The following is a 135,577-nucleotide window of genomic DNA, read 5'->3' on the forward strand; positions in this document are numbered from 1 at the left end:
AGGTGGCTCAGTGACAAAGAATCTGCCTGCCAGGCGGGAGATGTTGTTGGATCCCTGGGTCGAAAGATCCTCTGGAGAAAGAAATGGCAACCCACTCCAGTATTCTTGCCTTGGGAAAGCCCATGGACAAGAGAAACCTGGCGGGCTACCGTCTACGGGGTCACAAGAGTTGGGACACAACCTAGCAACTAAACAAGAAGTATGCCCTCATATTGTAGCTATTATATGGAACATATTATGGTAAAAATTATCCTTTATCTGAAATTCCTGTTTCTCTGGGCGTCCTGCGTGTTCTCTGGCAGCCTTAACCTTCCTCGGTCTCTACCACAGCATTTCATCTTCTCATCTTGGTGGCAGTTGCTAGGATACAAAACTGCTGATTTGGTATCTGAATTTCCCTGAAGGCCCCCCAGCACAGGTACAGAGGCTGGGATGGGAGCTTTAGGGAAACGCAGGCCTGGCCTCCAGGTGTTGTCAGAGCCAGGCAGGAGGTGCGAGTGACATCTCTGTTGTCACATAACATACAACACGCTCACTCCTTGGAAGAAAAGTCATGACCAACCTAGACAGCATATTCAAAAGCAGAGACATTACTTTGCCAAAAAAGGTCCGTCTAGTCAAGGCTATGGTTTTTCCAGTAGTCATGTATGGATGTGAGATTTGGACCATAAAGAAAGCTGAGTGGCGAAGAAGGGATGCTTTTGAACTGTGGTGTTGGAGAAAACTCTTGAGAGTCCCTTGGACTGCAAGGAGATCCAACCAGTCCATCCTAAAGGAGATCAGTCTTGAGTGTTCATTAGAAGGACTGATGCTGAGGCTGAAACTCCAATACTTTGGCCACCTGATGCCAAGAGCTGACTCATTTGAAAAGACCCTGATGCTGGGAAAGATTGAAGGCGGGAGGAGAAGGGGACGACAGAGGACGACATGGTAGGATGGCATCACCGACTCAACGGACATGAGTTTGAGTACACTCCAGGAGTTGGTGATGGACAGGGAGGCCTGGCGTGCTGCAGTCCATGGGGTCGCAAGAGTTGGACACGACTGAGCGACTGAACTGAACTGAACAGACAACACTTGTCCCAGCGCTTTATCCTTGTTATCGGATGCTGCTGGACCGCGGAGAGCCACCTGGGGTCCTCCCTCCCGGCCCTGTGCCTGAGTGTCCCCGCCGCGTAGGCAAGACGGCCAGGGTGGGGACAGCGGCCGGGGGACAGCGGCTCCGCGCCCGCCGCTCCCCGGTCCGGCCGCCCAGCGCCCCCTGGCGGCCGCCTGCAGCTCTCCCCTCCGGCCCGGCCTCGGTGCTACACCAACAGCGGTCCCCCTCGCTCCCCTTCCGGCGCTCGCCTTTCTCGGCCCCGGGCCGGCCCTCAGAGACATCCCGGGCTTCTTCCAACCCGACCCGTGGCCTCCAACCGCGGACGCCGCTCACTAGGGCGGCGGCCCTTCGCCTTAGCAGCCGAGGAGGCCCGCCCTTCTCCCGGCTGTGTGGAACCAGAGGCGAAGGCCCGGTTTCCAGCCCGATTGGGGAGAGAGCGAGCACTTCCCGGAAACCGGCGCCCACGTGAGGGGGACGCGTGCCGGGCGGCTTCCGGGGTCTCGGAGGGCGGTGAGCCGGGCTCCGGGGCCGGAATGGTGAAGGCGAGGGGGCCGGCCGCCGGGCGCGCCCCGCGTGGCCCCGCGCCGGACGCCGGGCCCGTCAGGAAGCCAAGGCGGAAGAAAAGAGTCTGGAAGAACAAAGCGCGAGAAGCCGGCGGGACGCCGGGGGTCGACCCCGGAGTGGTCGCGGTGCGGCCCCCAAAGGCCCCGGAGGACTTTTCCCCGAACTGGAAGGCGCTGCAGGAGGCAAGTCCGCAGGGGCCCTACGGGCGGAGAGGGGGACGGTGTGTGGGTCACGCGGGGCGCGCGGGCTGGTGTGGACTCGGGGAGCAGAGCCGATCCCAGGGGCCGGAGCGCGTGGGCTGCTGAACAGCAGAGGCTCGATGCAGAGGGTCCTGCTAACCGTTCAGGGTAGTCGCTCAGTCGTGTCCGACTCTTCGCGACCACATGGACTGCAGCACACCGGGCCTCCGTGTCCATCACCAACTCCTGGAGTTCACTCAAACTCATGTCCATCGAGTCAGTGATGCTATCCAGCCATCTCATCCTCTGTCGTCCCCTTCTCCCGCCTTCAGTCTTTCCCAGCATCAGGGTCTTTTCGGATGAGTCAGTTCTTCGCATCAGGTGGCCAAAGTATTGGAGCTTCAGTCAGTCTCAGCATCAGTCCTTCCAATGAACACCCAGGGCTGATCTCCTTCAGGATGGACTGGTTGGATCTCCTTGCAGTCCAAGGGACTCTCAAGAGTCTTCTCCAACACCACAGCTCAAAAGCATCAATTCTTCGGTGCTCAGCTTTCTTCACAGTCCAACTCTCACATCCATACATGACCACTGGAAAAACCATAGCCTTGACTAGACGGATCTTTGTTGACAAAGCAACGTCTCTGCTTTTCAATATTCTATCTAGGTTGCTCATAACTTTCCTTCCAAGGAACAAGCATCTTTTAATTTCATGGCTGCAGTCACCATCTGCAGTGATTTTGGAGCCCAGAAAAATAAAGTCTGACACTGTTGCCACTATTTCCCCATCTATTTGCCATGAAGTTCTGGTAACACTGGGCTTTTAATCGGTGACCACTGCCACTGATCACTGAGCGCTTCAAATGTGCTTTAGACACTGCTGGATGAGATGAGGTGACGTGTTCATATTTAACCTGAGACTGACTCTCAGATCTTTTATCTTCTGCATTTTACAGATGAGGAAATGGGCCCGAAAGTTTAAGTAGATTGCAACCAGGTCAGCAGAACCAGGAGTCAGACCCCTCCGCCCCGCCCAACTCCCTGCTCGTAATGTCACGTTATACCTCCTTGCCTTTCTGGCCCATCAGTGGGCCAAGGCTCACTTGCAGATTACTTACTGGTCACTATCTCCTGAGTGCTGTTTGTTGGCTGTGCTTCACTCGTAAATTGTCTCCGGCTCCACCGGAGCTGGCTGCTGCTGTACCGCTTATTTCTGGATGAGGAGACTGGGAGGGGCTGAGGGATGAGTCCCAGGGTCACACAGCCAGCACCTGGGGTGCAGCTGCACAGGGCTGGGTGGGAGATTGCACTCTTTGCTGCTGCCAACCCTCGTGGTGTCTCTGCAGCCTCTTCTGAGCTCCTGAGATCTCTCCCGGAGCCTCAGAGTGGGTGAGGGGGAGAGCAGAGAAGGGCTTCTGAGACTGTTAACCTGCGCCTTAAGGGGGAAGTCCAGATCCTTCTCCTGTCCTAACACACAGACCGTGAAATTCCCTCGGGCAACCCCAGGGGTCTTGGACTTCCTGAGCTGTGACTCTGCCTCTTTCTCACAAGAAAGTAAAGCAAAAAGAAGCGAGCAGAAGGATGGATATTTATTGTGGGAAGAAACTTCACGTTTTCTCTAATTCATACAAGAAAGGCAGTTGTCCTGTTCCTTAAACATCATGGGAACAGGTAGGTAGGATCCGCCTCCTCACTCAGCTGGTTGCTGCACAGCAGGGTCTTAACCCAGGGCGCTGGGCTGGGAGACCTCAGCCCTCCCTGGAGGGGAGCAGGGGTGTGGTGGTCCACCCCGTGTCATTGGACGTGACCGTCTCTTCCTGAGATCCTCACAGCAGGAGCAAACCAAGAAATCTCACTGAGAAAGTGGCTACCGCGTGCCAGCTGTGAAGGAGTCAACTCTAAAATAACTGAACGTGGGAACAGGCTGCTTTTAGACACAGACACACTTTTTTTTCAGTCTCTAGTGTGTGATTTCCAAATTACAACGTGTTGTGTATTTTGTTTTGGGTTCTGTTAGCTGCTGAAACAAAGATCACAGACTCCACAAGAGCCTCCACTTCTGTCTCAAACGGATTCCAAAAAGCAGCCCCAGCGGCGTCCAACAAAATAGAAACTCCATCTCACATAAAGCAAAGACAGATGCGATGGGGACGGAAAACACAGACCCCGAGGTCACAGGGGCCTCCGGGCCCTCGGGATCGCTGATGAGCAGGAAGATACAGGCGCAGCCCAAGGAGAAAGGGGCCCAGAAAAGGACCAATGGAGACATTTCCCCGCAACAAGGCGACATCAAACATAAGAAGCGGAAAGCGAGGGAGCCGACCGCCCCCTCGCCTCCAGCCCCGCCCACCAAGTAAGTACCGCTGGACGTGGTGACGGACACGTCTCCCTGGCCGCCCCGTGCCTCAGCCTCCTCCCCGGTCACAGCGACTGAGGCCTCTCTCCCTAAGGAGGCCGAGGCTGGTGGCCCCTCTGTCCCCTTATCCTGGGGTTGTGGGTTTCTTTGTTGGTAATTCAGGGTAATTCAGGTAATTTAGAATTAACCTGCTGCTACTGCTGTCACTTCAGTCTTGTCCAACTCTGTGTGACCCCATAGATGGCAGCCCACCAGGCCTGTGCGGGCAGAGGCCAGGGGGCCTGTCCTGTCGTCCAGTGCGTCTCGGAGGAGAGGACCCGGCTGCTGAGCATCGCAGCCTGAGCGTCCCCGTCTGCGGGCTCGGCACGGGGACGCCACGGGCACCAAGGGGTGTCTGAGTCTCTGTTCTCCTGGTAGCATGTTTATCTGTGGTTCCTAAATCCCAGGCTCTGCCGTCCCTGGGATTCTCTAGGCAAGAACACTGGAGTGGGTTGCCATTTCCTTCTCCAGTGCATGAAAGTGAAAAGTAAAAGTGAAGTCGCTCAGTTGTGTCTGACTCTTTGCGACCCCATGGACTGCAGCCTACCTGGCTCCTCCATCCATGGGATTTTCCAGGCAAGAGTACTGGAGTGGGTTGCCGTTGCCTTCTCCAAGAATTAACCTAGGGTAGGTCTATTCCCCTAGAACGTAGGCATAGCGGAGGCTGACCCTGTCCCATAGCTGCTGTATCTCCAGGGCCCAGAACAGGGCTTGGCACCTCGTGGGCCCCCAGGAAAGACTTGTGGAATGAATGAACACCAAAGCCAGAAAGACTTGAGTTCAAAACCGATTCCCACGTCCTGCCAGTGGGTGGTTTGGGGCAAGTTCCTGAGGAGCCCTGAGCCGCAGCCTGGTCACCAGTGCGGGTCTGTGAGGTGCCCGTGCCGCCCCAGTGCCTGGTGGTTACTCAACAAAGCCTGGGTGTCGCCCACACAGGGGACCGGCCAGCAGCTGCCTGTCCATGGCTCGGCAGGGGTTGGTGTGTCTGTAAGTCTGCCTGGCTATGTGTTGCCGGGGGTTGAAGACACAATGGCTGGAGGTTTTGGGAAGCAGCGTTTAAGGGTCTGCGTGTGTCCCGGTGCCGGGCGCCCTCTTGGGAAAGAGTGGTCCCAGCTGGGCCCTGCGTGGAGAAGGGGCCGCCGGGGGGCGGGGACAGACGACAGGCTGGTTCGTTTCAGTGACTCCCGCGGTGTCGTCGGGATCAGCCCCGCGAGGGAGGGGCCTGTGCGGGCAGAGGCCAGGGGACCTGTCCGGTCGGCCAGTGCGTCTCGGAGGAGAGGACCCGGCTGCTGAGCATCGCAGCCTGGGCGTCCCCGTCTGCGGGTTCGGCACAGGGACGCCGCGGGCACCAGGGGGTGTCTGAGTCTCCCTTCTGGCAGCATGTTTATCGGTGGTTCCTAAATGTCTGGTAGCTGTTCATTCTGTCACTGAGAAGAAAATGTCAGCAGCCGTCACACCCGGGTAGGGGTGGAGGTGTATTTCTGTTTCGTGTTCTTTGTGTTGCTCTGTGGTTCCTCCATTTTAGCTAAAGGGCGTATTTTTTAATTAAATGGGAAAGTGCCAAGGTGATCACCGTGGCGGCGGCCAGGCACACGGGCCTGAGCGCCCTGAGAGCAGGCCACGCTCGCCACCACTCTCAGCCTGTTCTCCCCTCTGTCTCTTAGAGACGACATCTGGTTTGATGATGTTGACCCAGCGGACATCGAAGCGGCCATTGGCCCGGAGGCAGCGAGCATAGCGAGGCAGCAGCTGGGCCAGAGCGAGAGCAGCAGCACGCTGGTGAAGGAGCGGCCCTTCGGCGGGTACGCGGGGCACACTCAGCCTTGGGAGGCCGGGGGGTCTTCAGGAAAGGGCCGCTTCCCTCCCCTCCCGTCATGTGGGCAGGCGCCTCAGCGTGTGGCCGAGCCCGGTCCTCGGCACGTCGCTGAGCGGTGGAGCCGGTCCCGGGTCCCGCGGGGTTAACCTGGAGCCTCGGTCCCCCAGGCTGACTAAAGCCCTAGCCATGGACTGCGAGATGGTGGGCGTGGGCCCCGAGGGGGAGGAGAGCGTCGTGGCCCGCGTGTCCCTGGTGAACCAGCACGGGAGGTGCGTGTACGACAAGCACGTGAAGCCAACCCAGCCGGTGACTGACTACAGGACCGCGGTCAGCGGGGTCCGGCCTGCGGACCTGGCGCAGGGTGGGTGGCTCAGCCGGGCACGGCCGCCGCGGGGGCCCGGTGGTCTCTCCTCCCTCCCGGGTGGGTGGGCTTTGTGTCGGCCTGGCTGCCTCTTGGCCACCTGACTGTCAGCCAGGCCAGTGTTCCTGAGCTGCGGTGTCGCTGGGCAGTGGGACGGAGTCGGGTGTCGGAGGAAGGCCGCTGGGAGGTAAAGATGGGCCTGGGGAGGCGGGACAGGTGGCAGGGTCTTCTAGATTGTTCGGAAGCCGTGGGGATGGGGTGAGCAGCGGGAGGCCTGGCCTGGGGTGGGTTCTTGAAGGTTCCCTCAGGATCCCTATGGCTGCGGCATTGGGAATGAGGTTGGGGGGCGGGCGGGGGTGTCCCACCTTGGGACACACCCAGGTGCCTGGTCTGTAGACTTTGCCCTTGGGTGAGCTGTGCTCGGGGCCCTGAGATCTGGGGCCTGGAGGCATCCTGAGGGGGGGCTTGAGGCAGCTGCCCCCTCCTCCGGCCGCGTGGTCTCTGCCGTCCCCGCCTCTCGGGTCCTCGAGCACGGCCCATGCTGCAGCCCGGCCGCTCCTCCGGCCGCGTGGTCTCTGCCGTCCACGCCTCTCGGGTCCTCGAGCACGGCCCATGCTGCAGCCCGGCCGCTCCTCGGTCCCAGGCTCTTCAGTGCTGCTTCCAGGGGCGGGCGGTTGTTCCGAGGGCACGAGCTGCTCCAGGGCGGTTGGCGCAGCCTGCACAACGACCCAAGGTGGCCCCCGCTCCTGAGGGCCTCACCCACCCCGGGTCTGACGGGGCAGGAGCGCTCGCTCTCAGCGCGGCCCTGAAACCCCTCCTGTGTATGGCTTCCAGGAGAAGAGTTTGAAGTTGTTCAGAGGGAAGTCGCGGAGCTGCTCCAGGGCCGGATTCTGGTCGGACACGCGCTGCACAACGACCTCAAGGTGCCGGCCGCGCCTCTGTGTCCCCGGCGTCGGGGGTGCCCCGCGTGCGCGCCTGTGTGCCCCGCGGCGTCGGGGGTGCCCCGCGTGCGCGCGCCTCTGTGCCCCGGCGTCGGGGGTGCCCCGCGTGCGCGCGCCTCTGTGTCCCGCGGCGTCGGGGGTGTCGGCCCACGCCTCCTGAAGTGGGTGATGCGCCCGCAGGGAGAGCCGGGGCAGGGGGCGGCTCCTCACGCACCCGGGTAGACGGAGCCACGGCTGACGCTGCCTCCCTGCCCAGCGACGGCCCCACTCCTCAGGGCAGAGCCCCCTCCCCGGGCGGGGGCACCCCCAGTGCCTGTTACCCCGAAACCCCGGGCAGGCCATCTCACAGGCTGGCCCCTGAAGGCCAGCACGCCGGGTGGCAGGCCAGCTCCGAGGGCCCCTTCCTGTGTTCCCGAGGGTGGGGCTCGGCCTGTGCCCGCTAGGGTCTCTGCCCCGGGCCGCACTGGCTTGCCTCAGGCTCCCCCTTCAGCCCCTGTGCCCTCCCCACCCTGGTAACCTGGGCAGACTTGCCTTCCACCTTCTCCTGGGCCTGTCTCAAGGTCATGGGGGGACCCGTTTCATCCCCGACATCCTGTGTGTATATGTGTGTGTGTGTGATGCAAACTCAAGTACGGGACAAATGGTCGCTGGTTCCTTCGTGACTGAGTCTCCACCTTCCCCGCTTTTAAGGCTGTGTTTCTGTCCACGCGTTCTTCCTGCTGAGCATCACCTGTCCCGCGATAATCGCCCCTGGAAGTTCAGGCTCTCATCAGTGCCTTGTCCTGTCTGCATGCTCGGTATGGGATTCTGAGAAGGGGGTGCACCTTTCTGCAGACAGACACCAAAACGCCTGTCGTGCCTGCCTTCTCCAGGCGCTGTTTCTGGGCCACCCAAAGAAGAAGATCCGGGACACTCAGAAGTACAAGCCTTTCAGGACCCAAGTGAAGGTACCTGAAGCCATGCGGCTCTGAAGGCGTGGTTCACATGATTGTGGGTTCTGGTCCCCGGAAGCTGGCTTCCTGGTTAGAGGTGTTGGGTTTGCTTTGGTTTCCCTTTTAACCTTTAAAACTAAGAGGAGGGACTTCCCTACTTGTCCAGTGGCTGGGACTTGGCGCTTCCATTGCCAGGGGCCCAGGGTCAGTCCCTGCTCAGGAAACTGAGGTCCTGCATGCTGCGTGGTTCAGCCAAAAAAAAACCAGTGAATAAATAAACGAGAATCACAAGGAGAATTAGACGTTTTTAAAAAAAGTAATCTTAGAGAAAAAAGACTTGGCCAACCCAAAGTTTGTGCCGCTGAGGGCAGTGGGTCCGCTCTTGTCTGTGATCACACCCCCAGCCGAGGGCCAGAAGGCACGTTGTGTTTGCTCCAGAAGCAGGCCGCCCCATGACGAGCAGGGCTGCTCCCCACCCCGCCACGAGCAGGGCCGCCCGGGGCCAACGATGCACCGTCCCTCCCTGGTCCTCCGCAGGCTGAGCGGGCAGTCACCAGCCCACACGGCCACTTTGCGTGGGAGGGACACTCACAGTCCCTTGGGTCAGTGCTCAGCGGGCCACCCCCTGCCCAGGCCCCCCCCGAATGTGGCAACGTGCTCCCCTCTCCTCGGCAGAGTGGACGGCCGTCTCTGAAGTTGCTTGCAGAGAGAATCCTGGGGATCCAGGTGCAGCAGGCGGAGCACTGTTCGGTAAGCGTGTCCCAGGTGATGGGGGCGACGGGCCTCTGGGTGATGGGGTGAGGGGCCTCCAGGTCCCGGGTGAGGGGGCTGACGGGCCTCCGGGTCCCGTCTAGACCGCAGGCCCCCAAGGGCTGAGGGTGAGGCTGCGGGCCCACAGAGCCTGGCCCTCTGGGTGTCGGGCTGGGCCCGTGGGACGTGGGAGCATGTCGCCACGATCGGGTGGGGCCTGGGCAGGGGGTGGCCTTCCGCGTCGTGTGGCATCCGGGGCCCCTCATGAGCCAGCACGCCCATCCCTCCCCTGAGCGGGGGCCACGTCAGTGATCGTCATCGCCCCACGTCTGGCAGCGGGACTCTGGAGCTGCGGGATGGACAGAGGGGTGTGGCCACACCGGTCACCGGCAGGATGACCGTGGTGATGCCCCATGTCCCCCAGGTCCAGGACGCACAGGTGGCGATGAGGCTGTATGTCCTGGTGAAGAGGGACTGGGAGAGCCTCGCTGGAGACAGGCGGCCCCCCGCTCCCGAGGCCCACAGCCAGGACGCCTAGCAGGGCCCCGCCCCCGGTGACCCTCGCGCCCGCGGGAGCCGCAGCCACATCAGACGACGGACGGAGCCCCGGAGTCCCCAGAGCCGGGATGCTGCGGGCGGGTTTCAGAATCATGACGGCAGAGGCGCGCGGCATGCGTGCTGCTGAGCTGAGCGTCTCTGTCTGGTTGTAGCGTCCGGGCCTCTCCCACACGGGGGCCCGGGCGGGAAGCGTCCGGTTGTCTGCTGCGTGTTCGTCACCTTCCTCTGAGGGGGGCCCTTTGCCTCACTGCCGTCGGCAACGGGAAGAAAGAAACTCCGTGGACTCGGGCGTGGACCGCGTGGCTGCCCCGTCGCACTCTTGTTGAGGGATTTTCTCTGCCACTCGGAGGCTTGGGGGGATCTCCTGAAGCTGGGGTTCCGCTCGCCCCCCCCTCCCGTGCACACCCACTATATTTGAGTTCCAGGTTAGAGCCTGCAGCAGGCAGGGGGCCTCGGGCTGCCCAGCATGGTTTTCCCGGAGGTGGGCGCCCCCCGACCTGAATGGACGTGTGAGTGCGAGTGTCTGCAGCGCCCCGCCTGGCCCGGGGTGCGGACTCTCTCAGGACAGGAACAGCCTTCTGCACTGAGGGGGCGTGCAGCGCCCGAGGCTATGCTGAGCCCCCGCTGGCCGTGTGAAAAGTCTGCAGCCACCATGAAGGTCGTGTGACATAAACGCATGTTTTTATTTGAGTTGCGCCTTGTGGAGGCCCCATGTCTGAGAGGACGGCTGGCTCCCACCTCTTCTGACCCCCTGCCCCCCAGGAGACGCCCGTGGCACTGGGCACCCCTTCAGGTACAGGTCGAGGGGGAGAGGAGGGCCGGGCGGCCCCAGGGTGCATCTACAGGCTGCCCTTGGAGCTGGGCTGGGCGGCCGCCTCCAGTCTGTGGAGCACGCTGGCTGTGTAAGAAACGAGCTCCTGCAAGGAGAAGAGGGTTGGCTGTCCTGGACTGTGTCTGGGCGCTGCCCCTGCCCCGTGGGGTGTCCCACAGCCCTGGTGGGGCCGTGCGATGAAGCAGGGAGTGCCCACCGGCGCTTACCAGGCTGGAGGTGAAGCGACCATGGATCTCCGCAACCAGGGGCTGGATGCCGCTGGACGCCAGCTCAGACAGGATCTCCTCTGCAGGCAGAGGATGGTCCTGAGGCCGGTGCGAGAGGGCTGGGCCCCCACCCTTCAGGGCTCAGTGAGAATCCCAGGGACTCAGGAGCACAGTCCTGGCCCAGCGCGTTCCCGCCCACCCCCAGTCGGTGGCGGCCACGAGCCGGGGTCCTCACTGTAGGTGCCCAAGTGGGCCAGCAGCAGGCACACGCTCTCTACCACCTCTGGGTCATCACGGTGCAGCTGGTACGTCTCCTGGATGAGGTCCAGGCCGCTGCCGCTCTCCCTGGGCAGCACCACCTGCAGGGCGGCCAGCTCTGGGCGGGGGTGGGGGGGGGTCGTTCCCTGATGGGTGGGCCTCAGGGTCCCCCAGGAGATGGGGAACGGCCATACTGAGTTTGTGGGGTTGTCGAGAGCCCAGAGTGCTGTGGGCAGCAAGCCTCAGCCGGCTGAGGACACCACGGTGGCCTCGGGAACCACAGCAGTCAGGCCTTGACCACTGTGCACCTTGGGGGTGTTCTCCGGCAGAGGGCACCTGTCTCTCCACCCCAGCAGTCTCCCAGGCCGGAGGGGCGAGGGAGCGCCCCCACGAGAGAAGGCCCGTCAGGGCAGGTTAGACCCGGCTCCTGATGCCATGTGTCATCAGGTCCCCTGGAGTCCCGGGGGAGGTGGACACCCCAAGGTGTCAATAGATCCTCTAACCCTAACCCAGACTCTGACTCGGGTGTGGCTCACTGGGTTCTGACGACCCAGCTCCCGTGCGCTGAGCCACGAGCCTTTTGCTCTCAGGGCTCCAGGCCCTGTCCCCGCCCGGTTTGCTGGGATCCCAGACAGAGTGGGGGCAGGCCTGCAGCTTAGGTTATCTGCATCAGAAAGGGGCGACCCTGCCCCACTCCAGAGCTTCTCCAGGAGCGAGGGTCACCCCACCTAGCCTGCGCATCCAAGCGGACCAGACGTCACAGGCTGAACCACCCTGACGCTGGTGGCAGCCTTGGCCGGACTCCAGGCCCCAAGCGTCTCTAGAGTCTAGAGGGCTGTGGTCCTGAGTCGGGCGCAGCCAGGGTTCCCATGGCGGTGGGGTTCAGACCCAGTCTGCTGTGCTGACTTCACAGCCAAGCACCTCTGCTCACACCAAGTGTGCTTGGCAGGGGAGGCGGTCATGATACAGGGTCACACCAGCGAGTGTGACCGGGTGCAGAGGACGCCTGCGTGCTGGGACTACGGGTGTTTCTTTTTCCTGCTTTGAGTGTGTGTGTGGTTTTGGTCTGTGGGCCACCAGCAGGCTTCACTGGGAAGCCCGCCCCCCCCCCCGCCCCGCCTCAGAGTGGCAGCCCCGTTGGGTCCAGGCTCACCGGACACCTTGGCGAGGCTGGCCAGCCCGCGGTAGGCGTTGTTCACCAGCAGGACTCGGTCCTGGTACAGCCGTACGCTCTGCAGGAGCAGGTCCACCACCTCCGCACACTCCTGCTCCCGGATGCAGCCTGTGGAGGGGCCAGCACGCCTGTGTCCAGGGCCCGGCCAGCTCTCCAGCCCTGGGCCCCCAGCTGCTCACCCAGCAAGGACAGCAGCCACAGAACCGCACAGCCAGCTTCAGCCACCTCCGCGTCCCTGGGGAACGTGACCAGTATCTCGGTGACGAGAGCCGGGGCTCTCTCCAAGGGGGCCTTGTTCACAATGATAGCTGCAACGGGATGGGGTGAGAAGGAGGGGTCGCCCACTTCCTGGCGAGGGGAGAAGTGCCTGCTGTGTGCATGGCCCCTGGCCCCACCTGCCACAGGGATAGCAGGAGCTTTGGGGTTCCAGGTCCACTGTCCTCTGAGATGGGGAAATGGGAGGGCCGATTCCAGCCTGCTAAGCAAGTCTGGGCAGGCATCAGACCCCAAGGGGAGGCTTGGGGTATCTTGCACCCAGCTGTGCTCAGGGCCCTCCAAGGCTGGGAGACCTCTTCTCCTTGGGAAAATGACTGTCCAGGTGCTGGAGGGCCCAGTGGGACCTGGAGAGGAAGCCATTTGGCCAGCGGGGGTCCCCCTTTCTGAATCAAAAGTCAAGAGAGGTCGCCCAGTGCTAGAGCCAACCTGTGAGACCAGGGAAGCCTCTGATGTGTGCGAGCAGAGGGCCTCCTGGGGTGGGCGGGTGGGGGGCCTAGGGTCAGGGTCTGCCCCTTCCCTTCTCCCAGCTCTCGGGTGGTCAGGGAGCAGCGGGGAGGGGTACCAACCTCGGGCCCACTCACCATCTACCAGCAGGGCCCAGAGCAGGCTCAGGCCGTGGATACAGATGTCCCTGCTCCTGGGGAGGCTGTCCAGGCGCTTCAGGATGTCCTCAAACAGCCAGGCCCTCTGCAGCTCGTCTGTGGCCAGTCCTGTGGGTGGGCCCTGGAGTGAGGCCACAGAGAGCCCCTCCTCAGGAGGCCTTCCCTGGGGCCCCTCCCTCCTCTCCTGACCTCGGACACCACGATCTCACGCGTGCTTAGTCACTAGAGCATGTTCTGAGCCAGCCTCTGCCCAGCATGGGGCTCGGAAACAAAGGGGTGCTCTTGGTCCATCCCCTGGGCCACCATTCCAGCACCTCGCGTCCTGTCACTGGGCTGGGACCAGCCTCCAGGGCTTCTCTTCCAAGGTGTTTTCTCTCGGGTGGTAAGCGGACATTGCCAAGTGGCCCTGACTTATGCCTGTCATCCCAGCATGAAGGCGCATGGCAGCGCTTTTCAGTCCCCGCCATGAGGTCAGTGGACTGTGGTGGGCCCGTTAGTGCGGGCGGGCTCCAGGTGAGGGCCTGGGCTCTCTGGGGCCCCAGCTTCCCTTTGCAGAGGTGAGTGGTCAGACGGGAGTCAACTTGGGTAAGGCCCTAGGGGGTGACCCTCTCCCCCACGCCGCCCCTCGGCCAGGACTTGCTGGTGGCCATTGTGAGGTGGGGCGGAGGGGCCGGAAGGGGAGCAAGGGCAGGAACCTGAAGCCCACAGTGATGTCGCCGCCTGGCAGGGCCCATGCCTGTAGGCAGAGGGACGCATGTGGGCGCAGGGCAGCCAGAGGCGGTGTCTGTGCCCCTGTGGAGGGGCTGGGTGCCGCCCGCTCTGTGCCCAGCGCCCGAGGACGGCCCAGGCGGCACCCACCTTGGCTGGCCACGATGGTAAGCAGGCTGTAGACCATGGCCAGGAGCTGCTCCTCCGCGGGGTGGCTCTGCAGGATGCTCAGCAGCACAGCGGCGATGGTGCCGGTGTCCGCCACTGTGGCCGCCGGGTCCTGGGCCAGCTCTGCGTGGGCCACGGGAGAGGAGGGTTTACCCCAGGCTGGGGGCTTCGGGGAGGGGGCCTCCGTGATTGCAGGGAGGACGCTGAGGACGGGGCACAGAGCGGGTCCCCACAAGTGCTTGTGTGACCAAGTCAAGGACCTCGGGGCTGGGGGCCCTGCTGGGCGGGCCTGGGAGCCCACGCCAGGGTAGACGTTAATCACAGTGGACACGTAAAGCGTTGCATGGGAATTCAACCTAAATAATAAAGTTCAGAAAAGTAGTGAAATAATTCCAGTTTAAAAACCAGGTATTTAAAGCTTTGTTTAAAGACTCCAGGAGGAGCCCAGACCGTTGGCTCCAGCCTCTCGCTTACCCCCTCAGCTGACCCCCCTGGAAGCCCATGTCTAGGACCCCGCCCAGCCTGCCTGGGGGGGGCGGGTGGTCAGACCCCGAGTCCAGCTCCTCCTCTCGTGCCTGGAGACCAGCCAGAGCAGGGAGGAGCTGGCCCAGGGCCCCAGAGCAGGTCACAGGCAGGCCCCGGGTGCTGCCCCAGTCTCCTGGCCACACCGTGCCGTCATCCTGGGGTGAGGTTGGCTGGCAGAACGCCCAAAGGGTCCAGACGCCAAGGCCAGACCTGGTGAGGGGGGCAGGGAGCCCACCCGGGCCCAGGGTGGGCGTCAGGGGGTAGGGGGAGCCCACCCGGGCCCAGGGTGGGCGTCGGAGGGTAGGGGGAGCCCACCCGGGCCCAGGGTGGGCGTCGGGGGGTAGGGGGAGCCCACCCGGGCCCAGGGTGGGCGTCGGGGGGTAGGGGGAGCCCACCCGGGCCCAGAGTGGGTGTGGGGGGCCGGGGAAGCCACCTTGGCCCAGGGTGCGCAGCAGCAGGGCGCAGGCACACAGCTGTATGTCCAGGATCCTCTGGTGCTGCTTCATGACGGTGAGCAACACGTCCACCAGCTCCTCTGGCCACGGCAGACCTGAGTGGGTGGACAGGAGCAGGTGGGGGGAGGCGTGTGGACCAGACCAGGGACCAGCCCCGCCGGGAGTTGGGGGCATCGCACGTGGGCCCTGGGTGGCCAGACAGCATTCGTCAGGTATGCGGAGTGCCTGCCACTGGTCCACTGTAGCCGGCTTCCTATCCTAACAGCTCTACAAGGTCAACCCTCCGCTGACAGAAGAACCCAGCTGGTGTTACTCCAGAGTGCCAGCGCCCTTGGCTGCGGCTGCCCTCAGAGGGGACGTCTGCGGGCCCCTTAGACTGTCGGCTTGGCGGCCCGGGACCTGTGCCAAGCACGGGGAGGGGAGCAGGCCGTGGCGGCAGGGTCCAGGCCCAGCTGTGCCTCTTCCCACTGCCGTCCCCTCTCCCAGCCTGTGTCCCTGTGGTGAGAGTGACAAGGTCAGAGCTGCTGGCGCCAAGGAAGCCGAGTCGTGGCCGGCCCATCTTCAGACAAGGTGCCTGAGGCTGGGGTGGCCACCAAGGCCCCCTTCGGAAGGGACCCGGCACCGCCCTCGCCTTCCCTGGGAGCAGACTCTCTTTGCCCATGGACTCTGTCCTGGCCACAGCCCAGCTCCATGGGATCGCGGGGAGGGAGAAGGAAAGGGAAATGGCCAAGGGGAGGTCTCCGCAGCCTCATGAGGGGGCTGGGGTTTGGCCTGTGTGATCTGTGCAGCCCAGCCACTGGGACAGCCTGCTATGGAAGGATGGACGATGGACAAATGGACGGTGGGTGGATGGAGGAGGAGGATGGACGGTGGACGGAGGGGACAGGTGGTGGGTGGATGGAGGGGGATACTGGATGATGGACAGTGAGTGGAGGAGATGGATGGTGGGTGGATGGATGGATGATGGACAAATGGACGGCGGATGGAAGGGACCGATGGTGGGTGGATGGATGCATGCATGTAATATTCAGGCTGGCGAGACAGGTTGAGTGCAGATCTTCCAAAACCCATCTTTTGGTAGAATTAACGGTATTAGTATTAACACTCAACGGAGATGCACTCTTGAGAGGTGAGTAGGTTGGTGCGTCTGCGCAGGCAGTAAGCAGCGTCTGTGAAAACATCAAGTACTCAGACCTGCACATTTGGGGTCTTACTATGCAGAAGCGGACGGAGCTCACAAACGCCCCGAGGTGGTCCATGTGAACTCGGTTATGACCCTGGGAAATCAGCAGCCACTCAGATGCCTGACCAGAGGGACGGTGGAGAGGTGGGGTGTCTGTGTAGCATCCAGGAAAAGCAGGTGGAATGAGGCCACAGGAGATGGTTCTGACCCCGAGCCATCCACCACCCGCCACCCTCGGCTCAGTAAGAGAAGTCCAGGCTCCTGCTCCCAGCAGGCAGTGGAGCCGCGGATGCTGACAGATCAGGCCTCACAGGAGTCCAGCAAGGAGCGCTGGAGCAGGTAGGGCTCCCCAGGAAGCGCGCAGGGACGGAGTGGAGCTGGGGCCCGGGGCTCTACCCAGCTGGTCTTCAGGCATCCTCAGGAGCCTCTTCAGGGCCCTGTGCTGGACTTCAGGGCGGCTGGAGAAGTTCTGCATGACCTCTGCAGAGGACGGCAGGGTGGGGAGGTCTCAGCTCAGGGCCCATCTGTGAGCCCCCCACCACACAGACACATGTGACCAGGCGTGAGGCCATGCCCTTATCCCCACCTCCTGGGCAGAGCCACCGGGCCAAAGTCCAAGGTCAGCCTCAGCGCCCACCCAGGGGGTTCAACTCAGGTGACTCCCTCGAGGCCACTCAGTTAGCGGGTGATGGGCTTCAACTGGACCCAGCTGTCTGCCTCCAAAGCCCATGACCAAGAGATGGGGAGACTGGGCCGCAAGGACCCAGGGGGTGCCCCTTGCCCACAAAGGGAGGCAGCGGTGGTCCACTGGGGGGTAGGTGGGTGGGAGGGAGTCCCTTGTAGCCCAGGCAGGGGGCCGCTGAAGGGGAGAAGGGAGTGAAGGGCCCACCCACACCAGGGGCAGCGGGGTGGGAGGGCGGAGCCAGGCCTGAACTGAAGGTGACCTCCAGACCCAACGTCCACCCAAGAGCAGAGGTGTGGCCCCGGCCGGCGCAGGTGGAGGGGTCTACTGAGCAGGGCACGCTTGGGAAGGATGAGGGGCAAGCCCACCGGCCGCACGGGAGGAGCAGTCCAGGGACCCCCAGCTTTATAAAGAGGCCACGGGGCCCCCCTGCGCTGGCCTCTGGGGCCCCCACGGTCACCGAAGATGCTGGCCACGTTGCTCTCGAGCAGCATGTCAATGATGAACTCGGGCACCACCTGCCGGCGCAGAACCAGGGCGAGGCTGGAGGACCGGAAGTTGCTACGCACGAAGGTGAAGTGAATCACGTCCCTGGGGAGGGGCAGAGAGCCGCCGCTTGTGCCCGCGCCCCACTTGCCGGCAGCCGCGTGGCCCCCACCTTCTGTGGGCGCCCACTTCTCAAGCACCTCTCACAGCAGGCGCCCCGGCACGTCCCGTCCAGGAGGGACCCAGCACTCGCACCCGCGTGGACCCCTCCCTCCATAATGTAGACTGAAAAAAAAAAAGAATTCCCGGCTGTGTTGCAGTAAAGGTGAACAGAACGCAGAATGGATCATTTTGTCCTTCTGACTTTAAAATACCTTAGAATTCAAACACGCTCCTGCGCCCAGGGCCGTGGCCCATGTCGGGCCAGGGCTCAGAGACGTGGCCGCAGCTTGGAACGGCCCAGCTCAGAGGAGCCATTGTCCGTGGACGGAGCACTTTGTGGCATTGAAACCCCAAGTGGCCGCTGAGAGATTGAGAGGGGAAGACGGTGGCAGACAAGAGTGAGATGGGACCCCGGAGCCTGAGCTCACCTAACGGTGACTCGCTCCGCGGGGTCGGCCTGGAGCATCAGAGGCAAGAGGGCCTGGAAGGTTTTCGCATCGGGGACCTTCTTCTCCTCCATGGTCCGCAGGACGCCGCTCAGGCTGGCGGGGGAGCTCCGAATGGACTTGCGCAGGTGCATGGCTTCCAGCGTCTAGGAGGAGAGAGGACCGTGTATACTCTCCCCGCGGGAGGGAGGCGGCCTAACCCCAGACAGAGGGAGCTACGGTGGCCGCCGCTGTCAGGAAGGCATGGAGGCCACCTGTGCCCCGGAGTTCTGGTCCAAAGAAGAAATGCAGGTTCGGAGAAGAGCCAGTGGCCATCTCACTGGCCTGAGGGAGTGGGGACAACCTCCCTCCACGGCCGGGACCCCACGGTGGGCCGGGTAGCGCACCTGAACTCGGCGGATCTCGTCCCCGAGGGGCTTCTGTGAGGGCCAGGTTGGCGTGTTACCAGCATCGCCCCCACACGAGGGCCCAGTGGGGTGGAGCACAGGGGGCTTCACACAGGCACACCCGCTGCGGGAGGATGCCATGGGGGCGTGTGCCCCTCTCAGGGCCAAGGTGGGCTCCCGGGGGCTGAGGGGCGGGGGCGGGCGGGAGGCCCTCACGTCCAGGAAGGAACAGCTGGCCATGTCCAAGATGATGCACCCCAGGGACCAGATGTCAGATTTCTGGCTGAAGGAGAAGCTGAGGGCTTCGGGCGCCATCCAGGACTTCTGGAGGGGGTCTGTTGGCAGGAGCGAGGCGGGCCATACGTAAGTCCTGTGCTCCTCAGGGAAGCAAGCAGCTTGAAAATGGGCCCTTGGTCACTCTCCTCGGGGGAGGGAGAGACACGCTGTCTGAGGCCCCAGGCCAGTAAGATCCTGGCCCGCGAGGCTGGGGCCCACCAGGCTGGCCGTGTGCACCCCTGAGTCCCACGGTGGCTGCCGGAATGTTCGGACGGGCGTCTCCAGGAAGGCTGAGACCGTGCGCTCACTCAGCATCGCCTCTGCGTGTCAGGACCTCGAGACAAAGCTCTAGGTCCCTTTCCAGTTTCTCAACTGGAGGCCCAAACGGGGTCCCTGTCCGGCTCAGGGCCTGACCCACCTTGGGCACCCCTGCCTTTCTGGACCCCCACTGCCCAGACAAAGTGGGGCCCAAGGACCCCTGCCATTTACACTGCCAGCAGACCGGCCCATCCACGCACCTGCCCGCCCACCCACCCATCCATCCACCTGTCCACTTGTCTGCATGTCCATCCACCCACCCACCGGTTCACCTGTCCACCATGGGCAGCATGCCACCAGCACCTGCCAGCCCAGGACTCTGCCGTTCTCCCATGGAGAGCCGCCCTCTCCTCTCACCGCCCTGATGGCTGTTAGGCTTGAAGCCCAGCTCCCTTTGCCCTGTGGTCTTTTCAGAGGATGGAAACATCTCTCTGACTCCTCACCTCTACCATCTCCTGGGTTACTCTGAGGCTCAGTAAAGAAATCCAACCCGAGGGGCTTCCCTGGTGGTGCAGTGGATAAGAACTCGCCTGCCAGTGCGGGGGATACCGGTTCAATTTTCTGGTCCGGGAAGACCCCACAGGCTGCAGAGCAACCACGCCTGGGTACCACAGCTACGGAGCCCGAGTTCCGGAGCCTGCGAGTTGCAGCTCGTGAAGCCTGCGTGCTCCAGGGCCCGCAGGCCACAACAGCTGAAGCCCGTGTGCCTAGAGCCCGTGCTCCGCAACAAGAGAAGCCCCCGGAGTGAGAAGCCGGCGCACCGCATCTAGAGAGCAGCACCCCCGTCTGGAACTAGAGGAAGCCTGTGCAGCGATGAAGACCCCGCACGGCCACATATAAATAAACACAACCCGAGCTAGTGCCCGGCATCCACCAGCCCTCCCCGCGCTTCCCTCCCCTTCCTTCCTTTGGAGACCTCCCTCCCCCTCCATGAAGGGGAGCATTTTCTGAGTGTCTTCTGGACCCTGCGTGTGCACCACCCCCCTGTGGTTGCACCCTGCTCGGTTACAGCCCAGGCAAGGGGGTCTCTGTGGAGTCCACAGAAGTCTGGGGTGGGGGGGTGGTCTCTGGGGACCTTCTGAGCAAGGGGAGGTTTGCTGTTGCCCTGTTCCAGCTGCTAGAGTGGCCCCTGCCCTTGGACCCCCCTCGAGGGGACGGCCCCCGCCGCTCCCAGCCACCGCTGCCTCCGGCCGGGGTGGTCAGCCACCTTCCTCCGCCCGGACGTTCCACTTGGCCTTGTCGGTCATGAGCGTGTTGGAGCTCAGGTCCTGCAGTTTGCAGTGGGCGTTGCTGACGAGGGCAATGTTGGAGGGCTTGAGGTTCCTGCAACCGAGAGGCGCGCCCTTCCACCCGCTGCCCGGCGGGGCCACGTATGCAAACCCTCCACTCCCGCCACACCTAGGGCCCCCACCCCTTCTCCCCCCGCCTCAGTAAACGCCTTTTGGGACCACTTCTCGTAAGTGTAAGTACACTCAGTCACTTCAAATGGGGGAAATGGGGCGAGTACGAGCAGGGAAACGGGCGATCCACCCGCGGTCCCTCCACTGGCAGCCTTCTAGATCTCAGCCGAGAGCTCGTTTGGGGCCTGGCTTCCCATCCGTGACTTTAACAGGATCGCAAGCGCTCCCTGCCTGTATTGGTTCACATGGTTTTCTCTCCTTCACCCATGGGCGGGTCCTTCCAGTGGTGACTAGAGTGTGCAGCTGCACTGCCGCTGCGACTCCCAGGGTCGAAAGCTCAGCCTGGGAGGGCCCGGAGCCCACGGGTGCTGCCATCTGCTGCTTGCCTTGCTCTTTAGAACCTCCCGCCCCCTGTGTGCCTGGGGAGGGTCGCAGAGGGGGTGGCACTCCCTCTGAGTCTGGGAGGTGCTCCGGGAGGAGCAGGGCCCACCCTCGTCCGGCTGCCCCTCCCTCCCATGGGCCTGCCCCTGGTGGACGCTGCCCTGGGAGGTGCCACCCCCGGGAGGGGCCCGGCCACCCGCTCACCTGTGGATGACGTCCAAGTGGTGCAGGTAATCCAGTGCGTCCAGCACCTGGCCTAGCATGTTCTGCAGCCACTGGGGAGAAAGAGATGCCGGGATGGGGGGCCGGGAAGTGCCCGCCCTTCACAGGCAGCTCAGGGGCTGCTCAGCGCAACCCGTGAGGTCACAGCCCGTTCCCACCCTGTGGGTCGAGATGGGCCTGAAGCCAGTGGCCAGCAGCTCAGAGCCAGCGCGGGAGCTTCTGCTGAGGGCTGCCTGGGGGCTCTCAGGACAGCAAGACCTCGTCAGTTGCAAGGCCCTGGGTTCCATCCCCAAGCTCTTGTCCCTGGGTTCCAGCTCTACCTGCACCCCACCCCTCAAGGGTACCAGAGATGCTGAGTGTTCAGCTCTCACTTGGGACTTCCATGTCCAGGTCATTAGTGTGCAAAGAGCCCTGAGAACATTCTGGAAGCAGTTTGTGTCAGCAACAAGATCCATGTGGTTTCTAGGGCAGTGGTTTTCACACCGTGTTCTTGAGATCCTGGACCCCACCCAGGGTGCCCGAGAGGGGCTGAGGGGCAGGACCTCGGACTTCCTGACCCCAGGCCCCTGAGTAGAGTGCCTCTGATCTCCTTACTGGGGTTCTGAGAACATCCTGTGCTTGACAGGGTTCTACAAACACAAAGTTTGAAACCCACTCTGAGCCTGTCTTGAGGCCCACCTTGGGAGAGGAGCCGGGTGCCCCTCGGAACACCCCACCACCACCCACCCATCACCAGCAGGGAGACGGTTCCCAGAGGCCCACAGAACAGAGGTGTGTCCAGAGCAAATGTCATGTGGTGTGGGTCACAGGCCTAAATGTGAAAGCGAGATAGATCCAGTCTGAGGAGAACGGAGCAAAATATCATCCTAATCCTGGGCCAAGAACAGCTGCCCCGAAGGCTCAGAAGGCACCAACCAGAGAAACACTGATGAACCTCAGCTCATGACAACTAAGAAAGTGAGCCGGCGGCTGCAGACTAGGAGACACTTGGGCACCGTGTCCAGGATACAGACACCATTTGTCCGTTTGTACGGATCAGTAAGACGGATGGCCCCATGTTTAAACAGGCCAGGGCCTGAACAGACACCAAAGAAGACATCCAAATGGCCACAACGTGCTCACCGTGCCCATGCTCAAAGTCAGTGAGGCTGAAACGTGATTCTTAATTGAAACTAACAAGTCTAGGATTTCCCTGGCGTCCTGTGGTTAGGACTCTGGGCACCCAATGCCGGGGGCATGGGTTTGATCCCTGGTCGGAAATGAGCTCCCATAGACCACAAGCGAGAGTTCACACGGCACAGCTAGAGATCGCGCGTGCCCCGGCGAGGACCAAAGATCCCGCGAGCCCTGGCGAGGACCGAAGATCCCGCGTGCCTCGGTGAAGACGGAAGATCCCGCGAGCCCCGGCGAGGACCGAAGATCCCGCGAGCCCCGGTGAAGACCGAATATCCCGCGTGCCCCGGCGAGGACCGAAGATCCCATGAGCCCCAGTGAAGACCGAAGATCCTGTGAGCCCCGGCGAAGACCGAAGATCCCGTGTGCCCTGGCGAAGACCAAAGATCCCACCAGCCGCTACTAAGACCCTGCGCAGCCCCGTGAAGAGACACTAAAAAGAAGAAGACTGACATGGAGCAGGGTGGGCCGGGATGCAGAGCCCGAGGGCCGCAACTTGAGGGTCAATACCAAGTTGACTAGCCATCCCGGAGACTGGGGACGCTGGCCACAGCAGCACACGCAGCCACTCTGTGACCTGGCAACTCCACGCTGAGGGACTCCCCCAGGAAATGGATATTTCGGTCCATCAGACACATGCCCTGCAGTGTTCGTGGCGGCCCTCGCTCGCAACAGCCCCAAACTAGAAGCAATGCAGGTGCTCACAGCCCCGGGACCAGGTGTGCGATGGAGATGCGGCGTGCGATGGAGATGCGGCCATCCGATGGAGCCGCGCCTGGCCGTGGACAGGCGTGCTCTCATGACACACTCAATTCAGTTCAGTCGCTCATTCGTGTCCGACTCTTTGCGACCCCATGGACTGCAGCACGCCAGGTCTCCTTGTCCATCACCAACTCCCGGAGTTTATGCAAACTCATGTCCATCGAGTTGGTGATGCCATCCAGCCATCTCATCCTCTGTCATCCCCTTTTCCTCCTGCCTCCAATCTTTCCCAGCATCAGGTCAGTTCTTTGCATCAGGCGGCCAAAGTATTGGAGCTTCAGTTTCAGCGTCAGTCCTTCCAATAGATATTCGGGACTGATTTCCTTAAGGATTGACTGGTTTGATCTCCAAGGCTCTCTCAAGAGCCTTCAGCACCACAGTTCAGAAGCATCACCTGGTGTGAGTCAGGCATGAGTCACCTGACACCCTCACAGGTGAGTGAATCTAAGCACCAGGACAAACAGGAGAGACCAGACACAGGCGAATGTCATGCTGTCCGAGCCCGTCTGTGGGAACTTCAGGGACAGGCAGAGGATCTCCGGAGGCGGCAGTCGGGCCCTGGGCACCAGCTGGGGGCGTCTGGAGGGCCAGGAGCACTCTGACCTCATGGGAGGCGGGGATGGAGTGTCCACCCATGCAAAACTCAGCCCGCTCTACACTTAAGATCTGTGCACATTACTGCTGCTACTGCTAAGTCACTTCAGTCATGTCCGACTCTGTGCGACCCCATAGACGGCAGCCCACCAGGCTCCTCCGTCCCTGGGACTCTCCAGGCAAGAACACTGGAGTGGGTTGCCATTTCCTTCTCCAAAGCATGAAAGTGAAAAGTGAAAGTGAAGTCGCCCAGTCGTGTCCGACTCCTAGCGACCCCATGGACTGCAGCCCACCAGGCTCCTCTGCCCATGGGATTTTCCAGGCAAGAGCACTGGAGTGGGTGCCATCGCCTTCTCCTGTGTACATTACGGTAGGCAAATACCTTCATTCATAAGCGTCGCAAGAAATGAGCCTGGGCTCCAGTGGTGCTTGCCCCCCGCTCTGCCGGTGCCCCTCTGCCCCCGCTGTGGGGCCTCACAAGGTCCAGGTGGGCCCCAGCCCTGGCATCCCCGACAGTCTGTCTTACCTCGGAGTCTATGGCTGTCTTTGCCCCCCGCTCTGCCGGTGCCCCTCTGCCCCCGCTGTGGGGCCTCACAAGGTCCAGGTGGGCCCCAGCCCTGGCATCCCCGGCAGTCTGTCTTACCTCAGAGTCTATGGCTGTCTTTGCCACCCTGTTCTTCTCAATGACATTCTGGAAGCTTTCCTTGTGGTACTCCATCACCAGGCAGAGGAACAGAGAGGAGATCTGCTGGGGACACCGCCCCTTAGCCGGGTCCTGCCCGGACCCCTTAGCCAGGTGCCAAGTTCAGGCCCCCGGCAGCCCAGGCCTGTGACCTCCTGGGCCATCAGCGCTCCAGGACCTTCCTCCCCCGGGCCAGCACCGGCCGTGGCTACGGCAGCACTGCCCTCGCCCCCCAGGGGGTGGACACGGCCCATCCCAGTGGCTCCCCGCTCCTGCCCCACTTGGGCTTTTCTTAAAGGTGCATGAGTCCACCACAGCACATGCAGGCCACGGCGCCTGGGGCCCTGGCACCTTCATCCCTTAGGGCTCAGCTGAGACCCACTCCTCCTTCTGAGGGGTCTAGCCTGATGGGACCCAGCAGCCCCTGGCTCAACCCCATCTGGAGTAACCAGCAGGCAGGCCTCGGGGTCCCTGGAAAGACGAGGAGTCAGATGGCCACCGGGACCCAGCGCAGGGCTTAGGGGCTGCCAGGCCCAGACTTGAGAGACACTGCGTTGTTGCCAGCTGGTTTCTCCCAGCCTTCTCCTGGAAAGTGGGATAATGAGCCCCACGCAGAGGCTGTAGGGTCCCAGGTAAGATGCTGCCTAGAAGCCCCGCATGGCCCGGAGGGTGCAGAGCCAGGGGGCGCCTCGCAGAGGTCCTGCCATTGGTGCTCACAGGGTTACAATCGGCGGGGTGGGGGGCCCTCTGTGCCCGCCGAGTCCACGGGACCGGCTCTGACCCACCTCACTGTTCCACATGATGAAGAGCTCCTGGTAGATGGAGATGTGGGCGTGCTGAAGCTTCAGCAGCGGCATCAGCTGTGGACAGGGGCAGACGAGGTGGAAGTGTGGGAAGGACTGCATCTCAGCCAGCTCCTCTGCCCAGGGCAGGGGCGGGGTCCCGGGAGGGTGGGCGGCCCGGACGTTAGGAGCAAGATGGCCCGGGGTAAGTCCTGTCTCCAGGATGTGCTGGCTGTGCTGTGTGACTGGGGACAGGCTCCTCAACCTCTCTGAGCCGCCCAGCCCCATCTGGAAAGAGCAGTACCCATGTTATCTGCCTTGTGGGGTGTCAGGAGGACCAGGTGAGCCGATGCCGGCAGAATGCCTGGCCCGCCGGAAACAAGCAGAGTCCGGGATGTCTGGAGGAGCGGGTGTGGCCGAAGGGAGGAGGGTACTACTGTGCCCTGGCCCCCTGGCCTCCTGGCTGTGGGCACTAGAGGTCCCAGGCCCCTGCCCTCAGCTCCAAGTGCTTTGAGAACGATCGCAGTGAGGCGGCAGAAGTGGCTCCCTTAGCAACTTGGAGCCAGATGGACAGCTGCTCATGATGGCGGGTTGGGTGTGAAAGGCAGTGGCCTAGCAGGATGTGGGAGGGAGTTGGGCAGGGGGGCTGTGATGCTTGGTGGGGTACGGGATGGCCCCCCACTTCTTCCTTCCGTGAATGTGGCCTGGGCCCACCACTGTGCCTCAGACACGCTGTGGATGGAATAGCTGCTGCTAAAGCTCGAAAGCTGGTGATTCCAGAAAGAAGAGAAACGGGTGGCCACTAGATGGAAGGGGAGACATTTAGCTTCATGTAAAATCCAAGAAGAGCAGAGAAAACAACTCAGAGCCTTTGCCCAGCAAACTGAAGCATACGCAGCTGTTTCTGCTCTTACTATAAACCAGGACGTTACCGTCAGTGCCGACAGGCAGATCTAAGGAATGTAAACAAATTTACGTGTTCTTTGTTAAACATTCTCTATTTTCCAAATTTTCTGTTGTAACTGATACTTTCATAATTAAAGAAAAAGATCTTTTAAAAGATGGTTATTGGTAGGACAGCCTAGGGACCCAGCCAACATTTAAAGGTAATCTTCTCTGAGAATGTATATTCTAAGTTGTCGGCACCTGGATTTAGAAATAAATGTTTGGGGCACAGACTCCCTTCATGACATGGGGGATCTGGCTCCACAGCACCGGCCAAGAGCTGGTCCTGACTCTCCAAGCCCCCAGCAGCCCCCATTCTTCACTCCACAGGCGGGTACAGAACAGGCTCTGTGCGTCCTGCATCACACCCTCTGGAGAGGTGATCCCCCAGAGAGTTACCTCCTCCAGGGCCTCATTGGCCTGATGCTCATCAATGCACTCCACCTAGAGCAGCACAAGAGAGCTCAGTCAGTCTACACGCAGTGAACACCCCTATCAAGACTGCCACCACTGCCATCACCACCACCAGCATCAAAATCCCAGTCACTACCATCGTCACTGCCACCACCACCAGCATCATTCACCAGGGGTGCCAAGCTCCTGTCATTTGTAACCCACCACACAGCACCAGATGGGCCTGGAGAGGTTCTAAGGGATGGATCCAGAAATACTTTAAGCAGTGAGATCATCTTTGCTCCTATTGCAAGGATAAGTTTAGGACAGCATAACATAAACTTCAAAGCATCATTAACCATTTTCAGACCATCTCGAAAGCCGGGAGGAAAACAGTGTGTCGCCCCTAGAGCCAAGGAGCTTGGCAAAGTGTCAGCCTTATCCTGCATTTCTCACTTGGGCCGGGAGGGCTGTCCCCAGCGCTGGACGTGGCTGCTGGGGAACGTGTGCAGAGAGAGGCAGGTGCTGGACAGAGCAGCACCAGCTTCGACTCTGCACCATCTCTGGTGGCAGCAACTGTGGGTGCACGCTGTCCCCACATCTTACCAGATCCTCACCCAGAACTTCCGCTCGTAAGATTTACCAGTGGAGAACTCCTGTAATCAGCTGACCACAGATGAAACTGCAGTTGGAGAGTGGTTCTCAGACCCGTGTGAAGACCCTGAAACAGGCGCCCTGTGCGTCCCCTTCTTCTGCTCAGGGGCTCGTGCTTAAGTCATTTTGGCCAAAAACATACTGAGAGCTTTAAAATTATCACCTCTTTTTGACCTGGAAATCCCACCTCTAGGAATTTGTCCCAAGGAGACCATGGATCCTCAAAAAAAAAAAATTAACTAAGATTGTTTATCAGGGTTGCTTATTGTTGTTTGGTCACTAAGTTGTTTGTGACCCTATAGACCCCATGGAGCCCGCCAGGCTCCTCTGTCCATGGGATTTCCCAGGAAAGAATACTGGAGTGGGTTGCCATTTCCTCCCCCAGGGGATCTTCCCAACTCAGGGATTGAACTCGAGTCTCTGTAAAGGTGGATTCTTTACCACTGAGTCACCAGGGAAGCCCCATCAGAGTTGCTTATACAGAGTGAAAAATCAAGAAAATTTTAGCGCTTGTCCTGAGTGGATAGCTGGGGGGTCAGTCCTGGAAGCCAGCCCACAAAGGAGCAGGAGGCTTGTACGCATTCCCGGCCTGCCTGCCTGCCTCAGGGGAACTGCTGCAGAGACAGGAGGCCTGGCAGAGCGGAAGGGCGTTGGCAGCAGCCCGCAGCCAAGCTCTGGCCTAGACCCTCCACTCTTCCAGACCACCTGGGCTTGGACATGCCAAGGTGCACACTACACAACCCCCTGCAGTGCGCACTCCACCCTGCCATGCCAGCCCTGGTGAGGAGGTAGGGGAAGGGCCCAGGGTTGGTGACCTGCCCTTAAACTTGTGTGACCTTGGGCAAGTCCCTGCCCCTACTCCCCAGCCAGCCTCCTTCAGTTCAGTTCAGCTCAGTCGCTCAGTCATGTCCAACTCTTTGCGACCCCATGGGCTGTAGCACGCCGGGCCTCCCTGTCCATCGCCAACTCCCGGAGCTTACTCAATGTCCATTGAGTCGGTGATGCCAACCAGCTCCTTATCCCTGGCTAAGGATAAGGGGTCATCGGTCCCACTTTGTTGAGTTGGTGGGCAGTTAAATAAGATGACGAGGATGCCTGGCACCATGCCCAAGTAAATGGGGAGTGTGGTGGTGGTTGCTGCTGGAATAAACATGAGCATTCCTTCCCCATCTAGGTGGAAGACTTCAGTCTCCAGGGAACCCCAAGGAGCCTCACACCACCCCCACGGCTCCCCCCGCAGCCCCTGGCCGCCCCTGGATTGCCTCCAGGACTGCTGGCAGACAGGAACCCGGCTGTCGTATGAGGAAGCCTTCCTCTAGGGTGGGGGAGGTCCGTGTGTGTCTGGGGCGCTGGCCCCACTGGAGTGCCTCAGGCACGGCCTCTTACCTGCTTTATCACGCGTTTTACTTTGGTTTTTGTCTCCTCTACCACGAGGTTCACCCCCAAAGCCCCAGGATTCAGCCACTCCAAAATCTGCCAGCAAAAGAGAAGCTTTCAGGAAAACGTACCCGTCTTTGCACTTCCCAAAGTGTGCCCACCTCCAGGGTCTGTTCCGGTCCTCCTAACTTTCTTCGTGGGCTGGCAAAGAAGGCAATGACCCAGAAGGCTGAGGAGGCCCGCAAAGGCAGAACCTGAGCCCGTCTCTCAGGGGCCGATTCTGGAGCTCTGTCCACCACCCCAGGCCCCTTCTCCAATCTGTGGTTAGGACCAGCCAGGCGTCCGAGAGCCGGCACCTCCCTGGGGCGGAGGGTTTCTTCACTCGCTGTAGCCCCTTAGGGTCCCAGCTTCCAGCAGCCACCTCCAAACTGGGCCACCAAACAAGAAAGTAACTGGTGCATAATTGGTGCAATCAAGCCGTGGCCCCATGTGAGCCTGGATGTGCGAAGCGCTTCACAGCCGCCCACACGCTTGGCACCGTTGCTTATGTCCTCACTTAGACGAGGAAACTGAGGCACCAGGAGCTGGGTCCTTGCCCAAGGGTGCAGCACCAGCACCTCAGAGGGCCTGGCCTGGACTGGAAGTCGGGAGTCTGACTCCAGAGATGGTGCACCGACGCACGAGGCTGGGTGGCCCGAGCACATTCCTCAGAGGATGAAGGAAAGGGCGCTGCAGGAGGCAGAGGAGTCCGTCCAGGTGGTGGGGCCCTCAGTCTGTGGACCCTCAGAGTCCAGAAAAGTTTTAGGGCTCTGTAACCCAGCACCCGCAGCCTAAAGCCTGCTGAGAGGGTGACGGGGCGGAGACCTGAGCAGCTCATGCCCCTGTAAGAAGGCTCACACTCAGGCACTCTCAGCAGGCAAATGAAACAGTAAAACGCACACGCGTCTCAGATCAAGGCTTTTTTTTCCTCTTAGAAAAGTACTTTGTTTTTAAAATTCTCTGGTCACCCAGAAACTCGTCTGCTTTACCACCGGGCTCACTCCCCACCCCCGACCACCCCCACCCCTGTTGCTCCAACACAAAAGGGGATTCTCACAAAGTGAGCAAAACCTAACTTAACGAATCAGTCAGATTAACGAATCTTTTTACAAAGACTGACTCTAACATTTAATAAAGTGGACATCTTATGCATTTGGTAAACATTCAAATGCACTCATCTCACACACTACTAAAGTAATGCTCAAAATTCTCCAAGCCAGGCATCAGCAGTATGTGAACCGTGAACTTCCAGATGTTCAAGCTGGTTTTAGAAAAGGCAGAGGAACCAAAGATCAAATTGCGAAAATCCACTGGATCATCGAAAAACCAAGAGAGTTCCAGAAAAACATCTATTTCTGCTTTATTGACTATGCCAAAGCCTTTGACTGTGTGGATCACAATAAACTGTGGAAAATTCTGAAAGAGATGGGAATATCAGACCACCTGACCTGTCTCTTGAGAAACCTATATACAGGTCAGGAAGCAACAGTTAGAACTGGACATGGAACAACAGACTGGTTCCAAATAGGAAAAGGAGTACGTCAAGGTTGTATATTGTTACCCTGCTTATTTAACTTATATGCAGAGCACATCATGAGAAACACTGGACTGGAAGAAGCACAAGCTGGAATCAAGATTGCTGGGAGAAATATCAGTAACCTCAGATATGCAGATGACACCACCCTTATGGCAGAAAGTGGAGAACTAAAGAGCCTCTTGATGAAAGTGAAAGAGGAGAGTGAAAAAGTTGGCTTAAAGCTCAACATTCAGAAAATGAAGATCATGGCATCTGGTCCTATCACTTCATGGGAAATAGATGGGGAAACAGTGGAAACAGTGGCAGACTTTATTTTTCTGGGCTCCAAAATCACTGCAGATGGTGACTGCAGCCATGAAATTAAAAGACGCTTACTCCTTGGAAGGAAAGTTATGACCAATCTAGATAGCATATTCAAAAGCAGAGACATTACTTTGCCAACAAAGGTCCGTCTAGTCAAGGCTATGGTTTTTCCAGTGGTTATGTATGGATGTGAGAGTTGGACTGTGAAGAAAGCTGAGCGCCGAAGAATTGATGCTTTTGAACTGTGGTGTTGAAGAAGACTCTTGAGGGTCCCTTGGACTGCAAGGAGATCCAACCAGTCCATTCTGAAGGAGATCAGCCCTGGGATTTCTTTGGAAGGAATGATGCTAAAGCTGAAACTCCAGTCCTTTGGCCACCAGATACAAAGAGTTGACTCATTGGAAAGGACTCTGATGCTGGGAGGGATTGGGGGCAGGAGGAGAAAGGGACAACAGAGGATGAGATGGTTGGATGGCATCACTGACTCGATGGACATGAGTCTGAGTGAACTCCGGGAGTTGGTGATGGACAGGGAGGCCTGGCGTGCTGCAATTCATGGGGTCGCAAAGAGTCGGACACAACTGAGCAACTGACTGAACTGAACTGAACTGAAACATTCAAATGGCTGTCTGAGGAGGCCTTACAAATAGCTGCGAAAAGAAGAGAAGCAAAAGGGAAAGGAGAAAAGGAAAGATACAGCCATCAGAATGCAGAGTTCCAAAGACTAGTAAGGAGGGGGAAGAAAGCCTTCCCAACTGATAAATACGAGGAAATAAAGGAAAACAATAGAATGGGAAAGACTGGAGATCTCTTCAAGAAAGTGAGAGATACTGAGGGGACATTTCATGCAAAGGTGGGCACAATATAGGACAGAAACAGTGTGGACCTAACAGAAGCAGAAGATATTAAGGAGACAAGAATACACAGAAGAACTAAAGAAAAAAGATCTTCATGACCCAGATAACCATGATGGTGCGATCACTCACCTAGAGCCAGACATCCTGGAATGCAAAGTCAAGTGGGCCTTAGGTAGCATCACTACAAACAAAGCTAGTGGAGGTGGTAGAATTCCAGCCGAGCTATTTCAAATCCTAAAACATGATGCTGTGAAAGTGCTGCACTCAATATGCCAACAAATTTGGAAAACTCAGCAGTGGCCACAGGACTGGAAAAGGTCAGTTCTCGTTCCAATCCCAAAGAAAGGTAATGCCAAAGAATGTTCAGACTACCACACAATTGCACTTATCTCACATGCTAGCAAAGTGATGTTCAAAATTCTCCAAGCTAGGCTTTGACAGTATGTGAACTGAGAACTTTCAGATGTTCAAGCTGGATTTAGAAAAGGCAGAGGAACCAGAGATCAAATTGCTAACATTCGTCGGATCACCGAAAAAGCCAGAGAATTCCAGAAAAACATATACTTCTGTTTCATTGACTACACTAAAGCCTTTAACTGTGTGGATCAAAACAAACTGAAAAATTACTCAAGAGACGGGAATACCAGACCACCTGACCTGCCTCCTGAGAAATCTGTGTGCAGGTCGAGAAGCAATGGTTAGAACCGGATTGGAACAATGAACTAGAACCAAATTGAGAAAGGAGTACGTCAAGGCTGCATATTGTCACCCTGCTTATTTAACTTCTATGCAGAGTACTTCATGTGAAATGCTGGGCTGGAAGAAGCACAAGCTGGAATCAAGTTTGCCAGGAGAAATATCAACAACCTCAGATATGCAGATGACACCACCCTTATGGCAGAAAGCAAAGAGGAACTAAAGAGCCTCTTGATGAAAGTGAAAGAGGAGAGTGAAAAAACTGGTTTAAAATTCAACATTCAGAAAACTAAGATTATGGCGTCCGTCCCATCAGTTCATGGCAAACAGATGGGGAAACAATACAAACAGTGAGAGACTTTATTTTGGGGGGCTCCAATATCACTGCAGATGGTGACTGCAGCCATGAAATTAAAAGACACTTGCTCCTTGGAAGAAAAACTATGACAAACCTAGGCAGCATATTAAAAAGCAGAGACATTACTTTGCCAACAAAGGTCCATCTAGTCAAAGTGAAAGTGGCTCAGTCATGTCTGACTCTTTGCAATCCAATGGACTATACCGTCCATGGAATTCTCCAGGCCAGAACACTGGAGTGGGGGGCCTTTCCCTTCTCCAGGCAATCTTCCCAACCCAGGGATCAAACCCAGATCTCCTGAATTCCAGGTGGATTCTTTACCAGCTGAGCCACCAGGGAAGCCCAAGAATACTGGAATGGGTAGCCTATTTCTTCTCCAGCAGATCTTCCCGACCCAGGAATCGAACTGGGGTCTCATGCCGTTGCAGGAAGATTCTTTACCAGCTGAGCTACAGGGAATCACCCATCTAGTCAAAGATATGATTTTTCCAGTAGTCATGTATGGATGTGAGAGTTGGACCATAAAGAAAGCTGAGCACGGAATTGATGCTTTTGAACTGTGGTGCTGGAGAAGACTCTTGAGAGTCCCTTGGATTGCAAGCTGATCCAACCAGTCAATCCTAAAGGAAATCAGTCCTGAATATTTATTGGAAGGACTGATGCTGAAGCTGAAGCTCGTATACTTTGGGCACCTGATGTGAAGAACTGACCTGATGCTGGGAAAGATTGAAGGCAGGAGGAGAAGGGGACGACAAGAGGATGAATTGTTTGGATGGCATCACCGACTCGATGGACATGAGTCTGAACAAGCTCCGGGAGTTGGTGATGGACAGGCAGGCCTGGCAGGCTGCAGTCCATGGGGTTGCAAAGAGTTGGACACAACTGAGCGACTGAACTGAACTGAAACATTCATTTCTCTTTATTTTCCAACTTTCCTTTTGTGAATTTTTTAGGCCCTAAACATTTTCACAAGCCCTGAAAAAGGCCCAGTCTCCCCCAGGTAGGGACTACTGATGGGGTGTCTTAGGAGCCTGAGGGCTGCAGATGTTGAATTCTGAATGTTCTAGGGTTTGCAGGAGCTGAAGCGCATGGACCTGTGGGGAAAAAAGGATGAGGTTGTTTTCTAGCATGGAAAAAGCAAGAGAGTTCCAGAAAAACATCTATTTCTGCTTTATTGACTATGCCAAAGCTTTTGACTGTGTGGATCACAATAAACTGTGGAAAATTCTGAAAGAGATGGGAATATCAGACCACCTGACCTGCCTCTTGAGAAACCTATATGCAGGTCAGGAAGCAACAGTTAGAACTGGACATGGAACAACAGACTGTTTCCAAATAGGAAAAGGAGTGTGTCAAGGCTGTATATTGTTACCCTGCTTATTTAACTTATATGCAGAGTACATCATGAGAAACGCTGGACTGGAAGAAACACAAGCTGGAATCAAGATTGCCGGGAGAAATATCAATAACCTCAGCTATGCAGATGACACCACCCTTATGGCAGAAGGTGAAGAGGAACTAAAAGGCCTCTTGATGAAAGTGAAAGTGGAGAGTGAAAAAGTTGGCTTAAAGCTCAACATTCAGAAAACGAAGATCATGGCATCCGGTCCCATCACTTCATGGGAAATAGATGGGGAAACAGTGGAAACAGTGTCAGACTTTATTTTTCTGGGCTCCAAAATCACTGCAGATGGTGATCACAGCCATGAAATTAAAAGACGCTTACTCCTTGGAAGGAAAGTTATGACCAACCTAGATAGCATATTCAAAAGCAGAGACACTACTTTGCCAACAAAAGTTCGTCTAGTCAAGGCTATGGTTTTTCCTGTGGTCATGTATGGATGTGAGAGTTGGACTGTGAAGAAGGCTGAGTGCCGAAGCATTGATGCTTTTGAACGGTGGTGTTGGAGAAGACTCTTGAGAGTCCCTTGGACTGCAAGGAGATCCAACCAAGACTGCAAGGAGATCCAACCAAGTCCATTCTGAAGATCAGCCCTGGGATTTCTTTGGAAGGAATGATGCTAAAGCTGAAACTCCAGTACTTTGGCCACCTCCTGCAAAGAGTTGACTCATTGGAAAAAGACTCTGATGCTGGGAGGGATTGGGGGCAGGAGGAGAAGGGGACGACAGAGGATGAGATGGCTGGATGGCATCACTGACTCGATGGACGTGAGTCTGGGTGAACTCTGGCAGTTGGTGATGGACACGGAGGCCTGGCGTGCTGCGATTCATGGGGTTGCAAAGAGTTAGACACGACTGAGCGACTGAACTGAACTGAATTGATATTCAGACTGGAGAGGCCTTAATTTCATCCGTCATTTTAGAGAGGGGGAAACCCAGTGTAGAGGGGCAAGGGACACCCAGGAGATCCCCTATGAGCTAGAGGCAAACACTGGCTAACATGGGCGCCTTGCCTCCCTGGGGTCAGACGTGGAAACAGGGCGGCTTTTCAGGTGTGCTGTGCTTAGTTGCTCAGTCGTGTCCAGCACTTTGCAGCCCCCGTGGACGGTAGCCCACCAGGCTCCTCTGTCCATGGGATTCTCCAGCCAAGAATACTGGAGTGGATTGCCGTGCCCTCCTCCAGGGGATCTTCCCCACCCACCGATCGAGCTGGGGTCCCTCGCATTGCGGGGCGGATTCTTGACCAGCTGAGCCACCAGGGAAGCCCTGGGGGCCACAGGGACTGTGACCGTTAAACCGGTAGGAGCTGGGGGTAATGGCCACATGGCCGGGTCCTGGGCTCGGGCCTGACCATCGGCCCCTCGTCGTCCCCGCCTATTCGCCAGGGGACCGCTCGGCACCTGGTACTTTTCCATGGGGTCTTCAGGGAAAGACTCGGCCTCCCTGTCCCTCCGCGGGGCACTGGGGTGCACCTCTGGCCCGAGCCGCAGTCGGACCCCGGACTGAGCATGCGCAGTGTGGTCCGCGTCCGGTGTGCGCCCATCCCCCACCCGGGGGGCTCCCATCAGCCCCCGGGCGCTCGTTTGCCGACCCGGGCCCTCTCTGCCTGAACCGCGCTGGCTGCTGCGTCCTTTCAGCCGGCCGGCCCTCAGGGGCGGGCCCTCGCGCGGGGAGGGCGGGGCCTGAACGCGGCGGGGAGGGCGGGGCCTGGGTGCGGTGGGCCGCGCGCGGCCCCTTTAAGGCGCGGCCGGGGCGGGCCCCGCGGCGCGGCCCCTTTAAGGCTTGGCCTACGTGGCAGCCGCTGGAGCCGCGGACGCGGAGCGAGGCCGGCCGCTGGGTACTTCCTGTGGAGGCCGCAGCGGGCGCGGGCGCCGACGGGCCGAGCGCCGAGGGAGCGAGCGAGCGAGGGAGCGAGCGAGCGAGCGAGCGAGCCGAGCCTCCCGCCGCCGCCATGGGCCAGAACGACCTGATGGGCACGGCCGAGGACTTCGCCGACCAGGTGCGGCCTGCGGGCCCGTCCGCCCGGGGCGCCCCCCCACCGGCCCTCCTGTCGGGCCCCCGGCCTGGGTGTCTCCGGGGCCCCGCCCGTGCCCCGCGGAGCCGGCCCCCGGCCCCCGGGCCGCCCCGAGGCCTGGCCGGGCTCCTCCCGATGCCCTCGCCGGGCTCGCTCCCCCTCCCCCAGCCGGGCCCTGCCTCCCGGACTCGCCGCCTGCCCGGGCCGGGGCACCCCCAAACTCGGCCTCGGGGGCCCAGCCCGCCCTTGCGCCGTCTGCGCGCCGGGGCGCCCTGGGTGTGTTCCCCGGGCCCGGGCTTCGGGCGCCCGGCTCTGTGGGCCTGTCCTCCCTTCCTGATCCGGCCCGGCTCGTTCTAGACGCCGAGGGGCGCCAGCGGCTGTCTCCCCGCCTCCCGAGAAGGGGTCTGAGGCCCCGGGGTGGGATGGGGGATGCTTGGGGAGCGTCCTCGCCTTTCTGCACCGCTGGGTGGTCTCTGCACGCTTGTCCTTCCACTGGGCACTCTTAGGGGGCGGGTCCTGAACAGGGGGGTTGGTCAGACCGAGGCCTGAGGGGTCCTCCGGGTGGAAAGGGGGGCGCCCTGGTAGGCACCCCCGCTGCAGAAAGCCACGGCACTGATTCTTTGCTCTGTCCCAGACGTCTTGGGTCACGGGGTCCCTTTGACCCTTCCCTTCCATCTTCCTTCCCTGTCTGGACTCTGCCCCGCGATGAAATGAATGGATATCTGTCTGTACATACAGCTGGGGGGAGGGGGACGCCTACCTTCCTGTTCGGGAGTCCAGGAGTGTCCAGGTGGCATTCCTAGCAACAGGGAAGCGGCCCTTGAAACAGGCCACTGAGTCACTGCTAAAGGTGTTCGGAAACTAGACGGACTGAACCAGGTCCTGCCAAGGGGACAGAGCTCTCCCGCCGTCTGCTTCGACCAAGCGTGGCCTGGAGACCATGGTGGTGATTCTTCAGACGTGTGCCTTCTGCTTCTGAAAGTGTCCCGTTATGTCTACAGACTATAGGAGGAGCTGCGGCTGGCCCAGCCACCATGCTCTCTTTGGTTTACTTAATGGGTGTGTGGCTTTGTCAGAGTTAAAAGTAGTGAGCTTTAGGTTTCTGTTTTTATGGGGGTGGTTATAATTCATCATACTCCAAGGCTGGGCTCTCTGGAAGGTGTGTGTGTGAGAGAGAGAGATTTTTAAACAATAGTTAAGTGAGCTGTTTTCTAATCAGTTATTGGTGAACAAGATTTCCTGTTGTGCCCCTGACGGATGAGATCTCTCTAGTGTGGCCTCCCCATTGGGTTCTCCCAGCCCCACTTTCCTGTGAGCTGCTTATGTTATAAAACTGTGGGGCTAAAACAGTCACCTTGAAGAAATGTTTTTCCCTCAGGTCACGATTTTGTTTACAATCTAAAAATTGTATCCCTTGCAAAAACAATTTGTATAGAAAGCGCTCAAAAACCAAGCCAGCCGACATTGTCCGCTTTCGCTGACATGATTTTAGTGACCCAGTTTTGTTTCCCCAAGTAGCCGCTATCTAAGAAGACAGCTCAATTCAGCCATGGTAGCTGTGAGAGCCTCGTACACTCTCTGCAGCCCGGAAAAACCCCAGTTTTGCAAGTGAATTTCATAACTGAATCTAGATAAAATGTCTCCACTCAAGTTGCTGCCAACTATCAAATGATAAACCCTCCTCCTGCCAAAAAAAAAAAAAAGACTATCTTTACGTAATCCTTTCTTTTTTTTTTCTCCATGCATTTTGTTTGCTTTAAATGAAAGAAGCAGAATCTTGGAACTGGAAAGGCCCTCGAGGGGCACACAGGATCAACCTGTACTGGTTTCACTGCTGAGGCTCCTGGGGCCACAGCCCCGGGCAAAGCCCACAGGCAACACGCTTCTCAGGCCTGCTGTTTTTCTGTAAGAGAGCACACTGCCTAAGATCTGGAAAAACAAGGTCACATCTACCGGGCAGGGCAGGTTCCTGCAGTCAGTTTTTGAGGGCCAGAGCCCACCTTGGTGGTGACAGCTGTCCACAGACACCTCCGTGCCCTTCCGTAGGAGGGTGGGGCAGGAGCTGCTTCTGCCACCTGGCCTGGTGTGAGAGAAAGGCATGGACAGGTGACGGGGTGCAGAGCAAAAGTGATGGCTTCCTGTGGACAGAATCTGGCCAGGCTGGGCTGGTGCTTTTGTTTTTTGACATCGATCCACATAGTGTTAATACAGCTGCCAACAGTAAAGGTGCAGAGAGTCTGGGCTTTTAAGATGAAAATGATCTCACTTGCAGGGATTGGGGAAGTGTCATGACAGTCACTGATGTGACCAATAAATATAAACATGACATGCGTGGCTTTTCCAACCTCATTTTCAGAAAACAAAAGTAAAAATGAGGGACAGAAGGTCAGCCAGAAGTCTGCAGGGTCTCAGAAGGGCCATGTTCCCCTGAGAGCTATGACGGTAATCTGGAATCTTCGATGCTCCGGCATAGGGCCAGGCCATCCGTGCACACTCTTTGTGTTGCTCGAGGGTCCCGGGAGCTTGGGCCACAGCACTTGCATCCAGATGCAGAGAGGGAGGTCTGTGTGGCCTTGCGCGGCATGTGGTGGCCCACCACGCTGAGTCGGCGAGCTGCGACCTTCCTCCGGGCCTGCAGAGACACTAGTGCGGGTGAGTGGTCTGGCGCCCTGCGGCCAGCAGGCTCAGCTGCCTCTTTGGCATCAGGCTCCTTGCCCTGGGTGGCAGGGACAGCGTCCTCCTGCTGGAGAAAGTGCTGAGAGAGCTGTCTGCGGAAGCTGGCATTCGGAAGCCATCTGAGCCTGGGTCTGAAGGGGCCAGAGACTAATGAACTCAGCAATCCAAAATGACGCCCGTCCCCTGCAGCTGGGACTCAGGGCCAGGCTGCAGGCTATGACTCCTAAGCACATTTGCCCCAGTAAATAGGAGTATTAGCACTTAATGGGCTGTGTCACCAAGGTGACAGATAAGCCGCATGAAGCCTTGCTTTCCGTGTGGCCTTTGGTATTTCCACCTGTCCCCTGGCAGGACAGAGCCAGTCCTGGGAGCTCACACCTCCAGGAGCTCCCTTTGGCCTCGGGTCAAGTGCTGGGGAGCAGGGCATGGCTCTGGTGGGACACTGAGCCGGGCCTCCGTAGCCCCCAGGTCTCGGGGCTGTGCCTTAACCCCGCGTGGAGCCACTGGTGTGGGTAGGGTTTGGGACAGCGCTGGGTGGCTTCTCTGTGTTCTCCGCCTGTTCCTTTGTCATCCCTCCCCCACAAGGGCTTCCGGCCTTACACCAAAAAGGAGCGGGGAGAGGGCAGAGAGGAGCCGGCTGACTCACTGCTGTCCTCTGCTCTGACCTCAGACAGGAGGTTCTGAGAAGGCACCCTGCCTCCCTACCTCTTGGGGAGCGGGGTGGAGGCGCGGGCGTGGGGGCAGGGGCAGCAGGGCTTATCCCGGAAGTTCATGAGCAGCCTGGCACTGCTCCTGTCTCAGTGGCACTGTGTCCCACTGGCTTCGGTAGGGAAGCCAGGCCATCTCTCCAGCCCAGGGCTGATCGACACCTCTTCCTGGACATCCAGGCGCTGCGTGGCCTTACAGAGCACTCAGGGAGACTCACTGGGGGTCTGGGGGCCCTGGTGGATGCGCCCCTGTGAGTCACCGGGCTCAGGTACCAGCCCTGACTCAGCCTGATTGGCCGGAGGTCACTGGCCACAGGCTGTAATCTTCTGGGGTGTGCAGGCTCGGAGTGGCCCTGGAGAAGGGCAGCCCCAGTTCTCAGGGTGCACGGAAGCCTGACCTGCCTCTGCCTGCAAGTTCTCATAAACCAAGAGTTGCAGCCTGCTTTCCTCAAGTCCCTTTTGTCCTGAACACCCAGAGAGAGTGGGTTTCCCTGTGTTCTGTGGGAGCTGCAGATGGCTGTGTGACGTGATGGCCGTGTCCCAGAGCCACGTCCCAGGTTGGGTACAACTGCTGCTTAAATCCCTGCTGCTCGGAAACCACAGCCCCGTGTGTGGAAACCTTAGCTCTGTAGGTGAGTCCTCAGATGGGGTCTTGCTTAGGACCCATATGTCACGCTGGACCGTAAGATTCCTGTGAAAGGCCTGCCCCCCAGAGGGTGACAGACCCTGTCCCTTGCCCTGCAGGCCCTGCCCACTCAGCATCTCCTTCCGGCCTTCCCATCGTGATCCTCTGTCTGGGCACAGCGTGCACTGCCCGTGACCACTGGGTGCGTGGGCCACAGTCAGCCCCTGCCCTCGGGGCCTATGGTGTGTGCAGGAGGCCAGCTTAGCGTGAGCACCGGCCGGGTGGCCTCTGGGGGCCTGCTTCAGGGGCTCCTCGGCCGTGCCAGGGGGACGCTGTCTGCAGCAGCACAGCGTGGGCCCAGGGACCGGGCGCCGAGAGTGTAGTGTGTGCAGGCGAGGCGCACATCGGGTCTGCTCTCACTCTGTCCCCCCGGCTGCCTTCCTCCGTGTTCAGTCCAAACAGGTGCTCACTAGAGGGTGGCTGGTCTCAGAGAGGCCCTGGATCGGCCTGACATATAAAACAGCCCCAAACCTAGCCCACGCCGTTGTTTAGCTGCTAAGTCACGTCCAGCTCTTTGCGACCCCATGGCTGTAGCCCACCGGGCTCCTCTGACCATGGGATTTCCCAGGCAAGAATACTGGGGTGGGTGGGTTGTCATTTCCTTCTCCAGGGGATCTTTCTAACCCAGGAATTGAACCCACGTCTCCTGCATTGGCAGGTGGATTCTTTATCACTGAGATGTGCTTAGTTGAGAGCACAGATACCTGAATTTTTGCAGTGTTTTCTAACTCAGAGATGTCTGTCTTGGCATGTCTGCACTCTGAGGAAGGAGTGAATTACCTGTCCAAAGAGAACTTCTCTCCGCCGCTCTCTAATCCCCATGACCCAGACACTCAAATTAAGAGCGCAGACGTGTCATGGAGGCTTTAAACACCGCCTCCGTCTTGAGGTTTAGGGGCCAGTGGAGGCGAGTCGGCCCCCGCCTGGGATTCACAGTCCACACTGCCCTCCCGGCAGGCTGTGCCAGCCTCATATGGCTTTCCCCAGGTTTCAACACTCTGCTGAGGCCTGTGTTGTTGCCAGGGCTCCTTGGCTGGTGGCTGGGCCTACCAGGCTGGGTGATTACCCCGTTGCTGGGTGTTTTGATTCAGGCCCTGAGGCAGAAACGGGAGGGTGTGTGGCCTCCGCTGTTCCCACAGCTCCTGATCTGAAGTGCTTCTACCCTACGTGGACTCCGGAGTTCATGTAGGTGTATTTGGGATCTCTTTTTTTTGTTCCTTTTAAAGACAAGGTCCATTGTCCTCTTTTTTCCTCTGCTTATTAAAGTTGGAAAGAATCTTCACGACTGTTAACCCAGTGGTCCTCACTTTGTAGGATAGTAGAGACCCCCGCCCCCACCAGAGCATTCACTCAGCTTGTCCACAGCACGTGGCCATCGGGGTCAGAGCCAGGGTGAGAGCACCGGCCGTCAGCCTCAGCCCCGGGCCCGCCTGCTCGCCTGTCTGCGCCTCTCCCTCTCCCACTGGGACTCTGGTGCGATTCCGTGGGGGTCAGGGGCCAAGCAGATGCGGGCAGAAGTGACGCCTTGGGGCCCAGGCTCTGGGACCTGGAGAGGGTGGACACCTGGCTTGTCACCCCTCTGTCCTCAGGCCAGGCTGCTGTGGCCCAGAGCCCGGGGGAGGGGAGGCGTCTCTGTGCTGACTAAGCCAGAACAGACAACTAAAAGTTGGTCTACACAGCTGGCGGCTTGCTAACCATGGTGGACGGCTTTAGCAGCGCCTAGGACTTTCAGTCAGCTTTTCAAAACACCAAAGCGGAAGAAACGCTCCCAGGCACACCGTCTTCTATCTCAGCAGCAGGTTGGCAGCCTCAGAGGTTGTGACACTCAGTGTCCCTTCGAGGGGTCAGATTCATGGGTGCCCTTCGGACTCTGGCTGCTGACACACAAGTCACGTGGGCGGGCACCCGATCTTTCTCCCCAGTTCCTGCTGTTACTGGGTATCACAGGGCGTCTTTCCCTTTGTCTCTCCGCTTTGAGCGCTTGGTAAGAGAAGGTGCGTGTGGTTCACCCGAATGACACTCGCGCCTCGGTTTCGAGTTGCGTGTGTGTTTCTTAGTCAGCCATCGTAAATGGCCTGGCTGGCACGGGGCAGGAGGAAGCTGTGTCTGCAGGCATTGCTGGCTGTCACCGTGGGAGCAGGGCTGTCCCAGCAGCTCGAGGGTAGCGAGGCCAGGCAGGTTCTCACTTCATGGATGCCCCGAGACGGACCCTGGGCACATGCCGGGACAGCAGTTCTGCAGTGGAGAGACCCTGGGCCAGCGCGCCGCCGAGGCCCACTGAGTCTGTCATGGGCCAGCCTGGCTTCCCACGCCCTTGACTGAGGTGGGCGTGCTGTCGTGCAGCAGTTCCACATGCGATGACAGTAGTTGACACGCACACGCCGGCTGAAACGACAGAGGAGGAGGTCGGGGGCCGGATGGAGGTCTCCCTCACCTCCAGGCAGGGTGCCCGGACCGCGCCCCCGCCCCCTGGGCAGTGCTGGGAGCGGGCGACAGGCCTCCCCCGACCCCGTCCCGCCGCCCTCACTGTGGCTTTCCCGGCCTGCAGTTCCTGCGCGTCACGAAGCAGTACCTGCCGCACGTGGCACGCCTCTGCCTCATCAGCACGTTCCTGGAGGACGGCATCCGCATGTGGTTCCAGTGGAGCGAGCAGCGGGACTACATCGACACCACCTGGAACTGCGGCTACCTGCTGGCCTCCTCCTTCGTCTTCCTCAACCTGCTCGGACAGCTGAGTGAGTGGCGCCCGTGCCCCCGCGGGTCTCCCGGGCGGCGGGGTCTCCCGGGCAGCGGCCTGCGACCCGCTCCCCCCAGCAGGGCGCCAGGTGGGCCTGGGAGCAGGCCCTGCCGGCCCTCGGCTGGCTGCCCTGTTTAGTCCTGGCCGCATCGCTTTGCGGCCCTGGGCTCAGTGACCGGAGCAGGAGGTACAGGGCACTGGGGGGCGGCCAGTGAGGAGCTGAGGCACCCCGAACCCGGGGTCTGGGAGGGTGACAGCGGCAAACAGAGAAGGGCGGGCCTGGGTCACCGGTGTGGCCACGTGGCTTCGGGCCCGGCTCCCGCGACCGTCCCGTGTCCTCGGGGCACAGGGCAGGACTGCAGCTCCCTGCAGAGCTCCTGTAACACGCCGACTCTAGCCAGGAGGGCGCGTTCTGGACCAGGGCTTTGGATAGGTAGAGGCCATCCCCGCCAGAGGCTGCTTTTGGCTTGGGGTGGGTGGCTGGGCTGGCGCGGCGCCAGCAGCCAGTGCAGGGCTGCAGCCCTGACCTCAGCCCCCTTGCAGCCGGCTGCATCCTGGTGCTGAGCAGGAACTTCGTGCAGTACGCCTGCTTTGGGCTCTTTGGCATCATCGCGCTGCAGGTGAGTGGTCTCCCTCCTCTCTCCCTGCTTAGAGCCGAGCCCCTGGGGCAGAGGCCCTGAGGACTTGGCCCCACTCCCCTTCAGCCCGCTTGTGTCTGCCTGGGACTGCTCGGCGGGCTCCGGGCTTCCACCGTTGTCCACTTCCCCAGGTTCCTTGTGACAAGGCAGCAGGTCAAAGGGTTCTCTACTTCACAGAGAACGCGTAGCTACTCATGAAACGTTTAGCTCACATTTCACCCGGATTGGGTCTTGTCCTCCAGAACCATCTGGGCCCAGCTCTGAGGAAGCAAGGGCTTGTTGACAGGTCCGGGCCACCACCCACCCCAAGGGACGCTGAGCCCGTTGCTGAGTTTGGGGCTGTTGATGTCCCGAAAGGGTTTTGTCTGTCTGGTTATTTAGATTTCTCATGTGTGTTGGAAGAATTGCCTGATGCTGTTAATTCTGTAGAAACAAATTTGTCTGGAAACGCTGAGACTGCAGTTTGTCTTTCCTCTTCCCTCAGACGATCGCCTACAGCATTTTATGGGACTTGAAGTTTCTGATGAGGTAGGCAGCTTCTGCTTGGTGGCTAGTGTATCTCTTCGTGTCTCTAAAGTCAGTAGCTGTTGGTGGAAGTGAGTTTCTCTGGGTCAAAACCATGCTTCTTAGACTCTGTAGTGAACGTTGGTGAGGCCTTTTCCTCCCCATCCCCGAACCCCGAGAACACAGGTGAGAACCCCACGTCTCACGAGGGCTCACGGGTCCAGGGGGAGTGCTGGTCAGCAGGAGAGCCCGGCGCAGGCCCTGTAATGGGTGCAGATGTCCATGGGGGTCAGCGGGGTCCCCTTCCTGCTGGGGCCTCCGGCCCTGTCCGCCCGGCACTGGTGGGGCCGGGGGGCCTGAGCGACTGCTGCGGGGGTGTGTCCCGCAGGAACCTGGCCCTGGGAGGAGGCTTGCTGCTGCTGCTGGCTGAGTCCCGATCCGAAGGCAAGAGCATGTTCGCGGGCGTCCCCACCATGCGTGAGAGCTCCCCCAAGCAGTACATGCAGCTCGGAGGCCGAGTCCTGCTGGTCCTGATGTTCATGACGCTGCTCCACTTTGACGCCAGCTTCTTCTCGGTACGTCTCCCCGGTTGAGTCCCGACCTTCTGGAAGGGCGCTGCCCCCTCCTCTGCATGCTGCACACCGCCGAGGGGCCGTCAGATGGGACCTTGACACTGCCGAGTTCTTGGGGCCAGGAAGCTGCCCTGGCCTTGCCGCAGGGCCCCTCCAGCTGGGGATGCAGGCTCCCAGCGCGCACACCTGCAGCTTCCAGGCACGCCCGCCTGCAGCGGGCACTGTCTGCACACGGGGGGTCGGGGCTGCAGAGTCGAAGGCTTCATCCTTGGCCCTAGGAGCTCATAGAGCCGGGGCCCTGGCTGGGCAGGGTCCCCAGGAGGGCTCTTGGCACTGGGGGCAGGGAGTGGTTGGTCCTGAGCAGCTCCGGGGAGTGTGGTCCCAGGGTCAGCCGTGAGTGAGTCCCGCTAATAACCCTGCCTGTGAACTGCAGACCTCTCTCCGTCCCGAGTTACTCCACCCTGGCGCGAGGCCCGCAGGGACGCGGGCAGCTGGAACCGGCCTGCACATCAAACAGGACACGTCTCTTCTTCACGTTCATTCTCATTCCATACCTTTCGACCTATGCAGATCCTCCAGAACATCGTGGGCACGGCTCTGATGATTTTGGTGGCCATCGGCTTTAAAACCAAGCTGGCCGCCTTGACTCTTGTCGTCTGGCTGTTTGCCATCAACGTGTACTTCAATGCCTTCTGGACCATTCCCGTCTATAAGCCCATGCACGACTTTCTCAAGTACGACTTCTTCCAGACCATGTCGGTGATCGGAGGCTTGCTCCTGGTGGTGGCCCTGGGCCCCGGGGGTGTGTCCATGGACGAGAAGAAGAAAGAATGGTAACGGAGTCCTCCCTGCCTGGCTGGGACCCGCGGCCGTCGAGGACTGGTTCAGGGTGGATTTGAGTAACTGCCAGCATCTCCTGTACCCTCTTTCCTTCCCTCCCTTGGTAAAGGCACAGATGTTTTGAGAACTTTATTTGCAGACACCTGATCGTTAATGGCTAAACCTGCTAAGGACCCACAGCCTGGCACCTGACTATGTGGAGCCGGCCGGCCCAGGCCAGCGCCCCCGCCCCGGGGCAGGGCCTGGCTTGTTGGAGTGAGCATCTTGCTTGGCTGTGGCCTGTCAGCCCAACTTTTTTTTTTTCTTTTTTGGGGTGGGGGACCTTGAAGCTGTACTGTGAGCAGATACATTTGTGTATCATTCAAAGCAGTCTCCCTTTTTTTTTTTTTTTTTTTGAAGTTTACCTTTTTAGCTAACTACTCAATGATTTGGGGTGGCCCAGCCCAACATCACACTGGTTCAGGCCCGCACCAGTGCCTTCCCCGTGGGCTCCGCCCTGCGCTGTGATCCTCTTATAGGGCCGGTGAGAGCGTGTAGAGAAACCCCAGACCCCAAGAATAAGGCAGTATTAGAGCAGCAGCCAAAACTGCGGTTTACGGCCAGGGCGTTCCTCAGAGAAGTGGCTGGGGTCGGTGCGGTTTCCGCAGCGTGCTGCCTGGGAGCGCAAGGGGCTCACAGTTGGGGACGAGGCCCTCAAAGGCCGCCTGGAGCCCGCAGGGGCCGGAACCCAGGCCTGGCAGCATGTGTGGGCCTTATTGGTGCCTGCATGCCCAGATGGGGAGCAGCTGCCACTGCAGGCAGGGCTGGACCGGAGCGGGCGCTCAGACCAGTTACCTCAGGCCGACCTGTCCCAGAGCCGCAGCCGGCGCCCACTGCCCAGCGCCCCTGGCCCGCTCGCTCCCTGCCCTCACGAGGCCGCTGCTTGCTCAGATTGTCTATTTGCTATGCTGAATGCAGCCCCAGTTACTTTTTACGATCTGTGATGCCTTACCGATTGGATCTTGATCCTGTATTTAAAGTTTTCTAACATTGCCTTATACTGTGTTTCTCTTCTTGGGGGTGGGGCCGTGAGCTCTTCTCGCTGTTCTTCACTCGTCCACCTGGTAGCAGAGGCCATGAGGTGACGGCAACCCCTATGCCGCCCCGGGTCCTCCTGGGGCCAGGCCCTCCGAGGTCTCACAAGACTTGCCTTGGAGTGGGCCCCATCTTCTCTGGATTCATCTGCTAGGGGTGCGAGCCTGACCCAAGGGCCTTTCCTGGGGCTTCTGGGGCCCATCCTGAACCCAGATCCACATGGACCTTCGTGTTGAGCCAGGGTGAGGGGAGCAACCCCCACCCCGACCCACTCAAGCCCCTGGCCAGCTTCACAGGGCAGGGGCAGGCTGGCTGTTACTCACTGGAGCTGCTAGAACCTTCCCTACAGTCTGGACCCAGCTAACCTGAGGGGAGCCATTGCCACCTTTCCAGCACCACCCATGTGCCCCCACCCACACCTAGGCCCCCACTACAGAGGTTCCTTATAGCCCACCCCCAGGAGCCCACTTCCCTACTCCCCAAGTATTTACAAGGATGGAGGGCTTTCTACTTCCGTCCCTGGGGTGCTCCCATGTGAAGGGGGTTCTGACTCTGTCTCAGTCTAGGCAGGGTGGTCTCTCTCAGCGCACCCCCACCCAGTTACCCCAGCCTCCCAGCCCCAGGAACAGCCCACTTGGCTAGGCCGCAGCTGCTCTGTGGCTTTGTTTTTGGCAGGGTACAGTTTCTGGTTTGTACAAACCGAGACTGACCCCTGGTGGTCCCCAGTCCATCTCCCCTGTCCCTGAGTGGGCTAGTGCTCGGGGCAGGGGTAGATGCTTATGTAAGAAGAAAAGGACCTATTAAATTGGTTTTAGCAAAAAGAATTTCTGAAAAAAAAAACAAAACTTTTTTTTGCTCTCTGTGGGAAATAGGTATAAATCTCATGCTGTATTTTATATCTTAGTTGTGTTTGAAAACATTTTGATTTTTGGAGACACGTCAAAATAAATAATGGCATTTGTTGTATGCAGTGTGGTCCTCTGGTGTCCTCCAGCCAGGTGGGGCCTGGCCAGGGCTCTTCGCCGGAGACCACGTCCAGACGGAGGTCTTCCTTCGGGGTCCCTGCTGCTCCCTGGGTGTGGGGTCAGACCCTAGCCGTGCAGGCAGGGGCAGCAAACGAGGAGTGCGTGGAGCAGGTCTTGGGAACTGGATCAGCGGGGACCCTGGCGGGCAGCTTCCGAAGACTTTCAGAATTCTCTCAAGATGTGTTTTACCCCAGCGACCTTTCATCAACCTGACTGTTTAAAAGAGCTGAAGCTCTTAGGTTTGCGGTGGTGATTTTTGAACTTCTTTTTCAAGGAGCTGGACCGCTTCTGTGGCACAAACGGAGAATTCCCGTCAGCGGGAGCATTCGGACGCAATACCGGGGTGCTGTGAGCCTGCCTCCCAACCCCAGCCTGCAGGGAGGAAGGGGCTTTGGTGGGAACCCCTTGGCAGCTTTCTGCCTGCGGCTTCCGTGACGACTTGGCCGGACAGTTAAAAGGCAGCACTCGGACCCCAACCGCACAGCCCTGCCCCGCCCTCTACCAGCCCAGTGCTACGTCACTGACGCAACTTCTTTCCTGCCCCAGTCTCACAGGTTCCGGGGGCTGTGATCGAGTCCCTTCCTCGAGGTTCCTGCGCAGCGCTCTGGCCGCCCTGCCTTAGACCGCGGGCCCTGAGCCTGCTCCCTGCAGCCCCTTCTGCGCAGGCGCAAACCAGGAAGCAGCCCCGCCCCGACCGGGTAGCCCCGCCAGCGCGTCTTGTATACTGCTGGCTTGAAATTTCAGCTTTTAAAAAAAAGGTATCTGATTTTTTTCTAAAGAAGCTGAAACCCACGGCTATAGGAAGGTGCTGCCGCGCCCGCAGCCCGAGGGCCAGAACTACCTTCCTGCGCTTGAGGACGCGCTCCCGGCCCGCTTCCAGGGCCCTGCTGTCTTCAGGGCCCGGCTCTCGGGGGCACCTCGGCTTCTCATCCTCGTCCTCGGTCAGAAAGTCGTCAGTGCTGTCCCCAGGCCCAGTCGCTTCTGGGTCCTTCTTGGCGAACAGCTCTGCTGCAGGGGTAGAGGTTGGGGCTGTCTGAGGTCAAGTGCACCACCTGTGCCCAGGGGTCAGCCAGGCGTAGGACCAGAGGCGGACACGCAGCGGGAGGGAGCTGCTTGCGGATGGAACCCGCGGTGGCAGCTGTGACCGAATCCCGAGGACGGATGGGCGGCGCTTACGCGGGTACAGGTCTGTCATGCTGTCGTCACTGTCGCTCGGGGCGGCGCCGTCATCACTGGACGGGGGCTCCCAAAAGGCTTCTCTAGGACGTGGCGGCCCGTCACCGTCCTGCTGGTCTTCCCTCCTCCTCCTCTTGTGCAGGAGGCAGGCCGGCACGAACTCCACGCCCCGCTCCTGACACTCCTCATCTGCGAGACAGACTGGTAAGCTGCCTGGCTCCCTCGCGCCTCCCCACCGTCCTCCGGCACACAGCTGGGCTCAGCCAGGCCCTGCCACCCTCCTCCCCAGGGAAACGTCAGGAGAGCCTTCAGCTCGGCTCCTCCTGGGAGAGCAGCCAGGTACGTGGGGGTGCAGGCCAGGGACAGGACAGTGGAGACCGAACAGGCCTGGAGCGCCCATTCCATCGGCTCCAGCCAGTTTCCAGGAAGCTGTGCCTGGGAGAGTGCCAAGCAGGCACAGGAAGCCACGCCAGCCTGCCACCCGGAGACTGAAGTCCCCTCGAGCACAGCAGCTAGGACCCCTCCCTGGATGGTGCGCTCCATAAAGTCCCGGCTCTAAGCCTCCAGCGCACTCCCATCCAAAGCTGCCAAGACCCTCCGTGGTCTTGTCCCCTCCTGCCTTTCTAAGCCCACCTTGCCTGGTGGCACAGTGTCCTACAGAACCACCCCCCCCAGCCAAGCCGAGCACTCTCCCCACAGCCCCTCAAGTCCTGTCTGAAGAGAAACCCTCAGAGAGCCGCCTGTGTCAGGCAGGCCCACTGGGCTCAGCACCACCTTCTTCAGAGCACTTGACCTCACCTGCGCCGCTCTGGAGTCCGCTGCCCGCCCTGCGCTGCCTCTACCATCGCCCTCTCCTCACCGTGCTGGGACTGGGCCTGGTGCACCCACCAAGGGCCACCAAAGGCTGACCGGGCTGCCGTTTCTGCCTTCTAGGGCTGCTGGCCTGGGGAGAGCACACAAGCACCCAGACACCCACGTCCCCCGAGGCTACTTACACTTCCGCAGCGCCCTCTGGTACCGCTGGCCCTGGGTGTGCCTCAGCACGTGCTCCGGGGACTTGTTGATGTGTCTCAGGGTGAGTTTGCAGAACAGCTGGTGCCTAAGGGACAGTTCACAAGCCAGGGTCTAGACCCACAGCTCTCTACCATGACCACGTCTTAGAATCACCACCAGAGAGTATGATGGGGGAGGTCTGCCGTGTGGCTTAGGCATCAGGATTCTTCCAAGCTTCCAAGCAACTGCAGCCTGCCACTCCTCCAGACAGCCTCACCGTCCACCCAGCAAACAGGTGTAGACAGCCTGGCCAGCCTCCCCAAACTGCTCCGGCAGGAGAGGCATGTGGACCACTGCTTCACAAAGCGCTGGACAGTGGGACTGTCTGCCACCCCCTTCATCTTGACTACTACTGTCAACCGTGCCCTCTCGGCTAAATCAAAGCTCTCCTTTAAACGAAAGAAGGAAAATGAACACTTTCAGAACCTCAGATGACAAACCACAAGTGTGCCAACCCTCTACGAAGCACACAGGCCCGGGTGGCAAACCTCGTGTTTCCAAAAAGAAAACGAAATATCAACTTCAGATATGCAGATGGTACCACTGTAATGCACTACCACCCAGCAGTCATGTATGAATGTGAGACTTGGACCATAAAGAAAGCTGAGTGTGGAGGAACTGATGCTTTTGAATTGTGATGCTCAAAAAGACCTTTGAGAGTCCCTTCTACAGCAAAATCAAACCAGTCACTTCTAAAGGAAATCAACCCTGAATATTCACTGGAAGGGCTGATGCTGAAGCTGAAGCTCCAATACTTTGGCCACCTGATGCGAAGAGCCGACTCAGTGGAAAAGACCCTTAAATTGGGAAAGATTCAGAGCAAGGGGAGAAGGGGATGACAGAGGATGAGATGGTTAGCTAGCATCACCGACTCCATGGACATGAATTTGAGCAAACTCCAGGAGATGGTGAAGGACAGAAAAGCCCGGTGCACTGCAGCTCACGGGGTCGCAAAGAGTCGGACACGACTGAGCGACTGAACACACACACATACAGACATGAGCGAGACGGGGGCCTCACTTGGGGTCCCAGGTGACTCACAGCTCCAGAACTCCCACCTGCATCTCAGGTCTCCTATCAGACGGGAGGGTGGGCGCTGCCAGACTGGCCGCATCTCTGAGGAGCGCTCACTCTGCGCAGAGGGGTCGGGGCTCCGGAGTCTACCCAGTCCCGGCCAGACTCAGCACTAGGAACTGTCCCTCCCCGGCAGTGCCCGGCCGCCCCGCCCCGGTCTGGCCACGTACGGGTTCTTGGTGCTGGGCACGATGTGCGGCTCAAACTCGGCGTAGTCGAAAGCCGGGGAGGCGCGGACCAGCCGCTGGTACTTCTTGCCGCGGGTGTAGACCTGGAGCTCGGGCAGGCGACACGGCAGCTCGTGGCCGGTCAGAGCGCACCGCACCTGCGGGCGGGAGCGCGGCGCGGTCACGGGGTCCGGGCGCTGGGGGTCTCGGGGCCCGCCGTGGGGTTTCCGCACCCCACCCCCGCCCCGCTCCCACCTTGCAGGCGCCGGGCTCCAGCCGCAGGCTCGGGTGCTCGCGCAGAAAGGCGCGCACGTCTGCCGGCAGCTCGCTCATGGCTCGGCGCGCGGAGCTGGGCACCGACCTTCGCCGGAACCACGTGGGTCGGGGGCGGGGCCGAACGGCGCCCGGGAAGCACACGCCTCCAGGGCCCGGAAGTGAGCGGGCGGGGCGATGGCGGCGGCGCGGCAACTGGGGCTGCGCGCTGCGGGTCTGCGGCCGCTCCTGTGCGCGGCGGGCGCGGGGCCGGTGAGCGGGCCGGGGCGGTGCGGCCGGGCGAGGGTGCGGCCGGCCGGGCGCGCCCTCGGAGTGGGCGCGCTCAGCCGGCCCCTCGCGTCTCCGCAGGCCCCGGCCAGCGTCGTCTGGAGGAGCGTCCTGGGGATCGCCCCGCGCGCAGGTGAGTTCTCGGGCAGGGACGCCCCAGGCGCCCCGGGGAACCGTTTCAGTCCGTGCGTCCACTTTGCTGGGGGCGAGGGCGTCGCGATAAGCTCTGAAACTGCCGCCCCAGCCTCGGGAGTCAGACCCTGGGTGCGCGCGCGCTGTTCTCGGTGCTGCCGCCCTCCCGCCGCACCCGGCCAAGTGCAGCCACTGCCCGAGGGCCCCTGAGGCTGAGGCGGGGCCGACCCGAGACCGAAGCCGTCTGGGATCCTAAAGGAAAGCATGGCTTATCTGTACAGTTTGCATGTGGTCCCCGAGGTTCAGCAAAGGATGTTTGTGTATAGAGCGCTGTGCACCCTGGAAAGGCGGCTGTAAGTCTACTCCAGGCCTGCCTTTTTGTAACCATCCCTAAGACCTAGGACGCTTTCCGTTGATGGAACTCACGCTCTGAGAGCTTAAAGGTATCTCTTGTGTACGTTTTTCCAACTTTAAATTTATGAGCGATTATCGTTCTGAGAGCTCTGTAAAGCACTCTCCTGAAGTGTATCACGTTCTCTCTCTGCAGAGCATGGGCAAGTCCTTGAGTCTAAGTGACAGGATACGTCTCAGCATGTCCTTGCAGGAAAGCCATGAGGTGGTTCCATGAGTTACCCAGAGTCATGTGGGTGGCAGAGCCAGGCCCTAGTCGCTGGATCTCATTCAGTCGGTGACTGTCCGCTGAATGCGCCGGGCGCTGGGTTTGGAGCGGGCTGGACGCAGGTGCTGCTGGTTGGCTGCGACTGCCCGTGGTGGCCTGGCCCTCCTCCTGTTCCACGTTCTCTCAGGCAGCCAGGGCAGCTTCGAGGAACTGGCCACTCCAGTTTTTCGTTCCAGGGCTTCCGGCCCCATGCCCATGCTGTGACATCTCCTAGGGTTGGCCTGGAGGCCCCGCAGGTGTGGCAGCTCTTCAGCCGAAGCAACTGCCACAAAAACCGAAGATGAGTCCTTCCTCCGCTGGTTTCTGCTTCTCATTCCTGTGACTGCCTTTGGCCTGGGGACGTGGCAGGTAAAGGCTGATGTGGCTCTCCTGGCCCTGAGCCCTTGACCGTGCTGCTGCCCACTTGGGCTTACGCCTGTGCCCACAGGTCCAGCGTCGGAAGTGGAAGCTACAGCTGATCGCAGAGCTAGAGTCCAGAGTTATGGCTGAGCCCATCCCACTGCCCGCAGAGTGAGTTTGTGTGACTGCCCAGCTGGGGCTGGTCTTGCTCGAGGTCAGCAGCGGGGCCTGGCTGCGGCTTGCCTGGTCCTGCTAGGCTTCTTGTTGACATCCAGCTGCTGCCTGACACACAGGTGTAGAAAGGCCTTTGGGCTTCACCCGTTTCCAGGCCCAGTGTACTGAGGGCTCTCGCAGTGCTGACGGCCTTCCATAGCAGTAGTTCTTAGGTGGCGGGGTGCACGCGTCTGTTGCATCTGGACATGAGTGGTGTTTTGAAAATGTGCCTAGTGATTCTTCTGCCTTCCCTCCTTTAAAAGCACTCACCTACAAGGACGGCTGTCATCATGACGCTTCCCATTCAAAGGAGCAGACAGTGGGTCATATTTGCCTTGCAGATGGTTGCTTTGGCCCCTGTTTTACTGAGTTCACACAAGAGTCCACAGCTTTGTTTTTCTTGAAAACGAGAACCTTTTGGCAGCGTAGATCCTTGTTCCCACGTGGCTTCCAAGGACTCAGCCCCGCCTAGAGGGCACAGCATGCAGCCCTGCAACCCCCACGGTGCTTGAGCATCGCCTTCTGCTCAGGCCATGGTGGGCGTCGTGGTCTGCAGACCCTCAAGTGGGTCTCGGCTCCCCTTCTCCCACCCCATGTAGCCCAATGGAACTGAAGAACCTGGAGTACAGGCCCGTGAAGGTCAGGGGGCACTTTGACCACTCCCAGGAGCTGTACATGATGCCGCGGACAATGGTGGACCCTGCCCGGGAGGCCCGGGAGGCTGGCCGGCTCTCATCAGCGGCCGAGAGCGGGGCCTACGTGGTCACTCCCTTCCACTGCACTGAGCTGGGGTGAGTGGTGTGGCAGAGGTACTGGTTCCCACGTTCCTTCTCAGCCCCCAGCCCCGGGGAATCCAAGCTACCCAGACAGCTCAACTCCTTGGAGAGTTTGAAATATCATCCTGGTGTCATTAAGACAACTAATTACTGAACTTCGTCTGCGTTGTCGAGCTCCAAAGGGGAAGGAGAATGAAACAGGCCCCTTTGGAGAAAACTGTTTAGTGGCTGACATATTTAGTGATTATGGGGCGACAAGAGAGGCCAGCAGAGGAGCCCCGGCCTTGCGTGGAGGGTTTCGGGTCAGGGGAGCCTTCCCAGGAGTGTTTGAGTAGGAAGTGGTATGTACTCGGCACCACCCCCACAGCACCGCTTCCCCCCCACCCCCCCAAGATCCAAAACTAGAGCATCAGCCCAAGAAGGAAAACCCAGGGCCTCAGCCTCCGCCTTCTGGCTTTAGGTGCAGGATGGGCCCCAGTGCTGCAGCTAGGGACAGGACAGGGAACTGAGGGCAGGAGTTGAAGGGAGAGGCAGTGGGGAGACGTCTGTCGCTGGCTGTGTCGCAGCAGGCCAAACAGCAGAGGTTGGCGGTGGGGAGGGCGTTAACCCAGCTCCCCCCCAACCAGCTCGCTCTGCTTCAGTCTTCCCTGGGGCACCCAGTGACCACTGGTCATCACCTGCATTCAGAACCTCTTCCCTGCCTGAAACAGTGTTCTTACTACTCTAGAATCACCATTCTGGTAAACAGAGGGTTTGTGCCCAGGAGGAAGGTGAATCCAGACACACGGCGTAAAGGCCAGGTGAGGGGCTGGACTGTCCTCTCCCGGAGGAGCCGTCCCAGCTCTGCAGAGACGGCATTTCGCACCTTTCCTCACAGGTTGAGGGAGAAGTCGATCTGGTGGGGATGGTGAGGCTCACAGAGACCAGGAAGCCTTTTGTCCCCGAGAATAACCCGGAGCGGAACCACTGGCATTACCGGGACCTGGAGGCCATGGCCAGGCTCACAGGCGCAGAACCCATCTTTATCGATGCTGACTTCAGTATGTCATGACCAGCACACCCCAATCCCTCCCTCCTCCCCTCCTGTCCTCTACACCCCAGCGTGTGTCGGTGGTGGGAGTGAGCCCGCCGTGGCTGAGTGTCCCACAGCCACCGTGAGGACACCCTTCTGTGTTCCTGCAGAGAGCACAGTCCCTGGAGGGCCCATCGGAGGGCAGACCAGAGTCACCCTGCGGAATGAGCACCTGCAGTACATCATCACCTGGTGAGCCAGGCTCTGGCCTTGCCCCCCGCCCCCACCCCCCACCCCAGACCGTGACAGTATGCCCTGCTTTTCAACCCAAGGTACGGACTCTGTGCGGCCACATCATACCTCTGGTGCAAGAAGTTCCTAAGTTGGACTCCTGGTGTGTGAGGAGGTTCGCAGAAGTCAGCCTGTCCCTGAACAACTGAAGCCACTTCAAGAGATTTGGTTTTATGCTGATCACATGCTCTTGGTATAAATAAATCTCCACCACACAAAGTGCCTTTCTTTCCACCCAAACTCCAGTGTACCACCTAAGACAGCTAGAGACAAAGACAGGGCCTCCGTGGTGGCACAGTGGGGAACCCCTGCCATGAGAAGCCTGCGCACAGCTGGAGTGGCCCCTGCTCGCCAGATAGAGGGCAAAGCGCCACGCAGCAAACGAAAGCAAAACTGATCAAAGCATTGCCACTATCCCCAAACTCATTCCAGAATGCTTGACACCAGCTGAAGGAGAATCTTTATTACTTTTATGTACAGAAAACTCCCTAGTGCGCTCAGCCCAGCTTGGTGGCCAGCTCTTTGGCCTTCGCCTTTTCCAGCTTGGCGATGCGCGCCACCGACTTCGGCCCCAGGACGTTGCCTCCCCAGTGACGACGGATCTGTGGGAGCAGAGAGGCAGTCGTTTTCTGAGGCTTTCAAACCACAACAGTTCATGCAGTTCTATTTCACTGTTCGCAGCTGACTGGCATGTACAACTGCTCAGAGTCAAGAGCGGCCAGTCTTTGACTAAAGGCTCTGCTCAAAGACAATGTCTTGTATGAATATGTTTCTTACCTCATCGTATCTGTCGTTGTAATTGGTCCTGATGGCTTCCACCAGCTTAGCCAGGGCACTCTTGTCCTCCCTGACAAAGCAGAGGGGGAAATTCAGGTCACTGGCCTTCACAGGTTACCCCCCTCCCTCAAAGCAGACATGACATCAATTTAGCTCCAACACAAGTCTCTTGCCTCAGATATAGCATGACCACATGGCTTATTCAGGTGAAGAAATTCATAACCATCATTGGCAAAGATTCAGAAAATGTTTTTTTTTAAGCTTGGTCTTTAAGGTAAGATCCTGAGAAATTATGGGAACCTGGAGTGGGGGTAGGGTGGTCCCCCAGTGACGGGAATGCTGGGCCCTGTGCACTTACGAGTTGACTTGTGTGAAGGCTACGGTGGTGCACGTCTTCCTGTGCACCAGGCGCCCCAGCCGGGCCTTGCCCTTGATGATGCAGTAGGGAACCCCCATCTTGCGGCACAGGGCAGGCAGGAAGACCACGAGCTGGAAGACAGCGTTAGCGCTACAGTTATCTGAAGCAAAAGCAGTAATATGAAAGGGCTAACGTGGTAGCAATTGCTCAGGGTTAAAAAGCTCATGTGTTTGCACTTCAAGGTTTAATTCAGTAAGAAGTTCACATCATTGCAAAAGCCAGGAACTGCATCCCTTGTCAGGACTTCCTTACGTGAAAAGCTGACCACCCCTGCCATTCCGCCAGGGCCTGCCAGACCCAGCGTCTAGCTGGCGCTCTTCCTGGGACAGACAAGCACCCACCCATCTAAGCCCAGCAGTCGACACAGGAGCAGCAGCCACACATACCTCAATGGGATCCACGTCGTGAGCGATTACCACCAGCTGAGCCTTCTTGTTCTCCACCAGGGTGGTGACCGTGTTGACCCCTAGAACACACAGCCAGTTTGCATGAGGGTGGCGTGGGGCTGCTGTTCCCAAGAGCAGTTCCACTGCAGCCTGGCTGTGACTCAGGGTTAAAAAGCTCGGATTTTACTCTCCACAGTGATTCCAGGTGAAGAAATTCATGCATCATTGCCAACAGCCTGCCCCACAACTCACCCTCTTCAAGGAGAGGTTCCCTCACCTGCTCGAAGGACAGGTGGCCTCTTGGTGGGGACATCGCCTTTGCCCGCAGCTTTCTTCTCAGCTCGGGCCAGCAGCCTCTGCTTCTTCTCTTGCTTTGTCTCTGGTCTGTACTTGTGGGCCAGCTTAAGCAGTTGAGTAGCTGACAAAAAAAAAAAAAAGACCACCGTTCAGATGTGAAGTTGCGATATTTGTCACTTAAATGCTAGATCACTGTCCTGAGTACAACCACAATCCAAGACATCTCAGACCCAGTTCATTATCCCATCAGTATATCATGTTGTGGAACTAGACAAGGAAAACCAGCCTATTAAAAATACCTACTGCCCCTTCAAACGCCTGAGTTCTAGCAGGTCCAAGAAAGGGTGGCAACCGTGCCCAAGAAATACCCCCCAGCAGTGTTTCTAGGCCACAGAGCCGCACCTGTTTGTCGGTCCAAGGCCTGCGTGAACTGGTTAATTGCAGGAGGCACTTTCAGCCGCTTATAGAGAATAGCCCTTTGCCGCTGCAGCCGGATGTAGCGGGGCCATTTGACAAAGCGGGTGAGGTCCCTCTTGGGTTGGATGTCCTGTCCTGTGAAGTAAAAAGTAACTAGGTGAGGCTCAAGCTCCTTGCCGAGTTCGGGTATAGACATACACTTATGATGTAGTGCATCAGCGATCTTGGTGGTTTAAAGTGTCATCACCATCTTCCAGGTAACATACTTTTGCATCACTTGCACACAGACACCAAAGAACACAGAGGAGACGACAGCGCCACCTCTTGTTCAACAAGCAGCCAAGGTGCAGCCAGCCCCATCACCTCTACTCTGGGAACGCCAGTTTTTGATGGCCAGCACCCGGGCTCCGTGTTGACGCAAGTTCGGGCCACCGAAAAACGACCATCACTGTGCCCCCTCTTAAGGCAAGAGACTAAAAGCCAGGCACAATTTAGTTAGAAAGTGGCAAAAACGTGAGAATTCCAACCCAAGTAAGCCTCGACTCCAAACCCAGTGAAATCTAGAATAGGACACGACCTTCTGTTCAACTATTTTCTCCATCGAGGACTACATGAAAACACATCTCCTCCCGTTTCTTACCAATGCCAAAATTCTTGGGCCTCTTCTCGAACAGGGGGTTGACCACCTTCTTGGCCTCCTGCTTCTTCACCACGGCCGGGGCCGGGGCCACCTTCTTCCCCTTGGCCTTCTTTCCCTTCGGCTGGGTGAGAACAAACACCAGCTTTCGCCGCGGCCTCTGCCGGTTTCTCTGCAGAGGGGCGGGTGCGGGGGCCTGGCCCCCCGAAGACGAGTGCGGACGGCGGGCGACCCCGCCACCCGCGAGGGCAAGCCCGACCCCTGTGTCGGCGCCGCGCAGGCCCGGAGGCCGCGCCCGGCTCGTACATCAGCGATCTTGGTGGTCAGGACAGTCCTCACCATCACTCAGATAGCAAATATTCTTTCACATCATCTGCACGAGCCCGGCGGGCCCGCGAACCCGCGGCGCCGCCCCTTCCCCGCGACGGGGCAGCGGGCCCCCTCTTCGGGGACCGGCAGGCTCCAAACAGCAGAAGCGAGCGAAGACACCGCGCGGGCCAAGACGGCCTGAGCGGGCCCCCAAGAAATGGAGGAGCCCCCCACCCCCGGGGCACCGGCGCGCTTCGGCCCCGTCCGTCCCCGAGCCCCGCACTGCGGCGCTGCTCTCCTCGGATCCTCATCCCCCACTGCCGGGCGAAGTCGGGGAGTGTTATCCAGCCCCAAGGCCGCTGAGCGAGGTCCTGCGGGGCGCCCCTCGCTCTGGGCAGTGGAGGCACCCTGGCGAGGTCGCGCTCCGAGGAGGATGGCGGCGGATAGAGCTCAGACGGCAGAGCCGGCACCACGAGAGAAAAGCAAACTCACCATCTTGAAGGGCTGGCGTAGAGAGAAAGGACAGGGTATTGTGGGTAATTTGTAGGCGTCCTCGGAGATCGCGAGAATTGGCGCCGGCGCGGGATTTCGGATTTAAAGAGAAAACTCCCTTTTCCCCGCTGCGCGGTCGGGGGCGGTGCCTAAAGCAGGAAGAGCCGTGGGAGACCCGGGGAAGGGCCGCGGAGACTGACCCGCAGGGGCACGCGTTTGTTCCCCGACTCCGCCCCTAGCGAGGTACCCAGCGGGCCCTGGCTCTGCGGGCCCACTGAGGGAGCTGGGGCGTCGTGGCTCGGTCGGCGTCCTTCTGGTGGGGTTTACTCCCCCGCGAATTCGGTCGGGGGCCTCGCCGGGCGGGAGCGCGCGTAGCCCGGAGGCACCTGGCGCGGGGCGGGAGGGCGGGCGGTCCCGGGACTGAGGAGCCCCGACGCCTCCTGGGGCCGCCGTCTAGGGGCCCCGGCGTGGAGACGGGGGCGGCAGAGTCGGGATAGGACCCGAGCGGCTCGGCGGGGACGTGCGTGAGCCTGGCCTCCGAGAGGGCTGCGCCGGCGCCGGCCCGGTAGTCGTCGGGGTCCGGCCAAGGGGGCGCGGACCAGAGGAGAGCCCATAGCGCGTTTGGCAGAAAGGGCATCTCCGGAGAGCCTGCCCGAGGGTCCTACCCAGGCTGGCGCCTGCAGCGGGGAGAAAGGCCGGAGCTGGCCTGCTCACACCCAGACTCGGTTCCAGGTGTCCCGCTCCCCGTCCTGCGCTGCCTGAGGCCCCGCCATGGCCCAGCAGAGAGCCCTGCCGCAGAGCAAGGAGACGCTGCTGCAGTCTTACAATAAGCGGCTTAAGGACGATGTCAAGTCCATCATGGACAACTTCACTGAGATCATCAAGACCGCCAAGGTGGGTGGGGGCCACCGGTCTCCGGCTCCCTTGGAGACCAATACAGTAGTGAGCAGAGCTGAGTCGGGGAGTCCGCTTTCAACCTCCCAGCCAGGTGGTGGACATACTGCAGTGAGCCCATAGGCAGGGCCCTCGTCCCCATGGGGAGAAGTTTGGGAGGGCCGGGGATGGGGGGGCGGTGACCGCAGCAAACAGGGAGGCAGGTGAGTCATCTGGCTAATTACAGGCCCTGGGGAGGCATTTGTAGGGGGCTCCAGTCACAATGCCGGGATCCAGCATCACTTACTAGCAGCAAGGGGTTGGATGACGTCTTGACGTCTCAGTGCCTCAGTGTCCCCTGCAGCATGGCATCCTTGTATGGCTGGATGAGTTTATCCACGTAAAGTGGTCACTGTGGGGACTATTGTGAGCACATGTGGTCGCTGAGAAAAGCTGGGGAAAGCTCCTCACGTGGTCAGAGAGAGGGTCAGCGGCCGGTTCTGGGCAGGCAAGCCCACTGACTGGAGTGGGCCAGAACTCTGCATGACTGTTCCAGTCCTGTAACTTGTTTGAGCCTTAATAGTGACGATGACCGCTAGTGCTGTCGGTTGGGCTTCCCTAGGGGCTTAGAGGTTAAAGCGTCTGCCTGCATTGTGGGAGACCTGGGTTTGATCCCTGGTTCAGGAAGATCCCCTGGAGAAGGAAATGGCAACCTACTCCAGTATTCTTGCCTGGAGAATCCCACGGATGGAGGAGCCTGGTGGGCTACGGTCCACGGGGTCACAAAGAGTTGGACTCGACTGAGCGACTTCACTTTCACTAACTTTCAGTGTCAGGCTGAGCTGTGAGGGCCCTTTGTGTGCCGTCCCATTTAATGGTCACAAGAATGTTGGAGGGCAGGTCATTGCTCTCCAGTTCCTTTTCAGAGGAGGGAACAGGGACTCAGAAGCTTTAGCATCCTGCCCCAAGTCAGGATATTCTGCGAATATCCAGCAGGGCTGGGATTAGGACCTGGGAGATCTGGGTCCCCACCACTCAGGGTGCCCTGACCCCTGCCCATATCGTGGCCTGGTGGGTGGGTTGGGACAGTTGGTAGCCCGGACCTTGCACAGGACAGGCAGGCAGGACTCCCGGCCCCTCCACTGACTGTCTGAGGAACCTGGAGTGCACTCAGGTCTGTCCCGGCTTCAGGTTTGCCCACGAGGGAGAATGGTCCAGGCTTCAGTGAGTTTCCTAAGACGATGGTCAAGTGCTTAACACAGTACCTGGCACCCAGAAAGTGCTCAGTAAATGGTCACTTAAAAAAGTACATTGTCCTTTTATTCATCCATTTAGCAGGTCACTGACTGCCCAAGCTAAAAAGATGGGGCCAACCCCTCCTTGCACCTGGCACAGCAGCCCTCGTACTTAGGCATCTGTTGGCCCTGTGAGGCTGCCCATTACCCCTTAGAATGGGGCGGGGGGTGCCGGTACACACAGCCCGATGTCTGGGGGCGGCGCCTGGGGCAGAGGGCACGGTAGGCCACGGTGTGGCGAGTGTGGGTGCACTGCTGTCGCCGCCAGGCGCTGCGGGCCAGGGCACCTGCCCACGCTGGACTTTCTCGTTTGCCCCCCAGATTGAGGACGAGACGCAGGTGTCAAGGGCTACTCAGGGCGAGCAGGACAACTACGAGATGCACGTGAGAGCTGCCAACATCGTGAGTCACCAGGTGGAGGGGACAGTCTGGGCTCCAGAAGCCTTTGGCCCCTACTGGGTTCCCGGGGGGCAGAGGGGCAAACCACTTCTCAGGAGACTCCCTTTGAGAGGAGGGCTTTCCTCAGCAGCTGAGGGAGGGGCTGGCAGGTAGTGGGTACGGTCACGATGTCGAGTGCTGGGCAGGGGTTACAAAGAGGTCAGCCTTTCCTCTCTGAAAGTCCTCTATAAGTGCAGGCTCTCTATAAACTAAGGTTCCTTGTAAGTGAAGGTTCTGTAAATGCAGGAAGCAAACGGCTAGATGAAACAGGACAGGCGTCTTGATCCCTTTCAATGCCACAGAATAAGCCTAGCTACCAAGCGTTTCCATGGGTCCACACCCATGATGGAAATCCATAGCATGGGGTCCTAAATGAGTCCCCGCCAACTGGCAGGTATGCTGGCCCTAAGGAAGAACAGGGCAGGTTAAATGGATGGCAGTTTTGTCTGGGGTTTGAGGTTTTCAGAAGCAGAATACGTGATTGAATAAAGTGTGCGATTGGCTATCACACCTGCAGGAGTGGGAGCCAGAGGCCCGACAGAACCTGCCTTGGCAACAACTCACGTGCCTGCAGTGGCTGCCAGGGACCCTGCCCTCCCCTCGCTCACCTTCTAGTCCCTCACTTCTGACAATGACCCTGTGTGAGTGCCGTGGCCCCACTTCGAGGATGAGGCCACCGCTGCCATTGCCTACCCAGCATCAGGCGCACGGAGGCAGGCAGTCCCTCACCACGCCCCCCGATCCCCACGGCCGCAGGTCCGAGCCGGCGAGTCCCTGATGAAGCTGGTGTCTGACCTCAAGCAGTTTCTCATCCTCAACGACTTCCCATCGGTGAACGAGGCCATCGACCAGCGTAACCAGCAGCTGCGAGCCCTGCAGGAGGAGTGTGACCGGAAGCTCATCGCGCTGCGGGACGAGGTTTCCATCGACCTGTACGAGCTGGAAGAGGAGTATTACTCGTCCAGGTACAAATAGGGCTGGACCCCTTGCACGGCGGACCTGCAGATCCTGGCCCGGCCAGCAGGAGTGCCCAGCCCCACCCGGCAGCCTCGTTTCCAAATCCTTCGTGGTCTCAGCAACAGAACCCTTTGTCTGGGTTTCACAGCAGACCTCAGGGTCAGAGCATCTGATCAACAGACAGCTGATGCTGCCTCCTGGGGCCCAGGCGTCAGAATGAAAATCAGAACCTCGAGGGTTGGAGGGCCAGGCCAGCGTTTCTGTCTGGGGGCGCGTCTGTCCGGAATAACCGTCTCATCCAGATCTGAATGTCCTAGCCGGGCGGGGCCAGCGCTCTTGGCTACCGGCCCCTGTCCAGGACCCCAGTGCTTGCCCAGGTTGTGACTCACCGTGGGTGACACCGTGGGCGTCACTGAACGCCCACGCTGTGTGTCTCGGGGTGGGGGTTCCTGGGAAGGACGGGGAGAAAATCCAAGCGGAGTGTGGCCTTGAACGCCAGGCCCGGGCACTCATACCACTGAGTTCTCATTCAGTTCAGCGTCACAGACCACAGCCCTCCTGCACGCTGGACCCAGCTACAGCAGTGGGCAAGGCCCGTGACACCAGCGCTTGTGGCCTGCTTAGAATCCTGAAACCCAAGGCAGTTTGAGCTGGAGGGGCCCCAGGAATCAGAATCCAGGTGTAATTTACTCACGGGGAAGCTGAGGCTGGAGAGGCCCCCCACGTCCATGCTTGTTAGCTTGGAAAAATCAAGACTCAGTCCAGCGGACACTGGGTTGGCAGCCCCTCGCCCTCGCTGGACAAATGTGTCTTTCCCGTCATGGATTTTCATTGCTCCTTTCTGTCCGGTGGCGGCCAGGCTGGAGCCACAGAAGCCCAGAGCCAGCGTGTCTGTGGTCTGAGGCTGGATTTCTCTGTGTGCGTTCCAGTGCCACCCCTCACGGTCCCTCCCACCTTTACCTCCGTGGGAAGGGACAAACGTCGCTGCCCAGTGGGAGTGGTTTAAACTCTTCCGGAGGGTTCTGGGGCCACCTCCATCCCTGATGCCTGTTGGCTCAGCAGACATGGAGCAAGTGCCTCCTACGTACCAGCCTTCAGGGAGGGGTCCAGAGTGGTCCCTGGGGGGTTTCAGATCCTGCTGGGGACATGGCTCCTTATGGCCTTGTTTGTCCCCCTGTGGCCCCCATGGACTGAATGTCTGCAGGAGAGCAGCTTGGGCCTGCCTTTTGAGGCTGAGGGCAGAGAGGGCTGCAGGGGAATGCCTGAGAGCCAGGCTCCTCCTGTCCTGGCTCCGGGCCATCAGTCTGGCCCAGAGGGGTTTCTAGTCCAGCCTGGGGTCTTCGAGAGGCTGAGGCCCTCCATCTGTAAATGCCTGTGGTGGCCAGGGCTCAGCTGAGTCAGGGCCAGCCAGCTGTGGGCCCCTCTCTGCTTGTTCCCTACACAGGCGGCGTGTCCCGCCCCCCCCACCAAGCCACCGGCGCTCAGCCCGTTCTCCTTGTGCGTCCCCGCTGCCCACAGGCTCGCTCCCCCGCTTTCTGCTCACGATTTGCTCTTTCTCTCCCTCTCGCCTTCCACTCTCCTCGAAACTCTGCTCTGTGTCCAGGATGGTTCTGAGGCTGGATGCTGGGGGCAGGAGCAAGGGAGGGAGCTCGAGGCAGGACTCGGGAGGAAGCCAGCGAGACATGTGGGGAGGGGCAGGCCCCACTCGCCCCCTCAACGCCCTCCGCGAGCCATGCTCTGTCCACGTGCATCCTTGCTGAGAGGCCAGCCATGCTGTCCCCACACTGGACGAGATCTGGTGCGTTCAGTGTGGCGTGGCTGCAGATTGTCCCCGTGTTAGAGATGGGAGCCTGAATTCAAGGCGCTGGAGTCCTGTTTGAGGTCACACAGCTGGTGCAGGGCTGCAGGACAGAACGCCAGGGCCTCTGCTCCTAACCACCAGCCCATTCAAGCTGAGTCCCAGGCCCAGAGAGGAGACAGCATCTCTGTCCCCAGGGGCCTTGAGAAGCGCAGGGACTGTGGAGACCACTTCTAGATGCTGGTTCCTGCAACTGCAGAATGGAGCGTGTGTTCAGGCTGGCAGCTCCCTGCTAGAGGAAGGCAGCTGGAGCCAGGACAGGAGGGGGTGGCAGGAGGGACGCGGATGGGTCAGTGGAACGGACCTGCCGCGGTCACACAGCCTGCCAGTGGCTGGTCCCAAATGGGTCCCTGTGGAGCCCCTGGAGGGCCCAGAAGCAGGGGCCGCGCCCATGCCTCCCCCTCAGCCAAGCCTACTTGGTGGAGGGGCCCGCACACGGGAGGAGGGGAATGCAGGTCTGTGGTGTGGTCTGTGTTTCCTTAACTGCTTCTATCTTGCTTTCCTTCCCTGGCTTCATCTCTGCCTGCTCCTGTCTCTCCCTGGGTTTCTGGTGGTGGAAAAGCTCAAGTCTATGCGAAGCTAATGATCTGCCTCTGTGTGAAGCTTACTGGAGGCTGGACCCGGACACAGACTCCACTGACTGCCTCTCAGCCCCTCTGCTCGCGTCCCCGGAGCCCAGTGCTGGCGGCCCCCTGCAGGCTGCAGCCCCCACCCACCCCCACGCTGGTGGCCCTGGGCCCACGGAGCACGCCTGAGCCCCCCAGGGCTCCCCCACCCCCCCACCCCCGGGCCCCGGGATCTTCGGAACGACATCCAATTCTCACCCCAGGCTCAACTCCCTGCAGCCCTGGTTCCCACTTGGGGAGCCACTGTGGCTTCTTTGGGAACCTTGTCAGCCCAGGGACAGCCCACCTAGGAGTGCTGGGGGGAGGAGTGCCCCCACCATCCCAGGGTGGCCTATCCTTCCGATTTGCTACTTTCTGGGCTGGCCAGGAGGGTGTTTCCAGGAGAGTTTGTCCCCTTGAGGACCTAGCAGCAGGGCAGGAGGATGCCCAGTGTTGGGAAACCTGACCTGTGCATACTGTTTACCATGGGGGGAGGGGGAGGTGCTCAGAGTGGACAGTACTAGCCAAGGCCCAGCCTCCACGCACAGCTCTGCACACTACCTCATGCTGAGGCTCCTCTGATAGCTGACTGCCCCTGCAGGGCTGTGGGGAAAGGGGGCTGCCCACTCTCATGGAAGTCAGGCAGGGTCCTTCCTAATTCTGCTGCTGCGTATGCTTGGTTATTTTTGTAATAAGAGACTGTTGAATAAAACCACCTCTGCCCTTTGGCATCGCTTGGTTCCCTTTCTTGCTTTTGGACCACTCGGTCTCCCAGTGGCTGTCAGGAAAGAGCCCCTGGGCTCTGCCTGGTCAACCTCGGCCTTCAGGTCAGCTTTCTGGCCCTGGGGGGCTCTATCAGCATAGGGTTCATGGCTGCATTTCCACTGCCTGGAGAGAGCTGGCTAGGACCTAGAAGGGCCTTGATAGTAGTACTTCGTGAACGTATGAGAAACTGCTACCGTTACTGCATGTCACGTGGCCTGGGCATCTGAACCTCCGGTTGCCCCCAGGTCGGGGCTGTGGTTACCGGCATCTCAGAGAGAGGAGCTCCGAAGGGGGCGAAGTGTTGTGCCCCGTGGTCTGCGAGCTGGGGAGTGCAGTGAGAGGGGCAGGACTCAGCCCAGGTGGAACACGAGGCCCTGTGCCCGGTCTCCTTCCCAGAGGGAGGTCAGCGTCCCAGTGTACGGAGGAAGCGGCAGCCCGCGACCTGACACCTGCGATACTCAGAGTTTATCACTAGTCACCAAGGAGCCACACACTCGACGGGAACACCACCACGTGTTTTCTTCATCGCTCGCATCCCCGGGGCTTGGAACCTGCCTGGCGCAAGTCCTTTCCAGACGAACGCGGTCTCGCCAGCTTCCCCTTGGGGGCTGAGCTCTAAACAGGCCTCAATTACTACGGTCTGTATGCAGGTCAGGAAGCAACAGTTAGAACTGGACATGGAACAACACACTGGTTCCAAATAGGAAAAGGAGTACGTCAAGGCTGTATATTGTCACCCTGCTTTTTAATTTATATGCAGAGTACACTGTGAGAAACGCTGGACTGGAAGAAACACAAGCTGGAATCAAGATTGCGGGGAGAAATATCAATAACCTCAGCTACGCAGATGACACCACCCTCATAGCAGAAAGTGAAGAGGAACTAAAAAGCCTCTTGATGAAAGTGAAAGTGGAGAGTGAAAAAGTTGGCTTAAAGCTCAACATTCAGAAAATGAAGATCATGGCATCTGGTCCCATCACTTCATGGCAAATAGATGGGGAAACAGTGGAAACAGTGTCAGACTTTATTTTTCTGGGCTCCAAAATCACTTCGGATGGTGACTGCAGCCATGAAATTAAAAGACGCTTACTCCTTGGAAGGAAAGTTATGACCAACCTAGACAGCATATTCCAGAGAAGGCAATGGCACCCCACTCCAGTACTTTTGCCTGGAAAATCCCATGGGCGGAGGAGCCTGGTAGGCTGCAGTCCATGGGGTCGCTAAGAGTCGGACACTACTGAACAACTTCACTTTCACTTTTTCTCTTTCATGCATTGGAGAAGGAAATGGCAACCCACTCCAGTGTTCTTGCCTGGAGAATCCCAGGGGCAGGAGAGCCTGGCGGGCTGATGTCTACGGGGTCACACAGAGTCCGACACGACTGAAGTGACTTAGCAGCAGTAGCAGCAGCAGACAGCATATTCAAAAGCAGAGACATTACTTTGCCAACAAAGGTCCGTCTAGTCAAGGCTATGGTTTTTCCTGTGGTCATGTATGGATGTGAGAGTTGGACTGTGAAGAAGGCTGAGCACCAAAGAATGGATGCTTTTGAACTGTGGTGTTGGAGAAGACTCTTGAGAATCCCTTGGACTGCAAGGAGATCCAACCAGTCCATTCTAAAGATCAGTCCTGGGTGTTCTTTGGAAGGAATGATGCTAAAGCTGAAACTCCAGTACTCTGGCCACCTCATGCGAAGAGTTGACTCATTGGAAAAGACTCTGATGCTGGGAGGGATTGGGGGCAGGAGGAGAAGGGGACGACAGGGGATGAGATGGCTGGATGGCATCACCGACTCGATGGATGTGAGTCTGGGTGAACTCTGGCAGTTGGTGATGGACAGGGAGGCCTGGCGTGCTGCGATTCAGGGGGTCGCAAAGAGTCGGACGCGACTGAACTGAACTGAAGTGATTCCAGTCGCCCCCATAGGTTACCGGGCGCCCGCCGCGTACTGGGAGCCGCCTCTGCCCACAATGCTTTGCGTCCCGCCCCACAGTGCTTTGCGTTTCCCGCCCCAAAGTCTTCCGGCGGCAGCGAGGCCCGGTTAATCGATCGCCGCGCGCTGGCGGCTCGGCGCTCGGCCAGCCGCGCCTGCGCACGTGGTGATTTCCAGCGAGTGCCGCTGGGCGGGTGAGGGTCTTGTCTCGTGCTGAGGGCCCTGTGGGCCTGGTGGCGGCCCGGAACGCTGCACCCCGGTCCTCCTCGCTCCGAGCAGGACGGTGAGCGAGCCCCGGCCGACCCCCGAGCCTCCGGCTATGACATCCCTGCTGGCGAAGGACGCTTACCTGCAGGGCCTGGCCAAGAAGATCTGCTCCCAGCCCAGCGCCGAGCCGCAGAAGCGCAAATCGGGTAAAGGCGCAGCCCGGGGGGCCAGGGCGGTGAGGGCTTCGGACAGGGTACCCCGTCCGCCCTCGCGGCGCTCGCGTCCCCACTCCCCTGCACCGCCCCTGAGCCGTCTTCAGGCGGAGCAGACCCTCAGACGCGTGAAGCGGGCCTGCGACGTTCCAGAGGGAGACACCGTGAGAGACGCTCAGGGCCGCGCCGCCGCCCCGGCCCGTTGGGGGCTGTCTCGGGGTCCGAGGGGGCTCAGCCGTGCGCCCCACCAGGCGGGAAGCTCGGCCGGGGTTTGGAGGACGTGACTCTGCGGAACAGGCTCGGCCAGCTCTCCACATTGAGTGGCAAGGCTGGTGTGAGCGTTGATGAGAAAGATGATTTATTCAGCCCATTACTGTGGGCAGTGTGGGGAGAAGGGAGGAAGAAGGTGGCCCTGCCAATGGTAGTGTACGTGGCAGGGGTGACAGGGCCCCCTCATACACACAAATAGGCGAAGCAGACAAAAGCTGCCCTGTGGGGAGCCGGGGCTCGTAAGTCCTGTCCAGCCTGGGAGGAGAGGGAGAGCGGCAGGGACGGGCGTGGACCTACCAGAGGAGAAACGGACTTTCGTTACACCCGGAAACCTGTTCACTCTAGGGGTTAAGTGAGTTCCCATCACTCAGTGAAAAGTTAGATCTGTGTCTTTCTAGTTCCTTTCCTGTGTATTTCTCCCTGAACCAATCGGGTCCCTACTTGGTGCACTCATTTCTCATTTTCCTTTTAAAATATAAACATTTTCTCCACCTTTTCTTTGCCACATCACTTATGGGATCTTAGTTCCCCAACCACACATTGAACTCAGCCCTTGGCAGTGAGAGTGTGGGGTCCTAACCACTGATTCAGTTCAGCTGCTCAGTCGTGTCTGAGTCTTTTCCACCCCATGGACTGCAGCACCCCAGGCTTCCCTGTCCATCACCAATTCCCAGAGTTTGCTCAAACTCATGTCCATCGAGTCCATGATGCCATCCACCCATCCCACCATGTGTCAGTCCTCCCACCGCATCCTGACGCCTTCTACTCCTGCCTTCACTCTTTCCCAGAATCAGGATCTCCAGTGAATATTAGGTGTTGATTTCCTTTAGGATTGACTGGTTTGATCTTGCAGTCCAAGGGACACCAACTCCCAGAGCTTGCTCAAACTTCTGTCCATTGAATTGGTGATACCATTCAACCATCTCATCCTCTGTCATCCCCTTCTCCTGCCTTCAATCTTTCCCAGCATCAGGGTCTTTTTCAGTGAGTCAGTTCTTCACATCAGGTGGCCAAAGTATTGGCGCTTCAGCATCAGTCCTTCCAATGAATAGTCAGGACTGATTTCCTTTAGGATGGATTGGTTTGATCTCTTTGCAGTCCAAGGGACTCTCAGGAGTCTTCTCCAACACCACAGTTCAAAAGCATCAATTCTTTGGTGCTCAGCTTTCTTTATGGTCCAACTCTCACTTCCACACGTGACCACTGGAAAAACCACAGCTTTGACTAGCGGACCTTTGCTTTTTAGTATGTTGTCTAGGTTAGTCATAGCTTTTTTCCAAGAAGTAAGTGTCTTTTAATTTCATGGCTGCAGTCATTTTGGAGCCCAAGAAAATAAAATCTGTCACTGTTTGTACTGTTTCCCCATCTGTTTGCCATGAAGTGATGAGACTGGAGCCATGGTCTTCATTTTTTTTTTTTTTTTTCCATTTTTTGAATGTTGAGTTTTAAGCCAGCTTTTTCACTCTCCTCTTTCACTTTCATCAAGAAGCTCTTTAGTTCCTCTTTGCTTTCTGCCATAAGGATGGTATCATCTGCATATCTCAGGTTACTGATATTTCTGCTGGCAATCTTGATTCCAGCTTGTGCTTCATCCAGTCTGGCATTTTGCATGATGTACTCTGCATATAAGTTAAATAAGCGGAGTGACAATATACTGCCTTGACGTATCCCAGTTTTGAACGAGTTCATTTTTCCATGTCTGGTTCTAACTGTTGCTTCTTGATCTGCATACAGATTTCTCAGGAGGCAGGTAAGGTGGTCTGGTATTCCCATCTCTTTAAAAATTTTCCACAGTTTGTTGTGATCCACACAGTCAAAGACTTTAGTGTAGTCAATGAAGCAGATGTAGGTGTTTTCCTGGAAATCCCCTTGCTTTTTCGATGATCCAGTGGATGTTGGCAATTTGATCTCTGGTTCCTCTGTCTTTTCTAAATCCAGCTTGAACATCTGAAACTTGTCAGTTTATGTACTGTTGAAGCCTAGCTTGGAGAATTTTGAGCATTACTTTGCTAGCAGGTGAGATGAGTGCAATTGTGCGGTAGTTTGAACATTCTTTGGCACTGCCTTTCTTTGAGATTGGAATGAAAACTGACCTTTTCCAGTCCTGTGGCCACTGCTGTTTTCCAAATTTGCTGACATATTGAATGCAGCACTTTTACAGCATCATCTTTTAGGATTTGAAGTAGCTCAGCTGGAATTCCATCACCTCCGCTAGCTTTGTTTGTAATGATGCTTTCTAAGGCCCACTTGACTTCACACTCCAGGATGTCTGGCTCTAGGTGAGTGATCACACCATCGTGGTTATCTGGATCATGAAGATCTTTTTTTGTATAGTTCTGTGTATCCTTGCCACCTTTTCTTAATATGTTCTGCTTCTGTTAGGTCCATGCTGTTTCTGTCCTTTATTGTGCCCATCTTGCATGAAATGTTTCCATGGTATCTCTTAATTTTCTTGAAGAGATCTCTAGTCTTTCCCATTCTGTTGTTTTCCTCTATTTCTTTGCATTGATCACTTAGGAAGGCTTTCTCTGCTGTTCTTTGGAACTCTGCGTTCAAGTGGGTATATCTTTCCTTTTCTCCTTTGCCTTTTGCTTCTCTTCTTTTCTCAGCTATTTGTAAGGCCTCCCCAGACAGCCATTTTGCCTGGACTGTCAGGGAATTCCCTTTCCACCTTTTAATTTGAAAGCGTGTGTGTGTGTGTTCAGTCAGCTCAGTGTGTCCAGCACTTTGCGGACCCCGTGTACTGTAGCCTGCCAGGCTTCCCTGTCCATGGGTTTTTCCAGGCAAGAGTTCTGGAGCAGGTTGCCATTTCCTCCTCCAGGGCACCTTGCTGACACAAGGATCGAACCCGCATCTCTTTGCCAAGTGGATTCTTTCCCACTAGCGCCACCTGGGAAGCCCAAAACGATATAGCTCATTCTGGGGTACACAGTTTGTTGTGGGACGTGCCTTCATTGTCCCTGAGGATGGATACAAGGAGACTGCTGGGTCAGCGTGTGGATGTTGGCGGTGGGTCAGCATATTACACTCATCAGGGATTGATGAGTGTGACCAGTCTGCTTTCCAGGAGGTGTGTGGTTCTGAGCTCAGTGGATGAGGGTCCCCACAACTCCCATCTCAACTGGCTTTTGGCATCCTTCTGAAATCAAAACCTTTGCAGGACCTTCTTACCTACTGACTGGGTCACGGGGATTGAAGTGGCAGCCCTTTATCGTTTCTTGTTTCAGCTGGCAAAACTCAAGTCTCAGAAGCTGCTGCGCCCCCCAGGAAGAAGAGGAAGAAAGCGCAGAAGAAATCCCGGGAGCGGGAGAGGAAGACTGCAAAGCCCAAGGCCCAGGCCTCTGCGGAGAAGTCTGAGGCCAGGAAGCCAGAGGTGGCCAAGGAGGAGGAGGGAGCCACCAGCTCCACCAGGGTCCCAGCAGGTGAGGGGGGCAGGCAGGCAGGCAGAGCCTGCTGGGATCTGGGATAGGTGTGCATGTGGCCCTCTCTGGTTATAACAGCAAGATCAGGTACACTGGGATGGTATGAGGCTTTGTAGAGGACAGATCGCAGGGTCTATGGGTGGATGGGCAGCTCAGGAAGGGCACAGAAGCCCCAGGTCATATAGTAACCGGGACAGAGAGGGGCATGGCTGTGTCCTCTAAAATCCTCAGCGACCTGGCATGCCGAGCTTCACTGCCCTCAAGTTTCTGAAGTGATGTCCTGAGAGCTGCCTCTGGGTGTGGGTGGGTGCCGCAGGAGTTGGAAGAATCCAGAGATGGGTTTGGCCCGTGCTACACAAGCAAGCCCTACCCCGGAGGCCAATCCAGCTTGAAGAGGCCCTGCAGTTCCACCAGTGGCCACTGGGCGGGAGTCGGGGTGTGGGGCGCACACGGAGGCTCAGGCTTTGAATCCGGCCCCTGTTGTGGGGGGGGTGGGGGGGCACAGGAAGGTTGGGAGGGGCTCTCCTTTCGGATTTCTGATCCTTCTTTGCAGATGGCCTGGCCGCAGAGCCTGACTCTTTGTTTGCCTTGGACGTTCTGCGGCAGCGCCTGCATGAGAAGATTCAGGAGGCACGGGGCCAGGTAGGTGTGGGGTGGGGGCGGGCAAGGGTCTCTGGGTGCTGCAGGGCTTTCCCCACCCCACCTGGAGGAGACACCCTGGTGCTCTCCGAGGTTGGCTCCCTGCTCTGCCAGCCGTCGTGGGCCTGGGCAGGAGGGTCTCGGCAGCTCTGTTCTGCGGGAGGTCAGGTGCCGTTCTCGTCATCTAGGGGGGCGGTGCAGGCTCAGCCCCCATGTTGAGCTGCTGCCTCTTCTCTGCTGCGGCCTTTGAGAGGCTTGGGCTCCTCTCTCAGTAGCACTTCCTGGGCGTTCGTTCTTTTGATTGTCCTGACGGCCCCTGAGGTAAGCCAGGGCCTGAGGTGAGGCGACCTGCCCGAGGGGACCGCCACGGGACTGTTGCTCCGGGATGTGAACCAGCCTCAGTGCCGAGTGCTTAGTGGGGTCGCCTCCCCCTCCTTTCCCTGGGGACCTCCCCAGGCCTCTGCCGTGGGGGACAGGCCCGAGGGCCGTGCCTTCCTGCGGTGGTCCAGAGTGCTCTTGTCTGCCGGGCGGGGTCTGCACCAGCAACACTGCCTTGTCCTGACCGAACCTCCCCATCTGGTGGTGGCGGGGCCTCAGCCGCCTGCCCTCACCCCGTCTGACCGGATGGAGGCCAGTGTGCCCCTTGTTGGGTCATCAGGTAGACTTAGTGGCCCCCTTTTGGGAAGTGCCCTGGCAGGTGGTCTGTGCCTGGAATCTGGAAGGTGTGGTTCTCAGAGGGTCCCCTCGTCCTTGTTTTGGGCGCACTCTGGGGCCAGGTCATCTCGGGGTGGGACGCCGCACCCCGCCGGCCCTGGTCCTGACCTGACTGCACGTGCTAAGCTGGGGGCCCCATTATGAGAACCTTATGAGTGAGCGCGGGATCACCCCACAGGGCAGCGCCAAGGAGCTGTCCCCCGCTGTTTTGGAGAAAAGACGCCGGAGGAAGCAGGAGCGCGACCGGAAAAAGAGGAAACGGAGGGAGCTGAGAGCAAAGGAGAAGGCGGCCAAGGCACTGGAGGGGGCAGAGGCCACCGAGCCGGACCTTCAGGTGCCCAGGGAGGAGGCGCAGGCCCAGCCGGGGCTGCTCTTCAACAAGGTGAGCGCTGGGCTGAGTGCCCGCCCTGTGCTGCCGTGGGGCGGGCGGAAGTGGGCCCCGTGGCAGGCGGGCAGCGGCCCTAAGCTCGAGTCGCCCTCTCCCGCGAGGTGGAGGTGACCGAGGAGGAGCCAGCCAACAAGGCCCAGCGCCGGAAGGAGAAGAGGCAGAAGCTGAAGGGGAACCTGACACCGCTGACGGGCAGGAACTACCGGCAGCTGCTGGAGCGCCTGCAGGCGCGGCAGGCCCGGCTGGAGGATCTGCGGGACCGGGACGCGGGGCAGGCCCAGGAGCTCGAGGCCAAGATGCGCTGGACCAACCTGCTGTACAAGGCCGAGGGCGTGAGGATCCGCGACGATGAGCGCCTGCTGCAGGAGGCCCTGAAGCGCAAGGAGAAGCGGCGCGCGCAGCGCCAACGCGCCTGGGAGAAGCGCACGGCGCACGTGGTGGGCAAGATGCAGCAGAGGCAGGACCAGCGGCGGCAGAACCTGCGCAAGAAGAAGGCGGCCAAGGCCGAGCGCCGCCTGGAGAAGGCTCGCAAGAAGGGCCGCATCCTGCCCCAAGACCTGGAGCGCGCCGGCCTGGCCTGAGGCCCTGGCTGCCCAGCCCCCATCTCGGGTCATGCAGGCTCCGGCGGAAAGTGGACTCTGCCACGTACCTCTCACCGGTTTGTCCGGGGCTCAGTACCCCCGTGCAGAAGAGCCTTCAGATCCGGGGAAGGGGCTGACCCGGATCCAGCTCCAACCTCTTATTAGACCAGAGGCTCTCTGCAGGTTGTGGGGTAGCGGCCCAGGGAGCTGTGAGGAGGGAGCGGGCACCTGGGGGGGCTTTGCTGGCCGCCCCTTCCTCTCACTGTCGCAGGAGCAGGAAGGGCATGGCCTTTGTGACTGCGGTGTTGGCCCCAGGCGCGCTTGGTAAGGGAATAAGCAGCTCCTGCAGCAGAGCTACAGTGGAGGTGATGGGCTTGGTAACGGAGCAGGAGGGCGTGCTCAGGCGCCTGTGATTGAGTTACACAAGTTGATGTGGAAAGAGGGTAGAGAGTAGAATTTAAGGTGAAGATGGTTATTAAAAATTCTAACTACTAAAAGATAGTGTTATTGGAGTAGGAGGGAAAAGAAATTGGAGCCGGCTGGATAGTATCAGTCTAGGGGGAAGTGGGAGAGAAGGGGTAAAACCTGGAGAACTACCTGGATGGATGGAGGGTCCGCAGTGACGGACAGGTGAGTGCAAGCCCATAGGCAGGCAGCGTTGACACGCGCGGGTGAAGTGTGTGGTACGTGGGTTGTGTTTCAGGAAGACTTCGTAACATTCTTTAGACTAAATTCCAGTTAAGAAACAGATGGTAACCAAAAGGAAACTGGTGTGACTGTCATTAGATGACGATGTGTTACTAGAGTTTTAAAGGTATTGCTAGAGAGAAAGGATGTCACTGAATAGTGAAACAGGTTCAGATCACCTGGAAGGTAAACAGCCTTGCCCCAGAAACAGCTTCAGATCTGCCTAACAGAAGCTGACACTCTGCAGGAGAAGTCAGTTCACAAACCAAGTGGGAGATGCTTAACATCTGCTCTAGGGACTGATGGTCAAGTAGACAAAATCAGATGGATCCGGAAGATTCAGATGAGAGTGTTTATAAGCTTGATCTAATGGACACACAGACCTGTGTACCTGAAAACTGTGTGTACTGGGATTTCTCTAGTGGCCCAGTGCTTTAGTTCAGTCACTCAGTCACGTCCAACTCTTTGCTCCCCCTTGGACTACGGCATAACAGCAGGCTTTCCTGTCCATCACCGACTCCTGGAGCTTGCTCACACTCGTGTCCATCAAGTTGGTGATGGACTCTGCTCCAGTGCAGGGGTATGGGTTCAGTCCCTGGTTGGGAAACTAAGATCCTGGATTCCGCAGGCTGTGGCCACATTTTTTTTAAGAAATTAAAAAGAAAACCTCAAGCACACACGGAACAGTGGTGAAAACTGAGCATCACCTGGTCCACAAAGCAAGTCGTATTTCAGAGCTTGGGCTTCGCACAAAGTGTGTTATTGGGCCATAAGACAGTTTTAAATTCCAGAGGTAACTGTTAAAGTTACATGTCTGGAAGTTTAAAAACACACTTCTAAATTACCTGTCAAAGAATCCTCATAGATGTGAGAGACTGTTTAGGATTGGAAGATAACGGAAGTGATGTGCATTAACATTTGTGGGCCTCAGCTGAGACAGTGCCAAAAGCACTTTATAGCCGCAAAGCTGTGCTTATGTGTATCCTTGGTTTTAAGTGTTAGCAGGTGAGTCCATCATGCGGCACAATTTTCTGCTTGACCTAGAGCCTCACTCCTGGGCTCTGTTGACCCGCTCTGCCCCGGGCAGTTGCTCCCAAATTAATGTCCACACGTTGCAGTCAGGAGAGTTGGGAGAGTGTAGCCCCCTGTGGGAGTTGAAGGAGCATCTCCCAAGGCCTGGTGGGTATGTGTCATTGGGTATTCCGCTCCTTCCTCTGAAGCCTGGAAGGCCAGGAAGCACGCCCCTCCACCCTAGAGTGCTGCTGTGGCCTAGTGTCATGTAGCTCGTGTGCGAAGCGAGCAAATGGTGCGCTTTGGTGGCAGGTTGCATCAAGCAGCCCTGGACAATAGGAGTTAGAGGGAAGGAAGGGTGAGGAGGTATGGAGCATCCACCTGGTGGGAGACCGTCTGTGTCCAAGTATAGAACAACGCTGCAGCCGCCCTGGGCTGGGCCGCCACGCTCCTGTCTGACCCAGGGCTGGGAGCTGGTGGTGCACAGAAGCAAGGACGTGCCACACAGGACTCAGGGCAACAGAAGTATCTCACTTGCAGGGAAGAGAACATTACTGGTTGAGTCTAGGAAGCTTGATGCCAACTTCTTGGGTGCTGTGTGCCTCGAGTGCAGAAAGTGAAATGCAGAAAACTTCCAACAGGCCTCACATCTCATATTTTCAGGACCAAATGACAAGAGTCTCAGAAGGCCCCCTTCCTGGTCTATCCAGTGAGTAGGATAAAAGTAACCCCTAACAGGACACATTCATGGACTGTGGCTCACGAGGATCTGGGTTCCAACAGTCCCACAAAGATGGTACTCTTAGTCCATTGGCCCTCCTCGGGTGAAGCTGGGAAGAAGGCTCCCAGCCAGCCTTTCCTTCTGCTTGGGTGCTCCAGGACTTGAGTGAACTCGTGGTTAGAAATTCAGTGAGGGGCTGTAAGCAATTGAGTAGCTCAGTGAAGCTCTTGTTCGCCAGAGCTGCTGTCCAGGTGCAGAGGGCAGAGACCGGTCTCCAGACCCCCATGGGCTGGCTCGTTTGGGTCATTGCACTGAGCACTAGCTTGGCCAACAGTTGAGGAACCTCACACGACCATGTCACAACATGTTCCCTGCTGCCCTCAGGTCCCCGGTCTGCACGGCCCCGGGAGCTTGGTTCTACCCCTGTGTCTCCCACGGCATTCCATCCAGCCTTCAAAGAGCCACTGTGGTGCCTCTCTGGTGCTTTTCCCAGGACCTTGGGAGAGGAGGAGTCTTCTGTAGGCTCCCCAGCCTATGAGGTGGATGAGCAGGTAACACAGTTAAGACCCTCCAACAAGCCTGGCCCTCTACTGAGAGTTCTTAGCTCTTGTAAGTTATTCCTAGGGATTTCTGTAAAGTTCACTTAACCTTAGCTTGGGCCACTGTGGGTTCCAGGTTTTGGCTGAGCACCAAAGGAAGTAATGGGAACTTTTCCGGTTCCCTAGTCAGCCCACTAGACCTTGCTTCTGGAAGGAACCATATCTGGAACTGCACCACTCCTTTCTTGGCCAAGCACTTCTAGAATTAGTTCCCACTTAGTTACGTGATTTTTTTTTTCCCCAAACTTTCTTTTCTTTTTTTTAAGGGAGTGCTGCTCCCTTTAAAAAAAAAAAAAAGTTTATTTCTTTTTGGCTGTGTTGGCTCTTCATTACTGCTCAGGCTTTTCTCTAGTTGTGAATGGGGGCTCCTCTCTAAATAAATGGGCTTTATTTCAGTGGCCTCTCGTGCAGCACAGGCTCAGTAGTTGGGAGATACTGACTTAGTTGCTCTTTGCCATGTGGGATCCTCCCGGATCAGGGATCGAACCCATGTCATCTGCATTGGCTGGCAAATTCTCTACCACTGAGCCACCAGGGAAGCCCCTCAGACTCTTCTGACTTTGACTTTGTAATTGACCACATGGGTCTTGCTGAGATCTCTCATATATCAGTCTAGAGACAAGGTGAGATGGGGGTGAAATGGAGGAGACTGGTTTCACCTTGGAAGTGACGCCTCAGATGAGTTTTTAGATATGGCAGGGACTGATTTCTCAAGGTGGTCCTCGGTAGGTTGGATATTCAGGGTACCCAAGGTACCCAAAATTGTCCAAATACCCCTGTCTCAATTCCCAGGACTGATGAGTGCTCCAGCTCTCCCATGAGAGATCTGGTAAGGTTGTGAATTCACCTGTTGGTAGGATTTGCTAGTGAACTAGCTAAAACTTCAGTTTTCTGTTAATTCAGTCTTGGCAGTTGCAAACTCAGAGATTCTTCTACAAAGTAAGAGAAAGTTCCTGATTCTCAGCTCTTGTCTTGACCTAAAACTTTAGGACTTTGAGCCTGTCGTTGTCTATTGACTACCCAGCACTGTTAAGGGAGACCTCCCCATCCCCAGTCGCCTTGAGTAGTCCTTGAGTTTCTCAAGTCTTACTGTTTTTAAGGTGGTGTCAGCTAGTCTCAAAGTCTTGCCTTCAAAAGATATTTGTCTCTGGTGTCCACATCTCCAGATAAGTTGTTTTGTAGCTGTGTGCCAGTACATCCAGGGTCCCCTCCCTTGGTGCTGTCTAGATGGCTACCCTCTGCTAAAATCATAGGCTTCCCAGGTGGTGCTACTGGTAAGGAACCCACATGTCAACGCAGAAGACGTAAGAAATGTGGCTTCAGTCCCTGGGTCGGGAAGATCCCCTGTAGAGGGCATGGCAACCCACTCCAGTATTCTTGCCTGGAGAATCCCACTGACAGAGGAGCCTGGTGGGCTACAGCCCATAGGGTTGCTAAGGGTCAGTACGACAGAAGCGCCTTCGCATACACAGCTAAAATCCAGCCAGATAACAAGTCCCAGGTTTTCCCTGACTCATCCATGACAGGTCATGTTGTGTTGTGTTCACAAAAGTGCTTTTTAACAAAACTAGTAGTTAAAAGCCACGCTGATGACTGGATATGTCTTAGCAACTAGGAATAGAGGAAAGTGTCCTCAACTGGGTAAAAGTTTACCAAAAGTGTAAAAATACCATCATACTTAATACCGTCATCAGAGTTTTCTTGCTAAGATGAAGAACAAGGCAAGAATGTCTCTTCTCATAGCTGCTTTTCAGTGTCACACTAGAAGTCCTAGCACATGCAATAAGACAAGAAAAATAAAACATGCAGATTGGGAAGGAAGAAGTCAAACTGTCTTTGCAAATGACATGATCATCTATATAGACATCCAAAAGATGACAAACCCTGAAACGCATAAATGACTATATCAGGGTTGCGGGGTACAAAGTAAACATGTAAACGTCAGCCGCTTTCCTGTATACCAGTAATGAACAAGTGGACTTTAAAATCAATAACATATTATCATTTACACTATGTGAAAATCAATATAAGCATACCTCAGATATATTGCCATTTATTGCAATATCCAGATATTGCAGATAGACCACCACAATAAAATGAATATTGCAATAAAGTCACACCTTTTTCTTTTGTTTCCCAGAGCATATAAAAGTTATGTTTACACTATATTGTGGTTAGTTATTAAGTGTGCAATAACATTATGTCTAAAAAAAATGCACATACCCACACCTTAATTTTTAAAATATTGGCAAAAAATGCTACCCGTCACCTGAACCTGCAGTGAGTTGTATTAAAATCAAAGATCACAGATCACTGTAACATACAATAACAGTATAAAGTTTTCTTTCAAGATTGTGAGAGGTGCAAAATGGGACATAGAAGCATGAAGTAAGGGAACGCTGCTGGGAACATGGTGCTGACGGACGCTTGACGCGCCAGCCTTCAGTTTTTAAGGAAGCAGTGTCCTTGACGTGGAGTAAGGCAAAGTGCAGGAAGAGGTGTGCCTGTAAAGGGCGATCTCGCTGACACGGAGCTGAAAGGACAGAAGCAGAAGCTCTCATGCACATATCACTCAATACAGTGTCAGTAGGAGCTGGGCCTTGCCTCTCAGGCAGGAATGACCCCACTACTGCCAACAGGAGGAAGAGAGAATTTCTCCTTGCCTGGTGGTAGCTCAATGTCAGGCTGTCACAACTCAGCTGATGAAAATCCACTGTACGTCAAGTCCCAGTTTACTCCAATGGACATATAATTTTTAGTAGCCCTTTCCAACTTCCCCTTCTGCTCTATAAAAGAGTTTCCTTGCAGCTTCCATGGTGGCCTGGTGGTAAAGAGTCTACCTTGCAATGCAGGGTATGTGGGTTCAAACATTGGTCAGGGAACTAAGATCCCATATGCCATAGGGCACCCTAGTCCACAAGGAAGAGCTGCTGAGCCCGTGCACCACAACTAGAGAGTCCATGCACTGCCAGGAGAAGGTCCCATATGACACAGGATCCTACATGCTGCAGCGAAGACCTGATGCAGCCAATAACTGTTTGAAAAGTCTCCTTTACTGGACTTGCATGCGGTCCACCATAGTTGCATGTCCTGAATTGCAATTATTTGCTGCTCCTGAATAGGCCTTTTTTTTGGTGGTGGTGGTGGTGAAATAACTGATTGTCACTAACACACCTGTTAAAGTGAAGTCGCTCAGTCATGTCTGACTCTTGGTGACCCCATGGACTGTAGCCTATCAGGCTCCTCTGTCCATGGGATTTTCCAGGCAAGAGTGCTGGAGTGGACTGTCATTTCCTTCTCCAGGGGATCTTCCTGACCCAGGGATCGAACCTGGGTCTCCTGGATTGCAGGCAGATGCTTTACCATCTGAGCCACCAGGGGAGCCCTGACACACCTGTTAGAAATGGCCAGAATGCAGAACACTTGACAACATTGAATTCTGGTGAAGATATGGAGCAGTACAGTTTCATTCACTGCCAGAATGCAAAATGATATAGCTGTGTTAAAAAAAAAAAAAAAAACACTGGCAGTTTCTTACAAAATGAGACAAATTCTTACCGTATGACCCAGCAATCATACTCCTCAGTATTCACCCAAATAAAGTGAAAATTTATGTCCATACAAAATCCTGCAGAAGGATGTTTATAACAGCCTTATTTACAATTGCCAAAACTTAGAAGCAATCAAGATGTCCTTCAGAGCAACCTAGATGTCCATTGACAGATGAGTAGAGAAAAAAATTGTGGTACATATATATAATGGAATATTACTCAACTATAAAAAAGAATATATTTGAGTCAATCCTAAAGAGGTGGATGAACCTAGAGCCTATTATGCAGAATGAAGTAGGTCAGAAGTTCAGTCACTTAGTCGTGTCTGACTCTTGGGACCCCATGGACTGCAGCACTCCAGGCTTCCCTGTCCATCACCAACTCCCAGAGCTTGCTCAAATTCATGTCCACTGAGTCAGTAATGCCATCCAAACATCTTATCCTCTGTCGGCCCCTTCTCTTCCTGCCTTCAATGTTTCCCAGCATCAGGGTCTTTTCCAATGAATCAGTTCTTCGCATCAGGTGGCCAAAGCATTGTGGCTTCAGCATCAGTCCTTCCAATGATTATTCAGGACTGATTTCCTTTATGATGGACTGGTTTGATCTCCTTGCAGGCCAAGGGACTCTCAAGAGTCTTCTCCAACACCACAGTTCAAAAGCATCAATTCTTTGGTGGTCAGCTTTCTTTATAGTCCAACTCTCACATCCATACATGACTACTGGAAAAACCATAGCTTTGAGTAGACGGACCTTTGTTGGCAAAGTAATGTCTCCGCTTTTGAATATGCTGTCTAGGTTGGTCATAGCTTTTCTTCCAAGGAGCAAGCATCTTTTAATTTCATGGCTGCAGTCACCATCTGCAGTGATTTTGGAGCTCCAAAAATAAAGTCTCTCACTGTTTCCCCGTCTATTTGCTGTGAAGTGATGGACCAGATGCCATGATCTTAGTTTTCTGAATGTTGAGCTTTAAGCCAACTTTTTCACTCTCCTCTTTCACTTTCATCAAGAGGCTCTTTAGTTCTTCCTCACTTTCTGTCATAGGGTGGTGTCATCTGTATATCTGAGGTTATTGGTATTTCTCCTGGCAATCTTGATCCCAGCTTGTGCTTCATCCAGCCCAGCATTTCTCATGATGCACTCTGTGAAAGTTAAATAAATTAAATAAGCAGGGTGACAATATACAGCCTTGATGTGCTCCTTTCCAGATTTGGAACCAGTCTATTGTTCCATTTCCAGTTCTAACTGTTGCTTCTTGACCAGCATACAGATTTCTCAGGAGGCAGGTAAGGTGGTCTGATATTCCCAAGTCTTTAAGAATTTTCCACAGTTTGTTGTGATTCACACAACTATAAAAAAGAATGTATTCAAGTCAGTCCTAATGAGGTGGATGAACGTAGAGCCTATTACACAGCATGAAGTAAGTCAGAAAGAGAAAGACAAACACTGTGTATTAACACATGTGTATGGAATCTAGAAAGATGGTATTGAGGAACCTATTTGCAGGGCAGCAATGGAGATGCAGACAGAGAGAGCAGACTTGTGGACACAGTAGGGGAAGGAGGCGGGGATGAGCTGAGAGAGTAGCATTGAAACATATACATTACCATATGGAAGACAGATAGCAAGTGGGAGTTTGCTGTGTGACCCAGGGAGGTCAACTTGACACCCTGTGGCAACCTAGAGGAGCAGGGTGGGGTGGGCGATGGGAGGGGCGTTCACAAGGGAGGGGACATATGTATACTTGTGACTGATTCATGTCGATGTATGGCAGAAAGCAACACAATATTGGAAAGCAATTATCGTCCAAAAAAAAAAAGACATCCTTCAGGAGACCAATAAATAAATGTTGGTCCATTCAGACCAACATGAATACATAATATTAAGTGAAAGAACCCAATCTGAAAAGGCTACAAAGTGACTGATTCCAGCTGTTTATGACAGTCTGGAAAAGGCAAAACCATGCAGACAGTAGAAAGATCAGTGGTTGCCAGGGAGTAAGGGGAGGTGGAGGGGCGAAAAGGTGGAGCACAGAGGATGTTTAGGGCACTGAAACGATTCTGCACAATCCTGTGATGGAGGGCACACGCCATTATACATGTGTCAAAACCCATCGGATGCACAGGCGCTTCCCTGGCAGCTCAGATGGCCAAGAGTCCACCTGCAATGTGTGAGGCCAGGGTTTGATCCCTGGGTCAGGAAGAGCCCCTGGAGGAGGGAATGGATACCCATTCCAGAATTCTTGACTGGAGAATGCCATGGGCAGAGGAGCCTGGCAGGCTACAGTCCTTGGGGTCACAAAGAGTCAGGCACGACTGAGTGACTAATGCTTTCACTTTCCACTTTTGAAGAATGTACAGCACCAAGAGTGAATCCTAATGTGAACTGGACTTTGGGTGATAATGACGTGTCAGTGTAGGCTCATTGATCCTCACCTGTGGTGCAGGATGTCGGTAGTGGGGAAGGCCGTGTGTGGGAGACAAGAGGTTTTATGGGAACTGTTTGCACTCAAGTGAACCTAAAACTGCTCTTAAAAAAAAAATTTAGGGACTTCCCTGGCAGTCCAGTGGTTAAGCCTTCATGCCTCCACTGCAAGGGGCATGGTTTCAGTCCCTGGTCAGTGAACTAAGATCCCACATGTTGCTTGCCATGGCCAAAAAAGTAGTAATAATAAAGTTTATTAGTTGAAAAAACAGAGTGATCATTGAAACTGAACGCTTTTCCCTGGAAGTGTGGTGTATCACTTCTGGTCACACTTCACTGCCCAAAGCAAGTCACATGGCTACAGTTCTTCCCAGGGCCTGGAAAGAGAGAGCAAGGATGTTCTTAGGAGCTCTGATGCCTCCTGAGCAAGTGTCACCTGCCGCCACTCTTGGTACAAATGTTTATGTCAATCAGGACTCTTAGGTGCAATTAATTGTATTAATTTAAGCAGAAAGGGGATTTATTAAAAAAGATATTAGGGCATGTCCAACTTGAAGATTCCTCTAGTCTCCTTTCAGAAAGTACCACAGAGCAACTCGGAGAGGAAAAAAAAAAAACAGAAACCACCTCCTAGAGTTAACTAACGATGCATTTAAAGTCTTGGACCATACAGAAGTGGACAAGGCGTGGGAAATAGTAGAGGGGTGTCAGGAGAGCCAAATGAAGGGAGCAGGGGTTGTGCTTGGCTCCAAAGCTCTGGAAGCACTGGTGAGCCCCCTTCTCCAAGGTGCAAACCCAAAATCCTGCTCTGGCAATGAGGACGGCATGGGCGATGCAGCAGCCAGAGCCTGCGTGGAGTTCTGCTTCTGAGAAGCAGAGGGCTGGGCGTTGAATGAAGACCTACATGATGAGGTTTATTTGCAGGACTGTGTTGGAGGCTGGGGTTAGAGAGTCGATGCACTGGGAACAGCCTTAAAGCTTCCTTTTCTCTCTGACTCAGCGAAGTAAAGGCTAAAGGAACAGACACATCACGGAAATCCTTATTGCCCTTAATTATGATCTTGTTTCCTCCCACAAGGACACTTGTGCAACTGTCTATGCCAGGAAATACCTTACGTGTGGATGAGTTTCAAAATGGGGAATAGCAGAGGATCTATGTAATAACCTTACAGGATTAAAAGGAAGAAAGGAAAAGGTGAAACTTGTGGAAAATGAAGAAGCCACACCAAAAAAATTTATAAAACAGATGGACTTCTGTCTGATATTTCTCCATGAATTTTCAAAAAATTAAGCAATCTCCTTAAAGCACAAAACAGAAAAATATGAGCTTATGGAGGAAATAGTCAACAGAAGGGTTTAAAAATCTAAGTGAGACAAACTCAATGGAAAAAAATTCATCACAGAAATTAAGTAAAATTAGAATTAGCATATGAAAGGATGGCTGGCTGTGTTGTGTTCGTTGCTCAGTCGTATCTGACTCTTTGTTACCCCAGCGGCTCTAGCCCACCAGGCTCCTCTGTCCATGGGATTCTCCAGGCAAGAACACTGGAGTGTGTAGCCATTCCCTTCTCCAGAGGATCTTCCTGACCCAGGGATAGAACCCGGGTCTCCCACATCACAGGCAGATTCTTTACCATCTGAGCCACCAGGGAAGCCCATATGAAAGAATGCTGCTGCTAAGTCGCTTCAGTCGTGTCCGACTCTGCGACCCCAGAGATGGCAGCCCACCAGGATCCCCCGTCCCTGGGATTCTCCAGGCAAGAGTACTGGAGTGGGGTGCCATTGCCTTCTCCATATGAAAGAATAAACCCTCCTAAAAACACTGTAAGGGACATGAGGGGAAAAGTCATGATTATAGGAGTCCCAGAAGAAGCAGGCAGGAAGAAAGAGGCTGAGAGCATATTTGAAGACATAATAGCTGAAAATTCCCCTAACCTGGGAATGGAGGCAGACATCCCGTCCAGGAAGCAAAGGCAATCTCAAAGGGAATCAACCCAAAGAGGGTCACACCAAGACACACTGTAATTAAAAGGGCAAAGATTAAAGATAAGGAGAGAATGCTGTAATCAACAGGGAAAAGTAACATACAAGGTAACTCCCATTAAGCAAACTTTTCAGCAGAAACTCTAAGCCAGAAGAGAGTGAGTGGCATGATTTACCTCAAGTGATGAAAAGGAATAACCTACAACCAAGAAGACTCAGCAAGGCTTTTATTCACATTCATGGAAAGATCAAAAGTTTTACAGACAAAAACTAAAAGAGGTCAGCACCATTAAACCAGCTTTACAAGAAGTGTTAAAAGAACCTGTCCAAGTTGAAAAGAGAAGGCCACAGCTAGAGCTCCTTGGTAAAGGCAAACATGTCAACCATAGTAGGGAGGTTAAAAGGTCATCTATATCCAAAATAAGTAGTTAAGGGACACACACACACACACAGATGTCAAAAACTAAATGTCGAGGGTGGTGTAGTAAAAACGAAGGGTTGTTAAAATGCTGGGAAGGTCATGTTCAACATCCCTTAAGCTAGGCTTCAGCAGTATGCGAACCAAGAACTTCCAGATGTTCAAGCTGGTTTAGAAAAGGCAGGGGAACCAGAGATCAAATTGCCAACATCTGTTGGATCATAGAGAAAGCAAGGGGATTTCCAGGAAAACACTTACTTCTGCTTCACTGACTACATGAAAGCCTTTGACTGTGTGGATCACAAGAAAGTGTGGAAAATTCTTAAAGTGGTGGGAATACCAGACCACCTTACCTGCCTCCTGAGAAACCTGTATGCAGAACAAGAAGCAACAATTAGAACTGGATATGAAACAACAACTGGTTCAAAATTGGGAAAGGATTACATCAAGGCTGTATATTGGAACCCTGCCTGTTTAACTTATATGCAGGGTACATCATGCAAAATGCCAGACTAGACCACTCACAAGCTGGAATCAAGATTGCCGGGAGAAATCAACAACCTCAGATATGCAGATGATACCACTCTAATGGCAAAAAGCAAAGAGGAACTAAAGAGCTTCTTGATGAGAGTTAAAGAGGAGAGTGAAAAAGCTGGCTTAAAACTCAACATTCAAAAAACTAAGATCATGACATCCAGCCCCATCACTTCATGGCAAACAGAAGGAGAAAACATGGAGCAGTCACAGACTTCCTTCTCCTGGCTCCAGAATCGCTGAGACAGTGACTGCAGCCATGAAAGTAAAAGCGATTGCTCCTTGGAAGGAAAGCTGTGACAAACCTAGACAGGGTATTAAAAGACAGAGGTGTCACTTTGCCAACAAAAGTCTATATAGACAAAGCTATGTTCTTTCCAGTAGTCACATACAGATATGCGAGTTGGATCACAAAGAAGGCTGAGCCCTGACGGATTGATGCTTTTGAACTGTGGTGCTGGAGGAGACTCTTGAGAGTCCCTTGGACAGCGAGGAGATCAAATCAGTCAATCCTAAAGGAAAGCAACCCTGAATATTCACTGGAAGGACTGATGCTGAAGCTCCAATACTTTGCCCACCTGATGCAAAGAGCTGACTGATTGGAAAAGACCCTGATGCTGGGAAAGATTGAAGGCAGGAGGAGAAGGGGACGACAGAGGATGAGATGGTTGGATGGCATCACCGACTCAACAGACATGAGTTTGCGCAAGCTCTGGGAGATAGTGAAGGACAGGGGAGCCTGGTGTGCTGCAGTCCATGGGGCACAAAGAATTGGACAGGACTTAGTCACTGAACAACAACTGCAAGAACAAACGCATGTGTGTGTGTGTGTGTGTGTGTGTGTGTGTGTGTGTAAATGGGGGAATGTAGTAAATAACTCTGAATACCTTTTGATGGTGGCGTGTTGATGGGACTACAAAATGGCGAAGCAGGACATGCTCTCATCTTCTGCGAGAATTCCAAAATTACAACTCGCTGCTGAACAACCGTTGACAGGAGAATGTTAGATCCCATCAAAAAAAGATACCCCACGTCCAAGGGCAAAGGAGAAGCCCCAGAAAGACAGTAGGAGGGGCAAAATCGCATTTAGAATCAAACCCCATACCTGCCAGAGATGCTCAGAGGGCTCAGACAAACCTTGTGGGCACCAGGAGCCCACAGAGACTGAGCCAGAACTGTGTTTGAGTATCTCCTGTGGGGGTACAGGCCAGCAGTGGCCTGCCACACGGGCAGGGGCTCTGGGTGCAGCAGACCTGGGTATGGCACAAGCCCTCTTGGAGGAGGTTGCCATTAACCTCACCACAGAGCCATCAGAACTTACCCAGGACTGGGAAACAGACTCTGGGAGGGCACAAACAGAACCCTGCACACCAGGACCCAGGAGAAAGGAGCTGTGACCCCACAAGAGACTGCCCCAGACTTGCCCGGGAGTGTCCTGGAGTCTCTGGCGGAGGCGTGGGTCGGCGGTGGCCTGCTGCAGGGTCGGGGGCACTGAGTGTAGCAGTGCATCATGGACCTTCTGAAGGAGGTCGCCATTATCTTCATCACCTCCACCATAGTTTGGCCTCAGGTCAAACAACAGGGAGGGAACACAGCCCCTTCCATCAACAGATCAGATCAGATCAGTCACTCAATCGTGTCCGACTCTTTTCGACCCCATGAATTGTAGCACGCCAGGCCACCCTGCCCATCACCAACTCCCGAAGTTCACTGAGACTCATGTCCATCGAGTCAGTGATGCCATCCAGCCATCTCATCCTCTGTCATCCCCTTCTCCTCCTGCCCCCAATCCCTCCCAGCATCAGAGTCTTTTCCAATGAGTCAACTCTTCGCATGAGGTGGCCAAAGGACTGGAGTTTGAACTTTAGCATCATTCCTTCCAAAGAAATCCCAGGGCTGATCTCCTTCCGAATGCACTGGTTGGATCTCCTTGCAGTCCAAGGGACTCTCAAGAGTCTTCTCCAACACCACAGTTCAAAAGCATCAATTCTTTAGCACTCAGCCTTCTTCACAGACTCTCACATCCATACATGACCACAGGAAAAACCATAGCCTTGACTAGACGGACCTTTGTTGGCAAAGTAATGTCTCTGCTTTTGAATATGCTGTCTAGGTTGGTCATAACTTTCCTTCCAAGGAGTAAGCGTCTTTTAATTTCATGGCTGCAGTCACCATCTGCAGTGATTTTCGAGCCCAGAAAAATAAACTCTGACACTGTTTCCACTGTTTCCCCATCTATTTCCCATGAAGTGATGGGACCAGATGCCATGATCTTCATTTTCTGAATGTTGAGCTTTAAGCCAACTTTTTCACTCTCCACTTTCACTTTCATCAAGAGGCTTGTGAATTCCTCTTCAATTTCTGCCATAAGGGTGGTGTTATCTGCATATCTGAGGTTATTGATATTTCTCCCGGCAATCTTGATTCCAGCTTGTGTTTCTTCCAGTCCAGCATTTCTCATGATGTACTCTGCATAGAAGTTAAACAAGCAGGGTGACAATATACAGCCTTGACGTACTCCTTTTCCTATTTGGAACCAGTCTGTTGTTCCATGTCCAGTTCTAACTGTTGCTTCCTGACCTGCATACACATTTCTCAAGAGACAGATCAGGTGGTCTGGTATTCCCATCTCTTTCAGAATTTTCCACAGTTTATTATGATCCACACAGTCAAAGGCTTTGGCATAGTCAATAAAGCAGAAATAGATGCTTTTCTGGAACTCTCTTGCTTTTTCCATGATCCAGCGGATGTTGGCAATTTGATCTCTGGTTCCTCTGCCTTTTCCAAAACCAGCTTGAACATCAGGAAGTTCACGGATCACATATTGCTGAAGCCTGGCTTGGAGAATTTTGAGCATTACTTTACTAGCGTGTGAGATAAGTGCAATTGTGCAGTAGTTTGAGCATTCTTTGGCATTGCCTTTCTTTGGGATTGGAATGAAAACTGACCTTTTCCAGTCCTGTGGCCACTGCTGAATTTTCCAAATTTGCTGGCATATTGAGTGCAGCACTTTCACAGCATCACCTTTCAGGATTTGAAGTAGCTCCACTGGAATTCCATCACCTCCACTAGCTTTGTTCGTAGTGATGCTTTCTAAGGCCCACTTGACTTCACATTCCAGGATGTCTGGCTCTAGGTCAGTGATCACACCATCGTGATTATCTGGGTCGTGAAGATCTTTTTTGTACAGTTCTTCTGTGTATTCTTGCCATCTCTTCTTAATATCTTCTGCTTCTGTTAGGTCCATACCATTTCTGTCCTTTATCGAGCCCATCTTTGCATGAAATGTTCCTTTGGTATCTCTGATTTTCTTGAAGAGATCCCTAGTCTTTCCCATTCTGTTGTTTTCCTCTATTTCTTTGCATTGATCGATGAAAAAGGCTTTCTTATCTCTTCTTGCTATTCTTTGGAACTTTGCATTCAGATGTTTATATCTTTCCTTTTCTCCTTTGCTTTTCACTTCTCTTCTTTTCACAGCTATTTGTAAGGCCTCGCCAGACAGCCATTTTGCTTTTTTGCATTTCTTTTCCATGGGGATGGTCTTGATTCCTGTCTCCTGTACAATGTCACGAACCTCATTCCATAGTTCATCAGGCACTCTATCTATCAGATCTAGACCCTTAAATCTATTTCTCACTTCCACTGTATAATCATTAGGGATTTGATTTAGGTCATACCTGAATGGTCTAGTGGTTTTCCCTACTTTCTTCAATTTAAGTCTGAATTTGGCAATAAGGAGTTCATGGTCTGAGCCACAGTCAGCTTCTGGTCTTGTTTTTGCTGACTGTATAGAGCTTCTCCATCTTTGGCTGCAAAGAATATAACCAATCTGATTTCAATATTGACCATCTGGTGATGGCCATGTGTAGAGTCTTCTCTTGTGTTGTTGGGAGAGAATGTTTGTTATGACCAGTGCATTTTCTTGGCAAAACTCTATTAGTCTTTGCCCTGCTTCATTCCGTATTCCAAGGCCAAATTTGCCTGTTACCCCAGGTGTTTCTTGACTTCCTACTTTTGCATTCCAGTCCCCTATAATGAAAAGGACATCTTTTTTGGGTGTTAGTTCTAAAAGGTCTTGTAGGTCTTCATAGAACCGTTCAGCTTCTTTAGCGTTACTGGTTGGGGCATAGAATTGGATTACTGTGATATTGAATGGTTTGCCTTGGAAATGAACAGAGATCATTCTGTCGTTTTTGAGATTACATCCAAGTACTGCATTTCGGACTCTCTTGTTGACCATGATGGCTACTCCATTCCTTCTGAGGAATTCCTGACCGCAGTAGTAGATGTAATGGTCATCTGAGTTAAATTCACCCATTCCAGTCCATTTCAGTTCTCTGATTCCTAGAATGTCGACATTCACTCTTGCCATCTCTTGTTTGAGCACTTCCAATTTGCCTTGATTCATGGACCTGACATTCCAGGCTCCTATGCAATATTGTTCTTTACAGCATCGGACCTTGCTTCTATCACCAGTCACATCCACAGCTGGGTATTCTTTTTGCTTTGGCTCCATCCCTTCATTCTTTCTGGAGTTATTTCTCCACTGATCTCCAGTAGCATATTGGGCACCTACTGACTTGGGGAGTTTCTCTTTCAGTATCCTATCATTTTGCCTTTTCATACTGTTCATGGGGTTCTCAAGGCAAGAATAGTGAAGTGGTTTGCCAGTCCCTTCTCCAGTGGACCACATTCTGTCAACAGAAAACCAGATTAAAGATTTACTGAGCATGGCCCGGCTCATTAGAACAAGACCCAGTTTCCCCCTCAGTCAGTCTCTCCCATCAGGAAGCTTCCATAAGCCTCTTATCCTTCTCCATCAGAGGGCAGACAGACTGAAAACCACAATCACAGAAAACTAACCAAACTGATCACATGAACCACAGCCTTGTGATTTCATTGAAACTGGGCCATGCCGTGTAGGGCCACCCAAGACAGACGGGTCACGGTGGAGAATTCTGACAAAATATGGTCCACTGGAGAAGGAAATGGCAAACCACCCCACTATTCTTGCCTTGAGAACCCCATGAACAGTATGAAAAGGCGAAAAGACAGGACACTGAAAGATAAACTCGTCACATCGGGAGGTGCCCAATATGCTCCTGGAGATCAGTGGAGAAATAACTCCAGAAAGAATGAAGAGACAGAGCCAAAGCAAAAACAACACCCAGCTGTGGATGTGACTGTGATGGAAGTAAAGTCTGATGCTGTAAAGAGCAATATTGCATAGGAACCTGGAATGTTAGGTCCATGAATCAAGATAAATTGGAAGTGGTCAAACAAGAGATGGCAAGAGTGAATATCGACATTCTAGGAATCAGCAAACTAAAATGGACTGGAATGGGTGAATTTAACTCAAATGATCATTATATCTACTACTGTGGGCAAGAATCCCTTACAAGAAATGGAGTAGCCATCACAGTCAACAAAAGAGTCCAAAATGCAGTACTTGGATGCAATCTCAAAAATGACAGAATGATCTCTGTTCGTTTCCAAGGCAAACCATTCAATATCACAGTAATCCAAGTCTGTGCCCTGACCAGTAATGCTGAAGAAGCTGAAGTCGAACAGTTCTATGAAGACCTACAAGACTTTCTAGAACTAACACCCCCCAAAAATGTCCTTTTCATTATGGGGGACTGGAATGCAAAAGTAGGAAGTCAAGAGATACCTGGAGTAAAAGGCAAATTTGACCTTGGAGTACAAAATGAAGCAGGGCAAAGGCTAACAGAGTTTTGCCAAGGAACGCACTGGTCATAGCAAACACCCTCTTCCAACAACACAAGAGAAGACTCTACACATGGACATCACCAGATGGTCAATATTGAAATCAGATTGATTATATTCTTTACAGCCAAAGATGGAGAAGCTCTGTACAGTCAGCAAAAACAAGACCGAGAGCTGACTGTGGCTCAAATCATGAACCCCTTATTGCCAAATTCAGACTTAAATTGAAGAAAGTAGGGAAAACCACCAGACCATTCAGGTATGATCTAAATCAAATCCCTTATGATTGTACAGTGGAAGTGACAAATAGATTCAAGGGATTAGATCTGATAGTGCCTGAAGAACTATGGCCAGAGGTTTGTGACACTATACAGGAGGCAGTGATCAAGACCATCCCCAAGAAAAAGAAATGCAAAAAGGCAAAATGCTTGTCTGATGAGGCCTTACAAATAGCTGAGAAAAGAAGAGAAGCAAAGGCAAAGGAGAAAAGGAAAGATATAACCATCTGAATGCAGAGTTCCAAAGAAGAGCAAGGAGAGATAAGAAAGCGTTCCTCAGTGATCAGTGCAAAGATAATAGAGAAAAAGAATAGAATGGGAAAGACTAAAGATCTCTTCAAGAAAATTAAAGATACCAAGGGAACATTTCATGCATAGATGGGCATAATTAAGGACAGAAACGGTATGGACCCAACAGAAGCAGAAGATAGTAAGAAAAGGTGGCAAGAATACACAGAAGAACTATACAAAAAAAATCCAGATAACCACGATGATGTGTGTGATCACTCACCTAGAGCCACACATCCTGGAGTGAGAAGTCGAGTGGGCCTTAGAAAGCATCACTACGAACAAAGCTAGTGGAGGTGATGGAATTCCAGTTGAGCTATTTCAAATCCTGAAAGATGATGCTGTGAAAGTGCTGCACTCAATATGCCAGCAAATTTGAAAAACAGCAGTGGCCACAGGACTGGAAAAGGTCAGTTTTCATTCCAATCCCAAAGAAAGGCAATGCCAAAGAATACTCAAACTACCACACAATTGCACTCATCTCACACGCTAGCAAAGTAATGCTCAAAATTCTCCAAGCCAGGCTTCAGCAGTACATAAACTGACAAGTCACAGATGTTCAAGCTGGATTTAGAAAAGGCAGAGGAACCAGAGATCAAATTGACAACATGGATCATAGAAAAAGCAAGAGAATTTCAGAAAAACATATACTTCTGCTTCATTGACTATACTAAAGTCTTTAACTGTGTGGATCACAACAAACTGTGGAAAATTCTGAAAGAGATGGGAATATCAGACCACCTGACCTGCCTTCTGAGAAATCTGTATGCATGTCAAGAAGCCACAATTAGAACTGGACATGGAACAACAGACTGGTTCCAAACTGGGAAAGGAGTTCAGCAAGGCTGCATATTATCACCCTGCTTATTTAACTTCTATGCAGAGTACATCATGAGAAATGCTGGGCTCGATGAAGCACAAGCTGGGATCAAGATTGCTGGGAGAAATATCAATAACCTCAGATATGCAGATGACATCACCGTTATGGCAGAAAGAGAAGAGGAACTAAAGACCCTCCTGATGGAAGTCTATCCTAAAGAAAATCAGTCCTGAATATTCGTTGGAAGGACTGATGCTGAAACTGAAACTCCAATACTTTGGACCCCTGGTGAGAAGAACTGACTCACTAGAAAAGACCCTGATGCTGGGAAAGATTGAAGGCAGAGGATTGATGGTTGGATGGCATCACAGACTTGATGCACATGAGTTTGAGTAAACCTCTGGAGTTGGTGATGGACAGGGTGGCCTGGCATGCTGCAGTCCATGGGGTCACAAAGAGTCGGACACGACCGAGCGACTGCACGGAACTGATACTGTAACTAGACTCATGGCGATCACTTTGAAACGCATAGAGATTCCAAAGCACTGTGTCGTGTAATAGGAACTAACCGCGCTGGACGTCGGTTATACGTCAAAAACAAAGAGGCTAATAGAAAGAGAGATCAGACTTGGGTTTGCCGAAGGAAGAGGATGGAGGGCGGCGGGGAAGTGGAGGAAGGCATTGAAAAGGTACAGAGTTCCAGTTCTAAGATAAGTACTGGAGATCTGATGCACAACATAATAAATACAATTAACACGGCTGTACGTTATATATGAAAATTGTTACGAGTAAACACTAATCGTTCTCATCACAAGGAACAATTTTTTCTACTTCTTTAATATTGTATTTATATAAGATGATGGATGTTCAGGAAACTTACTGTGATGATCAGGTCATTATGCTGCACACCTTGGAGTTACACAGTGCTGTGTGTCGATTATATCTCCATTAAACTGGAAGAGAAAATAAAAACACACCCAAAATAGATTCATAAAGAAATACGTAGATGCAAGTTATTACAATATGGATGCAAATTCCAGAAAAACCAGGAACAGCGTGGAAATGGCCTCTGGGGCGGGGCTTGGGGGTGGAGGACTTTGGAGCAGAATCTGACTGTTATTGCTTCTTAACACCGTGAACCTGTTTCAGGCATTTCCCTTATTTAAAAAACATCGAGCAGATCACTAGGTGCAGGGGCGCACGGCGGAGAGCTTGTGTCCAGCCAGGGAGGGAGGGAGCGAGGCTCGGGCGGGACGTGGGTGGCAAGAGGAGGGGGCAGCGGAGCAGAGGGTGGGGGTCACTGGCTGGAGTGGAGGGTCCCTGCAGAGCTTGTGGAGGAGACAAGACAGGGAGTCATGGTGAGCCTGGGGTGCACCAGGAGAAGGGATCGTCCGCTGGGCACAAAGAGAGCAGCACAGATGAAGGCAGCTGGGGAGGGAGGCAGGGACAGGGACAGGCCTGTGAGCAGGCCCTGAGGCTCCTCGGAGGGCAGACGCCTGTGCTGAGGCCCCGCGGTCCAAGCGGGTGATTCCACGTGCCCACAGCGCTCCTGGAGGCAGGGACGGAGGAGGCAGACATCTGGGGGACCTAGCTTATGGTGGGGGAACGGGTCGAGGCCACGACGCCGGGTGGAGGCTGCGGTGCTGGGGAGAGAGAGGGGTGGGGGTCCTTACCCTCCTTTCTCCACCAGGCCTCCGAATCTCCTACCTCCGACAGCACCTGCCACGCAGCCAGCTGCAACCCCAGTCGGCTACTACGTGAACCTTTATGCAACATCTTGTGGACACGGCGACAGAATGTGTGCCAGCCTGCCCTCAGGCTTGCATTCTGCAGGGGACACGAAGCGCTTCAGTGGTGTGGGCAGGCCTTCCATGGGGCAGTGCCCGATGCCCGCAGGCCTGGGGAGTCAGGGAGAACCCTGGGGGAGCTGTTCCTAAGGGTGGCCTGGAGGCCAGTCAGAGGGGAGGGGTGGGGCAGGTGTGGAGGTAGGGGAGAGATGAAGGGTTTCTGGGGGGCCACAGGGAGTTTTCTCTGGTGGGCTTCAGGCAGCAGGGGAGCCAAGGTGGGTGAGTGGGGCACGTGGGCGGCACGCCGGATCTGTGGGCCTGTGTTCAAAGCCTTTTCCTCTAAGGTGACCTGGCCACGTAGGTGCTGGGTGGCTGAGGGGTGTGGAGAGAAAGGAGCGAATGCTGTTTATTCGGCTGAGAAGGAAATGGTCCTGGGTATCGAGACTCTGGAAATAAGGTGCCAGGAGCCCTGGCCAGGGGAGATTGGATTGACCAGACCAGCTTGGGACAAGGCTGGGGCCAACCCCGGGGAGCACGGCCACAGAGCCCAGGGGCAGGGGCCCGGCAGGCCGGGCACAGAGGCAGAGAAGACCCGCAGGATGCCCCCTTTGGTAAGGCAAGGGCGGAAGAAAGTTTGAGGAAAGAGCCAGAGTTGTAGGGAGGTTGTAGCCTGTCTGGATGGGCTCCTTGCCAGCCGGGCTTGAGCAACATCAGCTTTATTTTTCCTTAATTTCCATTGAGTTAGGCTCTGCCCTAACTGCCCTAACCTGTGTGTTAGCATTTGGAACTTCGACCCAATTTGAGTCATTGCCCCATGAGCGTGCCCCGTTCCTATCTCTCCTGGCCGCGTGGTGACCACTGCTCCTTCAGCCACATGGTTGTCCTCGGCCCTGACCTCAGGCTTGGCCTCTGGGGTCCCACGCTCTGTTCCCCAGGCCTCGATCTCAGTGTCCAGCCCCACGGGTACTCTTGCACATGCCCACAGCAGATGTCCAGCCATCCCAGGCTTGGCGAGCACTGGAGACCCTCCCTCTGCCTCTCCCCACATCCTCCGCCAGACCCATCAAAGCCCAAACTTCTCCTGGTAAGAAAAACCCAGTCCCAGGAACTGGGAGACGTGGTTTCTGGGAAAGCAAATATCCTTATTTATTCATCACGAGCCTGTGGTAGAAAATACAACACAGTCGATTTTTTTAAAAATGTTAAGAGGAAGTTCACATACAACATTAAAAATTTTAAAGTATGCAATTCAGTGGCGCCTAGTCGATTCACAATCCTATGGAGCCATCGTCTGAATTTTGTCCAGAACATTTTCATCGTGCCCTAAAAAGATCCAGGACCCAGCGAACAGTCACTCCCCGTTCCCTCCTAGTCCTCGCCCACCAACCACCAGTCTGGGTTCATCTCTACAGACTCCCCTCTTCTGAGTACTTCTTATAAGTGGAATTACGTGATTGATCTGGGCCCTTGTGTCTCCTTTCTTTAACTGATCACATTGTTTTTTGGGGTCCATCCACGAGGTGGCATGTATCAGTACTTCATTCTTCTTTATGGCTGAATGACGCTCCGCGGTGAGAGTGGACCATTCTGTGTTAACCGTTTATCTGTTGATGGACACTGGGGATCTTTCTACCTTTTGGCTACTGTGAGCAGCGTTGCTGTGAACGTTTGGGTGCAGGTACTGGTCTGTTTTCAATTCCTCTGGGTCTATACCGAGGAGTGGAGTTGCTGGGTCATAGGATAATCCCGCGTTTACATTTTGGGGGAACTGCCAAACTGTTTACCACGGCAACTGCACCACTTTCCATTCCCAGGCAAAGCGTGAGGGTTCCGATGTCTCCACACCTTCACATCACTTGTCATTTTCCTTTTTTTTTTTTTGGATTTGGTGTGAAGGGTTGTCTCATTGTGGCTTTGATGTGTGTGCGTGTCCTTGACGGCTGGGGGGCTGAGCATCTCTTCACGTGCTTATTGGCGATGTGCATTTTGAGAATCGTCCATTCTGAAATTGAGTGGTGTTTGCTGCGTTCTAAAGGTTCCTATTTCTGCTTTATTGACTATGCCAAAGCCTTTGACTGTGTGGATCACAATAAACTGTGGAAAATTCTGAAAGAGATGGGAATACCAGACCACCTGATCTGCCTCTTGAGAAATCTGTATGCAGGTCAGGAAGCAACAGTTAGAACTGGACATGGAACAACAGCCTGGTTCCAAATAGGAAAAGGAGTACATCAAGGCTGTATATTGTCACCCTGTTTATTTAACTTCTATGCAGAGTACATCATGAGAAACACTGGGCTGGAAGAAACACAAGCTGGAATCAAGATTGCCGGGAGAAATATCAATAACCTCAGATATGCAGATGACACCACCCTTATGGCAGAGAGTGAAGAAGAACTCACAAGCCTCTTGATGAAAGTGAAAATGGAGAGTGAAAAAGTTGGCTTAAGGCTCAACATTCAGAAAACGAAGATCATGGCATCCGGTCCCATCACTTCATGGGAAATAGATGGGGAAACAGTGGAAACAGTGTCAGAGTTTATTTTTCTGGGCTCCAAAATCACTGCAGATGGTGACTGCAGCCATGAAATTAAAAGACGCTTACTCCTTGGAAGGAAAGTTATGACCAACCTAGATAGCATATTGAAAAGCAGAGACATTACTTTGCCAACAAAGGTCCGTCTAGTCAAGGCTATGGTTTTTCCTGTGGTCATGTATGGATGTGAGAGTTGGACTGTGAAGAAGGCTGAGCCCCAAAGAATGGATGCTTTTGAAGTGTGGTGTTGGAGAAGACTCTTGAGAGTCCCTTGGACTGCAAGGAGATCCAACCAGTGCATTCGGAAGGAGATCAGCCCTGGGATTTCTTTGGAAGGAATGATGCTAAAGTTCAAACTCCAGTCCTTTGGCCACCTCATGCGAAGAGTTGACTCATTGGCAAAGACTCTGATGCTGGGAGGGATTGGGGGCAGGAGGGAAGGGGATGACAGAGGATGAGATGGCTGGATGGCATCACTGACTCGATGGACGTGAGTCTGAGTGAACTCCGGGAGTTGGTGATGGACAGGGTGGCCTGGCGTGCTGCGATTCATGGGGTCGCAAAGAGTCGGACACGACTGAACGACTGATCTGATCTGATGTGAAAGGTCCCTTACACATTCTAGACACTGGATCCTTATCAGATTTACAGTTTGCAAATACCCCCCCTTCACTGCGTTGCTTTCCCTCTCTCAATACTGTTCTCTGATGCACAAAAGTTTCAAATTCAGATGAAGGCCCGCTTCCTTTTTTTTCTTTTGTTCTTATGCTTCTGGAGTCATATCTAAGGGTCCATCACTGAATCTAAGTCAAGAAACCTCTGTTTTCCCCTAAGAGCTTTTATTTATAAGCTCTTATATTTAGGTTCACAAAAATTAACTAAAAAGGGATTTAACTTTTGTGTATATGGTATGAGGTAAAGGTGACAGATGATTTTCATTCAACTTTTTAAAAAATATTTTATTGAAATATAGTTTATTTACAATGTGTTAGTTTCAGGTATACAGGAAAGATTCATATATGTAGCCTTTGTGATTCATATATATATACACTGAATCTTTAGGATTCGTATGTGTATGTTAGATTCTTTTCTATCATAGGTTACTATAAGATACTGAGTCGTTCCCTGTGATATACAGTAAGCCCTTGTTGGTTATCTCTTTTATATACAGTAGTGTGTGTATGTTAGCCTCAGACTCCTAATTTATCCCTCTCCCATCCTTTCCCCTTTGGTAACCATAAATTTGTTTTCTATGTCTGTGAGTTTATTTCTGCTTTGTAAAGAACTTCATCTGTATCACTTTTTCAGATTCCACATATAAGTGAGGTCATGTGATATTTGTTCTTCTCTGACTTACTTCGCTTAGTGTGACCATCTCTGGGTCCATCCATTTGCTGCAAATAGCACGACTTCATTGTTTTCCTGTGGCTCCCGCAGCCCCAGCTCGGCAAAGGCTAGGACCTGCCCTTGGGATGCTGGTGCAAGGACCCTCTCCTCCTTCCCCAGTGGCCGGCACCCAGGGATGGAAGCTGGAGAGGAGACAGCGTCCAGGTTGTAGGATGAGCCTGCGAGCCGCTACTCAGGAGGCTGCTCCCCATCCAGCCTGGTTCCCTCGTCCCCCTCCCTCGGCCGGGCGGGCAGGCGGGCAGGCGGGCACCGGCACACAAAGCGTGAGCTGGGGGAGGGGGCAGAGAGAGGGTTGCCGTCTCCTCTGCCCCTCTCTGAGCTGGTGAGCTGGGCCGTGTTGGACTTTTGAATGAGGCCCACCGGCCTGGGGTTCCCGCTCCCCAGATGGACCTCCCCAGGAGACACAGGGACAACTTCACTGAAGCTCCCCTTTACCCCCGAATGCTGGGATTCTCTGGGGCCAGAAGCTTCCCTCCAGAGAGGATGACGGAGCCCAGCGAGTGTCCAGGGCCTCCGGGCTGTTCAGCGTCAGGCGGGTGAGACAACAGGTGTTTGAGAAAAGCAGTCCCCAGGGTGGAGAGACGGCGAAGGGGGGCGGAGAGGGAGGCAGCGGGGTCCACCACTCGCACCCCTCGCCGGGCTTGAGGGCCAGAGCGCGGGGCAGGGCTTGGCCCTGCGAGCAGGGGGAGCGGCCCACAGGGCCCCTCTGTGATCTGAGGTGTGGGCAAGTCACTGCCCCCGAGCTACGGGGGCAGCCAGCTTTGGGCATCCAGCCAACAAGTCTGGTTTCCGTCGTGGGACTGACCTGGCTGGCGGCCCTGGGCAGATCTGGGCAAACAGGTGAGCTGCTGAGGTTCCTCCCACCCCGAACGGACAGGCAGGATTGGCCCTGGGGAAGGGGCTGGACCTAAGTCCTCAGCTCTGGCTCTGAGCCTGAGGTCCAAGCTGCCTTCAGCTTCTGCTGCGCTGACCGCAGCCTCCCATCCCCGGCCTCTATCTCCAAGCACCTGGCTTGCAGGTCCTCCCAGGAGCCATGGATCCCAGAGGTGAGTGGGGAGGGCCAAGGGCTCCAGAACCAGGGGTGTGGGCACCTCTCGAGGGATCTGACCATCTGGCCAAGCGTGCCCAGCGGGGTTAGAGCCGGCGGTCCTGAACCAGGAGATGGGTGCAGAGAAGGCTTTATGTGTGTGGTGGGTGGTCGCCGGCAGGAATGGTGATGGCTCTCAGGGAAGTAGGGCTTCTCTGCTGGCTCAGACAGGTAGAGAATCCACCTGCCATGCAGGAGACCGGGGTTCAGTCCCTGGGCAGGAAAGATCCCCTGGAGAAGGGAATGGCTACCCACTCCAGTATTCTTGCCTGGGGAATTCCACGGACAGAGGAGCCTGGACGTGCCCAGGGTGGTGGAGGGTGGAGGGCAGACCCTTGAGGGCAGCTGTCCTGATTCGACAGCCAGGTCTCCCCCAGGTAGAAGCACCCCCAACAGGCGCATCTCCGGAGCTCTCTCTTTCCTCCACTTTGTCTGGGCACCAGAGGAGGGAGCAGATGGTCACCGAAGGACTTCCTTCTGCTGTGAAGACTGCCCGGTCAAAGGCCCTCCCGGGTCAAAGTCTCTCGAAGTCCCAGTGTGGGAAGTTGGAACCCAGGACATCTGGGGAGTGGGGGGTTGGTGGGGGCGGGGACAGAGCAGGAAGCAGGGAGGGAGTGAGGGAGGGAAGGAGGAGCTGGCCAAGGGGCAAGGAAGCTCTGAAGGCACAGACTGTTTCCTGGATGGCAGAGCCCAGCCCAGCCCCAACCCGAAGCAACGAGCCAGCGTCAACCAAGGCCACCTGTGAGTCTGGGGGTCGAGAGGCAGAGGGGAACGGACCAGAGCGGGCGAGGAGGAGGAAGGGGCCGCGTGCTGCTAGGGTGCTCTATGCCCCCGGGGTGGGGGTGGAGGCTCAGCCTGGCCCTCTCCTGCCCCGCCCTGTGGCTTCCTGGCAACCACTCCTCTCTCTTCTGGGAACCGCCTGCTCTCATCCCCACCCTCCTAAGCCCTGGGTGGGCCCGCCCAGCCCCTGTGACTGCTCATGCAAAACCCAGGCTCTACGGGCAAGGGGACTGCCGGGCACCTGGACTCCTCAGGACCCCCGCACGGGGCCATTCATGTGCCCCCTTCACAGAGCCCAGCTCAGTGAGCACCCACAGTGCGAGGCGGGATAGTGGGGCGCTGGTGTGCAACCCAAGCTCCAGCTGGGGGTGGGGGGCGGGGCACCCTGTAGCCGGGGGTGGGGAAGGGGGGCACCCTGCAGCCGGGGGCCACTCCTGGGGGCAGGCCAGGACACTGGGACCTGACTCTTGTGTGCGTGTGTCCCGGGCCGACCCAGGCACTGTTCATTCACCTCATCTGGGGCCGGTTGCAATGAACCTGCCAGAGCAGCGGTCCGAGGCATGAATGGGAAAACCGGCTCTGTGGGTCCCCTTCTCCCGGGGACTAACCAGGGCTGCGGTCAAACCCCAGCTCCTGGAGTCTCCCCTTACTTGACCGGTGGAGGAAGGTAGGGAGGGACCTGGGGGCTCTGGGCTTTCCAGACGCCTAGGAAGTCTCCCCTGCCCTCCCGGCCACCCGCCAACCCAGAGCAGGAGGAGGCGGCCCTGGTGGGAAGCTGGGAGGGTCGGAGAGGCGACCAGCACCAACCTGGACCCCTCTCTCTGCGCCCTCCTGGCTCCAGGGACCGGAGGTCGGGGGGACTGGCCGTAGGGGATGCCTGCCACCACATGCGAGGAGGAGACAATGGAGGGAGGCGGGACTCCCGCCGTCCTTCAGGGGTCAGTGGGAGCAGGACCCAGTCCTCTGCCTGCTCACGGGAGCCCCTGGGTGCCTGGGGGTCACACTCTCTCGGAAGACCAGGGTGCACGGCCGCCTCTTTTTTCTGACAGTTGACACGGAAGTTCTCTTTCACTGATGGAAGGAGGCAGACTGACTTGGCTGAGGCTGGGCTGCCGGGTAGAGCTCCTGGAAGAAATCCTTTTCCCAAACAGACTGGGAAGGACGCACTGGGTGTTCCCGGCTCAAGTGGCTCGAGTTTGTACTGATTCCCTGAAGCCGTGTGTCCTCAGTCTGCTCTTCAAGACCCAAGCAGAGAGGCCCTTGTGAGGGTGGTGCGTGGGAGCCGCGGGAACCAGGGCTCTCGGCCTTTCCCAGTCAACAGAAATTGACCAGAGGCCGGACAGTAGAGATTGACCAGAGGCCAGAGAAGTTCAGGCAAGGTTTTACTGGGGGGTCTGCGGCAGCAGAGGGTAGTGAGAAGTAACAGATTCCCTTGCTTGCTTGCTTACTGGGGGTGTGGGGGGTGGGCAGGCTTGTTCCTTTTGTGGGCTGAGGGTAGGGGTGTGTCCAGGCGTGGGACTGCAGGGCTGGTTCGCCCACCCCTCAGGTGCTATTGTGAGCAGGGTGCATGCGGGCTACCGTGCTTTTGCTCCCAATCCCCTGCTTTTGTTCTGGCTTTTCTGAGGTGATAACTAAGGGTTGGTTTGGTTTTTTTTTTTTTTGTATCTTTTGTCCAGAATTTACCCCAACTGTGCGTGCATGAAGTTATTTTTAGTGCCATAGAAATTCTTTGTGTCTTGTTGCTGGAGGAGAGGTGTGTCCAGGGGCAAGTACTGCAGAAAAGGGTCCCGCGTCGTCTCCCGCGTCCCAGCCTGTCTCACTTCCCACTGAGAGACTCTACACCCTTATTCGTAAGGGGTTAGGGACCGGCAGTCTCTCCTTCTGAAACTTCTTCCTGCTGGTCTTCCCGGAGACCCTAGGTTTCCCGAGAGGTGTAGAAGTCCCTTGCTGACTGTTCCAAGGGCCTGCAGGGACTTGAACCACCCTCCACAGGAATGGGTTGAACTCCTTGAGTCATCATGAGCCTTACTTGAAACTTTGGAGCCTAGTAGACACAAACTTCACTTTCACTTCTCACTTTCATGCATTGGAGAAGGAAATGGCAACCCACTCCAGTGTTCTTGCCTGGAGAATCCCAGGGACGGGGAAGCCTGGTGGGCTGCCGTCTATGAGGTCACACAGAGGCGGACACGACTGAAGCGACTTAGCAGCAGCAGCAGACACAAACCTAATCAAAAGGTTAAACAAACAAGGCCTAGAAAGAAGAACAACACCAGTCACTAAAGGGCTCAGCGGGGAAGGAGCCAGGCGAGCTGTGAGAGGCTCCCTTAGCTGCCGACCCGTCAGTGCGTGCCGTCACCCGTGCCGTGAGGTCATTCTGCTTGGGCGTATGTTTTTGCTTATGTCGGGATTAACCTTTCACATGTTTCTCTACTTTTCGAGTGGGAGATCTGGCCCTGGTCCCACGTGTCCTTCTTGGACCGAAAAGTCACAGGTTTACGACGCTTGGGAAGACAGTGGAGCGCCAGGGGAAACATGGCATAAATCAATGTCGACTGAAAAGAAAAGGGTTACGAGAAATGGAAACCTCCTGGCAGAAAGCTTTTTATGGCTTGTAGGATCCAAGAGAACAGACTAGCCGGCCACTCTCCAACCTCCCCACTGTACTGAGTAACCAGCGTTGGTGACTGAGCGTCTGCTGAGGCCAAATGGCTTTTCTCAGGGTCACGTTCTAGCTGGTGTGGCCTCAGAGCTGTTCTCTTTGCCTCCCAATCTGCCTGCTGTTCCCTTGGATAAACTGAGAATTTTCGCTTCGCTGCCCATGGCTTAGGCCTAAGATAGCCTGTTTTCTATCTGGAGATAGCTCTCTGCTTCCAGGGTTTATAACATATCTCAGATATTTGACTTGTTGTTTTGAGAGTTGTGCCTTCATTTGGGAGAATGTGTGAATCCAGGTCTCAAGGAAATTAAGGACTTCGGTGCTACTCTGGTCTGGGGCCTCCATGGCGGGATTCCATATTAACATGCTGTCCGCGTGCTGTAGAGTAGCCTCCTCTTCTGGGTGTGTTTCCCTCAGTTCTTTCCTCAGGGCCTGGGCAAACCGGTGTGGGCGCCTTGAAACCCCTGAGGCCGTGCTGCCCAGGCATATCGCTGCATCGGACCCCACCGGGGGTCTGTTCACTCAAAGGCAAACAGACGCTGCTCGGAGGGATGAAATGGGATTCCAAAGAGGGCGCTCTTGAGGGCAAGCACAGTAAGCCGCTTGGCTTCTCCAGGAATCTGGGCCGATACAAGGGCTGGCCACGGGGGGACTGATAAGGACCACCTGCCTTGCACAGTTCTAAGGTCTTGTGCTATTCGACATTCCCCCATTGACTGAACAACGGGCAGAATTAGGATATTGCACGGGGCTTCCCTGGTGGCTCAGACAGTGAAGAATCTGGGTTGGGAAGATCCACCGGAGAAGGGAGTGGCTACCCACTCCAGCATTCTTGCCTGGAGAATTCCACAGACAGAGGAGCCTGGCGGGCTACCGTCCATGGAGTTGCAGAGTCAGACACAACTGAGAGACTAACACTTGTTCACTGTGGAGACTGATGGGGTACTAAGAGGCCATGTTTTAGGAATTTATCTGTGAGGGCTGCAAACTTTTTTTTGCTCCCAACTTTATGTCTTATTAGGATAAGTGGCTTCTGGCTTAAGGTTAATTTTTACAGGTTGGATATTTATGGACTTCCCAAGGATTCTTTTGCCCCAAACATCAGGGAATAGGATCTTGCTCTTGCGAGTGATCTTTCTTATTCAGAGTCAAGAACAAGGGCTGCCTGGGGTCTCCTAATTGTCATATGGCTGAGAGGCAGCCATATTATGGTCTCTCCCCAGTAGTGGGGAGAACTTCCCTGGTGGCTCAGACAGTAAAGTGTCTGCCTACGATGTGGGAGACCCGGGTTCAACCCCTGGGTCGGGAAAATCCTCTGGAAAAGGAAATGGCACCCCACTCCAGTACTCTTGCCTGGACAATCCCGTGGACGGAGGAGCCTGGTGGGCTACAGTCCACGGGGTCGCAGAGTCGGACACAACTGAGCGACTTCCCTCTCCAGTAGTGGGTAGGAAGCTCAGGCACAGCTACAGAGTGTGTGTTCGATTGGCAAGTGAGAGGCCCACGGGAGCAACTGCTTCAAGGTTTTCCATCAACAGCAGTTACTGTGCAGGTTTTAGAGGGAAGAGGTCCAGAGGGAGAAGTCAGGACAGAGTAAGTGGCTCCGTATTGATTTAAAAAGTCAGTCTTCTTACCTGCCGCGTCAAGGACCACCCATGGCTTCTTGATGGAGACAGACAGCTTGTTGAGGGGCGTCACCAGAAGCCCCAAGCGGCCTTAGTCGTCCAGCACAGCTGTCTGGGGAGTGGGAGCCCCTCCCGCTTTGGGAGGGGATGGCCCCACCTCCGAGGACCGTGTACAGACTGGGCAGGGACCAGGGGGTCTTTTTTTTTTGCACTTTTGGCCCAGTGGCCAGTTGACCGATATTTGAAGCATTCACCCCTGCTGGTTTTAGCTCCAGGAGGACGGTTGGACTTCCGTGGCCCCCTTGGGTTGTCCTGAGGTTGCATGGTTAACAGCATGGCCGTCAGTTTAGCTCGGGCCCTGGCCAGCCTGTTTGCACGCCAGGTTCCCTCTTCCTCCTCGGTTTGATCTGGATTATTAAATAGCCCAGAGGTCTCTCTAGGAGCTGGGGCATCGGGGTTTGTGGGCCGAATTGTAACTTTTGGAGTTTCCGCCTGCTATCAGGGGCAGGATGGCTGATAAAATGTTGTCCCAGCAGGGACTGACCCCTCAGGAGTGGATGGATCGAGGTCAGTAGATTTTTTTTTAAAAACCACAGGCCATCCCTGAAAGAGGGCTGAATTTTCTTTTTCCTTCTTGGGTTGCTCCTTTAGCCTTTTCATAGTTAACTGGCTTTTTGATGCACTTTCTCATTCTTCTGTACACACTGTAGCAAGTGTTCGCCGGCTTCTGTCCATTCCCAGGAACTGCAATGCCCTCAGGATTCCCGACGTGAGACCGCGTCCCCACCCACATCAGAACGTTCGGGTCGGTCCTCGTCAGTGTGTCCCTGTCCCGGGGTCCAGCCCCGGTTGGATCCAGGGATATCCTCAGGAGGACGGCATTGGCGAAAGGATAGTTAAAAGGAGAAAGAGACAGAGGCTTGACCTGACTGGTTTATGTGGGAAACCAATAAAGTTCGTGACACCGAACTTGCTCTGACCACGGAGGCCGCAGGCGCCCTCTCGAATAGCTGAAGGTGCCCCACCTTAGGCACCTTCTGGAGTGCGTCTTAGAAGCCCAGGCAGGTAAGTGGTCTCAGAGAGCCCCCACGCTCCGAATCAGCCATCCTGAAGGAAGAACAGAGGAGAAAAGGAGAGAAAAGGAAGCAAGAAAGAACAACGTGGGGAGACCAAGCTTCGGTGAGCAAGGCCCAGTAGCTTTATTTTCAAAGGGAGCTTATATACCTTAAGTTGTGCGTAGAGGATAACAGGGGGTGTGAAATCGTGCAAAGTCAGCAGTCTTTGATCCTTATCGAGACCAGGCTTTCTTTTCTGCAAACTTATCATATACAAATGCTTTAGGTGATTTACATCATCTTCTGGCCAGAAGGCCTATTAACATTTTAGGAGTCTTTGTCCCGATAAAGGTTAGTTAACCAGAAAACTTGTTTTTTCTAAGAGTAATTATTTTAGAGTTTGGCGCCATCCTTTGAAAGTGTTAGATAAAGTTGCATTCCTATAGGACAAAGGTGCAGTGAGCTCACAGCAAGGAAAGAATTTATTACCTTAAGGGTCTAAGGTTGTTAGCACCAAGGCCACTATTTATTTCTTCTATATACCAACTATATTAATTAGTATACACAATATAGGGGATGTGGCAAGCATTGGCTCAACAATGAAATATTCTGCTAGTTCCATTCTAACAATTTCTCTATACTATTTGAATATCTTAAGCTTCCCGTCATTCCATCCGGGTAAACCTGTCAGGCAAGTTAGAGAGCCATCTGAGGGGTTTGGATTGAAATACTCTTAATATGCCCAGGAGGCTAATTAACTAGAGCTTTAAGTTGATTTTCTTCAAAGAAAAGGTGATCGGGGATAGCCCCCCGTTAATGTCAGAGGAGTTGGTGGAAGTCGTAAAATAGTTAAAAAAAAAAAAAAAGAAAGTCATAAAATAGTAAAACAGACAGATTCTGGTTTTGGGGTAGACGCTCAGGCAGATCCGGGGGGCCCTCGAGTCCTGACTCGCCTTTGCATATCAGGCCTCTCCGCATGTCCTTTGTCATGGGTGGGAACTCCCATGCTGGCTCCTGGTACCCCTGGGCTGCCGCCCAGGCTCTCTGTTTTTCCTCAAGGGTACAGCAAGTAGATAAGACTATTTGGACACCCTTCCAAGTTACAGGCCAGAGTTAGGGCCTGAAACCTTTCAACAAACTTACTAGGTCTTCTGAAAACGGGCTCAGTCACTGTTTACATGGGGTTAAGTCAAAGAGAAGGGTACATATCCTCTGATTGGATGTCCTTTTGCCCTTTGCCACTTCCCTAAGTTAGTTCAGCTCAGTCGCTCAGTCGTGTCGGGCTCTGTGTGACCCCATGGACTGCGACACGCCAGGCCTCCCTGTCCTTCACCAACTTCCTGAAGAGGACATCCTATTCCCGACTCTGGCTTATAGGAAGTCCCATTATGAATCACCCCGAGGGACTAGTCTCTCCCTCCAGGGGTAATAGAGACTATAAAGGAACATAGGTGGGGTGAGGGGTTGGTCAGAGGGATCTGGGGAAGCAGGTGGCTCCGGAGAAGCAGGGGAAAGATTGGAGAGGGTTAGAAGGAGTTCACCTAACATGTTGGGAGTGCTTTCCGACTCCCCAGGCTTTTCACTACAGGAGACACACAGAGTGGGGTTTTGGTAAAGGACCATGAAGTCTTGGACATATAGAACCTCAGTTCATCTTCCCATCTTGCAACAGTAAAGATCCAATTGCAAGACAGTACTGTAATTTAGAGACCCATATTCAGGTCATTTCCCTCCATAGCCCCAACTTATCTAAATGCCAGGCAATCACAGTAGACTTCAAGTTTTTTTTCCTTTTCTGCCCATCTATTTTTAAAATGTCCAATTTTTTAGGGATACATCCCAGAGATGTTTCTTCTGACTTAGAAGAGGATCCTTCTGTGTTGATTAACCTGCAACTAAAAACGCTTCTAGAAATGAAATCCATCCTGGAGACGTTTACCAGGAGGCTGTTATCAGAAGAGAGTCAGGGTGTCCTCTGAATTTCCTTCTTACCTATGAGATTGGGAGCATCATCCACGCTCCCTTGGATTCCCTGGGGGCTCAGACAATAAAGAGTCTGCCCTCAATTCGGGAGGCCCGGGTTTGATCCCTGGGTCAGGAAGATCCCCTGGAGAAGGAAACGGCAACCCACTCCAGTATTCTTGCCTGGAGAATCCCACAGACAGAGGAGCCTGGCGGGCTAGAGTCCACGGGGTCCCAAAGAGTCGGACACAACAGAGTGACTGACACTTTTACTTTCTTTCACTCCTTGTTCAGACATTTAGTCTGAACAGGGACTTCACTGGCCTCATGCAAGCCAGGCAGACGGTCACCCTGGCCTGGATCTGAGCCCTGACATTGCCGGGAGTTCTACATGACTTTGGGCAAGGCTGTTCCTTCTATGGAAAGTTCCTCCCTGGCTGGAGCTCCTGTAATGAATTCTTGGGGGACGGTGATGCCCACACTCTCCTCTGCAAAGCCCTCTATTTCCTCCCCTCGCCTGAGCACTAAGAAAGGAGGAGCACTGTTTCCAAGGAGGAAGTTCAGGGTGGCCTAGGGGACACCTGAGGCCCTGTGAATTGCTGTCGTTGTTCAGTCAGCAAGTCAAGTCTGACTTTTTGATCCCATAGACGGCAGCCTGCCAGGCCTCCCTGTCCCTCACCACCTCCTGGAGCTTGCTCAAACTTACGTCCATCGAGTCAGTGATGCCATCCAGCCATGTCATCCTCTGTCGTCCCCTTCTCCTCCTGCCCTCAATCTTGCCTTAGCATCAAGGTCTTTTCCCACGAGTCGGCTCCCAAGCACTGGAAGCATCAGTCCTTCCAATGAATATTCAGGATTGCTTTCCTTTACGATTGACTGGTTTGATCTTGCTTTGAATATTTGAAATTAAAAATCTCTGGCTTCCTTGGTTAGTGGGTGATAAAGCGTTCTTTGTTCATCTCACGTGACCTGTCGGCAGCAGCCCCGGGACACCTCTGGGTGTGGTTTGGCGGTGTCAGGGCACAGATTTCAAGAACCTGTCGGGGAAGTGCAGCCTTCGAGACCTCTTCCCTACTCCATCCCCACACCCTCTCCCTCCCTGGACGTGCGACTCAGGACAAACACCATGACAGCTTGCTTGTTGTCGTGCCCAAGTGCCATATCCAGTCCAACCCTGGGGCCCGGCGGCCCAGCTTCCAGGCTCCCTGGATCCTCCAACGCCAGGAGCCTTCCATGGTCTCTTCCATCATCCGGCCTCTCCTCCTCTCTCTGGTCCAGCTCACCTCACTGCACCCCACCTTCTGGGCTCACTTCCCCGTCCTGAGCTGCTAGCCCTATGCCTTTGTGGGAGCACAGGAGAGCTTCTTGCACTTTGCCTCAGAACAGTCTTTTGAGGTTCACCTGTGCAGCCCGCTCTGTTTCAGAGGTGGGTGAGGAGTCGGGGGGCTCAGGAAGTCAGCTGGGAAGTGCCAGGAACCCAGACCAGCTTCCAGCTCCGAGCCACTAGGCAGCTGAACTGTACAAGGTGTGGGCCAAGAAAATTCCATCCAGATCTGTGTGCCAAACACCATCGAGAGAAGGGACGAGAAGAGAGTCAGAACACGTGTCCCGACGCCCCCAGCCATCCTGCATGGGGCCGGGGGAGATGCCAACAGGGGAACCTCGAGGTCGGGATGTGGCTTTGCTGGACGGGACCCACCTTCAGCCCACCCTCCCGTCAGCTCGCCTGGGCCACTGAGCCCCATCAGCGGCAGGAAATGAGCCTCCAAGCCCACCCCATTTGTCGGCCCACTTTTTTTTTTTTTAAGAATTATTGTGGTAATATATACATAACAAGAAACTTACCATCTAAACCACGTTTAAGTGTACATTCCTGCGACCATCACCACCACCGTCTCCAGAACGTCTCATCTTCCCAAGTGGAAACTCTATGCTCCATCCCAGCCCTGGCCCCTGACCCCTACCACCTACTTTCTGCCTCTAAGGATGTGATTCCTCTAGGGACCTCAGAGAAGTGGGAAACTACAGGATTTGCCCCTGGTGACTGGCTTGCTCCACTTGGCATGATGTCCCTGAAGTCCATCCACGTTGTATCTCATGAAAGGGATAGTGTTAGTCGCTCAGTCGTGTCCGACTCTTTGCCACCCCATGGACTGTAGCCCATCAGTCTCCTCTGTCCATGGGATTTTCCAAGCAAGAATACTGGAGTGGGCTGCCATTTCTTTCTCCAGGGCATCTTCCCAACCCAGGGATCGAACCTGGGTCCCCTGCATTGCGGGCAGATTCTTTACCGTCTAAGCCACCAGAGAAGATCCTGTTGCATCTCATGCCAAGCCTTTGTAAGGCTGGCTCGAATTCCACAGTACTGATGCCCCACGGTTTCTTTATCCATCGATGGATGTTGGGGTGTGTCTTCGTTTCGGCTCTTGTGAATAATTCTGCTGTGAACACCAGTGTCCAAATATCTGTCTGAGTCTCTGCTTTTACCTCTTTTGGGGTATATGCCCATGAGCAGGCTTGCTGGATGATAAAGAATTATATGTTTGATTTTTTTGAAGAACTGCCATACCTTTTCCCACATGACCAGGGATACATCTTGAAGTTGGAACTGACACGGTGAGACAGTGAACTGAATTCAGGAAAAGGAAAAGTTAAAGATGCCTCGGGTTTTTTTGTTTTATGGCCACCAACCAGGGCTCGGACTTGGGGCCAGCAGCAAAAGCTCCGAGTCTTAGCCACTGGATCGTTGGGGAATTCCCAGCCTCAGACTTTTCTTAACGTTTATTTATTTTTGGCTGTGTCGAGTCTCAGTTGTGACACACAGGGTCTTCCTCGTGGCACGAGGGATCTTTCGTTGGGGTGCACGGGCTTCTCTCCAGTTGTGACTCGTGGGTTTAATTGCCCTGTGGCATGTGGGGCTCAGTGGTAAAGAATCTTCCTGCCAATACAGGAGATGTGGGTGCAATCCCTAGATCGGGAAGACCCCTTGGAGAAGGAAATGGCAATCCACTCCAGTATTCTTGCCTGGGAAATCCCATGGACAGAGGAGCCTGGCGGGCTACAGTCCATGTGGTCGCAGAAGAGACAGATACTACTTAGCAACTAAACAGCAATAATGACCTCTGGGACCTTAGTTCTCCAGCCATGGACTGAACCCCCGTCCCCCGCACTGGAAGGCGGATTCGTAACCCCTAGACCACCAGGGAAGTCTCAGCCTTGGACCTTTATGTGCATGGTGATGCCCTATCCTCAGACAGGAAGCGTGCCCCTTGGAGGTGTGGTGATGGGGACCTGTACGTCCTGTTTGGCCATGATAAGGTTGATGTGCCCTCAGTGGGGATGGCCATTCCAGTTTCCTGGTCCGCAGGTCCACAGAGCGGTGAAGGCTGCAGATATGCAGGGTCATCAGCATAGGTATGATATTTAATGCTCTAGGAGCCCCTGGGTGGTGAGTGCGGGTGCAGGAGGGAGCCCAGGACCACGCCTGGAGCCTCCAGTTCTCATGCTACATGGCGAGGAAGAGCGAAGGGAAATAGCCCAAAGAGTTCAACTGCAGCTGATGCGTTAACTCAGACAAGGACGAAGACATCGGATTAGGGAGCTGAGACTCTTGGAGGCTTTGTGTAGGGAAGCTTCAGTGAGGTGCAGGGTGAAAGGCTGGCTAGTGAGGGTTAAGAAGACTCTGGAGAAGGGTTGGAGGGCTCAGGAATAGAGGATTTTCTTTTCCAAGATTTTCTCTAAAGAGATGCTCAGATGAAAAGGGAGGGGCGCCAGAGGCAGACAAGTCAAAAGAAGAATGTAAGCGATGTACACACGTCACATTCTGCCGCACTCCTGCTCTGGCCACGGCCATTGTTCCTGCTCACCTGGTCCTCCACACACCTTATTACCAGGGCACAGCCAACACCCCATTGCTCACCCGGTGGGTGAGAACTGGAGTCTCAAACAATCTTTATCTGCCCACCCTTCCTATCATGAGGCTGAATGCCTTTCAACATGCATTGTCATTTCACACACTTTGCCCCTGAAAAAAATTCAACAATTGCTTATATTTATTAAGTCATAGGAGGTATTATTAAGGGAATTAGGATTTTTCTACGACATGAGTTGTAAACATTTTTTTCTCCGTTTTGGTTTCTTTTGACTTTGTCTGTGGTTCTTTTTAACCATGCATAGCACTTCATTGGGTCATATTTATTTGCCTCCATTTAGGGCTATTAAGAAAATCTTTTGTCAAACTTGGGCTTTTCTCCTCTCCAGGATTTAAAAAGTGACATGTTATTCTGGTTTATTTACATGCTTATTTAATGTCATTATTGTATATTTGGAGAAGGAGATGGCAACCCACTCCAGTATTCTTGCCTGGAGAATCTCATGGACAGAGAAGCCTGGTGAGCTGCAATCCATGGGGGTCACAGAGAGTCAGACACGGCTGAGTGACTAACACATTGTACATTACCTGGTTAAAAAATAACAATGATTCTTCAAGAGATAAACTACACGTCACGTCCACCTGGCCACCGCGAATACTGCTCCCCTGCTCTTTATGCACATTTTGCATTTATTTCTTGCGCTGCCTTTTCAGTTCAGCCAGTTCAGTTCAGTCGCTCAGTCGTGTCCGACTTTTTGTGACCCCATGAACCACAGCATGCCAGGCCTCCCTGTCCATCACCAACTCCCGGAGTCCACCCAAACCCATGTCCATTGAGTTGGTTAAGCCATCCAGCCATCTCACCCTCTGTCGTCCCCTTCTCCTCCCGCCTTCAATCTTTCCCAGCATCAGGGTCTTTTCAAATGAGTCAGCTCTTCACATCAGGTGCCAAAGTATTGGAGTTTGAGCTTCAGCATCAGTCCTTCCAGTGAACACCCAGGACTGATCCCCTTTAGGATGGACTGGTTGGATCTCCTTGCTGCTGCCTTTTAGGTTTTTTTTTTATGTAAATGTAAGTTAATATGATTACATGTCCTTTCCACCCTCTTTTCTTGCACAATGGGTAGAATATTACTTGCACTGTTCTGTACTTTGCTTGAAGCACGACTTATAAATTCCAACCGCATTTTTTTTGACGGTTGTATAGTATGCTTTGTTGGACACACCAAAGCCAATTTAATCAGCACAGCCCCGCCCCAGAGGAACCCTTGGGTTGCTACCAGTCCTTTGCCCTCACATACCAAGCCTACCAGTCACTCTACTCGTGTGCAGCTTCCTCTGCCCTGTAGCTAGTCCGAACTGAATCTGCAAGGTCACTTGCTGAATCTGCCTCTGGGCAGGTACTGTCTCATCTGCCTTCGTTGTGGGTTCTACCCTCTTCTACTCTCTACAGCGGTGTTTCTCGCTCGCCCCCCACCTCCACACACACAGCTACGGCACTGTGATGGAAAATATTTTAGAAGATCTTATTGAGGAAATGGCACCCCACTCCAGTACTCTTGCCTGGAAAATCCCATGGACAGAAGAGCCTGGTAGGTTACGGTCCATGGGGTCGCAAAGAGTTGGACACGACTGAGCGACTTCACTATTGAGTCAGGTTAAGCTTTGGAAGGCCACACATCATTGATGTCCAAGGTTTTTTGCACCCCAAGGGTCAGTTTTCACCCTCTTAGGGGTGATATGCCTGCTCGCCCTTCTCCCGGCTCCTACCCTGCCTTGAGAAAGTGCCACACCAAGGCGTGAGCAGGTGCGGTCCACGCAGTCCACTCAGTCCCTCCCGCAGAGCGTCCATCATCGCTGGTCTTTTCTCCATCTGATGGTGAGAAGCGGGACCTCGCTGTGGCTTCATTGTTTTTATTTTTAAAACAGCTTCAGGAATAATTGACATAATTGAGGGTTCCATCCCTGGGTCGGGGAGATCCCCTGGAGAAGGAAATGGCACCCCACTCCAGTTTTCTTGCCTGGAGAATTCTGTGGACAGAAGAGCCTGGTGGGCTACAGTCCACGGGGTCCCAAAGAGTCGGACATGACTTAGTGACTAAAACCCAGCAACAACAAGCTACACGTATTCAGAGTGTGCTGTTGGATAAACGTGTAACATCTGTGTACCTCCGTGAAGCTATCGCCACAATCGGGGTAACAGATGAACCTGTCACCATGACAGTTTCCTCTTGCCCTTCTGTGCCCCGTTCCACCTTGCCCACCCCTGCCACACAAGCCAGAGCCCCCTTTCTGTCCCTATAGACTACTGTGCATCTTCCAGAATTTCATATACAGGCAACTGTACAGTAATGATTCCTCCTCATCTGGCCTCTCATTATTTTGCAAATCCTCCACGCAGATCTGTGTATCCAGTTCGTTCTTTCTGCTGTGGTGCAGGCACACATCGATTTGCATGTCCTTCCATCTGTTGATGGACATTTGAATTCTTCGCTGTGACAAATAAAGCTGCTGCACCAGTCTTTGTGAGCACACGCTTTCATTTCTGCTGGAAAGGCTGGGTCATCTGGGAGGAAATGCCTAACTTTTTCAGAGCAGTTGGGTAATACTACAACCCCCCCACACAAGCATATGAGAATTTCTTTAAAAAATTTTTTTAATTTATTTATTTTTAATTGAAGGATAATTGCTTTACAATATTGTGTTGGTTTCTGCCACACATCAACGTGAATCAACCATAGGTACATGCCTGTCCCCTCCCTCTTGAGCCTCTCTCCCATCTCTCACTCGTCTAGGTTATCACAGAGAGTTTCGGTTGCTTCATATCCTCACCATCATTTGGTATTATTGACCTTTTAAATTCTAGTAGATATATAACAGTATATTACTGTGGTGTTATTTTATACTTGAAAATGATTTCTTTTTAATTTTAATTAATTTATTTTTCAGCCTCACCACATGGTTGGTGGGATCTTAGTTCCCCGACTAGGGATTGAACCAGCATCCTTGGCAGTAAAAGTGCAGCGTCCCAACCACTGGGCCGTCAGGAAATTTCTTTTACTGTGATTTTAACGTACATTTCTCTAATGACTAATGATGAACATTTTTCATAAACTTTTTTTTGACATCTCTATATCTTCTTTAATGAAGTCACGTGTGTTCAGACCATACATATATGTATTGGGTTGGCCAAAGGTTTTTCTGTAAGATTTTATTGCAAAACCTGAATGATCTTTTTGGCTAACCCTATGTATAGAATTGATGCCTTTAAACTGTGGTGCTGGAGAAGACTCCTGAGAGTCTCTTGGACTGCAAGGAGATCAAAACGGTCAATCTTAAGGGAAATCAACTCTGAATACTAGTTGGAAGGACTGATGCTGAAGTTGAAACTCCAGTATTTTGGTCATCTGATGTGAAAAGCTGACTCATTGGAAAACTCCCCAATGCTGGGTAAGATTGAGGGCAGAAGGAAGAGGGTGTCAGAGAATGAGACGGCTGGATGGCACCACCGATGCAATGGGCATGACCTTGGGCAAACCTTGGGAGATGGTGAGGGACAGGGAGGCCTGGTGTGCTGCAGTCCATGGGTCACAAAGAGTTGGACATGACTGGGGGACTGGACAGTTCAGTTCAGTTCAGTCGTGTTCAGTCGCTCGGTCGTGTCCGACTCTTTGTGACCCCATGAATTGGAGCACACCGGGCCTGCCTGTCCATCACAACAATAAAAATAATATGTGTGTGTTTTCATACAATTGGGTTTTAGATGCGGCTCCTTTATCAGATATGTGACTTGGAAATAATCTTTTCCTGGCTGATTTGTTTTTTTATTCTCCTGTGTTGTTGACAGAGCAGAAGTTACTCATTTTGATTAAATCCAATTTATGAATTTCTCTTTTCTGGATATTGCTTTTGGTGTTGTATCTAAGAAATCTTTACCTAGTCCAAGGCCATAAAAGTTGTATTATTTTTTTCTAAATGTTTTATAGTTTCAGCTCGTATATCTTTGTCTATGATCCATTGCAGTTAATGTTTGTACATGGAACAAAGTTCATCATTTCTGTGTACAGATCGCCAATCTATACACAAGAAAATAAGGTCTGTCACCGCTTCCACTTTTCCCCTCCTATTTGCATGAGGTGGTGGGACCAGATGCCAAGACTTTAGTTTTTTGAATGTTGAGTTTCAAGCTAGCTTTCCACTCTCCTCTACCATCCTCATCAAGAGGCTCTTTAGTTTCTCTTTGCTTTCTGCTGTTAGAGTGGTATCATCTACATATCTGAGGTTGTTGATAATAACAATTGGTTTTTGTATGCTGACCTTGTATCCTGCCATTTTGCTAAACTCACCTGCTCACTTGTTAATTCTAATGGTTTTTTTTTAAATAGATTCCATCAGATTTTCTACAGAGATGAACATGTAGTATGGGAATACAGACCGATCTGCTTTTTCCTTTCCAATCTGGATGCATTTCTTTTCTTTTTTTTTAAAAGCAGCTTTATAGAGGTAAAGTAGACATGTAACAAACTACACATTAATTTAGAAACTATAGAATCTAATAACTTTGACATGTACACCTGCAAAACCCATCATGACAATTATGAAAATTAATATAACTCTCACCCCCTAAAGAGTCCTGTGCTCATTTGCAACTTCTCTCTGCCATGCTCTGCCCACCGCCATCCCCAGGCAACCACTGTTCTGTTTTCTGGCACTACAGATCAATTTGCATTCCCTAGAATCATATATTGGAGAAGGCAATGGCACCCCACTCCAGTACTCTTGCCTGGAAAATCCCATGGACGGAGGAGCCTGGTAGGCTGCAGTCCATGGGGTCGCTAAGAGTGGGGCACGACTGAGCGACTTCACTTTCACTTTTCACTTTCATGCATTGGAGAAGGAAATGGTAACCCACTCCAGTGTTCTTGCCTGGAGAGTCCCAGGGACGGGGGAGCCTGGTAGGCTGCCGTCTATGGGGTCGCACAGAGTCGGACACGACTGAAGCGACTTAGCAGCAGTAGCAGCAGAATCATATATAAATGGAATCTTCCAGTAAGTACTTGCTCCTATCTGGATTTTTCCACACAGCATAATTTGTTTTAAACTATGATTGTAAGCTGGATTCATCTAATTCTCTCAGACACACAAGACGGAACAGAAGGCTCTCAAGTACAACAAAATCTCCCTATGCACTTGAAAATCTTCTCCATCCATTAAATCAAACCCAAACTGCGCATATCAAGTTCCCTTAAACATTGAAAATATGGGACACATAGAGTTTATACAGAATTATATAACACAGTGTTACCAAATTCATTGTAAACTTGTATAAGCTCAAGCTTTTGTTTTGTCTTTAATTTTTATTTTTTTAATTGAAGTATAGTTGATTTACAATATTGTGCTCATTTTAGGTGTACAGGAAAGTGATTCGGTATTTTATATATCAGATCAGATCAGATCAGTCACTCAGTCGTGTCCGACTCTTTACGACCCCATGAATCGCAGCACGCCAGGCCTCCTTGTCCATCACCAACTCCCGGAGTTCACTCAGACTCACGTCCATCGAGTCAGTGATGCCATCCAGCCATCTCATCCTCTGTCGTCCCCTTCTCCTCCTGCCCCCAATCCCTCCCAGCATCAGAGTCTTTTCCAATGAGTCAACTCTTCGCATGAGGTGGCCAAAGTACTGGAGTTTCAGCTTTAGCATCATTCCTTCCAAAGAACACCCAGGGCTGATCTCCTTCAGAATGGACTGGTTGGATCTCCTTGCAGTCCAAGGGACTCTCAAGAGTCTTCTCCAACACCACACTTCTAACGCATCAATTCTTCAGTGCTCAGCCTTCTTCACAGTCCAACTCTCACATCCATACAAGACCACAGGAAAAACCATAGCCTTGACTAGACGAACCTTTGTTGGCAAAGTAATGTCTCTGCTTTTCAATATGCTATCTAGGTTGGTCATAACTTTCCTGCCAAGGAGTAAGCGTCTTTTAATTTCATGGCTGCAGTCACCATCTGTAGTGATTTTAGAGCCCAGAAAAATAAAGTCTGATACTGTTTCCACAGTTTCCCCATCTATTTCCCATGAAGTGGTGGGACCGGATGCCATGATCTTCGTTTTCTGAATGTTGAGCTTTAAGCCAACTTTTTCACTCGCCACTTTCACTTTCATCAAGAGGCTTTTGAGTTCCTCTTCACTTTCTGCCATAAGGGTGGTGTCATCTGCATATCTGAGGTTATTGATATTTCTCCTGGCAATCTTGATTCCAGCTTGTGTTTCTTCCAGTCCAGCGTTTGTCATGATGTACTCTGCATATAAGTTAAATAAACAGGGTGACAATATACAGCCTTGACAAACTCCTTTTCCTATCTGGAACCAGTCTGTTGTTCCATGTCCAGTTCTAACTGTTGCTTCCTGACCTGCATACACATTTCTCGAGAGGCAGATCAGGTGGTCTGGTATTCCCATCTCTTTCAGAATTTTCCAGTTTATTGTGATCCACACAGTCAAAGGTTTTGGCATAGTCAATAAAGCAGAAATAGATGTTTTTCTGGAACTCCCTTGCTTTTTCTATGATCCAGCGGATGTTGGCAATTTGATCTCTGGTTCCTCTGCCTTTTCTAAAACCAGCTTGAACATCTGGAAGTTCACGGTTCACATATTGCTGAAGCCTGGCTTGGAGAATTTTGAGCATTACTTTACTAGCGTGTGAGATGAGTGCAATTGTGCGGTAGTTTGAGCATTCTTTGGCATTGCCTTTCTTTGGGATTGGAATGAAAACTGACCTTTTCCAGTCCTGTGGCCACTGCTGAATTTTCCAAATTTGCTGGCATATTGAGTGCAGCACTTTCACAGCATCATCTTTCAGGGTTTGGAATAGCTCCACTGGAATTCCATCACCTCCACTAGCTTTGTTCGTAGTGATGCTTTCTAAGTCCACTTGACTTCACATTCCAGGATGTCTGGCTCTAGGTCAGTGATCACACCATCGTGATTATCTGGGTCGTGAAGATCTTTTTTGTACGGTTCTTCTGTGTATTCTTGCCATCTCTTCTTAATATCTTCTGCTTCTGTTAGGTCCATACCATTTCTGTCCTTTATCGAGTTCACCTTTGCATGAAATGTTCCTTTGGTATCTCTGATTTTCTTGAAGAGATCCCTAGTCTTTCCCATTCTGTTGTTTTCCTCTATTTCTTTGCATTGATTGCTGAAGAAGGCTTTCTTATCTCTTCTTGCTCTTCTTCGGAACTTTGCATTCAGATGTTTATATCTTTCCTTTTCTCCTTTGCTTTTGGCTTCTCTTCTTTTCACAGCTATTTGTAAGGCCTCCCCAGACAGCCATTTTGCTTTTTTGCATTTCTTTTCTGTGGGAATGGTCTTGATCCCTGTCTCCTGTACAATGTCACGAACCTCATTCCATAGTTCATCAGGCACTCTATCTATCAGATCTAGGCCCTTAAATCTATTTCTCACTTCCACTGTATAATCATAAGGGATTTGATTTAGGTCATACCTGAATGGTCTAGTGGTTTTCCCTACTTTCTTCAATTTCAGTCTGAATTTTATATATATATATACACATACATATAACATGTATATATATTCTTTTTCAGATTCCTTTTCCTTCTAGGTCATTATATAATATTGAGTAAATCTCTCTGTGCTATACAACCAGTCCTTTTTGGTTATCTATTTTATATATAATACTGTGTATATGTTAATCCCAAACTCCTAACTTATCCCTCTCCCCCCTTTTTCCTTTTGATAACCATCAGCTTGTTTTCTGTCTGTGGATCTATTCCTACTCATTTGGACCTTTTATAAGTGATACCATATATTTGCCTTTTTCCGTCTAGCTCACCTCACTTAGTGTGAAAATCTCTGGGTGCACCCGTGTTGCTGCAAGTGGCGTTGTTTCGCTCCTTTTTGTGGTTGAGTACCGTCCCATTGTACATATTCTTGTATACCTACCACATCTTCTTTCTCCCTCCGTCTGTTGATGGTCATTTCGGTTGCTTCCGTGCCTTGGCTATATATATGTGAATAGAAATCTCATCTTCATGCCGTTTTCATCTTCACACCTACTCAAAGGAAGCAGACGTGTCTGTCTTTGGCCAAACGCGGTTCTTTGGTAAATGTTTCTGGACTGCACCCGATGTACATACTTTTCTTAGTTCACACTTGGGAGCCCCTCAGGCTGCTGCAACGTGAGACTTGGGCCTCTGAGACCCAGTGTGCTGGCCGCGGGTGGGGGCTCATTCAGGATGTCGTTCAGTCGCACAGTTGTGTCCGACTCCTTGCAACCCTGTGGACTGCAGCGCGCCAGCGTGGGGCTTGCTAAACGCACAACCTCCAGCCAAGACTGTATCAGCACATATGACACAGCTTCCTTCAAACATGCACGTTCCCTGGAGTGTAGCATCCTTGCAGGGTCTCCCGGGCCTGACTGTTTCTGTTGTAGGTAACCCTGGTGGGAGCTCCTACAGCATTAGGGATTCAGGTATTTCGGAGGCTAGGAACCCCCTTGGCAGCTGGACTTGCGACCTTTGTCTCTCACAGTCCTGTGTCTCGTCACCCACCCTGCTGGTCAGCTCATGGCCATTGCACCTGCTTCTCTGGAGTGTCCACGTGGTCCTGGCCTCCAGGGGCCTGCTAATGAGCAGGAGTGCCCAGGCAGGTGCCCAGGGGCTGCAGGGCAAGGTTCAGTGGGATTACGGCTCCAGGAGAGGTTACAACCCACCTGCCCTGTGAGCGTAAAGGAGGGAGAGGCCGTCCCTGGCCAGTGCCTGATTTTGGCCTCGACAGGGTGACAGGCACCAGGTGACCCAGACTTCCTCTTCACAGATTTCTGGGGAAACCGCACCAAGTCCTGGCTGTGTCTGATCCTGCTCTTTGCCGTACTTCTGGGCTTCTACAGGTAAGGAGGATGGGACAGCCCGGGGCCCTGTGGAGGAGGGGACTCATGACCTAAGTGACCGGAGCAGGTGTGAATGGCGTCGTAATTCCCATCGTGCCGATCTCGTCGGGGCAAGGCTGAGGCGCTGGTTCCCCTCCAGCACCTTGCTCTGCTCCCAGGTGGTTTACAGGCGTGGCTGTAACTGCAGGTGATGGGCTCACCTGGGAGGTGGGTATAAATGTGACTGCGGGTGGGGAGGGCTCCGGAAGGCAGTGCTCATAGCTTTTTAGAAACACCAATTACATCAACAAAAGGGGCTCACAGGGCTTCCCAGGTGGCACTCATGGTACAGAACCTGCCTCCCAATGCAGGAGATGTAAGAGACGCAGTTTCGATCCCTGGGTTAGGAAGATGCCCTGGAGGAGGACACGGCAACCCACTCCAGGGTTCTTGCCTGGAGAATCTCCATGGACAGAGGAGCCTGGCGGGCTACCGTCCACATGTTCACAAAGAGTCGGACACGACTGAAGTGACTGAGCACACAGGCACGCATGGGGCTCACGTCGCACTTTACACAAATTTATGGAGAATAGATGACAGCTTTTCACTGCATTGGAATACACTATTTTATGTTTTAAAACAAACCTGGCAGCTGTAAAAGTGTATTCCCTTCAAAGAAGCTAGTCAATACTTTTTCAGTACTCTGGTTCTTATTCCACAAGAGGGTGAAATTACCCCCAGACTCAGTTGTGCAGTGAGTGCCGAATGTTTATTTACTGTTTCAGACTGCAGATTGCATATGTATTTAGTTGTTAGTTGTTAGAGCTATATACACTTTGTCACTGATGACTTTTGCAAAGAAATGTGTTAGAAAGAGCCTCCATTTATGGGGTGTTCATTCTGTGTGATGGCTTGAGGGGAATGCATGATGGGTCTTCCAGGCTCTCTCCACAACCTGTAAGATAGTCATTACTGTTGTGGTTTAGCCACTCAGTCGTGTCCAACACTTTTGTGACCCTGTGGACTGTAGCCTACCAGGCTCCCCAGTCCATGGGATTTCCCAGGCAAGAATACTGGAGTGGGTTGCCATTCCCTTCTCCAGCGGACCTTCCTGACCCAGGGATCAAACCCGAGTCTCCTGCATTGGCAGGTAGACTCTTTACCACTGAGCCACCAGGAAAGCCCAAGACAGGCATTATTATTCCCATTTTATACCCCAGGAAAGGAGGCTCCAGAGGTTAAGGAATGAGACCAAGGTCATACAGTAGGAAGTGGCAAGGCCAGGGTGCCAGCCCCTCCACCAGACTCCAAACCCAGGTTGCCGGGTCCCTCAGGGAAAGTGTACCTTAGGATGAGCATCCAGTCTTAGGGCTGACGGCCTAGGCATTGCAGGCTTTGGAAAACGGAGTGCACGCGCAGCGGGACAGGCCTGATGCTCACCTCTGTGAGCGTTTACTGAGTGCCTGCTTTGAGCCTGGTGGTTTGGAGGGCACCAGGATGCCAGTGTCCATGGGACGGTCCTTGTTCTGAAGGATGTCAGGTCTGTTAGGAGAAGACAGGTGCCAGGCAGTTACAGGTGACTGGCTGTCACAGGAGTGGGTACAGGATGTCCTGGCACTCCTGGGAGGGAGACCACCCCTCCTTGGTCTGCCAGCATTGGACTTACTGGGGCTTCCTGGAGCGAGTCTTGTCTGAGCAACAAAGCGAGCTCATCACATACACATCTGGTGCAGGGTCGGGAAGGATGGGACATGCCTTGCGTGGGGGCTGTTCGCTTGCACAGGGCCCCTCCTGAATTGCTGCGGCACTGCCCTGGGCGCCCATCTCCGTCTCAGAGCCGCCTCTGTCATGCTGTGGGTCTCGGGGCCACGCTGGTCCCGCAGAGTCACTGGCAGGTGGCCAAGCCTCCATCCGATCGTCCCCCAGCAGGAGCGCTCAGTTCTCTGCAAGCAGCCTGTCCCCATATCTGATTCTTAGAACAAGTGCTCAGTTCAGTCACTCAGTTGTGTCCGACTCTCTGTGACTCCACGAAGCACAGCACACCAGGCCTCCCTGTCCATCACCAACTCCCGGAATCCACCCAAACCCGTGTCCATTGAGTCGTGATGCCATCCAACCATCTCATCCTCTGTCATCCCCTTCTCCTGCCCTCAATCTTTCCCAGCATCAGGGTCTTTTCAAATGAGTCAGCTCTTCGCATCAGGTGGCCAAAGTATTTGAGTTTCAGCTTCAGCATCAGTCCTTCCAATGAATATTCAGGACTGATTTCCTTTAGGATGGACTGGTTGGATCTCCTTGCAGTCCAAGGCACTCTCAGGAGTCTTCTCCAACACCACAGTTCAAAAGCATCAATTTTTCGGCACTCAGCTTTCTTCACAGTCCAACTCTCACATCCATACATGACCACTGGAAAAACCATAGCCTTGACTAGACGGACCTTTGTTGGCAAAGTAATGTCTCTGCTTTTGAATATGCTGTCTAGGTTGGTCATAACTTTCCTTCCAAGGAGTAAGCATCTTTTAATTTCATGGCTGCAGTCACCATCTCCAGTTATTTTGGAGCCCCCCAAAATAAAGTCAGCCACTGTTTCCACTGTTTCCCCATCTAGAACAAGTGCTGGAATTGCATAAAGATATTCTTCCTTATAACAGAAGGACCCCAGGGAGCCCTGAGAGCCGTGTGGCACATTCTGGGTCGTGCCTTCAAGAGTCTGGAGACACCCGTGGCCATGTCTTGCAGCTTCCCGCTGTAACTCAGCTCTGAAACTGCTCATCCCCTCTGGACTCCCCCTATTTCCATAAAGTGCCCAGGTCTGGCAGCCTGTTGAGTCTGGGGTCTGACCTCTCTTCTTTTTTGTTGTTTTTGGCCAAACTGCACAGCACACAGGATCTTATTTCCCCGACAAGGGTTTGAACTCAAGTGCCTTTAGTGGAAGCTCCGAGTCCTAACCACTGGACTGCCAGAGAAGTCCCTGACTGCTCTTCTTTATCTAATGCAGCCTTTTTGGACTTTTCATCTAGCAGCCTCCTCTTCTATATTATTCGTGTTTGTGTTCAGTCGTGTTTGACCTTTGCGACTCCATGGACTGTAGAGTGCCCGGCTCCTCTGCCCATGGGATTTCCCAGGCAAGAGTACTGGAGTGGGTTGCCATTTCCTCCTCCAGGGGAGGGATCAAACCCAAGTCTCCTGTGTCTCCTGCATTGCTGGCGGATTCTTGGCCTGCTGAGTCATCAGAGAAGCTCATCTTGTGTTTAGATTTCATTTCATCTTCTCCCCACCCCCTCATTTTTGTCATGCTTTATCTTGTCTTTTTTTTAAAAAAAAAAGAAAGAAAATTAATAAATATTGACATCCAAAAGAGTCATCTTGAACTGTGGTGTTGGAGAAGACTCTTGAGAGTCCCTTGGACCGCAAGGAGATCCAACCAGTCCATCCTAAAGGAGATCAGTCCTGAATATTCATTGGAAGGACTGATGCTGAAACTGAAACTCCAATACTTTGGCCACCTGATGCGAAGAACTGACTTACTAGAAAAGACCCTGATGCTGGGAAAGACTGAAGGCGGGAGGCGAAGGGGCCGACAGAGGATGAGATAATTGGATGGCATCACTGACTCAATGGACATGAGTTTGAGTAAACTCCGAGAGTTGGTGATGGACAGGAAGGCCTGGCGTGCTGCAGTCCATGGGGTCGCAAAGAGTCAGACGTGACTGAGTGACTGCACTGATACTGATTGACTGAAAAGAGTCATCTGACTTCTGAAATAAGTTTTCTTCTAGAGCAAAGTTTTTAAAAGATTGGACTTTGCCTCAGAGATTCCTTTCATAATTTTTTATGGCTGTAGAATTTTTACATTTTTTGCTTGCATACAACTTAAAATTCAATCCTGGTTTGAATATGAACACTTTCCAGCAAGCTTCAAAAGCTCCCAGGGACGTCCCTGGCACTCCAGTGGTTAAGACTCCATTCTTCCAGTGCAAGGGGCACAGGTTCAAGCCCTGGTTAAGGAACTAAGGTCCCCACATGCTGTGTGGTGCTCTATGTGGCAGGGTTTCTGTAAAACAGAAAGGAGGCTGGTTCTCAACTGTAGAGTGTACGCAGATCACTTAGGGAGCCTGTTAAAAGTGGAGATTGCTACACATACACATCCCCTCCACACACACACACTCCCCTCCTAACTGCTCAGGTCTGGATTCAGGAAGTCTGGATTTGCCTCTAAAAACAATTCCCCAGATGATTCTGATGCTGGGGTCCCCTATCCCCAGAGACCAAGGCCATGAGCAAGCTATTACAAGCTAATACTTACAAGCTATTCAGTTCAGTTCAGTCCAATCACTCAGTCATGTCCAACTCTTTGCGACCCCATGGACTGCAGCACGCCAGTCTTCCCTGTCCATCACCAACTCCTGGAGCTTGCTCAAAGTCAAGTCTGTTGAGTCAGTGATGCCATCCAACCATCTCATACTGTCATCCCCTTCTCCTCCCACCTTCAGTCTTTCCCAGCATCAGGGTCTTTTCCAATGAGTCAGTTCTTTGCATCACGTGGCCAAAGTATTGGAGCTTCAGCTTCAGCATCATTCCTTCCTAAGAATATTCAGGACTGATTTCCTTTAGGATGGACTGCTTTGGTCTCCTTCCAGTCCAAGGGACTCTCAAAATTCTTCTCCAACACCACAGTTCAAAAGCATCCATTCTTCAGCGCTTAGCTTTCTTTATGATCCAACTCTTAAATCCATACACGACTACTGGAAAAAACCATAGCTTTGACTAGATGACCTCTGTTGGCAAAGTGATGTCTCTGCTTTTGAATATGGTGTCTAGGTTTGTCATAGCTTTTCTTCCAGGGACCAATGGTCTTTTAATTTCATGGCTGCAGTCGCCAACTGCAGTGATTTTGGAGCCCAAGAAAATAAAGTCTCTCACTATTTCCATTGTTTCCCCATCAACTTGCCATGAAGTGATGGGGCCGGATGCCATGATCTTTGTTTTATGAATGTTGAGTTTTAAGCCAGCTTTTTCACTCTTCTCTTTCACTTTCATCAAGAGGCTTTCTAGTTTTTCTTTCTGCCATAAGGGTGGTGTCATCTGCATATCTGAGGTTCTTGATATTTCTCAAGTTATTAGTTAGGGTGATGACATGGGGTTAAAGTAGGGTGGAATGGGGGAAGAGGGGATTAGAGCACCGCCTGGGGGATCTGCCTGTGCACCTCATTCTCTCCTTCCACCCGCGTGAGATGTCCCACTGGCTCCACTCGGGCCCCACACCTATTTTCTCAGGAGCCGGAGACCAAATGATCAGAATGCTGTGTTGAAGTCTCAGCCTCAAAACCACAGCCTGTACGCTCTTCTCTCTCTGGTGAGGACTCAACTCCACACTCTTTTTGTCCCCCCAGCAACGTGTTCAGCCTGATCCCCAGAAGACAGACAGAAAAGTCTCAAAGGTAATGGATGGGTCTTTGGAGTCAAGGTGGTTCCTTCTAGAAAGATCTAGAACAGAAATAAAAATAGAATATGCAATGAATTGGAGGTCCTTATAATGAAAGAGGCACTCAGTTCTCGACAGATTCCGAGTTCCTCTCTCTACCATGTTTCTCAAACCTAAAAAACTACAAAGACAAAATCCTGTTTTCTGTTGGAGAGGACGCTTTGATGGCTGGCAGCAGCTCCAGGCCCAGGTGTGGGGACGAGTAGTGACCAGTGTTCAGTTCAGTCGCTCAGTCATGTCCGACTCTTGGCGACCCCATGAACCACAGCACGCCAGGCCTCCCTGTCCATCACTAACTGCTGGAATCTACCCAAACCCATGTCCATTGAGTCGGTGATGCCATCCAGCCATCTCATCCTCTGTCGTCCCCTTCTCCTCCTGCCCCCAATCCCTCCCAGCATCAGGGTCTTTTCAAATGAGTCAGTTCTTCGCAATAGGTGGCCAAAGTATTGGAGCTTCAGCTTCAGCATCAGTCCTTCCAAAGAACACCCAGGACTGATTTCCTTTAGGATGGACTGGTTGGATCTCCTTGCAGTCCAAGGGACTCTCAAGAGTCTTCTCCAACACCACAGTTCAAAAGCATCAATTCTTCAGCACTCAGCTTTCTTTATAGTCCAGTGACCAGTGTTGATTCCATGTAAAGCCATCCCCAGTGGCCAGTCCGTGACAGGGCGCCCTCTGACCCTCTTAGCACCCAGATGGGGAAAGGCTCATTTTTCCTCCCAGAGCTAATTCTTCCGCGATCGTCAGTCTCTGGCTGACCGACAACAGATAAGGTGAGCGCTCCTGACCAGCCTCCTGCAAGACCCCGCAAGGCAGAACCTCGAAGTCAAGTCCGGCCCCGATCCCTCCTCTGTTCAGGCCTTATGCTATGCTATGCTAAGTCACTTCAGTCGTGTCCGACTCTGTGCGACCCATAGACGGCAGCCCACCAGGCTCCCCCGTCCCTGGGATCCTCCAGCCTTGGGGCCCAGCAAATCCTTGCTGGGTAGAAGGGTGGATGAATGGGTTGAGCTGACCGGGCTTTTCTGTCTCAGCAGCCCTGAGGCCCACCACGTGCAGGGGCAACGGGAGAGCCTGACTTTAAGGTAATGCCTTTCACCTCTTCCTTTTTATGCACACAAATTTGGCATTCCTGAGCCTTACCAGCAGCTGGAGACTTTGCTTGGTCTTCCGGACTGGGACGGCCGGGCCCCTCCGAGCTTCAACGGTGCGAAAGGGACAGGCCGGGTGGGAAGGGGCGGGGCTAGTGAGGAGGGCAGGGCTGGTAAGAAGGGGCGGGGCCGATGAGGGGATAGGCTGATGTAGAGGGGCGGGGTTTGTGGGGAGGGCGGAGCTGGCGGGGAGGGCGGGGCTGGCAAGAAGGGGCGGGGCTGGTGGAGAGAGGGGGAGAGCGGGGCTGGCAGGAAGGGGCGGGGCTGGTGGAGAGAGGGAGAGGGGCGGGGCCGGTGAGGAGGGCGGGGCTGGTTAGGAGGGATTGGTGTGAGGGGCGGGGCTGCTGAGGGCGGGGCTGGTGGAAAGGGTCGGGGCTGCTGGAGAGGGACTGGGCCGGTAGAGAGGGTGGGGTTTGTGGGGAGGGCGGGGCTGGTAGAAAGAGGCGGGGCTGGCAGGGAGGGCCGGGCTGTGGGAAGGGGACGCAATCCTAGCCTTTGTCCTAGCCCCCTCCCCTCTTGAAGGGGCGCTTAGTTAGCAAGGCGCTCCTTTTTCCTGGTGACTGGGAGCCTGTTCCCTCTGCAGCCAGGATGAAAACGGCATGGTTCTGCAGCGGATGCTGCGGGAGAAGGAGTCCAGGTGGGGCGGCAGCTGGGCTCCCAGGGCTGAGGGGGCCGTTGCCAGAGCTTCCCTTCGGATCGCAGGGCCGACCTGGGCGTCCATGGCTCTTCCCCTCCGGAGCGGGGTTCTCCCCAGGCTGGTTTGTCACCATCGGGCGTGGCATCGCTTCGGGCAGACTGGGCACCAGGCACCCAGACACGGCCATCGTGTCCGAGGTGTCTTCGCCCTGTTTCCCGCCCCCGGTCCCCTCACCTGCCCACACGGCCGAGCTCTGCAGCCATGGGAGCTCTCCTCAGTAGGGGCTGCGACGTGATGGCCCTCGGGAGCCCTGGCCGGGCCGCACAGCAGTGCTTCTCCCAGCGCCATCAGCTCTGAGCGCTCTGTTTTCCTCCCTCAGTGAAGGTGACGGCCACCTGGACACCTGCAGGATACCTGAGGTACCCAGGTACTGTAGACCGCGTCTTTGGGCGGTGTCTGGGCAAGTCGACTTGCTGTTTCCCCGCTCCACTGTCCCCCTCATACTCCCCTTGAGTCTGATTGTGAGATTTATCAGGAGGGAAGGAGCAAGGGAAGCTGGGAGGAGGGTAACGAGGGGCAGAAGAGAATGGGAGCAGGGGGAGCAGGCGTCAGATGGTGGGGTCACAGGTGAGCCCGCCGTGACCTCAGCCTCTCGGCTGTCCCAGCTCAGCGGTCTTACCCGGGGTAGACTAGCTGTAGCTTCTAAGCCCTCAGCTCTGTTGAAAACTGACAGGGTTGCCAGGGAGGGCATGGAGGGTGAAGGAGCCAGCAGGAGAGCGGAGAGGGGCGGTGAGGTGGCTCCAGGTGGGATGCAGCTGGTGGACAGGTGGGAGAGGCCACCCCTGTGCTTCCCACTCCTGAATAAAGCAGGACACCAAGACCTTCCTCATAACGAGTTAGACCACAGGAAGCACTTCCGAAGCACAGGAGGGTCTCTAACCTCAGCTGAGCACGAGAGGGGGAAGAGCCTCCTAGCCCATTCTCACATTTCCACCCCATCAGTTTCTCTGTCGGTTTATCCTTAGGGAAGCCCCTGACAGCCCTGGGCTGGGGAGGGGTGGGAGGTGGCTGGATGAAGGAAGATGGGAGGATGGAAGGAAGGAAGCCCCTGTGGCTGAGTGCCGCCTCCTGGCAGAGCTGCCCACTGAACCGGGAAGAGGCCCCTGGCAGCTCTGGCATTGGTGACGTGCGTGTCTGCTCACACGCATGTCTTGTCTGCAGGTTGCTTTACCCCAAGGCTCAGCTGCTCAAGCCCTCGTAAGTAGACGGAGTTTCTGCCGTGGCTGCGACCAGTGGGTTCCCTGCCACCACTACCTTATGGTTGCCTTCTCTCGCTTCACTCCCTGGTTTCAGTCTTTCTTTTGCCTTTTTCCTTTCCTTTCTGTCTGTGCTATGGGAGGCTGGGCTAGTTTTCAGTGGGTTTGGTACACACTGAAGGACCAATGGAAGGTGCCTCTAATTTGTGGTCACCAGGAGCTGTGCAGAGGTCCGCACCAGGCATGGAAGCTTCTCTTGTTTCTTCTCGGGGAAGGAAGTTGGGGTCTGGGCTGGGTTATCCCTGAGGCCTTTCCATGACCATCAATGTCTGAGGGCTTATGGTTCCAGCTTGCCTTCACATGCAAGTGTCTGTCTCCTAATCCGGGCCTCCTTGCCTGTGCCCACACCTCCAGCTTCCACTGCCCGAGAGAGTGCTGGCAGCCTGTCACTGAGGCACTAGATCCCCGAGCTTCGGGACAGGAAGTCGCCCAGAGACCACTTTGATCAGCCCCGTTTTATGGGCAGGGAAACTGAGGCTCAGAGAAGTGAAGGAGGTTGCTTGAGGCCCCTTGGCTGGAGAAGGACAGGTCAGGACGCAAGCTGAGTGGCCTCTGTTACATCCTGCCACATCCCTGCCAGGGGACCTGGAGGTGCTCACTGTCATTTCTGGAAACCACATACACACCTCCTTGAACTTCCAGAGCCGCCAGCCACGTGTGGCCTTGAACGCTTGAAACAGGACTGCTCTAGGAGGAGCTGTGCTGTCCGCGTGGGGTGCACGGTGGACTCCACTTAGTACATGAAAAATGTACCAGGAGCTTGGGATTAACATAGGCACACTGCTGTATATAAGACAGGTGAACAACAGGACCCACTGAATGGCCCAGGGACTCTACTCGATATCTTGTCATATCCTATATGGGAAAAGAACTTGAAAAAGAATATATATGTATAGAGGCACACCTGAACCACTTTGCTGTACATTTGAAACTAACACAGCATTGTCAATTAACTATATACTTCAATAAATGTATCAATTACGTACTGAAATGATAATATTTTGGATATGTTGGGTTGAACAAAGTCTATCATATTAACAGTCATTTTGCTTGGTTCCATTTACTTTTCTGTGACTCCCAGACAATTTTTAGTGGCATACATTTCCAGGGGTCGGCACACATCTGGAGGGGCAGGTGGGCATGAACTTTTTTGGTGGATCCTGGTGGGGTGATGAACGAGTGAATGAACACTCGTGAAATAAGAGTCAGGGGAAGGTGAAAGGGGTCCATGCCGGCTGGAGAATGGAGAAGGGGCAGAGATCACAGGACACGAAGAGCCCCTGCGAGGGGAGGGGGCTTGAAACTCAGCTCTGCCTCTGAAAGAAAACCTTGTTCTGTCTGCTCACAGCAAGCATGTGGTTATCCACACCAGGTGATTCTGACACTCCCTGCAGTCAGCACAGACGCCGCAGGTGGACAGTCAGCTTCACAGCCTGCCCACACTCAGACCCTTGTCGCAAGTTCCATATTGTCATCTGAGCTTTGACCAACGGGCTATAAATCATTGCTCACCACCCGCTCCTTGGGTTTGCTGGTTTGCTGGGATGCCCCCAGAACTCAAGAAGACTTTACTTACTAGATTCTTGGCTTGTTATAAAGGATGCAGCTCAGAGACAGTCAGACTAAGAGGTAAATAGGGCAGGAGGGGGAAGGGACGGGGCGCCCAAGCCCTCCCCAGAGCACCTCCCTCCCAGCACCTCCCTGTGTTCACCAACCTGGAAGCACTCTGAACTCCACAGCTAAGGGATATTTATGGAGGCTTCATCTCGCTGGCGTGATTGATTGTTAACTTGACCTCCAGTCCCTCTCCCTTCCCAGAAGGAAGGGATCATCAGTTCGGTTCAGTGCAGTCGCTCAGTCGTGTCCGACTCTTTGCGACCCCATGGACTGCAGCACGCCAGGCCTCCCTGTCCATCACCAACTCCCAGAGTTTACTCAAATTCATGTCCATTGAGTTGATGATGCCATCCAACCAACTCATCCTCTGTCGTCACCTTCTCTTCCTGCCTTGACTCTTTCCCAGCCTCAGGGTCTTTTCAAATGAGTCAGTTCTTTGCATCAGGTGGCCAAAGTATTGGAGTTTCAGCTTCAACATCAGTCCTTCCAATGAATATTCAGGGTTGATTTCCTTTAGGATAGACTAGTTGGACCTCCTTACAGTCCGAGGGACTCTCAAGAGTCTTCTCCAACACCACACTTCAAAGGCATCAATTCTTTAGCACTCAGCTTTCTTTATAGTCCAACTCTCACATCCATACATGATCACTGGGAAAACCGTAGCCTTGACTAGATGGACCTCTGTTGGCAAAGTAATGTCTCTGCTTTTGAATATGCTATCTAGGTTGGTCATAACTTTCCTTCCAAGGAGTAAGCGTCTTTTAATTTCATGGCTGCAGTCATCATCTGCAGTGATTTTGGAGCCCCCCAAAATAAAGTCTGTCACTGTTTCCACCGTTTCTCCATCTATTTGCCGTGAAGTGATGGGACCAGATGCCATGATCTTTGTTTTCTGAATGTTGAGCTTAGGAAGGGATGTGAGGCAGAAAGTTCTAAGTTCCAAGTTTCTAATCCTGGCTTGGTCTTTCTGGTGACCAGCCCCTATCCTGAACTACCCCCAAGCCCACCTGGAGTCACCTCATCAGAACAAAAGATGCTCCTACAATCCAGGACCTCCCAAGGGTCCTAGAAGCCTAGTGCAGGTAAAGGGAGGGCTGTGGCAGAGACCAAATGTCTGTTTCTTGTTATGGCAAAGTTCTCACGTGCTGAGAGAGGGCTTAGTGCTTGCCCTCCCTCGAGACTGTGCTCCTCCTGGAAACAAGGGGCCTCAGAAAAGGATGTTTCAGGGGTTCTAGCACATGGCTGGTACTCCGGAGATACTCTGAGTTACGGCAATGACGGGATGGAAGTGTTGAGTCCTTGGTGCTGAGCTTATGCTGCCAAAAGCACTGGGTTGGGAATCCAGAGTCCTGTCTGCTCCTAGCTCTGCAGCTCACGGACTGTGCAGCTTTGGACAAATCCTTCTCTGTGGCCCACACCCCCATGACCTGCTCTCGCGTGCTGTGACTCATCTCCCCAGGAGAGTGGACGTGCTGGTCATGACCCCCTGGTTTGCCCCCGTCGTCTGGGACGGGACCTTCGACTCTGCCCTCTTGGATGTGCAATTCAGAAACACCACCATTGGGCTGACCGTGTTCGCCATCAAAAAGTAAGTGACGGACGCTCACCCGGGGTGAGCCAGGGAGCCGGCCTGAGCTGCAGGGCAGCACTCCACTCTGTTTTCCGGGACAAGGTGCTCAGCTCACAGGGTGGGTGGGTGTGCAGAGGCACCAGTGACTTTGGGTGTGGGTGCGCGTGGGCTGGGTTGTGCAGGGGTCACTGGGCAGTCACACATATATATGTGTGCGCCATGATAGCACACAGCGACGTGTGTGTGTGTGAGCTAACTCACTTCAGTTGTGTCCAGCTGTTTCTGACCCTCTGGATGGTAGCCCCCCAGGCTCCTCTGCCCATGGGATTCTCCAGGCAAGAACAGGGAGTGGGTTACCATTTCCTCCTCCAGGGGCTCTTCCTGACCCACGGATCAAACCCCTGTCTCTTATTTCTCCTGTATCGGCAGGCAGGTTCTTTACCACTAGCGTCATCTGGGAGCCCCTGCTCAAAATAGCAGTCCCACAGCTGCGAGTCATCACCCCAGAGGTTACTGTCAACCTTTTAGAGACGGGCAGCTCACGTCGCCATCTCCAGTACCAGCCACTGTGCCAGGGGGTCAACCCCACCACTGCCCCGACGCTGGTGCTCCGTTCCCCCAGTCTGTCACCCTGGGAGGCCAAGCGTTTGCTGCTGTCTTCTCCCCGCGTGTAGGTCACCTTTTCACTCTGCGGATCGTTCCTCTTGCCGTGCAGAAGCTTTTCAGTTTGATGTAGCGGAGCTCGTTTATTTTTTGCTGCTTGTGGTTTAGGTGTCGTGTCCAACAAGTCACTGCAAAGATCCACGCGCACGAGCTCCCCACTGTTTTCAAATAAGTATCTTATGGTCTTACATGTCAGTCTTCGATCCATTTCAGGTTACTCTTGCTGAGTGTGAGACAGAGGTCTGTTTTCATTCTTCTCTGTGCCAATATTCAATTTTCCCACGTGCTGCGACTAAGACCCAGCACAGGTGGTGAATATCCTGAGTGCTGTGTCTAAGACCTCGAGCATCCATACACATACATATTTTAAAAAAGAAGATTGTGTGAGTGTCAGAAAAATATGTTAGATGGCAACATGAGCTCCAAAAATAACTAAGTTTGGGCAAGGGGATAGAGAGTAATTTGTTTTCATGTTTATTTGCTCCTTTTTATTTATTTTATTTTTATTTATTTTTTACTTGAAGGATAATTGCTTTACAGAATTTTGTTTTCTGTCAAACCTCAACATGAATCAGCCGTAGGAATACATCTCTCCCCTCCCTTTTGAACCTCCCTCCCATCTCCCTCCCATCCCACCCCTCTAGGTTGACACAGAGCCCCTGTTTGAGTTTCCTGAGACATAGAGCAAATTCCTGTTGGCTCTCTATTTTCCATATGGTAATGTAAGTTTTCATGTTACTCTCTCCATACATCTCACCCTCTCCCCGTGTCCATAAGTCTATTCTCTGTCTGTTTCTCCACTGCTGTCCTGTAAATAAATTCTTCAGTACCATTTTTCTAGATTCTGTATATGTGTGTTAGAACACAATATTTATCTTTCTCTTTCTGACTTGCTTCACTCTGTATAATAGGCTCTAGTTCCTCCATCTCATTAGGACTGACTCAAATGTGTTCCTTTTTGTGGCTGAGTAATATTCCATCCCCGCTCCTTTTTATTGAGCTGTAATTTGCACATGGTCAGATGGACACGTTCAAGTGCACAGCCTGCTGGAGTTTTACATCTGGTTGCACTGGTGTAAGTGCCAGCAGAACGAGCTCTGGGGCGTGTCCAGTCTGGGCATTAGTCAGAGGACGGAATGCCCCTCTAGGGTGAATACTGCAGGGGAAGGATTCCAGGCAGAAGAAGGTGCAGAGGCCTGGAGGAGGGTGGATGGCATGTGTCAGGAATATCAAGGAGCTGGCCTGCCCTCCAGAGGACGGAGGAGAGAGAAGAAGACAAAGTCAGAGCAGATCTTGTAGGGCCTGGTAGACCACTGCAGGATCTTGAATTGCTTTATTATTATTTTTTTAATACAAGAAGCCATTTATTTATTTTTTAAAGCCCAATGGTATTTTTTTTAATATCTATTTGTTTGGCTGGGTCAGGTCTGAGTCGTGGCATGCAGGCTCCTTGCTTTGGTAGCTGGGCTCTAGAGTGCTCAGGCTGAGTGGCATGTGGAACCTTAGCTCCCCAAGCAGGGATCAAACCCGTGGGCCCTTCACTGGAAGGAGGATTTCTAACCACCGGACCACCAGGGAAGTCCCAGAAGCCACCGATTTTATACCTAGCAGTCCGTAGCTCTCAGCCCCCCACCCCTGCGTTGCCCGCCCCTCCCCACTCCCCACGGTAAGCACCAGCTTGTTGTGTGTCTGCGAGTCTGTCTCTGTTATGTTAGATTCGTTTGTTTGCTTTATTTACATTGAACACCACAGGCAATGTTGTTATTCAGGTGCTAAGTCTTGCCCGACTCTTTGTGACCCCATGGACCGCAGCACACCAGGCTTCCCTGTCCTTCACTGTCTCCTGGAGCTTGCTCAAACTCATGTCCATTGAGTCAGTGATGCCATCCAACCATCTCATCCTCTGTCACCCCCTTCTCCTCCTGCCTTCAGTCTTTCCCAGCACCAGGGTCTTTTCCAATGAGTCAGCTCTTCGTATCAGGTGTCCAAAGTATTGGAGCTTCAGCATCAGTCCTTCCAATGAATATTCAGAGTTGATTTCCTTTAGGATTGTTTGGTTTGATCTCCTTGCAGTCCAAGGGACTCTCAAGAATCTTCTCCAACACCACAGTTCAAAAGCATTAGTTCTTCTTCGGCACTGAGCCTTCTTTATGATACAATTTTATAGCCAATATTTTACAATACCTTTAAAAGGAGTATAATCTATATAAATTTGGAATCACTATTTTGTACTCCTGAAACTAATATAATATTGTAAATCAACTATACCTCAATTAAAAAAAAAAGACGAGAAGCCATTGGATGGTCCTGAGCTGGGAGACATCCATCATTTGGATACTATCAATCATTTGAATTTTTGCCAAACTTGTGGATTAATCAAATATCTTATGGTTGTGAATATTTGCTCAACACCAAATAATCTGAACCCCTCCTCTTACCAGCCACTCAGGGTCTTATCTGGTGGAAGGGCTATGGTTTTGTTTCAGAGTTTTAATTTTGGTAACATGCACACAGGGCTTTCCAGGCAATGCAGTGGTAGAGAATCCGCTTATCAAAGCAGGAGCCTCGAGGGACTCAATCCCTGGACTGGGAAGATCCTTTGGAGGAGGAAATGGCAACCCACTCCAGTATTCTCACCTGGAAAATTCCATGCACAGAGAAGCCTGGCAGGCTACAGTCCATGGGGTCACAAAGAGTCGGACACGACTGAGCGCACACAACTCACAAAATGCACATAATAGAAAACTCACCATCTTAACTGTTTTTAAGTGTGCACTTCAGTACACATTTAAGATGTGATACCACCATCAGCACTGTCCCTCCCCAGAACGGTTCTCATCTTGCAAAACTAAAATTTCTGTGCCCATTAAACACTCGCTGCTGGTTCCCCGTCCATGGGGTCACTGAGGGTCAGACACGACTGGCCAACTTCGATTTCACTTTTCACTTTCATGTATTGGAGAAGGAAATGACAACCCACTCCAGTGTCCTTGCCTGGAGAATCCCAGGGACTGGGGAGCCTGATGGGCTGCCATCTATGGGGTCGCACGGAGTCCGACACGACTGAAGTGACTTAGCAGCAGCAACAGCTGGTTCCCCATTCCCTCAGTGTCTGGCAACCACCATTCTATTTCTGTGTCTAAGACATTGCCTGTTCTGGGCACCTCATCTACGTGGAATCATATAGCTTTTTGACTTTTTGTGGTTGTCTTATTTCACTTAGCATAACGTCCTCAAAGTATGGCTAAGGTTTCACAGACTGTTTTTGCCCAAGTGGATTCTTCTGGCGCTGTTTGATTCTGTTAACTCCCACCGTCTCTTTCCTGTTG

At 54.3% G+C, this 135,577-nt stretch overlaps 9 protein-coding genes and 5 non-coding genes across 25 annotated transcripts in view; 6 read left to right on the forward strand and 8 right to left on the reverse strand.

Annotated features, from left to right (window-relative positions):
- Nucleotides 1–1,378: 1,378 nt before the first annotated feature.
- REXO4 (REX4 homolog, 3'-5' exonuclease) lies at nt 1,379–11,985 on the forward strand. 2 transcript variants are annotated; one of them, XM_070378705.1, is made up of 8 exons: nt 1,705–1,845; nt 3,857–4,192; nt 5,899–6,036; nt 6,218–6,411; nt 7,246–7,334; nt 8,225–8,299; nt 8,960–9,034; nt 9,459–11,985. In XM_070378705.1, the coding sequence occupies exons 2-8, from the start codon at nt 3,984–3,986 to the stop codon at nt 9,570–9,572; spliced, it is 894 nt and encodes a 297-aa protein (XP_070234806.1). In that variant the 5' UTR covers nt 1,705–1,845; nt 3,857–3,983; the 3' UTR covers nt 9,573–11,985. The 2 variants fall into 2 exon arrangements, with proteins under 2 accessions (XP_070234807.1, XP_070234806.1); XM_070378706.1 differs by lacking the exons at nt 5,899–6,036; nt 6,218–6,411 and adding an exon at nt 2,575–2,599 and having other exon boundaries at nt 1,379–1,885; nt 4,062–4,192.
- Nucleotides 10,432–35,244, reverse strand: STKLD1 (serine/threonine kinase like domain containing 1). Its single transcript, XM_070380083.1, has 20 exons — nt 35,083–35,244; nt 34,692–34,793; nt 28,110–28,196; nt 26,076–26,120; nt 24,735–24,809; nt 23,911–24,012; nt 20,721–20,791; nt 19,943–20,058; nt 18,358–18,476; nt 17,738–17,901; nt 17,122–17,252; nt 16,376–16,459; nt 14,304–14,891; nt 13,799–13,939; nt 12,920–13,048; nt 12,242–12,370; nt 12,042–12,170; nt 10,866–11,006; nt 10,631–10,710; nt 10,432–10,509 (listed from the first exon to the last, which is right to left on the reverse strand). The coding sequence occupies exons 1-20, from the start codon at nt 35,242–35,244 to the stop codon at nt 10,432–10,434; spliced, it is 2,673 nt and encodes an 890-aa protein (XP_070236184.1).
- SURF4 (surfeit 4) lies at nt 35,075–46,704 on the forward strand. Its single transcript, XM_070378707.1, has 6 exons — nt 35,075–35,290; nt 41,922–42,108; nt 42,654–42,730; nt 43,233–43,276; nt 43,641–43,827; nt 44,395–46,704. Exons 1-6 carry the CDS (start codon nt 35,243–35,245, stop codon nt 44,659–44,661), a joined length of 810 nt encoding a protein of 269 aa, XP_070234808.1. The 5' UTR covers nt 35,075–35,242; the 3' UTR covers nt 44,662–46,704.
- On the reverse strand, nt 46,599–50,608 carry SURF2 (surfeit 2). The gene is made up of 6 exons (XM_070378708.1): nt 50,489–50,608; nt 50,237–50,391; nt 48,935–49,038; nt 47,940–48,128; nt 47,605–47,771; nt 46,599–47,051 (listed from the first exon to the last, which is right to left on the reverse strand). Exons 1-6 carry the CDS (start codon nt 50,564–50,566, stop codon nt 46,968–46,970), a joined length of 777 nt encoding a protein of 258 aa, XP_070234809.1. The 5' UTR covers nt 50,567–50,608; the 3' UTR covers nt 46,599–46,967.
- A 49-nt stretch (nt 50,609–50,657) lies between these two features.
- SURF1 (SURF1 cytochrome c oxidase assembly factor) lies at nt 50,658–54,434 on the forward strand. Of its 2 annotated transcripts, XM_070378709.1 has the most exons (9): nt 50,658–50,758; nt 50,855–50,906; nt 51,799–51,932; nt 52,012–52,094; nt 52,736–52,927; nt 53,640–53,712; nt 53,790–53,952; nt 54,095–54,176; nt 54,257–54,434. In XM_070378709.1, exons 1-9 carry the CDS (start codon nt 50,684–50,686, stop codon nt 54,324–54,326), a joined length of 924 nt encoding a protein of 307 aa, XP_070234810.1. In that variant the 5' UTR covers nt 50,658–50,683; the 3' UTR covers nt 54,327–54,434. The 2 variants fall into 2 exon arrangements, with proteins under 2 accessions (XP_070234810.1, XP_014334216.2); XM_014478730.2 differs by having other exon boundaries at nt 50,665–50,906.
- Nucleotides 54,435–54,658: 224 nt separating this feature from the next.
- On the reverse strand, nt 54,659–57,977 carry RPL7A (ribosomal protein L7a). Its single transcript, XM_005897428.3, has 8 exons — nt 57,949–57,977; nt 57,151–57,271; nt 56,496–56,645; nt 56,074–56,214; nt 55,797–55,876; nt 55,351–55,481; nt 54,993–55,062; nt 54,659–54,817 (listed from the first exon to the last, which is right to left on the reverse strand). The coding sequence occupies exons 1-8, from the start codon at nt 57,949–57,951 to the stop codon at nt 54,713–54,715; spliced, it is 801 nt and encodes a 266-aa protein (XP_005897490.1). The 5' UTR covers nt 57,952–57,977; the 3' UTR covers nt 54,659–54,712.
- LOC138990035 (small nucleolar RNA SNORD36) lies at nt 55,162–55,226 on the reverse strand. The gene has a single exon (XR_011466211.1). It is a non-coding gene; the product is annotated as a small nucleolar RNA SNORD36 (small nucleolar RNA).
- LOC138990033 (small nucleolar RNA SNORD36) lies at nt 55,553–55,625 on the reverse strand. Its single transcript, XR_011466209.1, has one exon. It is a non-coding gene; the product is annotated as a small nucleolar RNA SNORD36 (small nucleolar RNA).
- Nucleotides 55,953–56,027, reverse strand: LOC138990034 (small nucleolar RNA SNORD36). Its single transcript, XR_011466210.1, has one exon. It is a non-coding gene; the product is annotated as a small nucleolar RNA SNORD36 (small nucleolar RNA).
- LOC138990037 (small nucleolar RNA SNORD24) lies at nt 56,722–56,792 on the reverse strand. The gene has a single exon (XR_011466213.1). It is a non-coding gene; the product is annotated as a small nucleolar RNA SNORD24 (small nucleolar RNA).
- On the reverse strand, nt 57,451–57,525 carry LOC138990036 (small nucleolar RNA SNORD24). The gene has a single exon (XR_011466212.1). It is a non-coding gene; the product is annotated as a small nucleolar RNA SNORD24 (small nucleolar RNA).
- Nucleotides 57,978–58,063: 86 nt separating the features above from the next.
- On the forward strand, nt 58,064–65,234 carry MED22 (mediator complex subunit 22). 5 transcript variants are annotated; one of them, XM_070378710.1, is made up of 5 exons: nt 58,064–58,191; nt 58,681–58,842; nt 60,438–60,530; nt 61,311–61,519; nt 63,932–65,200. In XM_070378710.1, the coding sequence occupies exons 2-5, from the start codon at nt 58,720–58,722 to the stop codon at nt 64,122–64,124; spliced, it is 618 nt and encodes a 205-aa protein (XP_070234811.1). In that variant the 5' UTR covers nt 58,064–58,191; nt 58,681–58,719; the 3' UTR covers nt 64,125–65,200. The 5 variants fall into 5 exon arrangements, with proteins under 5 accessions (XP_070234811.1, XP_070234814.1, XP_070234815.1 ...); XM_070378713.1 differs by having other exon boundaries at nt 63,115–64,070; XM_070378712.1 differs by having other exon boundaries at nt 58,067–58,191; nt 60,438–60,518; nt 63,932–64,731.
- A 1,569-nt stretch (nt 65,235–66,803) lies between these two features.
- On the forward strand, nt 66,804–78,236 carry SURF6 (surfeit 6). Its single transcript, XM_005897426.3, has 5 exons — nt 66,804–67,085; nt 70,589–70,783; nt 71,337–71,425; nt 72,315–72,518; nt 72,626–78,236. Exons 1-5 carry the CDS (start codon nt 66,992–66,994, stop codon nt 73,103–73,105), a joined length of 1,062 nt encoding a protein of 353 aa, XP_005897488.1. The 5' UTR covers nt 66,804–66,991; the 3' UTR covers nt 73,106–78,236.
- Nucleotides 78,237–98,803: 20,567 nt separating this feature from the next.
- ABO (ABO, alpha 1-3-N-acetylgalactosaminyltransferase and alpha 1-3-galactosyltransferase) overlaps nt 98,804–135,577 on the forward strand; it is a 38,993-nt gene continuing 2,219 nt past the window's right edge. Inside the window, exons 1-7 of one of the 6 annotated variants that reach the window (XM_070378719.1) lie at nt 98,804–98,919; nt 119,755–119,827; nt 125,200–125,247; nt 126,329–126,379; nt 127,462–127,509; nt 128,304–128,339; nt 131,379–131,603. In XM_070378719.1, the coding sequence (XP_070234820.1) occupies nt 98,907–98,919; nt 119,755–119,827; nt 125,200–125,247; nt 126,329–126,379; nt 127,462–127,509; nt 128,304–128,339; nt 131,379–131,603 (494 nt within the window). In that variant the 5' untranslated portion in view covers nt 98,804–98,906. Of the gene's footprint in view, nt 98,920–99,568; nt 99,702–99,756; nt 100,044–119,754; nt 119,828–125,199; nt 125,248–126,328; nt 126,380–127,461; nt 127,510–128,303; nt 128,340–131,378; nt 131,604–135,577 lie in introns of those variants that run through there. The other 5 variants (XM_070378715.1, XM_070378716.1, XM_070378720.1 and 2 more) reach the window with 5 other exon arrangements.

The sequence above is a fragment of the Bos mutus genome, chromosome 11 (genome assembly GCF_027580195.1).
Source record: "Bos mutus isolate GX-2022 chromosome 11, NWIPB_WYAK_1.1, whole genome shotgun sequence".
Taxonomy (NCBI): Eukaryota; Metazoa; Chordata; class Mammalia; order Artiodactyla; family Bovidae; genus Bos; species Bos mutus.

Coding starts and splice junctions, on each gene's coding strand:
- SURF1 (XM_014478730.2), top strand. CDS start 50,684: ATGGCGGCGGCGCGGCAACTGGGGCTGCGCGCTGCGGGTCTGCGGCCG. Junction 51,933..52,011: donor TTGGCCTGGGGACGTGGCAG/GTAAAGGCTGAT, acceptor CTGTGCCCACAG/GTCCAGCGTCGGAAGTGGAA. Junction 53,953..54,094: donor CTTTATCGATGCTGACTTCA/GTATGTCATGAC, acceptor GTGTTCCTGCAG/AGAGCACAGTCCCTGGAGGG.
- RPL7A (XM_005897428.3), bottom strand. Junction 55,877..56,073: donor GCCACCTGTCCTTCGAGCAG/GTGAGGGAACCT, acceptor TGTGTGTTCTAG/GGGTCAACACGGTCACCACC. Junction 54,818..54,992: donor ACAACGACAGATACGATGAG/GTAAGAAACATA, acceptor CTGCTCCCACAG/ATCCGTCGTCACTGGGGAGG.
- SURF6 (XM_005897426.3), top strand. CDS start 66,992: ATGACATCCCTGCTGGCGAAGGACGCTTACCTGCAGGGCCTGGCCAAG. Junction 67,086..70,588: donor GCCGCAGAAGCGCAAATCGG/GTAAAGGCGCAG, acceptor TTCTTGTTTCAG/CTGGCAAAACTCAAGTCTCA. Junction 72,519..72,625: donor CGGGGCTGCTCTTCAACAAG/GTGAGCGCTGGG, acceptor CTCTCCCGCGAG/GTGGAGGTGACCGAGGAGGA.
- SURF2 (XM_070378708.1), bottom strand. CDS start 50,566: ATGAGCGAGCTGCCGGCAGACGTGCGCGCCTTTCTGCGCGAGCACCCG. Junction 49,039..50,236: donor GTGCCCAGCACCAAGAACCC/GTACGTGGCCAG, acceptor ACTGTCCCTTAG/GCACCAGCTGTTCTGCAAAC. Junction 47,772..47,939: donor CATGACAGACCTGTACCCGC/GTAAGCGCCGCC, acceptor CTACCCCTGCAG/CAGAGCTGTTCGCCAAGAAG.
- MED22 (XM_070378710.1), top strand. CDS start 58,720: ATGGCCCAGCAGAGAGCCCTGCCGCAGAGCAAGGAGACGCTGCTGCAG. Junction 60,531..61,310: donor CCAACATCGTGAGTCACCAG/GTGGAGGGGACA, acceptor CCACGGCCGCAG/GTCCGAGCCGGCGAGTCCCT. Junction 61,520..63,931: donor GAGGAGTATTACTCGTCCAG/GTACAAATAGGG, acceptor GTGGTGGAAAAG/CTCAAGTCTATGCGAAGCTA.
- REXO4 (XM_070378705.1), top strand. CDS start 3,984: ATGGGGACGGAAAACACAGACCCCGAGGTCACAGGGGCCTCCGGGCCC. Junction 4,193..5,898: donor CCTCCAGCCCCGCCCACCAA/GTAAGTACCGCT, acceptor TCTGTCTCTTAG/AGACGACATCTGGTTTGATG. Junction 7,335..8,224: donor CGCTGCACAACGACCTCAAG/GTGCCGGCCGCG, acceptor TGCCTTCTCCAG/GCGCTGTTTCTGGGCCACCC.
- SURF4 (XM_070378707.1), top strand. CDS start 35,243: ATGGGCCAGAACGACCTGATGGGCACGGCCGAGGACTTCGCCGACCAG. Junction 43,277..43,640: donor GACTTGAAGTTTCTGATGAG/GTAGGCAGCTTC, acceptor TGTGTCCCGCAG/GAACCTGGCCCTGGGAGGAG. Junction 43,828..44,394: donor TTGACGCCAGCTTCTTCTCG/GTACGTCTCCCC, acceptor CGACCTATGCAG/ATCCTCCAGAACATCGTGGG.
- STKLD1 (XM_070380083.1), bottom strand. CDS start 35,244: ATGGCGGCGGCGGGAGGCTCGGCTCGCTCGCTCGCTCGCTCGCTCCCT. Junction 24,013..24,734: donor TCATCATGTGGAACAGTGAG/GTGGGTCAGAGC, acceptor TGTCCCCAGCAG/ATCTCCTCTCTGTTCCTCTG. Junction 14,892..16,375: donor GATGCCTGAAGACCAGCTGG/GTAGAGCCCCGG, acceptor CCACCCACTCAG/GTCTGCCGTGGCCAGAGGAG.